Genomic DNA, 144,179 nt, shown 5'->3' with positions numbered 1-144,179 from the left:
AGTGACATTTCAGAGGATCACATGTAGGTCGCCTCATTTTCCTTGACCTTAGTTTTCTCACCTCTCTAATGTGGGCCGTGTGCTAGATGGGGAATGAGATGAGGGGAACAGTGGTGCCAGAAGGGAAGAGCTGTTGAAGAGGGACTCACAAGGTAGGGGTGCCCAGCAGGGAATGCTTTGCAGGCCACAATTCTTAGTCAGCAGGTAATCAGAAGACCATGAGCTCCCAAGAAAGGGATTCTGTCTGATTTATACCATGTTCTTCATTCTCAGCACCATGTCTAACAGGGAATAAATACCTAATGAGAATTTGTCGAATGATTGCTTAAATGAACAAACAATGACTAAAGAACTCTTTGGAGGAAACTCCTACCTTTTTTAAGGGTTTCTATTATTTCAGACAACCATTTCCTCTCCAAATACTGCAAGTACCTCTCTGGGGCTGACTTTGTCCAAAACATAGTCTCTAAGGCTTTTTTCTAAGGAGTTTTCTGAAGATTCTAAGTTTTAGGGAGCCAAACTGGGGACATGTGTTTGGCATTCTAGAAGGGAGGGGAGAAAGGCAAATTCTGGAGAAACATCAAGCTGAGCCCAAGTGATAAGAGAAATGGCTAGAGAAGGAACAACATTAGAAGAAACTTTTTGAAATTATAAGGACATAAATCATCCCATTGCCATGCTGTCCTGATTAGAAACCCAAAATAGAAAAAAAAATCATTTTCTTCTGTGCTAATATTTCATTATAACTGCCAGCTCAAAACCCCTGGGAGCCTGGAGTTTGTGGATCTTTGAGTCGGGAGCTGGAAGATCTGATCTCAGAGCATTACTTTACAGCCAGCTCTCAGAAGAAACCACAGCACTGAGTGTGGGCTTCCGGAACCCTTGTAGAGACCTCTCATTCCAGCACAGCACTCCAGGGAGGAGAAAGGGCTCCCTCAGGGGGGCTGGCCAACAAAAGAAATAGTTAAAGGATAAAGTCATACCAGGCAAGACGCCAAACCCCAAGTAGCCCTGGGGGTTCACTGGCTGAGGACCAGGCTGTCAGGGGCCTGCCAACAGGTCATTTATGCAGTACCCTCTGTGCCTACCACTGTACTTAGTCAACTGAGACCATAGTCTCTGCCCAACACTCGGGGGCATGGTGAGGAGAAAGAGAAGAGGCTCTGGAGATAGAAAGCTGTGCATTCAAATGTTGTTCCTACCATTAAGTATCACGTACCCAACCTAAATATCCAAATGCTATCAAAAGAGAGAGAGAGAGAGAGAAAGGCAGAGTGGAAGAAGGAAGGGAGGAAGGGAAGGAGGAAGAGAGACAGAGAGAGAAAGAAAGAAAAATGCTGTTATAAGAACTAAAGGGAACACATATTTAAAGCATGATTCTTTGCACACATGACTTTTTAATATATTAGTGCCCTTCCTTAAACTGACTCACTGTTAACATAAGGATCCCTTTGTTACTTAGCTCAGAGGTCCCAAATTTGTGCAAAGTCACATAAATTAGCCCTACTATTGTCCCCAAATGAATATAGATCTCATAAATACTTAACATGTTGAGAATTGGTCACCTTGGTGAGGGCAATGAGGAGTATCTTCTGTTGAACACATCATGTTCACCTGCAAATGTCTTTGATGACCATGTCCCTCATTGCTTGCAAAAGCCTTTTATATTTTTGACTTTAAACTTTCAAATATCAGAATCCTAGTGCCATAGAAGATAAGGTTCTAGTCAGTCAGGCCTAAATGAAAATCTCAGTTCTACGAATTACTAGTTGTGTGGTTCCAGAAGTGTTATTTCATCTCTGAGACCCAAAGTCCTTATTCATAAATGAAAATATCTATACTGTATGAAGTTTAAATATTAAATGACATCACATATTTGACATTATCCAACACAGGACGTACTCATTATCTTCATTCATTCATGAATGTATCATGAATGTATCAAGCACTTTGAATGGCCAGGAGGTACTCTGGGGACAGAAGATACAGTCATGGACTGAACAATGGCTTGCCTTCTTGGAGCCTTCACTCTAGTAGGGGAGCAGGCAACAAAAAGATAAACAAATAGATTTCTCTTAGCTGGAGCAAGTGCTATAGAAAAAAAAAAAACAGCAGAGTGATAGGATGAACAGTGATAAGATAGTGGTGCTCAAAATAAACACTAGATTCTTTCCCCTTTTGCTCACATGGTTCTCTTTGTGAACCCCAAAGTCTCCCACCCGCTGAGCACGGGCCTCCAGGAAGGAAAAACAAGAGGTTATAGTCTGTTGAATAGAGTCATCTGACATCCTTTAAGTAAAGTTGTGGACACCAATAGAAGAGTCTGTGGTCAACAGTATGGACAGATTGTGGGTCGCTTTGGAGACCCTTGGAGACTCGTAGCTGTCCTGTCTCCAGGCTTGTCATGGTTGACACTACAGAGGCCATTCTTGGGGAATAACTCTTCCCCCCAAAGGAGGCAGTCCTCAATAATGCCATCTTTGTTGCAGCAGAACATCAGTGACCTTGTTCTGAGCTGGGTCCAAGCTGAAGGGAGAGAAGGGAACGGCCAGCTGTGAAAAGATCAATTTGTTTCCAATTCACTCCTTCTTACCGTCAGAGCGGCTGGCTCCCCACATTGGCTGGGTCTGTCAGGGACAGATGCCAAGTAGGGCACAGACTGAAGAAACACCCCCTGTTCCCACTGAAGCAGGAGCATTCAGTCTTCTGAGCAGTCTATGGCATTAGCCATCACCCGGCTGTCTTGCTTTTGGGAGACCCAGACTGCGGTGGCCAGAAGAGAGCCTTCAAAACTCTAACTGCAATTCCTCTTCTTCACATTTGAAAATACCTAGGGTTGGCTGGATGTAAGAGAGTTAGCCCTCCCATATAGCGTAGTTTGGAGTGTAAATAGGTGTAACCTTCTCCATGTGACAATATCGATGGGAACTGAAACCTTTGTTGCAACTAGTCCACTTCTAGGAATTTCAAATAAATTCGCAGAAGTACAACAAGATGAAGCCACAGGGACGTTTGCTGCTGCTTTGTACTAACAAAAGCCTGGAATCAACTGAAATTTACCTTACAGCTTAAAAAAAAAAATGAGGCACATGTAGATTTATGTAGAAAGGAGACCAAAAGAAAAAAGGGTAAGGCAATATGGATGGTAAAATCCATTTGTTATATATGAAGTTAATCCCTCCATCCGTGTGTATGTCTCATTGTATCTCTGCTTAGACTTCTGTCTAATCCCACTCCAGTTCTAGTATCTGATAATACTCAGGTGGCAAAAGGACTCATGTAGGGCGCTCTGAGTGTGCAGGATGTTAGGGATGAGTGGAAACCATCTGTAGATGTAACAGCATAGTAAGAGGCCTTGCAGGCCTCTGCTAACTCCACTCTGTGCATCTGTTTTCCTGGACTGGGATGATGTAGAATCCATAGCCAGGTGAGTGGAGAATTGCTTATATGGTTTTGGCTTTTCCTGAGCTCCTTCTGGATGAGTAACTAGGACCACCCAGTATTTTCAGCATCTTCATAATGGTTGACCCAATTCCTTCTCTCAGCAAAGAGCACAGAGAACTAATGTGAAGGAACCTAAAAGCTCTCACTAAAAGAAAGAAAAATCCATATTTGCACCAAAAGAATTTTCTCCCTTACAGCTTTAAAATATACAAACACTTGCCAGTTGCAAATAAGACCAAACTCAGAATGAGCACCAAATGTTGAAGAACAAATAATCCTTCCCACCCTGCCACTAATCAGCTGTGGAATTTTGGTGGAGTTTCCTGCTCTCACTGGGCTTCAGTTCTCCCTGGGGTCCCTATGATATGCCAGGCTTATACAGAGGACCCATGCCACTTCTAGCCCTGCTTCCAGGGCCAGAAGACAGACATGACTCATCAATCAAAGCATTCTCTCCTACAGATCCCAGAGGATTCCTCCCAATCCTTCCTGATATAGAACTCTAAACAGTCATAAACGAATAACCCAAGCCAATATTAAAGATAACGTTTCATTGTCTTCTCCAGACTAGATGATCTCTAAACTTTATTCCAGATTTAACATACTGTTTCCATAATTGAAGGATTCATATGGTTCCAAGCTTGCTCATAAAGTCAAGCTGCATTGCAGAGACACAAGTTAGTTTTTCCCACTTCTGAGTTATAGAATCTGGTCCATGTAAAGTCAATATGAACTTGACTTCTGGCTGCTTTGCACTGTTATCTCCTTGTTATTACCTGTACAACCTTGCTGCCTGTCTGGGAATACTTAATTTCATTATTGAAAGGATATCTCATAACACAATTTTCAAACTCCAGTGCACTGTACCCACAGAGGTACTCAAAGGTTTTCCAAGGTCCCCATATGGCGGATAGTTTTAAGGGAATTTTTAGATTCTCAACTTTCATTTCCACTCTTTCTTAAGAATCTGAGGACAAGAATACTCTCCTTTTCATAAATGCCTTTCACCCACTTTGCAAAAGGAAGCCATACTTCTCACTCATCTTGACTTGCCTGGGGGTATAAATTTGTCTGAGAGACCAAACAAAGGTACTATTCAAAATTCTGTTGTAATTGTTGAGAAAATGAATGACTAATAATCTAGTAACAAATTATTTTGCAAGTCAGATGACTCTCAATGCTTTGGTTACAACAAAACTAAAGGGGAACTTAATTAAAATGTCAGTTAAAATCCATTAAAAAGGCTTTTTAATGATTATTCCTATGTGATTTTTGGCATACAACCTGGTAAAAGATTATTAACACTGCTATAACAAAAGTCCTTCTTTTCTCATCTGTTTATTTCTGTGAATGGGTTTCTCAGGCTTACAACCTAAAAATGAAAACTAGGAATGGAATTTATATAATACCATCTCTAGCAATAATGTATATTCCTTAACAGATATATGATCTAACTGAAGAAAATCCATCTCATTCAGAAAGCACTTCCAGGGGCACCTAGGTGGCTCAGTCAGTTAAGTGTCAGATTTCAACTCTGGTCATGATCTCAAGGTCATGGGATCAAGTTTTGTTTTGGGCTTCACACTGGGTGTGCAGCCTACTTGGGATTCTTTCTCTCTCCCTCCCACCCTCCCCTGTGTCCTATAAATAAATAAATAAATAAATAAATAAATAGGAAAGGGGAGGGGAGGGGAGGAGAGGAAAGGAAGGAATTTCCCATAAAAGCTTGTTTTATGTCATAAATATTTATCAAAATTTTATTAAGTATATAGTGGGTTTATCAATTGAATACTTCTAGTAACTGTTACGATATTCAATCTAGAAGAAATTATCTTGTGCTAGAACCCTATACCTACAGAACATTAAAAAAATTAATATTAATTTATATACATCTTTTGTTTTAGAGGAGTAGGATAACAAAGAAAAACTTTCAAGTATGAAAATACCCTACATATGATAAACTCCTGTGGAGGAAATTGAATAGAAAAAGACATTTAAGGAGGAAAAGAAACTATGTAAGTTTTCAACTGTTAAGAAAGATCTTATTCATGTATTTCTTAATGGATAAATAGGACCAAATCAGTATGGAATTTAGATTTTGTGAAATCGGTTTCAAAGAGTTTTATTCAAAAATGATATATATTTTAATATACTTGAAGTTATAGCCTTCGCAACTACTTAAACATACAGTAACAGCATTTGTCAACTTTAAAGGTAAATGGTTTTCTGAGATTATTTTGGAGGTACAAAGCAAACTCTTAAAGACTACTATATTCACCACCTGAAGATTTACTGTATTTACCACTACTGTATTTTGCCATCTCTTCAATAATTATAACAGAGTAGATCAAATGGTAGGTGTTTAAAGGGACCCTGTGTGTTGATAAACTAATCTGTGTAAAGGTGGGAAGGATGACACATTTTCTAAGTATAAATGTTGCTTGTCAAGTTGGGCTGAGATTGGACTAGATCTGGTCCTCTTTGTCAATCTTAGTCCAGTGTTCCTACACCTGAACCCATGATACCCTTTGTAACTGGTCACCATAGCTTATGTTAGGAAATGGAAAGATTTTAAACTCTGGGTTTTGTTGAGAGATTAAAAAAAAAAACTCTTAAAAAAAACTCTTCAATTACAAAATATAATGCTGGCACCTTGGAATCAATGCCTCATCTGGAGAACACAAGCAAAGCGATAAATAATTTTTTTAAGATTTTATCTATTTATTTATTTATTTATCAGCAAGAGAGACAGAACGAGAGTAAGCACAAGCAGGGGGAGTAGCAGGCAGAGGGAGAAGCAGGCTCCACACTGAGCAAGGAGCCCAATGGTGGGCTCAATCCCAGGACCCTGGGATCATGACCTCAGCTGAAGGCAGACGCCTAACCAACTGAGCCACCCAGGCGTTCCACAATAAATATTTTTAAATCATTTTTTGGGATACCCTTACCTTCTTTGGTCAATTCCAGATGCTTTCCCTTCTGGGCAGATTGCCAAACTGGGGTAAAGGCCAGTTAGGGAGGTAGTAGGAGGAAATGAAGCATACCATCTACCTACTGTTGCTCCAGTTTTAAGTGGGTTTATTCATCCATTGACTCACTCAGTAAGCCTTACCTAAACACCCGGTCTGTGCCAACTGCTGGAACTTCCAAGTCCAAGAGGACACAGGTTCTGCCTTGAAGAGGTCACAGTTTACTAATAAGGGAATGATAAACTCATGAACAAAAAATTAAGATACTCTGTAGTAAGCATTTTATTAGAACCATCAAGTTACTATGAATCAGAGAAGGGTGGAGAGACCTATCTTGTAAGAGCTGGTGCTGTTTGGGCAGGTTTTAAATCAGCGAGAAGACAAAGCAGTTCCAGCAGGAGGCCCAGCACATACTTTGACATGGCAGCAGATACCGTCATCACATTTGAAGAATGGAAAAGAGACTATGGTTAATACAGTGGGTGGAATCAGCGGGTGGGAGGTGGGGACAGGAGATACAGCTGAGGAAGGAAGTTGGGGATAGGTCACAAAGAGCTGGGAAAGCCTTACTGAAGCTTGATCCTTTGAGCAGTGGAAAGAAGCATGACTAGATCGGGATTCTAGGTTGATGATCCTGGATGCAAAGAGATTATCCAAAAACTCTTAGCTGACCTTTCAACAATGTTTTCTCCCTCAAAAAAAGAAGGGCTCTGAATCCATGGCCTCAGTGTATCCAGTCTACGTTTTATACTAAGAGGAGGAGGGAAGGAACCAAGAGGAAGATAGTGCCTCATTTGCTTTATCAGTATTTATCAGGTGCCTCCTCCCTTATATGTGCTTCTACACACTTTTTCCTCTCTACGATAAATTTATCAAGCAGAAACTATGATTCCCACCTTCCTAATGTCTACCGCAAGTTACAGATGGGCTGAGTAACTTGGCCAAGGTGACTCTGCAGTAAGAATTAAGACTATTTGCAAACCCCAGCAGCCTGGCTTACATGAACTATTTCACTGTTCTGGACCGTGACAATAAAAACACAGCAAACCAGTGAGGAGAGCCCTTCGAGGGATGAATTTGGCCTACCCTTGGCTCCATTGCAAGTGAGGGGTTCTACATATATGAGCTCACAGGCCAAGTCTGGAGATGGATGGAACATGGACACTACATCCTTCTGAGGCCAGGGTCACAGAGGAGTCTTTTCACGTCTATGGCTTCTGTTGCTGAGCTGGAACTGCCAGGTCCAAATGGTGGTCATCTCATTCTTCTCCTAATCCCACTTTGGTAAATAACATCACTATCCTCTGGGCCCTGCCTCCAGAATGCTGCTTCTCTCTATTTCATTCCTCACATCTGATCAATCACCAAACCCTGGCCAGCTTGTTTTTAGAATCACTTAAACCATCCACTTCTTCCATTCCCACAGCTCCAGCCCTGGCCCAAACCACCATCATATCCTGCTAAAATGACTCTGATGGCCTCTCAGTGGTCTCCCTGACTCTAGTTTGCCTTCTTCTGAGCCCCCACTTCATCCTGCAGCCAGGATGATATTTCTTTTTTTTTTTTTTTATAAACATATATTTTTATCCCCAGGGGTACAGGTCTGTGAATCGCCAGGTTTACACACTTCACAGCACTCACCATAGCACATAGCCTCCCCAATATCCATAACCCCACCCCCCTCTCCCCCCCCCCCCTCCCCCCATCAACCCTCAGTTTGTTTTGTGAAATTAAGAGTCACTTATGGTTTGTCTCCCTCCCAATCCCATCTTGTTTCATTTATTCTTTTCCTACCCCCTTAAGCCCCCATGTTGCATCTTTACTTCCTCATATCAGGGAGATTATATGATACTTGTCTTTCTCCGATTGACTTATTTTGCTAAGCATGATACCCTCTAGTTCTACAGGATGATATTTCTATGGCTTGAATCTATCCTTGTCCCTGCCTTGTTGACATCCTGGAATGGACTCCCATCACCTAGCTGTAGGAGAGACTGAAATCCATCACATGGCTTTCAAGGGCTGCATGGGAACCTACCAACTTTGCCTTTCTCCAGCCCAACTCCAGTGATCCCTCTGCTCCCCACCAGCCTTTCTAGACTGCAGGATGTTGTTTCCCATCTCCACATGCCAAAAGGGCAAATCTCTCTGCCCCTCTCCAACTCCTTTCCTTCTTTCCTGTCCCCTTCTCTGTAACCCAAAATCATGTCCAAGACTCTGTTCAGGTGTAACACTCTCTAGCAAGCTTCCCCCACTCTGACTCCCACCCACATAGATCTTCTACCCACTCTACCATGGCACTCGTCACATTGGATCACAACTGTCACTTGTCTGTCTACTCCCTGGGCTATAAGTCTCGTCAGGGCAAGCCTTGTGGTTCATCTAAATTCCACACTGCCCAGAATAATGTTAAACATAGCACAAGTGATCAGAATATATGTATTAAATAAATAAATATCTTCATTGTCATCTTCACCTCATAATGGAAACTATATGTTCTCATAGTAGATGCTGTGTTTGCAAATAGGGTGATTGCAAAAGTTAAATGAGCTCAAACTTTGCCATTAACTCATTAGGGTCATCCCCAGCCTCCCTCTCCTGGGGATGGTAAAGATGCCTTTATCATCTCCATGAGACCATGTTCCCCTAGCAGGGGAACCAACTCATCCAGCTAATTGGAAACAGAGGCTAACAAATGCTTTCTCCACAGTTTTAAAAGTCTGAGCAGACCTTCTGACCATGGATGAGAACATAATGGCTTTTTCACACCTGCTTTTCCAAAAACAGAAAGGAATCCACTGCAAGCTCTGCAAAAGAAAGGTTCTTGTAACATTTCCTTTTTTGGGGAAATTTTCCAATACTGTGGGCCCCAGACTACTGAGTGGAAACTACTTCCTCACTTTTGCCTCCTTCCCAACACACATACACACACACACACACACACACACACACACACACACACACACACAGAAAGAGAGAGCCTGAAGCAGATGTTTGAAGATTTCCCTTAACCGGGGATTGACCCTAGGAAGGGTTGTGTCCCGTAAGCTCTTTCAAGGGAAAGGCACACTGGGTTTGCTAAAGGTCAAGAAAGAAGACGAAAAAGGGAAGGACACAGAGTGGTCCAGATGCCTAAGCCCTTTCCACACTGTGACACACAGCTGTTTCAGAGAAGTTTTGCAAATCTGATCCTAAAATATATAGCAACGTCACTGAACATTGTCTGTATCATGACAAAGCACAGAACAATAGATGTCCCGTGGTGTAAATGCCTGTGGCAGAAGCCCAAGTTTTAGTGCTCTGACTCCTTGGTTACGCCACTGTTGAGCTTTCCTAGTATTTGTTTTCTAATATAAAACAAGCCTTGAATGGATATTGTATCGCTTGGGGAGGGAAAAGAAGAATTCCAAGGATATTTGTTCCTATCATTTTTTTTAAAAATTTTTTTAAAGATTTTTATTTATTTACTTATTTGACAGAGAGATCACAAGTAAGAGAGAGGCAGGCAGAGAGAGAGGAGGAAGCAGGCTCCATGCTGAGCAGAGAGCCCAATGCAAGGCTCAATCCCAGGACCCTGAGATCATGACCTGAGCCGAAGGCGGAGGCTTAACCCACTGAGCCACCCAGGCGTCCCTGTTCCTATCATTTTTCAGAACTGTTGTTATGCCATACCGATGGACTGTGCAGAGCAAGATAAAGATGTAAATTGTTAAACCCTCCAGGGCTTAGCATTAAGAACTTCCACCTACTCACTTTTAATATGGAACTAGTAACATCTGCCCACACTCAATCTGAGAAGATTCCATGAAAAAAAAATGTGTCAAACAATTATCCCAGTGCATGGCACATGCAGGCTCATAATAAATGTTACCTTATTTTATAATCTCATGAGAGAGGCACATATGGAAGGAATTATTTATGATCCTGGCAAAGAGAGTAATCAAGGAACAGAGACACGTGTAAAATATAGAGAGGCGTTTGGAGCGGAATATCGAGGAATGACTTACAGAGCAGGTGGCACTCAGGCTGAGCGTTGGGAGATGAAATGGCATTTTAGATAAGATGACAAGGCTGTCTTCCCAGAAGTCTGTGTAACTGAAACGCAGCACTTGAGTGAGGAAAGAAACATTTCCTGGCTCAGCTAGTGACTATTGTGTCATTTGTTAACATTATCAAATCTTTTCCATGTGTTTCTGCTTCCTATCCAAAAATAGATTACAAACGAGAGACTGAGATTCTAGTTCCCAGCGCATCCTCTAATTTGTCTCTTTCATGAATGCCAATGACTACGGGGTGTTAAGTTGCTGTAGAGTGATGATATGATGACTCGATCTTTTTCTCTGGAGACTGGAAACAGCTATCAGTCCCCTGGGGCTGGAGAGAGGGAGGATATCATTTTATTGGAGAGTCCTTGGGAAAACCAAGAGTGGTACCCAAGTGGGTAGAGAATCAGTGCCCTCTGTTGCACACATTATTGCTATAAGAGGCTAAAAGGTGTAGCAGAGATTGTGTGTGGACAACAGCTCCAAGGGCAAAGCGACTAGAGTAAGTCCCTGGCCTAGTGAGGTGTATGCACGTGGTGTGCTGGCAGGGCCCAAGTCAATATGGACAAGCAGCAAGTTCTCACCAGAGCCAGCCATGGGCAGTTCCCTTGTGTTTCATGAAACCCTCTATTCCTCCATGGACACTTTCCAGAAGGTCAGAAAAGCTGAATAAATGCATCCTCCTCTGCCGGGCACACGGTACTCATCATGATCTAGTCCAGCTGCCTCTCTCCCTCATGGATCCTGTATCCATCCCTTCTGAATTATTCACTGCTCCGGAATGTTATTCTGTGCCTCCTTGCCTTTGCACATGATGTGGCTTTTACCGGAACATCCTTTCCCAATTGCTTTGCTCTGAAGATGTTTTAAGACTCAGTTAATCCTCTGTCCAGCCTAGGTTAGATGATCCTCATCTAGTTTGTGCCTACCTCTGCCACAAGGCTCATTCTGCCCCATTCCTCATCTTTTCCACACTTGAATGTAAGCACCCCAAGGGCAGAGGCTGGATGTTTAGGTCCCCACCACCTAGCATGCTCAAATGAATGTTTGTGGAATAAATGAGCCAATGAATTACTCACAATATGGCTAAGCTCACATAGAACAGGAAGATAAGCGGGCCCCACCGATCCTTCTTCCCAAAGAGTTCTATTTTCATCCTATAAATTGGTCCAACCCTCCGGGGAGTGTTGTTCACCACCTTGTCCCTGTTTCCACCCAGGAGGGAGGTCTATATATAGAAAGAATTAGTCGTCAACTCAAAGGTGAGATCTGAGGGGCATGGCCGGATCTCTTACCTACCAGAATTTCTTCCTTATCCCTGACCGTCTCCTCCAGATTCAAGAACAAGTTCATTGATCCCCACTTTGGCAGGGATGGTCTATCTCTTCATCAAATTTGTTTCCTCCCTTTCCTAAGTCTCCTAGATAAACTTGCAGGTGAGTGCAGTCCTGTGATTGGATTCTAGCCCATGGAATGTCACTGCTGCCTCTCTTCCATAATCCCACCCTTGCAGTCCTCCTTTTTCTTTTTACAGCTGGCTCACTGCGAGTAAGCATGATCTCCAAGGAAGTCAAGGGGGTACAGCCATAGGTGGAAGCATTCTGGTGTGACTGCTTGATGGAGAGTCAGCCCCCTCATGGGGCTCTTCATGAACAAGATACAAATTTCCATTGTGTTAAGCCACAGAAATTATGTAAGTTTGGTTTTTTTTTTTTCTGTTACAACTTTCTACTTCTACCTACAGATGTGTCACGATTGAACCAATGATGCTATTCATCAGATAAACTTAAGAGCAAGGAATCTGGGAGGATGGGCTACGAAGAGGGCAAAAAACACCCTAAGCTTGAGACAGAAGGCAGCAACGGCATGGCCAGGTGAGAAATGTGTGCCCAGGGGAGACAGGGGACTTAGCGGCACCTGTTCTACCTGTTTGCTAGAGGGCAATGCCAAGAGGAGTCCTAGATGCTTCCATCACTCCTCAGTGGCTAGGATCCTTCCATCGCTCCTCATGTAACTCCTCTTGGGTTAGCCATGCCTTCTGCACTAGTGAGAGGCATCTAGCTTGGTGAAGACCGAGGCCTTGAAGGAAGTGAGACCTAGGTTGAAATCCTGGCTTTGTCACTTAGTGGCTCTGTGCTTGTGGGTCAACCAGCCTCACTCGCCCTGTATCCTGACAGCTCTCAAGGAGAGATGCTAATCTACACATCACTGTTTCAGTTACATGAAATAATAGTTGTTAAGCACATAATAGTATCTGGAATATTATAACCAGTAAGAATTAGCACCCATTCTTACCCTTTCCTATGAAATACAAAGTCCTACAAGATTTCTATCACTTATGTGTTTTTCTTTTTTTTTTTTTAATTACAAACTTCTTGCCACTGGTGTGGTAAGCACAAGAAATACACACAGAGAAACACCCAGTCCCTGCCCTCAAAAGAGGATACCAACATCCTTCGGCTTATTTCTGTTTCCCTCCTTTCTCTCCTTTGATAAAGCTGCAAACGAACACCTCTCCTTGCCTGTCTTGGGATCCGCTTGAGTTTGGAAGGTCATAGGCCAGCCCAGAGAGCACCAGGCCACTGTGGGTCTCTCAGAGCCAGAGCTGCTGTGGATGTAATCCGATCTGACCACAGAGACTGTGACTAAGTGAAAGCCCATCTGCCGCGAGGCTTCCCATGTTCTCAGGAGGGACCAGAGCAGGATATGAGGCGGCGGCGATCCCGAGGTGAAGGCTCTGTGCGGAAATGGTGAGATCCCCCACATGTAATGTGTCTCACCGCAGGCCTGTGTGGGTCTCCCCAGCATGACCTCATCCCGGAGCTCAGCACGTCTTGGATCCACACATACTGTTCCCTCCATGTACGCGGGGGACATAGGGGTGTGCATAAGTGTGAGCACGTCTGTGTGCAGTGTGTGGTGTGCGTGTGTGCGTACACATGTGTGAGGTGCTAGAGGGGATAAACCAGGGCTGCTCACTCTCAACACCACTGATGTATTCATGCTGTCTAAGCCTTTGGTTCGGGGGTCGGGAGGAGGCCCATGCATTACAAGGGGTTCCACAGCATCCCTGGTCTCTGTCTGCTAGTTGCCAGGAGCATTCCCACCCAGGTTGTGACAGCCAAAAATATCTCCAGTCGTTTCCAAATGCCCCCTCGGGAGGAAAACCCCTTCTCTCCCAGGTCCAAACCGTGGGCATAAACCGAAGAGTGAAACAAATCAGACCCCTTTATATCAAAGCAGGGAAAAATTCAAGAGGAAAGTAAAATGCAGTAAGTCCCCGGCTCCTTTAGTCTTAGAGATGAAGTAAAAGCTGGTAAGGAAGCTTTGTTCAGGTTATATTAGTTCAATAAAGAGAAAAATCTAGAAGCAATAATAATTACCAGTTGTTTAGCATTTCGTATGTCCTGAGCATGGTAGTAAGTGCTTCATCTCACTGACTTAAGAACCTGAATGTAGTAGTTTTTACCTCCATTTCATGGATGAAAACACAGAGGCCCAGGGAGGTGACCAGAAGCATGCAGTCTTGAAAATAAGAGAGCTGGGATCTGAACCCGGGTCCCTGTGACTTAAACCCCAAGCTCAGAACCACTGGGTTCTCTTAGTGCATTACTGTGGAGTATGTATGCAACGTCACAAAAATGTCAAAGTCCATGATTGAAACCAGTGAGTATTTAATGAGAACGTCTACATTCAGCCTCAGCCTAGACGGAGGTGGGTGGGTTTGAGTGGAGGAATCAGACTTCCTGTGCTCTTACTGAGACAAGACTAACCAACTCACATTTGTAAATCAACATGAGAAAGAGACTGAGAGCTTGCATATAATTAACCCCTAACGGGGTGGTACATTTTAAGGCATATAAAGTAAAGGGTAGGCTGAAGAGAAGGAGCTTGATTCAGGGACTGTGTTTCTAGTATTCTGCCCCAGAATGGGGTGGCCCCTATGCTGTAAGACTCCTAAGTGGTGACGTGGAGCTGAAGGCTTGTCCTTGGCATTGGACGGTGCCAGGATCTAATTCCAGCTCTGACACTTACCAGCTGTGTGGCTCTGGGCAAAGCACTTCACAACGGGGAGCGTCAGCGAACTCTCCAGCAATAGAGAGATGGAAATGCTCAGTTCTCACACCATTAGATGGGCACATGTCAGAGTTCATTTGCTTTGGTAACTCCTCAAGGCGCAGCAGTGTAGTGGTGATAAGCAGGGATTCTGGGAGTCGAAGAGGCAGGATTTGAGTCCTGGCTCTGCCATTTACCAGTCATACCGCCTGAGATATGTTATCTCACCTCTCTGAGTTCCTGAGCTATTTCCTTAACTGTGAAGTGGAAATAATAGTGATGAAAATAGTATGTCTCCGCTAGGTTAGGAGGATTAAATGAGTTTGCCACCTGGGACGCACTTAAGTCCATAGCACAAAATAAATATTATATAAATATGTTTTAAATGAGTAAAGTAAAAATTCACATTCCCATTCTGCAAATTGCAAAGGAAACCAGTATCATTAATAAAGAAAATTAGCTTATGTCATTTTTTTCTATCAATAGCAAGGTATTTTTAAATGGCTAAGTATTTTCTGCAGAAATCAGTTTTGTCTACAAGGAGTGACTAAATTATTTTTTAAAAAATACAAACTTTAAAAAATTCTCACTCCTCAGGATTGAACTAAGTCCGTCCAGGAAATGGGAACCAATGTAGAGCCTCTCACAGTGACTTGGTTCTTGTTTTACCACACTTGTCACTGTTTTGTTTATGATTATATGCTTTTTGGTGTACTTATGTGTTTTGTGGTCACCTCACCGTGAACCTGAAAGTTCAGTGAGAGTGGGGACTGTGCCTTTTACTCACTGCCTCTCTAGCGCCTGACTTAGTACATGGCACATAATAGATACTCACTTTATGAAAGGCTGAGTGAATAGAAAAGGTCAATGCACTCTTTCTCTCTGCATTTTCTTGTTAAAATAATGAATCTCCTGATATGGGAGGTGTTCGAGCAATGGAAAAAATTAGGTTCTCTGTACCTCTGTTGTCCCTATCATAGCCTCATACAGGGACTTTCACTACAACACATATCACGTTGTTCCACAGTCACCCGTTTCAGTGTCTGTCTTCTCCCATGGGGCTCTGAGCACCTGCAGAGCTGGATGGATCACCTTTTAACCCCTGTCACATGGCCCCATTACGGGTAGGTACCCAAGGTGGGATACATGTCTGAGTCCAGTAGATAAAATTTGTAAAATGAAAACATTGACGTCTTAGAGGCATCGTCGACCAAACCACAACTCAGACTAAATTACCAGTCTGATATCTTCCTCCTCAACTCATCAATTCTAGGCTTCAGCAGTTCTAACTGCTGTCAACTCTGTTCATGCAACATCCAACAATGAGGAACAAAAGATTGCAGTCATTATTTTTATTGCTACAGGAAAAACATAGACAATCAATAATTCTGTACTAAATTAAATTGGCTGTTTTTATAAAGAAAAAGCATGAGCCAGATTTTCACATCCAAGCTTGTGTTTCAAAGATGATGAGATTCAACCATTCATAAGACAAATATCTACAGAGTGCTTGCTATAGGCCAGTCACTGTTCAAGGTGCTGGTTAAATATTGTTGGATGATTAGAGACCTAGAGAATGATTTTGCCGTTGGGCATTCTTCTAAGCTACCTAAAGGAAACTAGGTGTTTGGGATAGAGAGAACAAAAGGACTCAGAAGTCTGAGAGACAAACTCTCCATCCTCTGACCTCAGCACCTTGGGAGAAGGAAACAACTAATGCACAAACAAAATAGTTATTAAGCCACAGACAATTCCTAGCCAGAGGGTAGGCTCCAAAGCAGGTGTCTGGGCATTGAGAAGTCTGGCAGACTTCTAGGTCTCATCTCTCCAGCCATCATGTAACTAACTTCCCTTTAAAGCAACTTCCTTCATCACTTCATTTGTGATTGTTCTCCATGGGAAGAAAGAAGGATTTCTATGGCTGGCCATAAGCTGGTAGGTTTATGTCTATAGCCCTGGAGTAGATCTAATACTCTGCAACATTGGAGCATAAGAAGCATGGCATTTCTTTATTCCTCTTCATTTCTCTCAACCCTGCCTTTCTGCTCTATGTGATCACCCAAGTAACTGGTAAAATGAAATAATAATAATAATAACAATAGTCACCAACCATCCAGTAGAATTCAGTCTCAGCTGGTGGGGAGTTGTTCCTGGTTCATTCAGGCATTCAAGGATTTTACATGTCCTGGAATATCTGGGACCACTGCTCTCCTCCTTTGGGTCTGGCCATGGCAGATAGCCTCACTGGGCAAGACTGCATCCCTAGCAGTGAGCGGCTGTGCTCTGTGCACACCCAGCTGTGGTGCTGGGATCTCAGCAAGGCCTGAGTTCACTAGTTGAACTAATATGTAAGTGCCAGCTTTGTAGGTCAAAGGTAGTCGAATACCAGCAGTTTCACATAAATCATCTGTGAGATTCACTGTGGGCAACCAAGACTGCAACTTGCTGAAGAACCAAAGTACTTCCACTTCCTTTGAAAGCATGCGTTCACTACTGAGTTCTGCTCATGAAGCCAGGCTCCCAGAAGATCTCTCATTGGCAACAGGATACTGACACAGAGGAGCTACTGGCAGAATGTGCTTCAAAGTGAGCCCCCCTCTGCTGGTCGCACAATGCAGCTGTCGCACTGATTCATTCCGGCTCCACCCCCTCCTGTCCATGGGGATTAGCAAGGCTTCTCTGGAACTTCCTTATAAAGTACTTACAGGGAGGAAGTCCCCTGTCATCTGCTTCAGACAGTGAGTCACATATCTATCACTACGCTAGCACACACCCCTCACCCCCCACCACCGTGTACCATCCTTCTGCGAGTCGGGTCCATTCCCAGCCTGGGCAGGTGTTCTGAAGGATTTAGGAAGCCTTTGAACTTCCCCTACAGAGGCGGGTCTCTGAGACGGGGTCTGAGAACCTGGCTTGGCATCTCACTATGAGGTTTCTTTGGTCCCCAGATACCACAGCTCCAAGTGATGCGGTCACTGGGTGAACTGGAAATCTGAGGGAAGTCCACGAGAGAGGACTCGTGGATTGTGCACAGAAGCCGGGAGGCAGAGCCATGCCTGGCAAGTGACCCTCGCTCTTCTCAGCCACCCTCTTACCTCTTTTCTTTCTAAGTAGAAGAAGCTCTGTGTGGGTGCCTGGGTGGCTTAGTGGGTGAAGCTTCTGCCTTCGCTCAGGTCATGATCCCAGGGTCCTGGGATGAGTCCCACATTGGGCTCCCTGCTCTGCGGGGAGTCTGCGTCTCCCTCTTGTGCTCTCACTGTCTCTCAAGGAAATAAATAAAATCTTAAAAAGAAGAAGAAGAAGCTCTGTGAAGGATTTTCTTTTTTTTTTTTTTAAGATTTTATTTATTTATTTATTTGACAGACAGAGATCACAAGTAGGCAGAGCAGCAGGCAGAGAGGGGAGGAAGCAGTCTCCCCATTGAGCAGAGAGCCTGATGCAGGGCTCGAAACCAGGACCTTGGGATCTGACCTGAGCCGAAGGCAGAGGCTTTAACCCACTGAGCCACCCAGGCGCCCTGTGAAGGATTTTCTAAGAACTCAACTCCTCTGGCCTCTGCGAGTCTCACAGAAACTCGACAGGTCCCTTCCTCCCTATGATCCATTGCTCTGAGAATCAGCAGCGCTGGACTTTAGCCTCAGCTGACCACAATTCACAGTGTATGGGCAGAGCAGGCCACGGCTCCGAGCCTCCTTTTCTTATCTCTTCCTCAAGCACAGGGATCTCTTAGCTCTTTCAGCTTGACAAAGTGTGCAGCAGAGGGGTCTGAGCTCAGAGTTACAGATGAGCGGCTGCCTAGATAAGCCTGACACTTATGAGGGCCAGGCTGACCCTGGAATGATAAGGACGTGATGGGTAAGTCCAGCTTTTCCCCTGTCTCTGGACTAAATCACTCAACACTGCAAAACTCGCCCATCCAGAGGCCACTTCAAAACTGTCAGGCTAATGGGGGAGGTGGAGCTCCCTCCTGCTTCCACTCCTTTCCCCATCTTCCGGACAGTACCTAAAAAGTCATATCCAAGGAGCTGCGATAAGAAGATATTTGAGAATCCAGTGATGGGGAATGACCATTTTTAAGGCCTTAGCAGGGAGCCTGCTTCCTCCTCTCTCTCTGCCTGCCTCTCTGCCTACTTGTGATCTCTGTCACATAAATAAATAAAGTATTAAAAAAAAAAAAACAAGAATTTATTCCCTTGCCATTTTGGAGGGCCAAGAGTAGTCCACGGGGCCAGTTCCTTCTGGAGGCTCCTGGGGGAAATTGTTCCTTGTTTCTTTCAGCTTCTGGTAGGGACCAGCAATCCTTGGCATGTGGCCACAACCCTTCAATCCCTGTTCCCTGGTCACTCTGCCTTCTCCTCTCCTGCAGTCCCATCTCCCTCTGCCTACCTTTTGTAAGGTCACTTGTGATTGCATCTCGGATAATCTCCTTACGACACCACCCTTAATTTAATCACATCTGCAAAGTCCTTTTTGCCATAAAAGGTAACATTTAGAAGTTCTGGGGAATTAGGTGGTGGCCATCTTCCAGAGGGTTGGGGCGTGCTTATCGGCCTACCTTCATCCTCATGTCCACTGAACAGAGTGAGTAGTCTCGCCCCCCATTTTATAGGCAACGACCCAGACGGGGCTCACAGCAGTGAAGGCATTTGAAACATCACACACTATATAAATGACAGAACCCCGATGATACCCAAGTCTGTCCAGTTTCAAGTGATGGGCTTCTTCTGTTATGTCACCATACCTCACAAAACTGAGGAAATAATACCCATATGGACAGCTTCCACAGTGGAAACCAAGGAGCCCAGTATTTTATGCACGGAAACCCTCTGTCAACCTACATACTGGTTATGTGACTTTAAGTCCCTTGACCTCTCCTCACCTCAGTGTCCCCCCACCCCCTTATTGAGGGGGGAACATAGGCGTGAGAATAGAAGTAACATTAATGCTTTGTCATGTTATTAACAAATATAAGTGGTCTATTTGCCGCCACTCCTGCTGTTGGGAGGCTTTGGCATAGGGAAAGATTAGAGGTGGGACTGCCCATCAGGACAAAAGCCAGCCCACGGTGCTCCCCTAGGAGGAGAGTAACCCCATACCCTATACAGTCCGTCAACCTCTAGGCCCTGCCGAGGGAGCTTCCATCTCTGAGGCAAGTGATACCTTCCAGCTGACTCCAAATAGGGGAGAATTTTCCAGCATCACTAAGGAAACAGAATGCACAAAGGCTTGGAAAACTGTGGCAGGACAGAGATCTTAAAGCCCGCTACAGGAGGGATTGGCAAATGTAGTTCCACTACTCAAAGGAAGTTAATGTTACTTCTTCCAGATAAATCATCTCTCAAACCACACTAAACATCCCTTCGGGGAAAATACTCAGTGAGCACGCCTGTGTGTGCACATGTATGTGCATGCATGTGTGTGAGTGTGTGTGTGTGTTTTGCACGTTCATAGCAGGATGGAGGGGAAATCTATGTGGGCTATTTGAGTAAATAAAGTAATCAGTGAACTCAGTTTGGCCAACCTGGGAATTTCAAGCTATGTCTCAATCTCTATACATTCTTTTTGTGAACATTTTTATTTTAGAACATGACTGAGATTATCTTTTCTGTCATTTAAGATGAGAAAGTAGGGGACCTGGGTGGCTCCATGGGTTAAAGCCTCGCCTTCGGCTCAGGTCATGATCCCAGGTGATCCCAGGGTCCTGGGGTCAAGCCCCACATCAGGCTTTCTGCTCATCGGGAAGCCTGCTTCCCCCTCTCTCTCTGCCCACCTCTCTGCCTACTTGTGATCTCTATCTGATAAATAAATAAAATCTTAAAAAAAAAAAAAAAAAGATGAGAAAGTAAAGTCCCAGAGTAGAATAAATGACTTGTCTGTAAGAGTCGATGACCACCATTTTGAGATTACTCAGAGTGTGGCAAGCATAAACATTTGACTGGGTGTATTTCCTTTATTCCTGAGAGCAACTCTAGGATGTATCAGTTCATATTGGGCCCATTTTACAAGTGGGGGACCTATAACACACAAGTTAAGTAATATGGCCCAGGTCCTCCTTCTTCTCTTAACTGGTTAGTGGTTGAATTAGGATGGGAACCAAATCCAGACCAGATCCATTCACAACTCTAGTATTAGCATGGATGGATGGGGACTTCTCACTGAGCCCTGCTGTTAGAGCACCCAGAGACACCTAACCAAAGCCCTTCTTTTTTTTTTTTTTTCTAGATTTTATGTATTTATTTATTTGAGAGAGTGAGCATGAGTGGGGTAGGGAGAGGGGCAGAGGGAGAGGGACAAATAGGCTCCATACTTAGTGTGGAGCATGACGTGGGGTTTGATGTCATGACCCTGAGATCATGACCTGAGCCAAAATCAAGAGTTGGATGCTTAACCGACTGAGCCACCCAGGCACCCCCACCAAAGCCCTTCTTGCCTCATTAGATTTTTATGCACAAACTCCATAGTCTGTCTGGTTGGTCCATCTGGGTCCAAGCATGTCATCTTCGCCTCTGGGTAACTGTGAAATATGTAAGGAAGCACCCCCAAAACCAGGAAGCCAAGGATGGAGTTTACAGCCTGAGTTTGTATCTTCTTCTTGCTGCCATTTGTTGCTCATGGGTCTGGCATGAGGTACCTACTAACATCTCTGTACCTCACACTCTCCATCTGAAAGAGGGCAATAATAAGAGTGTCTACCCAGGAGGCTCATGGTAAACATCACAGAACTGAACACAAGCCAATGACTTAAAAGGTGCCCTACATGACAGGGACCACTCAATAAATGCGAGCTACTGTTATCTACCATTGTCCACAAACAAAAATCTAAGAAAAACCAAGGAGAAGAATAAGGAAAAGGGACAAGTAAAACTTCCTCACGAGCATCTAACTCAGCTGCGGCAAATCAGTCAACATACCCAATCTGCATTAACTTCAAAGCTATGCATTCCCTCTGTGACCTGCATTGTGCCCCAAGATGGCTTGACTCACTTGTATTTGTCATTGCAGCCTGGGCTCAGACCAGTAAACATGCCCCAGACCACTTCCCCAGCCATCTGGAGGGAATCCACAACTTTAGACCTTCCAACTTCTCATGGGCCAGTGCTAATCTTTTGAACCCTCCCTCTTCCCCTTGGGCCTCCAGCTAAGAAGCCTTCTTTGGAAAGTGTTAGAAGACAAGACAGCACCAGGTGGCTTCAACTCCCTTCTCTCCCTTGTTAAACCTGCAGAAGTATTTTAGACAGAACCTGGGATTCATGCTTCTATAAGTGCAATTGAGTGATGCAAAGTGTGAGCATTTGACTGGAATTTTAGGGGGAAAAATCATTTATTATCCCCCAAATCTGTATAAATCATTACAATTTCTCTTCCACTCTCTTCCTTCATATTTAAACCAATGCTTAGAGGTACTAGGGTTCGGAATTTTTATCTGTCTCACTGATGGGGAATCTGAGTTTCAAAGAAGGGACATGATTTCCTCAAGGTAATTCACCTTGTAGATGGTCAAGCTGATGAAACCCCAAACTACCAGTCTTATGCATTTTCCATCATCTAGATAATCAGTTAGTCAGTCATTTCACGGGAACATTAACTGACTTCTCAGTGCTTTGGGATGGGAAGCAGAGTTCTTGTCTTGAAGGAGCTCTCATAGTCTCAATGAGGATATAGATGAGGAAATCAGTGATAACAATAAAGTCTCCAATCATCTAATAAATCATTCCGAGAAAGGGTTTTGGTTTTTTTGTTGTTTACCTCCAGTATCTACTGTGGGTCTAAGCCATTCTAAGAACCATGATGTGTAGGAATGATATTCACAATAATTAGCAAGTGGCATGGCATAGGAACCAACCATGAACAGGTCTGTTAATAAGCAGAGGAAAGGTATGGTGCCTACCCTCACGGTCTACTGGGGTAAAATATACAATGTGCTAAAAATTAAAAATGAAAATCTGGATGAGAATAGAAAAGGGGTCCTTCTCTCTTGGTGGAAAGCCATGGAAATATTCTTGGAAGTATATAAAGTAAATCTTGAGAAATAACATAGGAGTTTGCCATGTGGACAAAGAGGAAGGAAGGTTGTTCTAGGGACAGGGAATTGAATGTGCAAAGTCTCAGAGCCCTCTAAATTATTTCTTTGATTATTTTACTTAAAATTTTTAAGTTGCTAAGATCCTTAGGGGTGACTCGTTTGGTAACCAGGACCCTAAAAACCAAGACAAGGAAGGGATTTGCCCCAAGTTACCCAGTAACTTGACGTGCATCAGGACTTGAACCCACTCTAAACCAAAGCTCCATCCCCCCTGCTATGCTGACCAGTCTACCTATCCGTTGATTATGCAGCTGATTTGCCCTATTCCATCAAGCAGGAAAGCTGTCCTCTAGCTTGCAGTTCATTCAATGATGCCTTGAGCCTTCTTGTCCTTTGTTGTCTCAGGAAAATTGAGAAGAGATGACAAAAAGCACCGAACAAAGACTTGCGGACGGCAAGTTGGGGAACCTTGACTCCAAACAAATGAGTCTAATTGAATGACTAGCCCATTGTGTTGTGTCCGAGCTCCTTCATTGCTCTGGGAGAGATTTCTGGCAATTGTAGAGTCATGTGGGATTTCTGGAGTTAGCACATTTCAGGAGTTAGCACACTAGATGAATCCCAAGAAGAGGAGGAGGTTGGGAACAGTGAACGAGTGGCTAAGCAGGTGGGAAGCAGGGGGTCCTGTGGGAAGGGGGTGCCAGATTTCTCAAGGAAATGGATGCCTGACTGCCTCAGATAGTGGTAGGCCTGACCAACATTCCACTCACTGGCTGATCCATCTGGAAAAACAAAAAGAGCATTGCATTTCACAGACCTTCAAGGAAATGAGAATGAACTCACCTGAGGCAAACCCTCATGCTCCCTCTGGCCTCCAAACCACAGCCTCCACCAGCAGCCATGAGGGAGGACTGCAAACAAGCAACAACAGCATCAGCCTTTGGCCCACTCTGTGCAGAGGTGTTTCCAAGCACTCACTCCACCCTCTCATGTGGAAGAAAGAGCTTACAGTACCAAGAAGGACAAGACCATAAGAGAGCGGATGCCAAGAGGTATGGCCTCTGCCAAACAGGAGGGTGAGTGGTTATTAATTCTATAAGGATCCCCTGCTGTAATGTCTAGAGTGGAAAGCAGCCATGGTGGCCTTGAGCAAGTAATTTCTGTGAGTTCCCTTTCCTCATCTGTGCAATGGATGTGTTGGACACGATAATCTAGTTTCCCTCTCATACTCTGTGCATGAACAAGGACAATGTTTAATGATATAGCATGCCATGTCAAACATTCACTTGTTCCTCCATTACTGTATTCATCCATTAAACTCTATTTCCTGAGTTTCTGCAATGCCCAAGGCTCTGTGCTCAGCACAGAAAAAGCAGGCGTGATCCCTGTCCTCTGGAAGCCTAGAGTGTAAGGGGAAAAAACTAGACATCCATCTTCCATGTACAGATAACAAATGTCCTAACGGAATTCCCACATACTAGGGTGTTTGGAAACACTTTTTATGGATGAAATCTAGGAAGCTCTGTGGGAAGTTGGATCAGAACTGGACGATAGGTGATGTGTGGAGGTGGAGGTAAGAATTCTGGGTAGAGTACAGCATTATTAGCCAGGGTTTGGCTGTTGGAGAGTGTATCCAGACCCTAGATTTGCCTGGAACAGAGGCAGCAAAAGGCGCACGGATAGATGGAAAGGAGTCCTTGTCTGGACCACTCCTTACACAAAAGCCAGGGTGTGGCTCTCAAGATGCCACATGGGTTTTAGAGAAACTTCCTAAAATTCCTGTCTCTTCTAAAGATACATAAAGCTAACTATCTCTTTCATATGTTGTCAGAATATACTTCCATGATAGTAACTTAATGCTTACTCAGAGTCTCATGTATTTGCTCCATTGACCTATTCCTGCCTTGAGGACCTGTCTAGTGATACCTGGCTTTGTTTTCCCTCTAATTGTCTAAGACACCTGTATTTGACCCCTCGTCTATCCTGTGGAAGACTGGGAGGATAGGAGCTGTCAGGTTTGGGATGTTCCCAGAAGTCATATTTATTACCCTGTTTTCTAGCATGCTTTCTTTTTTTTTTTTAAGATTTTATTTATTTATTTGACAGACAGAGATCACAAGTAGGCAGAGAATGGGGGGGGAGCAGGCTCCCTGCTGAGCAGAGAGCCCGATATGGGGCTTGATCCCAGGACCCTGAGATCATGACCTGAGCCGAAGGCAGAGGCTTAACCCACTGAGCCACCCAGGCACCCTCTAGCATGCTTTCTTATTGCAGTTAAATACACACGTAATCGCAAACATACACTGATTACATGCTATATGTAAATGTAACCTATACGCCATGTGAAATGTATTACATACTGTTCTAATGTTTTATTCCCTAACCCCGAGAGATAAACTTGGTTGAATCTGGGAAACCAAGAGGCCAGGAAGCATTCACTGCGAGTTGAAAGACACAGTCTCGTGCTACTGCAGCATACTTTGGCTGAAACACAGAATTAAAAACTTCCAAAACTACCAACATTTGAATCAGCCAAAATGTTCAAAAGTTCAAATGAGCTGTTTTATGACATGACTATTTATGGGCTTTCTTGCTGTCTGGGAGGGTCACTTAAGCAGAAGATCCTAGAATACAGAGCCATAGCAACCATGGGGATGACCTAACCTTGTCCGGTTTTTTTCCAGACAGAGAAACTGAGGCCCACAGCAATAATAATAACAAGTATGGGCATTACATCATTCATTATTAAATACATTCATTATTAGTAATGAATCAAAAAAAAAAAAACAAGGATCTCCCTTTAGCTCTTATGGAACAAAGAAATATATTTTCTATATTTAAATAGAGCAGTGATTTTTGTACAAGTCATATTATAATTCAATAGGGCATAAAACACTTAAATATCATCTGACAATGTTCCTGGACAGTGGCGCACAGTGGAAAGAACTATGGAGTCCCGTGTTGTCATCTAAATGCTTCCCAGGTGTATTCCCTAAGTGGACTGAATTACTTCCGTAAACCTCCCTTTCTTTGTGCGTCAAAAGGGGTCGACACCTGCTTGGCTTGAGCAAGGCTGTAATGAAATAATATCTATAAAGTGCCTCGCAGAGCACCTACTATAGACTTAATAAGGGTGGGTCCGACCATAGCCGCAGGTTCCATGACTCCCTCCACTATCACAAAACTGCTGTGCATTGTGACAAGCTGAAACGTGGGTGCCGTGCCCTCGAGGCTTCCCGACTGCCTTGGATGCCTGTGTGTGCCCTGCGGATCCTCAGTGCATGCTAACCACCGATCGAACTGATGACTCAGAGCTTGGAAAGAATCCACAGCACGCTGGAGAGCAAAAGCTCAGTTTATGTCTCAAAGATTAAGTTGTTAACCTTTTTTTTTTTCTTTGTGCTGGACACTTTGCCGCACTAAGAAGAAAACTTCAGAAAGGTTTTCCCCAGGAGGTGCTACTTAGAAGACCGGCCCACTCACAGAACACGGGCATTGTCCACAAAGCTGCCCCTCGTAGGACCGGGGGTTGGGGGGGGGTGCTGGGAGGGTGAAGCCTCTGGGCAGCTGGGCACGGCTCCCTCCGCCCAGAAGACCAGCTGGGCAGATCTGCTGCTCCCTGCACTGCCCTGCTGCTGACAGCTAATCCTGGGTTATCTCTCTGCTGGCCCAGAGAAACCCAACCACCCCAGGCTTCTGCAGGGTTTTAGGTCCTCTTTCCAGGAACTGGGCTCAGCCCCTTTCCTTTTGGAGGTGCCACTGAGCAGCTGTGGAGCAGAGCCCCGGCGCGCCGGGAGCCCAGGGTGGCGGTGGAGTTTCCAGCCCGCCTGAGCAGCAGAACCAGAGCTGCCGGTCCTGCGCCCTCTCATTCCCTGGGCTTCTGTCTCACAATGAGAAAATCCGTTTGGGGAGCCAAGCAAAAATCACACCTAGCTTACAGCTGCTCTGGGTCTGGGTTGGGGGTGGAGAAGGGGAGGAGGCAGAGGAGGGAAGCTGGAATTCCTACTTTTGCCATAAATTGTATGCAAATGGGTTCTTTTCCTGGCAGGGAGCAGGGAGTGAGTGCGTCTTTCATGAGTTAACCCTGTTCCGCTGGGAGGGCTGTTCCTTTAATTCACCAACTGAAAAAGTAGGAAAGGATGTCTGGAGGCGAGGCGTCCCATTACAGAGGCAGGAGCTGCTATATAAGCCAGCCAAAGCTGGCTGCGCTGGCCACAGCCTGCCTACTGTCACTGCTCTCCCGCGAGCGCAGACTCACACCGGCCTCTCTTCGCACAAAGACTGTGCGGCTGCGGGTGACGCCGGGGGCAGCTCATGTGGGAGCCCCGCTGCTCACAGCCAGGCACTGACTCCATGGAGCTGGTTCATTCAAGGATCTAGGTCCTTCCCAACTCCGGAGAGGTAAGTGTGTTTCACCCCCATCACCAAAGATCGTTATGGCGCACTGTTTGCATTCTTGGTGCCAGAGGAGCGGTGGGCTCATCATTATAAAACTTCCTCCGTGTCTTCGCCGTTGGCAAAACGGTGTATTTGTTATGATCAGATGCACCTTGACTGTCTTCTGCTTACCCCTTCCGGACTTGGAGGTTTGGAGGGGTTGTTTGAGTTTTATGAGCAGTCGCACGTGGAAGGAACTTTCTGTAAAGTTTTTAATCTCTGCGTCCTCCTGAAGAAAAGTGGGAATCTGCTCGTAACTCCCTGCCTGGCTGATTCACCTGTGATTATTTTGGTCTGCAGGGGAGACTGGTAGAATTTGAAGGTGGAGATCGTTGTGGTCTTGCTCTGGGATAGGTTAAGGGAAGGCTGATAGAGGATGATAGAACAATAAAATTTTATCTCTAAAGGACGCTCACCTTGCAGTGTACAAAAGTTTTGTATCCATCCCTCATTCCACGACATCCTCCCTGTGGTTAGACAGAGAGAGGGAGGAGGGCTGGAGAACAGAAGGGAGGAGGCAAGTCCAAGGGCCAGATGAGCAGCTAGAGTACTAGGTGGGAGGGGGGACCCCAACTTCCATGCTGAAGGGCAGGGGGACTCCCCGTGGGTATCTCCTGATTCACTGATCCTCTGGCTGGGTACCTGTGCATGTCTTGGGGTGCTTAGAGCCAGTGGTACCCTGCATCTTTCTAGAATCACCTCCCCCTCCTCACCCCTCATCACAGAAAGCCCTGAGAAACCCCTTGCCCCCTGGCTGGGAAGATCTACCTGGCAGACTCTGAGAAGGGCACAGGGGCTCCTCTCTCTCTTCAGTGTTACAAGGGGATTAGGAGCTCGAGTTTCGAAGCCAGGCATCAGTCATTTTGGTGTCCCCACCACCACTATCAAAGATGTTACCATGATGAGAATCTGCAACCTCTGTGGGCCTCAGTGTCCACTTACCTAAAATGGGGACAATAACTTCTGTTGTCATTATGAGAAGGAAATGGAGCATAAAGCATTTGGGAGAGTAAGTGCTCAGTAACCGGAAGTTTGGAAAAATCACTGTCATTTGTCAAACACTGCCATCACCTTGGAAGTTAAAAGAGGCATTTAGGCAATCTTGGATTGTTTCTCATGTGTTCCTCACTCCCTACCCCGAACCCCCTTCTTTTCATCTCCCTGGTCTGAGGGCGTCTCACTGGGCTGGCGGGTTGGAGACTTGGCTATATTTCACAAGCAGGAGGTTGTTTTGGCACAGGTTAGGAGAAAGGGAACAGCCCAGGGCTGGATGTATATGTCAGGTTCTGACTCCAGAATGCACAAGATTTTGAGTTTGGGCGTTTGCAGATTCGAAAGCTGTCCGCTACAAAGTAGGATGCTGCGGGGGTGGGGGGTCCTCCTTGGAAATGCTCTCCGTCCCTAGTGAGAGCAGGACAGGGAGCCCCACTTGAAGAATGAATGCCTCTTTTTCATGTTTTGTGGACTCCCCCCACCACCACTTTTTATGAAGCTTTCCCATATGTGCTTTAGAAATAAAACCTGCTACCCACCCCAGCCAGCTTTCTGCCTTGCCCTTCGGATATGGTCAGCCCGATGGAGGACTGGGGGAGGTTTGTTCAGCACTAAAGAAATCTGGGGGAAATTTGCTGGCATTGTGTGCATCGGGGCCCATTGCAATAGAGGTGACTGTGCTTTGACCATACGTGTTTCAGGTGGGTGATGGCGTTTGGGGGAAGAAATGCGTGCATGGTATGAATATTCTCTGGTTTGCTCAGAACAGTGTGAATCGGATAAGGATTAAAAGGGGTATTACCAACTCTACAGTCTTTAAAGATTTTTTTTCTCTGTGCTTTGTTTGAAAAACCCTAGCTTCCCTATCTCATCTTCTACTAACTGCTTGTCTCCTCCCCCCAAAGAAGTTACTGATCTTCCAGCCCTCAGTTTTGTTGTCCATACAAAGAGGGTGACGATCTGTATCTCTCTGGGCTCTTGTGACGGCCAAATGAGATAATATATGGCAGATTCGGTACCTGACACGTAGTAGGGGCTCAATAAATGGAGGTTTTTCTTAGTTTTCTTGCTTCTCAGTTTATAAGGACTTATCTGAAATTCGTGTTCTCAGACAGTGGTTTTCAAACTTCTATTTAGCTGTGGAAACATTCATTAAATGAAATTGATGGCAGAACTCCAATATGAATGTAAATGTGGGGCTGCTTTGGCTGACGTGGGAGTGGAGGGTCTGAAACTCACCCCATTGTTCTCAGCCCTTTGGGACATTTCCCCAGAACCTTGAATGACACAAAATGCAGTTAAAAATCATGAAACAAGGCAGTGCACATTCAGGCTGCCGTTTTGCATTGCAGTTTGCCCCTTCGAGTCCCCAACTGGAACAGGAATCAATACGATTCCCCGAGTAGGACCGTAGACAAGAATACAGGAAACATAAAAGCCTTAACAAGGGATGCTGATTTTAATTTATTTTAATGATACCAGTAGCCAAAATACATGGAGAGCCTAGTCTATTCTATGCCCCCCTTGTGCACATCATCTCACGAAACATCCACACTGCGTCTCTGAGAAATGGACCACGCTTATTGGATAAAGACGTAAGTTGAAGAGTAGAGAGGATGAACAATTTTTCCAGATCCTAGAATGCAGGGTGATGGAGCCACTTTTCAGACCCACGTCCCGGTGACCCCCAAATCAGAAACACATTTCACCGTGTGCCTTCTGAATGCTGCTGCTTCTTGCGCTCACTGTCTTTAGAAGGGGAAAAAACTTCCTTTCTGACTAAATCTACGCTCCAGCCAGACTGTGGCCACCCATAAATACAGCAGTAGCCTGATCATATAACCAGAATGGAATTTGGGAAGGGAATTCAAGCTGACAGAATGAAAAACATGTCCCCCTTAAGTCTCCCCCTTCTGATGCTCACGATGAACTAAAAACACCTATTCTGCTCTTCCCCTGGGTTTCTGTAGAAATACAGCCACGTTTTCTTACAAGGAAAGCAAAGCTATCTAGCTGGTATAAAGCACAAGTCTCTCCACATTGAAGTCACTTTAGTTTGGAAAGTACCAGACATTCAGCTCACCCCAGATACACAGCTCCTTGTGGTGAGGATAAAACACATACACACAGTAATTAACATTGAGGGCTAACTGTGTGATAGAGTTTGTCATTCCTTATCTAATTCTCAGTGTAACACTGCAAGTTATAAATCACTCCCTCTATTTTATGGACAGAGAGTGAAAACCCGAACAAGTTAAGTGGTTCACATGAGGGTTTTCCATAAGTCAGGAGCAGAGTTGGCTTTGAACCCACATGCTCTAAAACTCTACTCTTCTTTCCACGGTGCTTCATTGCTTCCTGACGTCAGGCAGGGCTGACCCCTTATGGAACCTTGAATGATCGCTTTCAGTCATTGGCCAGATGGTAGAGAAGCCCCGGCTGGCATTGGTATCTATTGACTTTACAGAATAGCCCTGCATATATCATTTTTCATGGTGCCCAGAAAAGGTCAGCTTATAGTGGTGCAGTTCTCTGCCTGGAAACAGAAAAGTTCGAATTTCAGCCCCGAGAGAGAGAGAAGAATGACACTAAAGGTAGCAGTCGGGTCATTACTGTTGGTTTTCTTCCCAGGAAAGGAGGCACATACTTTGCTGTGCTCTGCAAGCTGGAGCCCTGCTTGGAGAAGCAGGACCGCACCTGCCCCGCACCCTCTCTGAGAGCCAGCTGAGCCGAGCACCTGGTGTAAAAGGGCTGATGTGGGGACAGAGTGAGATCAGTGTGCCCAGCCTTGGGGCAGTGAATCTCAAGACGATCGGGAAATAAAGGGTTGTAGGCTCCAAGCCACAAATTCCCCTGAAGTCCTAGAGATGAGGGTGATGGTTCAATTACTTCTCGACTTGAAAAGATCACAGGGGATTCCCGTGAATCGAAACCCGGCCAATCTGAACATCTCCAACATGTGGGAAACATGAGACGAAGGCTCCCTTCCAACAGGGAAAACCCCATCAAACTCCTGCCATCTCCAGGCAATAACCCCATCCCGACCAAAAGCCTTACCTGTCAATAAAGGGCTGCATGTACCGCGCGACTTCTGGGTAGAGGGGAATAGTCTGTGTGCCTACCTGTTTCCAACCCTGGTGACCAGACTTTTCTTTCAGTAATGCCTCAAGCCTAGAATTGTTTTTCTGTTTCCTTCTGCCTTGTGTCATATCTCTGGCCTCTACTTAGTCATAACCTCACTGAGCACTGTCAGTGTATCCTTTGACCCTCCGTGAAGGGTTACGAGCAAAATGCCCACACTGAAAGCAAACTGTGTGAGTTAATGTCCTTCCACATGCATTTCTAGTCTCTTTGTGAGTGGAAGTGAAAAAAAAAAATCATGCCAAGTTGTTTCAGATTTTTTGCAATTTCCTGAAATTCACAGGTTCTTAATTCTGTAGCCATGGTAACTTGAATAGTTTTGGCTGGTCCTTTGACACCCACTCCCACCCCCCAAACACCCTGCGTCAAGAGCGGGAGAGATTTTGTAAGCTCTGAAAGTTGACAGCTTTGCCTCAGAGCAAACCAGTGGCTAATTCTTGCCCTGGAGGAGGTGAGTTGGCTGCTATGAACTCCTGCGTGAACAGGTCCAAGAAGGGCTTCTAACTGGGGTGTGGGGGTGATTGTAATAGCTAACATTTCCTAACAACTCTACAGGCATTTTGCCTTTGAGTCATCAACCATCCAGCCAGTGTAACCACCCCCTGTTCAAACATGGGGATCCTGAAGCTGAAAAAGTTTAAGTAGCTTCCACACAGATAGTATATATCAGAGCCAGAACTCAAACCCAGCTCCGAGTCCTGAACACATACTTAAAACCATTAGGATAGGGGGCACCTGGGTGGCTCAGTGGGTTAAAGCCTCTGCCTTCGGCTCAGGTCATGATCCCAGGGTCCTGGGATGGAGCCCCACATCGGGCTCTCTGCTCAGCAGGGAGCCTGCTTCCCCCCTCTCTCTCTGCCTGCCTCTCTGCCTACTTGTGATCTCTGTCTGTTAAATAAATTTTTAAAAAAATCATTAGGATATGCACGTCAAGCTTGACACCTTAATTCTATTCATTTTCTGGTAACAGAGAGGGCTGGACACCCTCTCTAAGAGAGAATGAAAAGACAATGAGAACCCCAGTGTTCTCTTCAGCGGGGCAGCCACTGGCGGTATCTCTGACTTGCTCCTTCTGGTTTCACTTCCTGTGGAAACTGTAATGAAATAATTAGTGTATGATTCCTGATGCAATGTGTTTCTTCTACTGGACTCTAAGCAGCCCAGGGTGAAAGCTGATCCACACCTGGGGCCCCTCACCAGCCTGAGACCTGAAGCAGGTGCACACACAGAAGCAAGTGCAGCCTCGTGAAGCCATGCTTAGCCCGCAGGCTGGCTCAGCTACCACTCTCCTGGTTCCCTCAGAACTCTCTGCTTCCCTGACTGACCTCTGTGCGTTGTAAATACTTTGATAATCCCCTCCCCTGCCCCACCTAACTGCACACCCCTGACGTCAAGGTCATCAGAGAGGCAGCAACTGTGTCTTGCTCATTTTCCCCAAAGCCTCGCCACCTGCTGACAGGTACCAGGTCCCCAGTAAGTTATTATTGAAGAAACTCTGTGCCGTCCCAAAGGAAATGGAACAATGGCACAGCATTGCCTCGCTTCTGAACTATGTTCCATGGCTTTTGAAGCATTTTTCTCTGTTGGGTCAGTTTTTGACAAAGTAGGATGCACATAAATTTATAAACATATAAAATGACTTTCCCATGCCTCACTCTTAGATTGTCCCAGCAACCATAGATAACCTTACAGGTGGGTAAACTGAGGCTAGAATGGTTGTCATTTGCACAACGTGGAGAGTGGAAAGCTCCCACAACTATACTTTCACTGTGCCCCTCAGCCCTTGGGTTTTCTTCCCTTTTTCAGAAAAGAAGGAAATTAAAGACAGCAGGTTACTCTCCAGGGGAATATTTACATTTTTAAAGGGCAGTTCTGTAGAGAGAGCAATGCTTAACTGATAAGAGAATTGCCAGTGTTGGACTTCAGGCCAGGGGATCCGTGGGAGGAGGAGGAGAACTCAAATTTTTATCATCCAGGGGTATGTTCAGAGTCAAAACCATACTTGGCAGAAAGAAAGATGGCAGGGACTGAATATTGAGCGCAAGTCAGTATATTTCTTTTCAGAGCTCTAAGCCTACATGTGCAGCATAAGGACCTCCTGGCTCGTAGCAGTGCACTGGGGAACTTTCTAGGCATGTGGTCCAGCAGGAACACGTGGCCTCCCTGCAGAAGTGACACACCACAACCAGAACAAGGGAGCCCAAAGCAGCCCTGGGCTCTCAGCCAGCCAGATTCTCTCCCAAACATTGCATCCAGTCTAGGCACCAGGATACAAAATAACAGCAACAACAGCAACACCAAGAAAGCATGGGGATACATCCAGACAAGAAAGCCACAACTTTCTGGTTAGGGAAGAAACAGTCTGGGAGAAGCAGGTACACAAGGAGCGGGAAAGAACCCACCTGCTAGGGAACTCTGGGAAGTAAAAATCATCTCATGCTGGGCACTGGCACCTTTGGTGCTGCCCCCAAGGGAAGCAAGCTGCTCTCTGGGAAACTCCAGCCCTGGGTCCTGGGATGGTCACACGGAGGTGGCTTGATGTAGAGATGTCACAGTAGAGTGTTTTCACTTAGAGAGTGTTCTAAATCACAGGTGGTTTGTTAAAAAATTTTTCTGGAGAACCTAGAGGATGTTGACATTAAAAGGGCTCATCAGCAGCCTCTAAGCCGGGGCTCCACCTCCAAGGTGATTTGGGGGCTGCGTGGAGAGATGGGGAGGCCAAGCAGGGGCTCTACTCAATCTGATTTTAACTTAAGCCCTTCACTTTTATCTGTTTTGTGCACAGAGCTTCCTCATGAAATGTCCTTTGGTCAAAGAGTTCTGTGGCAAAAAATAATAATAATAAAGTTTCTGTAAATTGCGGGCCTGGTTTAACTCCCCTTATTTGGATGATAGTGAAACTGAGATTCAGAAGAGGGAAAAGTCCCTCTAAGATTTCACGCCAGTTGACAACAGGGTCAGGTCTCGGTCCGAAGTCTTCTGACGCTTGCTCTTGGAAGCCAGGGACAATATAAAAAAATGTCAGAGTTAATATATTATTTTAAAAGGGAAAATTATCGGAGTCTTATTCTCTGAACAGCTTTAGCACATATGGGTTGAGGCAAGAGGCCACTGTATTTGTTATCTCTTGCTGCGTAATAAATTGCCATGAAGTTTGGTGGTTTAAAGTAACATCCGTTTGTTATCTTAAAATTTCTTTAGGTCAGGAATCTGAGCATAGCTTACTTAGCTGGACATTTTACTTCATGGTCTCTCTTGAGGCTACACTCACAGTGTTGGCCAGAATTGGGGTCTCATCTGAAGGGCCAACTGGGGAATTATTAGCTTCCAGGCTCACGTGCATGGTTGTTGGCTATAGTCAGTTTCTTGAGGTCTTTTGGCCCAAGATCACCCTGAGTTCCTTGCCGCATGGACTTCTCCAACATGGCCATTTGTTTCTTCAAAGCCAACGAGAGAGAGAGGGCGGGGGGGAGAGAGCCTGCAAACAAACAGACGTCTTGTACAGCTTAATTGTGGAAGTGATACCCATCACCTTAGCCATATTTTTTTTGGTTAGAAATAAGCCACTAGGCCATCCCACACTCAAGGGAAGAGAATTGCACAAAGATCTGAACAGGAGGGGCAGTATCACTGGGGCCCATCTCAGAGCTTCTCTGCCATTCCAGCACTCCAATGTCAACTATTTCTGACAACTTCTTATCAATAACAAGTTCACCCAAGCCACCTGCACTTCTGTTGATTGGCAGTCAACAATTATGATAGCCACTAGAGTGGACTGCGTCTTATTTATGCTTTCCCTCCATGTATAAGATGGAGCCAGGTGTTTTGCATTAGATGTCCTAGTTCACTGGGGAACCATCATTCCTCTTGAATATCTCAGGATAGTATTGTCCAAGGCAGTGACTTCAAATATATTTCATTCAAAGGCAGGACATTTGAAGTGACAAAATCTGAAACTCCTCCAATTTCTCCCCTTCCCAACCTTATTCCTCTCTTAGCAGATATAATGAAGACTAAAATTTGGGATTAATTCTTTCTCCCTTTCCACTTTTTCCTTCCTACACCACCATATTCCAAATTAATGAAGACTAAAATTTGGGATTAATTCTTTCTCCCTTTCCACTTTTTCCTTCCTACACCACCATATTCCAAATCGTGTGGATTCTACTGCCTTAACAAGTAAATCAGTTCACTGCCTCCCTACCCCTCCCTCATCATCCTAGTTTAGGTCATGCATCTCACAGATAGACCATAGCAATAGTTTTCCCAGTGGCTCCCATTCCACCAGCCTTTCCTTTCAATCTGTCCCTCAACCTGGGTTGTAGGTAAACCTTCCCTGTCCTAAAGACTCCCAAATGATTCTCTTCTGGCCACAGAAAAAATTCAGATCTTCAACCTAGAATTCAGTTTCTTTCATGGTCTGGCTTCCAACCTCCAAACACATCTTGTACTTCAGCTGTAATCCCTGCTCTCAACACCAACTGTTTCATGATTTTTATGCCCTGGAAAATGCCACTCCCTCTTTCCTAGAATATCCTTCCCTGTGTTTTTTTTACCTATTCATAATCTCCTTTCAAAATTCAGTTCAAAAACCACCTCTCTCCTCCGGATAGAGGAGATGTCCTTTTATTGTCATCCCATTCTACCCTGTATCTTTTTCTGTCATCACCCTTATCATTCTGGAACTGGCTGTCTCCTCCTGCCAGTATAGTTCTTGAAAGGAGAATTTATATCTGGTTCATCTGAAATTGAGCACAATTGGAATAAAATTAACCTTCCACCACAGACAGGAGTTCTTACTGTGTCCCAGATTTGGACTTCTCTTTCCTCACTAGAGTTTATTTAGAAAGCCCAAAACTTGAGGTTGTTTTCATGTCTTGCCCTCTGGGCTTCCAACTGTGTAGACTACTGTCTACTGTCTACTACTGTCTACTACTACTGTGTAGTCAACTGTCGTGACTTATGACAGAAGGAAGCCAGCCCTGTTCTGGGACAGGAAACTATCTCAGGGCACAGACTTCAAGGAATACCCTTACTTTCAGAGGAGGCTTCTGGATCAAAGCATGCCCTGCCTGGGGTTTGGAAAAACCAGTACCAAGGACAGAGGAGGCCTGTCTGGGGATTTGAGGCTGAGTCATAGGAGATCCTGTTATCTGGAGGTTGTAACAAGGATCAGTCTACAGCCAGTGGGAGGAGGAATGGAGACAAAGAGTTCTCTATCTTAGGACATGGAGAAATTCACAGCACAGGAGAGGATCAGCTAATGGTTCAGAGTATGGCTTTGGCATTAGTTCTGGGTTCAAGGGCTTGTTCTTTTCTTATCAACATGATCTTGGCCAAGTTACTTAACTTCTCTTACCCTCATTTTCATCCATAGTAAAGGCAAAATAGTAGCACCTACTCCAAAAGGTTATTGTGATGATTAAATGGTATAAGGGTGAGTGCATTGCTTAGTACAAAACTCACACTCGGGTATAAATGTTTTATTGTCATATTTGCTACCTATTGTTGAAATGGTCATGGGAAATAAAGCTCCATTAGACAAGCAGTTCCTAAAACTGTGGCCTGTGGAGCAACATTCTTGTGAGATGCGACTGTAAAAGTGTTCTGTGGACAAAGAGGTTTGGGGAATCCTTGGCACTGTGTCCTATTCTTGGGAATTCTTTTTTTTTTTTTTTTTTAAGATTTTTTATTTATTTATTTGACAGAGAGATCACAAGTAAGCAGAGAGGCAGGCAGAGTGAGAGGGGGGGAAGCAGGCTCACTGCTGAGCAGAGAGCCCGATGCGAGGCTAGATCCCAGGACCCCGGGATCATGATCTGAGCTGAAGGCAGAGGCTTTAACCCACTGAGCCACCCAGGCACCCCGGGAATTCTTAGCTCATATTCTGGAGGTGGAGATAAAGTAGATAAGAGTACATGCAAGGTCCTTTTAAGCTCCTCATGGAGCTTACATTATGGAGGAAGAAGATAGATGATAATAAGGAATCAAATAAACTTTTTTTTTAAGATTTTATTTATTTGACAGACAGAGATCACAAGTAGGCAGAGAGGCAGGCAGAGAGAGAGGAGGAAGCAGGCTCCCTGCTGAGCAGAGAGCCCGATGCGGGGCTCGATCCCAGGACCCTGAGATCATGACCTGAGCCGAAGGCAGAGTCTTAACCCACTGAGCCACCCAGGCGCTCCGTCAAATAAACTTTTGAGTACAATTTCAGGCAAGTATTTGCCAAGAAGAAACAGAAAACATAGTAAGGGAACAGACAATGAGATGGTATTGAGTGGGGTATCCTTTTCAAAGGGTGAGACATGGAGATGACATTAAGCAGAGATCTGAATAAAACAGAGTAATGAGCTCTGTAGGTACTCTGCTGGGAGTTTAGATTTTATTCTAAGTGTGGTTAGAAGCCAGTGGAAGATTTGGGGGAGAAGAGTACATGATCTAAAAAATCCTGTAGCAGGAACCTACTCAGCTTTGTTTAACCTATATCCCCCAAGTTACTTGACCACAAATGCCATTTTCCACAGGACATGTACCTAAAAACATTCTGGAATGTATTCTGGTAAATTCTGCACTAGAGCACAAGGCTTCATAGATTTTTAAAAGGACTATAAATTTGCTCTCACTCATCTAGACCTATGGTAAAAGCCCAGCAAACCACTCGGGCTGAAACAGGAATGCCCAGAGCAAGAAAACCTAACTCTAGAGGTAAAGTGGGGTGTCACCCTAATTAGCAGCTCTTTTTGGCTGAGATGATCGATGAGCACAGCCAGGCTTCAGCAGACTCTGGAATCCCATCTCAGGCCAAAGGAAACTTGCCAACAACTGCCTAAAAACTAATAAGTGTTTGCAAACAGTACACCTTGGCTTAAGCATTCTCCAAAGGGGAAGTGTACAAAACTTGAGGTCCAGCCAGAGGCTCTGGGAGAAAGAGGTCAAATATTTCGGTGCTTACACACAGACAGCCACCAGATTGCTGCTAAAGATCTAGGAAATGGAAGGTGAGGTGTCTGCTCAGGCTCTGATCTCTCTCTTTACCGAGCAGCACTGATTTAAATTTTCACCATATATCTCTGCCTATTTGTGATGTCTGTCAAATAAATAAATAAAATCTTTTAAAAAAATTTTTTTTCACCTTATATAAACAGGAAGTTGCTTGATGAATCAGCCTGGGTAGTAATTGAGAGCACGCATTTTAGAGTCACAAGTTAGGGTCCAAATGCCGGCTGTCCATCTAAACCAGTCACTGAATCTCCCTGAGTCTCAATTTAACTTTCAGATGTGCATAATAATACCTGTCTCACCAGGTTGCCATGACAAATGACAAGATAAATGATAGCATGTATAAAAAGCTTCTAGCATAAGGCATGGCACAAAACAGATATATAGAAGGCTCTCAACAAAAGGTTAGTTTCCTTCTTGTCCAGTTCACTCTGTATTTGGTTTTACAACTATAGTCCAGCAACCATCAGGAAGCCACCAGGTGGCAGCCTATTTTTATAAATAAAGTTTTATTGGAACACAGCCATGCTCATTCCTTTATGCCATGACCATGGCTACTTTTTCTGCAGTTGTATAGTTGAGTCTTTGTGACATAGATCATCTAGCTGCAAAACCTAAAGTATTTACTGTCTGGTCACTTAGAAATAATACGGACTCCTGCCAGTGTGTTAACTTTAGATACCTAATTTTCAATCACCACAACCTAGCAAGGTGTATATTATTATATTTACACATGACGCAATTGAAACAGAAATAAAGGCTCATCTAGTAAGTCCCCCTCCAAAAACATAATACTGAAAGAAACTTCAAAGAATGACAGAAGAGTTATTCATTTTTATGATTCACCCTCGATTTCCCCTGGAACCTCCTCTATCTTTTATCTCTCCCAGGCTAAATTTGTTGACTTCCCTGTCATATGCTGAATTAAATGCTGTTGTCCAGAAAGGACTCCCCCCCCTCCACAATTTTCTCTATTTGCTTATTTGTTCATGAAAGTCCATTCTTTTAAAAATGAAAGTTGTAATTTCTAGACCCTCTGCAAGACTCTCATGCCTTGACTGATTTCTTGGAAACAGTACTCTTTTTTTTTTTTTTTTTTTTTTTTTTGTCATACATAGCATGAGGGCCAGTTTTCCAGAAAGGAGAGGTTTCTTAAGCTCCTCTGTCTGCTACTTCTCACTTTATCTTCCTCTCACTTACTCACTTTCTCTCCAGACCAGACTCAAAGAGAGTAGGCTGTTTCCAGGGGCTTTAAAGATTTGCCTGAGACATAGATATTATAGCACATTTGGCTCCGTGCCTCCCCTCAAGTTCAAAACTGTACATAAAATGGCCATATGCACTCCGGCTCCCCAGCCCCGCCCTCCTAAGGGGCCCCATTTTAGGGATCCAACAATTCCACTTACATGAGTGATATTGTGTATCCCTGTGATATTTGTTGCATAAATATTGTTTAAACTTAAGATAAAGTGAATCTTACTTAAAAAGATAACTTGGTATAGCAGAAAGAGCGTAGGATTTGGAATTATAAGACTGAGTTCTTAATTCTAAATAACATAATTACTGGCTGGGCAAGCTATTTCACCTTCTGAAGCCTTCAGCTCTCATAACAGTAAAATAGGAACAGCACTTCCTAACGGCTAAGGTTGCCATCACCATCAAAGGGCATCTGCTGCGACCCCTGAGTGGCGCAGTTGGTTAAGCATCTGACTCTTGGTTTTGGCTCAGGTTGTGATGTTAGGGTCATGAGATTGAGCCCCACTCAGCACTGAGTCTGCTTGACATTCACTCTCCCTCTCCCTTTGCCTCTCCTGCTCATGATCTCTTTCAAATAAATAAATAAATCTTAAAATAAAAAGGGCATCTGTAAAGTTCCAGTCAGAGAATACGTGTGACACTGTCTGCCTCACTCACAGTTTACGTTGGTGGAGAGTCTCCGTCCACAAGCCTTGCACTCAGAGACTGGCCATGATTGAATATCATCATGACTCCCATCTAACGTGTAAGGAGATGGAAGGAGGAGGGTGTAGATTTGTTCCAAATCTGCACTTTCCCCATTGTGTACCACCAAACCGAATCCTGTGACATACTTCAAACACAAAATAATCAAGTGGGTTTGGAAAACACTATAAACTCTCCCCCTCTTGGAGATTTCCCATGAACACAAACCCATTAAAGACCCTGGAAAACCCTGAAGTAAACAAAGCTGTATAATTTGTTTGGTTTAAAATAACATTTGGTTTAAAATAGCATTTTCCAAACATGTTTAACGAGGAAATTTTTTTTCCCTCGTATTAATACCTGCCAACATGTTGTAGATTACATTTTACAAAATGCTACCTAAAGTTATACAGCTAATTAAACCCAAGTCAGGGGTTAAAAATGTCTATTTTTCAGGCTCATGCGCAGCTTCTCCAACTCTCTCTGGAAGTAAAGGTCTTTTATTGTCAATAGTTACCCTGGACCCTGACCACTGGGTCCTTTTGAAGTTTGCCTTTTTGCTTTGCTGTGCAGACCACACTTTGACATCAGTCAAAGATGGCAGCAAAGCTGAGGGTTAGGAATGGGCTCTCTAACACATGAGTCTGTCCCTCTGAAGTAAATCCCTGCTGCCCCTTTCTAGCCCTGTGAGCTGGAGCGGTGTGAACCTCAGTTTCCTCATCCCTAAATGAAAAATAAACAAACAAACAAACAAACAAAGGTAACTACTTCATAGGCCTTGGAGAGGATTCAACAAAATAACCCAAGTAAGACAGGCAGCACGATTCCTGGCACAGGTGTGTTCAGTCGGTATTAGCTCCTGTTGAAGCACAGAAATGGGCCCATTTGAGAAAGAGAGAACAGACAATGAAAGTATATTCCCTTGTGTGAGTATCACACAAATTAATTGCCAGAGCAGTGCTAGTTTTCCCTGAGAGTCCAGTGTCCTGCTTCCAATTTTAGAAGCATAGTTTCATTTCAGGAGTCAACTTCTATCAAAATGCATCAAGTTTTATTGCACTTGATTCATACCGGCCTTTATATCATCAGACACTCCATCTGGTTCCCTCTGTCTCAGGTCTCAATCGGCATTCCATTCATTCAAATATCAGCACATTGGCTCAGAAAAGATTGCCAAAGCCATCTAGTCTTGCTATGCCAAATATTTAGCACACATATCAATGCTCTCTCACTTCACGACCCGTGGAGTTCATTACTAAGCCATCGCAACACTTTTACCCCTGAGTCCAGACGAGGCCATGGTGCCAGGTGGCCATATCAGCTGACTGAGGTTGACAAGTAAGCTAAAACTCAGCTGTGTCCCAAACCAGTTCAACCTCTCAGTCGATGTTTGAACCACCTCTATAATATTACTATTTTTTATTATGTCTGATGCTGAAGAGCTCCCTAATAAGGGAAGCCACAGAGGAAGAGAAGAGAAAAGCAGAACAGATACTAACATTTAGGTAGCATTCATAACTCTATTATTCTAGTCACTGTCTCCAACAACCCTGGAAAGATCCTGATTTTATAGCTGAAGAAGCCACCATTCAGAAACGTTATAGGTTTTAGTCCAAGGCTCCCCAGCAGGTAAGCAGTTTGATCTCCAGTTTTTCTGCTCTAAAGGCTATGTTCTTCTCTATCCCATCCCAGTGCCTCCTTAAGAATTTTCAAAGTCTTACAAGGCTACATCTCTGGCATTGGGTGGCTAACAACAGTTTCACAGGGGTCATCATGTCCCAGAGCCCTTTTTAGAAGGTCTCTTATATAACATTGAATCATGAGTCAGTCTGTAACCCATCCCTTCTAGACAAAGCTCTAATCTCTTTGCTTTGGCTCAAGAGCTCAGGAACCTACTTCCAGTAGAGTCAACTAGATTCCTGAAATTCTGGATGAAGGCCAGAGGAGGTCATTGTTCCATTAGGAAATGAACTGAAATTTACATTTGGAGCAATTTTCCAGAATTTTACAAGAACCTATATTGTTGCCACTTGGTCAGACCCACTTTTTATTTTCCTTTCTGTCTAGGCAAGAAAGAGGAGAGAGAAAGCAAGTGCTCTGCAGAATTTTTATTTCAGAAATTGAAACCAGACCACACCAGGGCAGTTTGTGGTCTAAATGTATCAATGGATCTAGTCATATTTCATCTGAGCTTTTCTTAGGTATACTAAGCCACAAATATGAATCTCATTATTGTGTCTGGATGGAAATATTTTATGGATTAAGACTTGTGAGTTTAATTGGGTTGGTAAGGAAACTTCTGTTTGGGGGATGGGAAGAAGGAACCCACAAAGTACCACCAGCCCTTCAGCCAAACAGCAAAAGAAAGAAACAGTTTGTGGGGAGTAGAGGGCTGTACTTAATATTGGCTACTTGACATGGGTCTAAAATGAAGTCCAAATTTAAGTTCAGCAGAAATATTGCCAAATTAGCAATGGATCACAGGTCCCTAGAACCAAAGAGTCAAGGACTGGGGATGCACACTCTTGCTTATTTGACAGGAGAGTGGATGGGACCTGCCCAAGGTCCCACAGTGAGTGGTTGGCAGGACTGTGCCTCAAAGCTCATTTTCTAGCCCTTTGATCTGCTGCACTCCCCACTATGTGGTCTCAGTAGAGCCTCAAATCTCTGGGAGCTGAAAAATAAGTAGTGAAAAGTCAAAATTCAAAAGGAGAGAGAGTGACCTAATCTAACCAACAACAAATACTGCACTGAAATGGAAAGAATTGCTGACTAATAACCCAAGACGGTTCACTCCCATTCAAACCAGAATTTTACACTGAGTACATCACAGGCCTGGTTGAGTTCATCTCCTGCCAAAGGTCTAGTTGAGTTTATTTTGTTCCTGTGGAAGGTCTGTCTCAACGCGGACAGTACCAGGCTCTCAAGAACCCTTGAGGTGTTGCCTGTAATCTCATGGGAAGAAGCCCAATGTGTCTTGGTCACCCTGTGCTTAGTGTAGTATCTGGCACATAGTAGGTACTCAGTGAACAGCTGAGTGAATTAAAATGAAGTAATTCCTGGGGTGCAGCTATAGTCAATTCCTTGATACATCTTGTCTTAGAAGAGATCATGGGAGAACTAATTCTCTGAGAGCTATCAGGAAAATAAGAGTATTTGTTCATTCAGTCGTTCCATGCATAGGTACCCCTGCTATGTGTAAGTTCAAAGCAAGAAATATATTCAGCTTTATTTCATGTAAATATAAACATATTGTGCCTTCACTATGTTGTAGACGCTGAGCTTGGTGTTGGGTAGTAGGAGATGAATGACTCAGATATAGTTCATGTCTACATGGAGATGACAGATTCCATTCAATCTAACTCCTTATAGTCCAACATAAATACAAGATAGAATTGGCTTGTGCTCTAAAAGAGGAAGATATACATATGTAATAAGTCACCCAAAATCAATTTTAGAATGACACATGATGGAGATCATATGAAGTCAAGAACTCAGAGAATTCAGAGGGAAAAAATTACCCAAGAAAACTTCTAACAATAGATGACTTTTTTTAGCTCTATCTTGAAGGACAAATAGATTTGTCCACTCAGAGATGGCAAAGGGGCTCTTGAGCAGCCTTCGAGACATCTGGTACCCTCTCTCATTGATAACTGGGCTATGACAGCATCTCCAGAGATTTTCCCAGTTGAGCCAGGTGTTTGAAAGTTATGGAGACAGAGCTCGGGACTGGTCTTGAACCACAATCTTTTCCCCAGCCTTCCAGCACTAAAGGCTGTAGAAGACCATGGTTTAGGGCACTTATTTGGATTCAGATGGACTTGTGTTCAAATCTTGACTCCACTACTTAATACGTGTCTGAACTTGCATAAGCCACATAAATATTCTCTGCCTCAGTTTCCTCATCTTCAAAATGAGAATAAAGATACTGCCTCATACCATTTTGTAAGAATTTAAAATTGGAAACTAAGATACTTACTAGCAAAATAAGCACACACGGAATGGTCATAGATGACGTTTTTATGACTTTCATTAGCATTGTTATTATTTCAAACTCTTCCTTACCTTCAAGGCCTTTTCAATCAACATTTGGTGGTTCTGAGCATTTCCTCCTCCAGGAAGCCCTCTGGGAGCTTACATGCTCAGACTGACACTTTCTTCAATTCCTTCTTCAGGCCAGCACTGCTACTGAACCTTGTGTATGTTCTAGTTTCTGAGATTTCTGGAAACAGAATAAGTCCTTCTTCTGCAGAGTCTCCCTAGCACTTAGCACAGTGTACAACCCATAGTAAGTAAATAGCAAGTGTCCCTTAAAAGAATCTTCTCACTTAGACTCTTGCTGTCAGCCTGAGAGTGTGTGCCATGTTCCCAATCTGCAATGACACTTAAGAATATCACAAATATTAAATCCGCAGTACATGGACTTAAAATCAAATAAATTTGTGGGCGTCTGGGTGGCTCAGACAGTAGAGCATCTGACTCTTGATATCTGCTCAGGTCATGATCTCAGAATTGTGAGATTGAGCCCCACGTCAGGTTCCCATTTGTCCATTGATGGGCGTGGAGCCTGCTGGAGAGTCTCTCTCTCCCTCTGCCCCTCCCCAACCCCAAACATCCATGCACGCTCTCTCTCCCTCTCTCTCTTTCTCTGAAAAGATAAAAAATAATAATTTTTAAAAAACACTGCATTTGTGAACTTTCAGAAGGAAATTGTAAGCTTTATGATTAGAACATGCTGATCTTCCTCATTGTTGTATCCTTCATGGTTCACTCAAGGCCAGGCAGACGGTAGGTATTATGTACTATGTACTAATAACTATGTACTGAAAAGATGGTTGGTTGGTTGGTTGGTTGGTTGGTTGGTTGGTTGGTTCGATGGATGGATAATGGATGGATGGACAGGTGGATGGATGGATGGAAAACTGAAGAAACCTTACAGGACCAAGAAACCTGGAAATCTCTTAACACAGAGTCACTCCAAGACCCTATTTGCTGATACTTCTTTCTGAAGTATCTTTACAAAGACCCCAGACTAAGAATTACTAGAAACCTCTCAGATGCCCTTATTTTTGAAGGGCTTTCCATAGCTAGGGGGAAGAGATAAACCTCAATCAAATTCATTGACCAAGAGGGAGGATCTCTGGGTTTTAGTATCAACTTTACCACTAATTATCTACCGACCTTCTCTGAGGTTTCAGTTCAGTAATTCCCTTTCAATGTCTGTACTACATCTCCTGATTCAGATGTATCTACCTGGAGGGATGTGTTCATACCAACTGGGAAGCAGGGCTCTGTGGAAATGGATAGGTGCTGATTAGCAATGCCTGCCACGTATACTAGAAGGATGTGTTTTGGTGCTACAGATTTGCCACCCCCCAACTCCATGATCTTCTACAGTTGCTTTTAAGCCCCATTCAAATCTTATTTTCACTCATGTCTGTCTGTGTCTGTGGAAAGTGCTGAGAAGCTGAGCCAAACGTTTCCCGTCAGGAGTAGTGTCTTAAAAGAGTAAACCGCAAGTAGCCTCTTCTGAAGAAATCCCTGGCGGAGCGGCATGGACAACCATCCCAGGAGGAGCACTGCCTCTTGGCCAGGGTACTGACCTCCCAGAAGAGAGCCCCACCCTAGGCTCACGGACTTGCCTTTCTTGCTACCGGATGAGAATAAATAAACCAGGAGAAAAACCAGGGCTGTAACCTCAAAGTCCTCACTCCACTGTGGATTTCAGAGTATCCCTCTCCCTTGACAAACTGAAGCACTAACAATGGTACACTTCCAAGGAAAAAGGAATAGTGGGCAAGAGGGGGCTCCCCCGCCGTCTCTTATAAATCTCCCATCCTTCAGAGACTAGCCTTCTAATAACTGCCTTCTCCAAATCAAGGACACAAACCATCACACAATAACAACACGCACAGATTTCTGAGACCTCTCCCCCCTTAGGCACTGTCCTAAATATTTTCATATATTATCTCATTTAATCTCATTTTCTGCCACTTGCAGTTGAGAGAACTTTATTGTGAGGTTGATACTAGTGTTACCATTTTACAAACAAGAAAATTGGGTCTCAGAGAGGCAAAGTTACATATCGAAGGTTGTAGCTACTAGATGGAACCATATGAAGTTGCCTTCTATCCAACCATTTCTGACCTACAAAAATGGCAATTCCATAGGGGTCAAACTGAGAGCAAGTGGCAGAACCAGGGTTCAATAGTACTCGACTGATTCTAGAATAGATATTCTCAAACATTGCACAGACGCTCCCTGGATAATGGTCCATTTTAGCATTTATCGTTCTTCCCTATAATTATCTGTTGACATGTCTCTTTTCTTTACTGGACCATGAATTTAATGAGAGCAAGAATGATCCATCATGGGTCTCTCAAACACCTCACTATCCCTTGGGCTATCTTAGCACTCATTCAATTTATCTGTATTGAATGCGAGAATGAATAATTTTCCAAATGAGTTAATTCTCAGCCCTCTGGGATGATTGCTGGCTCCAGTAGCATCCGAGTTGGGCACCGGTTAAGTCACCATGCTACATGAATGGATAAATGCTTTTCAGTGCTGGAATTCAAACACCTAGGGCTTGGAAGTGCTTTGGTTTGGCAGTCAGAGTTCTCTTAATTCTTTTAAGACAGGTTGTGCTGGCCTCACTAACTGTAAGGATCAGATGTCCTCGGAAAAAATCCACCCTCAAGGCTATTTCCTGGCTCCTCTCTCTTCCTGACACATTCCAAGAAGGAATTTATGGATGTTGGGAAGGACAAGGGGTGAAGAATTTCTAGAACCTTTAAGAATGCCATGTAAGCAACTCCATGCTTAAATGACTGTGTGCGACAAAATTCTCTTGCCTGTAAGCAAGAAGAAAAAATTTGGTGTGAGCTGCCTCATGTAGTGGAAAGAGATTCATCGGCATTTCTAAACACTAGGAATCCTCCTCGCTGCCCCCAACCTAGGGTATTTCATGTGCGTGCCTAAGTCAACAAGATAGATATATTCTGGGAACCACTGAAAATGAAGTCATAAGTAACTAATTCTGAAATATGATTCTAGCCAGTTGGAAGCTTTATCTTTATCTAAAAATGAAATTGTTTATTCTCCAGCTGTGACCAGGGAAAAATTCAAAGATTGTTGATTCCTTTATCCAGCAATGGTCTTTGTCCTGTGGCAAGGTGCCTAAAAATAACTGATAGTTTATGTCACGGGGCTTCCAAAAGGTTAGCTACAAAGCAGCTCTTCTTAGAGATGGGGTGGGCGCAGATCTGATCACCAGATAAGAGGCACCTTGAAGTGTAAAATTATTAACCAGAAAGCCCTTGGGATATGGCACCACAATACCGACCTGCTCTCCTCACCTGTTAAATGAAGTGTTACCTCAGAGTAATGTTCTGAATAAAAATCCGTGATGCCAAGATTTGGGAAATGATCCTACACTGGTAACATCTAATACTGGAGAAGGTGAACCAAGAATTAATTTTTATCTTGAAATAGCCATGAAGTCCTAACAGCTCAATGCCCTCCCCAACTTTAAAAAAAAAAAAAAAAGGCTTCAGGACCATTATTTCCATCTATTTAAATCTGGAGGGCCGAACAGTAAATATGCCAGTATTTGGAGACCAGGGACTAAAGACAGAAGCCTGTGTTCTACTTAGTCCTCTCTACAGAGGACACTGAGCAATTAGACACTTACCTTAGAGAGATACAACGAGAGAGATACAATGTTGCTTACTGGGCTCAGTGCCAGCTTCACCTTGACCTTTCATGTACTCCTATTCCTAACTCTGGTTCTACCAACTCTGTGTGCTCACTCCTTTCCACTCCCCTGCATGTCTTTGACCCCCCAGTAGAACTAAACTTCAGTTTTCCATCCACGTGACCCCTACCTCTGCCTCTAGCAGGGAGCCACAAAAGGACGCATTTGTCATCTTCTTTATTCTCCGTATCAGCCATGCACTCCAAGTCCCTTGCCTTTTCTCTGTTCCCTTTCTAGACTTCCACCGGCTTTGAATTTTACCCACCTGCTGCAATTGTATCCATTCACTTTCCAAAACTGCCACCCATCAGTTCAGGCCCATCCCAGATGGCACATCTTTCAACATGTTTTTCTTAAGCCCCTCAAAAGAATGCAGCCTCCCTCCATTTCAAACACACATAGACTTGGGTTGACCAGTCTCTGTTGTTACCTATTACATTGTTATTATAAGCATGATGTATCTCCCCGATTCTCCCATCTCTTCTAGATGCAAAGTTTCCTTTCCGGTCCATTCTCTATTTGACCAGTGTTACTATTGCTTCTGCTATTATTCGCCACCATATATAAAGCACGTGCTGTATGCCACATGCTATGCTAGTAGCTTAACATATATCTCACTTCACTCCATTCTCCCGAAACACTGTGAGATAGATGTAGGAATAGCCATGTAGGGGATCCAGGCAAGTGGGACTCAAGGGGTGAACCCATGGCCACAAGAAGCAGCTACTAAGTGGACAATTTGGATTCTAACAGGTCTATTTCTTTCCAAAGATCAGGCTCTTTCTCTCACACCCAGCTACTTTTTCAACAGAATGGTTTATATTGCTGAAGGGAAGGGACTGAGTCCTCTCAAAAACTCTGGAGCCAAGTAATGTATGGGTCAACAGAAAGAGAGCCATAAGTTATCTCTGACAGATTCTACCAGCTTCCAAGAGAAGGGTGAGGCCAAGCAGGAAAAGATGTTAGGCAAACCCAGAGTGGTCCTGGAGTAGCTTATCTCTCTGCTATGATTTGAGGAGAAGAAACTCATAGAGAACTTGGGGCTCTGAAGTATAAAGAAAGAAAGAAAGCGAGAGAAACAGAAGGGAAGGAGGGAGGATGGGTGGTAGGGAGGAGGAAAGGAAGGAAGGAGAGAGAAAATGTTTCCTATCCCAAGGGGAGGATGGGGAGCAGGGTTCAGGAAGGATGCTGGTCTGGGGCAAGGTGGATGTACTTTCAGATTTGAGGAGGGCAATAGCCGTAAAGACCATTTCTCACCTGTACCTGGATTATGTTTGGACATGTAAGGTCCAAAAACGTAACAGAAATTATACTGCACATACATATTTTCTAATGTTTCGCTGAGTTACCACACAGACACCATCTTCTTACATGAGTCTCCTGCCATATGTACCTGAGGTACTCCCCTATTTTCACGAGACAGGACACTAGGCAACATCATACAGATTCTCTCTGACTTCTCTGAACTTCAGTTTCCTTGTCTGGACCATGGATTTAATATCACTAAACAGTCCTCTCAACCAATCCTGCTCCGTAGAATTTCCTGCCATAATGGAACTGTTCTTTGGCTGCATTAATGTTCTAGTCACTGGCCGTGTACCACTATAAAACACTTGAACTGTGAGTATTACAACTAATGATGGAGATTTTCATTATATTTAATCTTAATTCATTTTCATTTTAACAACCGCTTGTGCTGCTGGCTGCCATATTGGACACTAGAGCGCTAGACCAATGCATTCAAAGTTTTCTGCCTCTTCTTGAACCTTCTATCTCATGGGGGAATGTTTATGGTATTTTTTTTCTCTCCATATTAATTATGTTTTGGGAAATTCATAGGAAAGGAGGGATCTAAAGAGTCTCAAAAAAAAAAAAAGCACAACAGTTCATTTGGATTTAAAAATTGCTTTTGATGAAGATACAAAGCAGAGTCCGCTCTGCACTACTTTTCTGCACCCAGAATATATGCTGAGACAGGATAAAGAGCAGGGCAACATGCAAAGCTTGGAAATAGCCCCTTTGTCCTAAGTGTGTAACCCCAGCAGTCTATGTATTGAGCCAATGCAAAACTGTGTCTCTTCCTGCTGTTCTCTTTTACAAATACTGATACTCAACTAGATCCTTTAATCTTATCATAAAATATAGGTAGACCTCGATCTGGATCTACATCCATATCTTCAAAAGTGTATTTGTCTGGGAACGAAAGAGGAGTCTCTACTTCACTATGGAACTTTTATCCTTGCTTTAAAAACAGATCTGTATATGCCAAGGTAAATTTCAAGAGTTGGGAGAAAGAAAATTCTAGAAAAAATAGTAATTGAAGGTCATACTTTCCACTACAAAACCTTCCCTTTGATGAGCTCCTGCTGCTGACAAAGGCCATGCCATCCCTGCTACCCACATTATCTCCTGCACTTTTCATAACAATCTTCTGAGAACCCTTGTATCACATTTTAATGATGATGTGACTCTGGCTTAGGAGATAGCGTTTTACCCAAGAAAGAGAAAGTTGAACAGTGACTCAAACCCAAGACAGTGTGTCTACAGAAGTTGTGTCCTTCAACACTAGTCTACATTCCAGTGCCTTGGGTGGTGCTGTGTTCTCAAAGAAGCCCTTTCTATTGGAGAGTTCCAAGTAGAAAAATATTTCTCCTATTGTGCTGAAATTTGCCTTCTTGTAACCATCCCTCCTCCCCACTCCAACATAAACATGCATTGGTCCTTGTTCTGTCCTTTGAGGACATAAGGGACTAGCCAGATCCCACTTCCCTAGAATTTATACGTGGTCATCCTGTCCCTCTCAACCTTGGCGTTTTCAAATAAAGGCTAAACACACACAATCCACACTCGTTCCTTCTACAAGATAGTTTCCAGACCTTCCATTGCCTAGTCTCTTCCTATAAAGATAAGAATCTGCTTGTGTTTTTAAAAAGTCTCTATAGGATAAGTTGTTCATTCTGAAATTTTAAAAGCCCTACTGTCAGAACATGACCCTTCACGTCTAACCTAGATTATCACAAACTACAGTCTAAAGTAATTATCCCTAGGTCTATCCTCAAGGGAGACATTAACCAGCCAGTTGTCTGCATGAGAATATTTTACATTTTTAAAGGTTATTATTTGCTCCCTATCTTTTTCCTCTCTGGTGTAAATATTTCCAGTACTGGAAAATTTATCTTCATAAGGTTTACCGCCTCCCCCATCAGCAGTTTCTACAGGGCCTCTTTCATCTAAATCCAGGTTGCTACAGAGTTTAAGACAGGACTCAGTACAGAGGTCAAGCTCAAGCTTAAGCAAAGGAAAAGCTATTAAGCTGGACTCACGGCTACGTTTTGTTCTAAGGAGTACAACAAAACAGTAGCTCCTTTTAAAAAAAATTCCTTTTAAGATTTTATTTATTTATTTGACAGAGAGAACACAAGCAGGCAGAGGGAGAGGGAGAAGCAGGCTCCCCACTGAGCAGGAAGCCCATTCAGGGCTTAATCCCAGGATCCCGGGATCACGACCCAAGCAAGGCTTAACTGACTGAGCCACCCAGGTGCCCCAGCAGCTCCTTTTTAATGTGTGCCTACTATGGGCCTGTCACCATGCTGGGTGCTTTCTGGACAAATTTCTAATCCATAATTCCCTTTGGAAAGACTTCCACTCACATTTTACAAATAAGGTCATGGTGAGAGAGGAGAAGTCGCTTGTCAAAGTCACAGAGCTAGCGAGTGGCATTGAACCCAGGTGTGTCTAATTCTTAAGCCCAGGCACTTTCCTCCACACCAAAGATGTAATGGGTCTTTTCCAAAGTACAAAAAATATCCACCTGCCCTCAGACCACTGTGAGCCAATGCAAAATACAAAACCCTCAAGAATCACATTTCCTTCCTCCAAACAATGCAGCATTTGGCTGTGCCAGTGTAAGTCTCTGACATACGACAGTGAAAAATCCTCACTCAACCCATACTCTGGTCATTATTACCCTAGACTCATTGCCTCAGAGTCTCAACCAGCAGCTCTAATGGCCTTTTAGATGGAAATTTAAGTCATTTAGCAACACACAAAAAAGTGTTGGATGGAAGTCCAAAAGCATTTCAAGCTTGGCCCATGGCCCTTCCTCATAAAAAAAAAAAAAAAAAAAAAAAAAAAAGGGAAGAAGAAGAAAGAAAGAGAAAGCTAAGAATTGTTGGGAAGAAAGTGGAAGGAAGGACTTTGTGGAAGGCAAAGAGAGTTGAAGTGATTGCAATAGAGTGTGCAATTAATGAATATTCGTCCAGTAAACAAATAAGATGGGTTATGCTGACTTAAAAGAAAAGAACTTGCCAAGTTTCTCTTCTTCATAATAATTTTTATTCAATGGGCTGGCCTAAATCGCAGATCCACACATTCTTATTTAGGAAACTAATTTGAATAAGAAAGCATACTCAAAAGAAGTGTTTGTTTCCTTTTTGTTGTTGTTGTTGCTGTTGTTTGGGGGGTTGGTTTGTTTTTGCCTAACCTGGGAGTAGATGCCCAAAGTAGCTGTTGCATGGATAGCTGGTAAAATCTCAAGTATGAATATAATTAGGACGTAATGGAGATGTGTGGGAAGGAATTGATTAAATGCATAGCCAGTGCTTTCTAGTCTCCAGACCTGTGCTCAGTCCTACTGAAATGTTTTTCAGTTCAGTTTTCCCTACCATCACCCCTCTCCAGATTTCACAAAGACTTCCTGTTGTCCTGCAGGAGGCAATCACGTGGAATCATGTTGATGCATTCTATCATTGGGATAAGATCTTTCTGGAGGAAAAAAAAAAAAAGTTGGAGGACCTCTGTAGAGTAAGCATTCCAAATACTGCATCTAATTGATGTACATGGTCATCTCTGAAGGAGCAAGTATAAGAATAACATTGGCATAGAAAAATGCCAATTTGCAAAGTGACCGATTAAAAACCAAATACATCTCACCTATTTTCTTGAACTATATTCAGGAGTATTTTCCAATTAAATAGGAGTATGAATGACTTCATTCCCTGTATATATCATTCCCACATGCATCCAGAGCATACTTAGGTCAATTTATAACCATCTAATGTTTAGCCATGTCTTCCTATCCACTCAAGAATTTCCCAACCACCTTTGACAACAGCCCTTGCCCCAGCTACCTTGATTGTCCATACAGATAAATAGTCATAAGACAGATGAATAAGACAATTTAGCAAAGTTAGGAACTGCCTCTCAATAACATAATCTCCTCCATACTCTGTTGGTATCTAATCCTCTCTCTTTTTAAGGCTTAGTTTAGATTCTGTCCTTTCCAACTACCACTCTTCGACAATTCTTTTCATTTGTTTCACACTCCATAAGCAGTAGTACCCTATACCACAAAATCAGTCATTTGCATTCCTTCCAACTTTGTTCCTTAAGTATTAAATGTGTGATTCCATTTTATTTATAATTCTATTGTTAAGACCCCTGAGGGTAGCCACTTGGTCTTCTGTTTATTTCTACCTCCACAGAACTCTGACTATTGTGGAAAACACAATATGTTTATTAGTCTGTTCAGGCTATTATAGAAACATATCACAGACCATTATTTTGGCTTAAACAGCAAAAATTTATTTCCTTACATATTCTACAGGATAACAGTTCCAATTCAAGGTGCTGGGAAATTCAGTCTGGTGAGGCCTCTCTTCTTGGCTTGCACATGGCTGCCTTCTCAGTCTGTCCTCACACGACCTTTCCTGTGTGCACAGAGAGAAAGAAAGAGGGAGAGGGGGTTCTGTCACATTGGTGATCCTCCTCTTCTAAGGACACTAGCACTAACAGATTAGGGACATATCCTCATGACTTCATTCAAACTTAATTACCTCTCTAAAGGCCCGATCACCAAATATAGTCCCATGAGAAGTTCAGGCTTCATTCAGTATATGAATCTGGGGAAAGGAGAGGACAGGATTTAGTCCATAACACTCAGTGAGAATAGTGTAAGTACTTGCAGATTGGAGAAGACATCAGAGGCTCATGGACATTCTTTGTGAGCCCTCTCCTGCCCTCAATCATAGTTTGGACAACTGCTTTAGAAACATTCTATCAGGTTCTCCAAAAAACCTGACTTTTTAAGGTTTTAGAAATAAATCAAGGAGAAGAGAAATTGAGGCTCAAAGAGGTAGAGGGCTATTTCAATGGCGACATAACAATTAAGAAGCTGGGCTGGAATTAAAACTCACCTTGCCTTCTAGCATGTTCATTGTTTGAACCTCTGCCTCCCAGGGTGGAGGGGAACCAGCAGATGCTGCTTAATTGGGACTGGAGAACCAATAATAAGAGGCAGGAAATACTGAACATCTACTGTGATTACGGCCTCTTGGCACTACAATGACTCATTCAGTGGGCTCATTGAGTAAAGATTGAAAGGGTTCATAAATCTATGAAAGATTTCTACTTATAATATTGTTACTTAGATCATTATTTTAACTCTGACATTAGCCACTCACTGCACAGAAAGAGAAATAGGACAAAGAAAAGTTACCTGACTTACTCAAAGACACAGAGCTAGAGCTGAGATCCAAATCCAGGTCTGGTCTATACTGTTCCAAAGTTTTGCCCTTTTCTCTATTCCTTGCCATCTCCCTATATTTCCGGAAGCTGAAAAGTGAGTGAAAATCATTCCTTCAAGACAGCAATATTCTTCTAAAGGCCAGTTTGTATCAACACTATAGGCAATACTGAAGGAGTATCAGGAAAACTTCAAACGCAGCAGATAGAACATCAAAATTCACTTGGAATGACAATATTCAATAGAGTCAATTAGCAACGGATACTAACGAGCTTGTTGTTTTCCCTCATTTCCTTGTAGAAGAGAATTTCTTTGAGAAGATCAGGAACCCACTCATCTGGATTCTCCTCTGTGCTTCCACATCCACACTTCTGCCTGAGACTGAGACACCCTAGGAGCGAAAGCACAAAAACCCCCCAGCCAAACCCACCTCCACCATGGGGGCCATGACCCGGCTGTTGGCGGGCATCCTCCTAGCCTCATTCACCCTCACAACTGAAGGTGGGGTCCTCAAGAAAGTCATCCGGCACAAGCGACAAAGTGGGGTCAATGTCACTCTGCCAGAGGAACAGCAGCCGGTAGTGTTTAACCACATCTACAACATTAAGCTGCCTGTCGGTTCCCAGTGCTCGGTGGATCTGGAATTAGCCAGTGGGGAGAAGGACCTGGCCCCGCCATCAGAGCCCACTGAGAGCTTCCAGGAGCACACGGTCGATGGGGAAAACCAGATTGTCTTCACACACCGCATCAACATCCCCCGCCGAGCCTGCGGTTGCGCGGCGGCTCCCGACGTCAAGGAGCTTCTGAACAGACTGGAGGAGCTGGAGACCCTGGTGTCTTCCCTGCGGGAGCAGTGCACCATGGGAGCCGGCTGCTGTCTCCAGCCTGCTGAAGGTACACCCAGCCCCTCGCCGTCCACATGGGAGAAATGATGAGCACAGCCAGCTCCCTCACTTTGTTTCCAAAGCAGGTTCCCTGGGGAACTGGCCTCACAAAGTGTTCATTGAGAAGAGATTTTATGGTCAAATAAATGTGGAGAAAGTAGCCGTCTCTGTTCTGCTCTTGGAGAGTCTCATTAACAAATGTTTCTCAGAGGAGTTTCTAGACCTCTGAGAAGTCTTGCATGGAAAAACCTTGTTATAATTTAATGACCAGTTTCTAACATTTATTTGACTATGAGATCTACACATTCTGTACCCCAAAACCTAAGCATATATTATGAAATTCCTGACCAAAGATCACTCTCTAAAAGGTGCCGATATGACCCCATCACCTCATTGTCCAGGCAGGAAAACTAAGGCCCAGAGGGAGGGTGGGATTCTTCACAGTCCTGCCATAAGTGATAGAGTTAGGGCTTGAACTCACAAAGATACAATCCTGCCTGTGGTGGTACAAAGTCTGGGAACTAGAAAAAATGTTCCAGTTTAATGGCAGCAACAACCATCATCACAGTATGCATTGAGCCCTCTTTTATGCATCAGGCACTGTAATTCATTACCTCATTAAACCCTTCCAAGAACTCTTTGAGATAATGTTTAATACTCCCATTCTACAGATCTAACAGCTGAAACTCAAAGTTAACTAACTGGCATAAAATGACAACAGACTAATAAGAGAAACAAGTTCTGAGTGCAACTGTGGTCTCCAGAGCTCACGCCCCCATCCCCTCCATAATAGCCTGTATCCGGTGCTTCCTTTTCTCTGGGATTTTGCCATTTTAGAATTGTCTTCATCTTCACTGCCTAGACTTGACAGGGCTACGGGAATTTTGGCAGCTTCAAATCAGAGCTGAACACCTTTATTTCTGCTACCCCCCCCAAAAAAAAACCGAGAAAGCACTTTGATAAGTTATTTCAAGAGTAGACCTAATCACCCTAAGTGGAGAGGACTATAGGACATACTCTAGGTTTCTGAGGTGGGGTAAGTTTCCTTTAGGCACAAATGACTTTATCTTCCACTTCCATCAACTCCCTGGCAAAATGCAGATGGAAATTACACAATAGGATTAATGCTAAAGAATGGGTTGAAATAATTGTTGAATGCAGTGCTGTCCAGGAGAAATATAATGTGAACCAGATAGTCTTAATTTTTCCAGTAGTCACATTAAAAAAATGAAAAAGAAACAGGTGAAAATAGTTCTAATGAAAATAGTTTTACTTAGTATAACCATATTATCCACTTTTCAGCATGGGATCAATACAAAACTTATTAACGGGTGTTTTATATTCCTTTCTTTAAACTAAGCCTTTGAAATGCCATATGTATTTGACATTTATACCAAATCTCAATCCAGAGTAGCCACGATCCAATTGTTTAATAGCTACTGTGTCTCATGGCTGCCATACATGAAAACATATGATTCTCACCTTTCAAACTCGTTTTTTTTTTTTAAGATTTTATTTATTTATTTAACAGAAAGAGAGATCACAAGTAGGCAGAGAGGCAGGCAGAGAGAGAAGGGGAAGCAGACTCCCCACTGAGCAGAGACCCTGATGTGGGGCTTGATCCCAGGACCCCAGGATCAAGACCTGAGCTGAAGGCAGAAGCTTTAACCCACTGAGCCACCCAGGTGCCCCTCAAACTCGTTGTTTTCATTGCCTTCTTCCCTGCTGTTAAGAAGGAGCTAAAACATATTAATACAACTGTATTTGGGTGCAGAGAAAATGGAACGAGCTTTGTTTCTTCTCCCTGGCTCCATGGAGACTACGCCAGCCACTCCTGAGAGCTGAGCCAAGACATGAGACAGACTTCAAAGAGTTGGAGGCATGTCAGCCCTGACCATGTCTTCCTCAGATTCACCCACCACTGCAGCTTTTCAGATGGGAAGGAAAAAGCTAGACACACATGAGCACTGTGGAGGCAGAGCCACATTAGAAGCCGTACTGACAGAATTAGAAAGCCATTCCTATGCTGCCTCATTTCAGTAATGGAAAATCAGAAAGTTCAGTCACATAAATCCACATAGTGACTTGAGTCAACCCAAAAAACTCTGCAAGAGAAGATCACAATGAGAACAACAGTAGGTCTGTAATGTCCTCACTTAACCCTGATACACCCCAGGGAAGCAGGCTGTTGGTCCCATTGACTGATGAAGAAACTAATGTCCAGAGCATCTAACTCACTTTCCAAATGCAGCACCGCTGTGGAGCCAGAATCAGAATTGAGTTCAGTTCAACAAATATTTCTTGTGTGAAACAATTACTCTCTTATGTGCCTGACCTTGGCTAGGTGCAGGAGAAATTACATAGCCCAGCCTAATACATTCCACGAGGCAATGATCTATAATCACCAGGGTCATGGGTATACTTGAAAATTCGATAAAAACTACAGATCCCCTCCCCAAGAGTGGAAAACACACACACACACACACACACACACACACACACACAAAGTATACAGTCTTTCCCAGGGAGCCCGGGTTTCAGAGAGTACAGGTGAAGAATTCACCCCTCCTCTAAGGGGATGTCAGTTCCCTCTGATTTCACACCTGAGGCAACTAGTTTTCAAGCCAGCTGGGACCCGAGGGTGCCACCATCTTCTGGCTGCGTTGGAATTGGGGTCCCGCGGGTGGTAACAGGGAAAGCCACCGCTTGCGCTCAGCTGCCGGCCTCTGTCTCTCGTTGCAGGCCGCCTGGACACGAGGCCCTTCTGCAGCGGCCGCGGGAACTTCAGCACGGAAGGCTGCGGCTGTGTGTGCGAGCCCGGATGGAAGGGCCCCAACTGCTCAGAGCCCGAATGTCCTGGCAACTGTCGCCTGCACGGCCAGTGCGTGGATGGACAGTGCGTGTGCGACGAGGGCTTCACGGGGGAGGACTGCAGCCAGCCGGCCTGCCCCGGCGACTGTAACGACCAGGGCAAGTGCGTGGGCGGGGTCTGCCTGTGTTTCGAAGGCTACGCGGGGGCCGACTGCAGCCGGGAGCTGTGCCCGGTGGCGTGCAGCGAGGAGCACGGCCGCTGCGTGGACGGCCGCTGTGTGTGCCAGGACGGCTTCGCGGGCGACGACTGCAACGAGCCGCTCTGCCTCAACAACTGCCACGGCCGCGGGCGGTGCGTGGAGAACGAGTGTGTGTGTGACGAGGGCTTCACCGGGGAGGACTGCAGCGAGCTCATCTGCCCCAACGACTGCTTCGACCGCGGCCGCTGCGTCAACGGCACCTGCTACTGCGAGCAGGGCTTCACCGGCGAGGACTGCGGCCAGCTCAGCTGCCCGAACGCCTGCACCGGCCACGGCCGCTGCGAGCAGGGCCAGTGCGTGTGCGACCCGGGCTTCGCCGGGCCTGACTGCAGCGAGAAGAGGTGTCCCGCCGACTGCAACCAGCACGGCCGCTGCGTGGACGGCCAGTGTGAGTGTGACGCCGGCTTCACGGGAGCGGACTGCGGTGAGCTCCAGTGTCCCAATGGCTGCAGCGGTCATGGCCGCTGCGTCAACGGGCAGTGCGTGTGCGACGAGGGCCACACCGGGGAGGACTGCGGCCAGCTGCGGTGCCCCAATGACTGTCACAGCCGGGGACGCTGCGTCCAGGGCAAGTGTGTGTGCGAGCCGGGCTTCCAGGGCTACGACTGCAGCGACATGAGCTGCCCCAACGACTGCCACCAGCACGGCCGCTGCGTGAACGGCATGTGTGTCTGCGACGACGGCTACACGGGAGAAGACTGCCGGGACCTGCGCTGCCCCCGGGACTGTAGCAGCCGCGGCCGCTGCGTGGACGGGCGCTGCGAGTGTGAGCACGGCTTCACCGGCCCCGACTGCGCAGACCTCGCGTGCCCGGACGACTGCCACGGCCAAGGCCGCTGTGTGAACGGGCAGTGCGTGTGCCACGAGGGTTTCATGGGCGCCACGTGCCGGGAGCGGAGGTGTCCGGGCGACTGCCACGGCCGCGGCCACTGCGAGGACGGGCAGTGCGTCTGCCAGGAGGGCTTCGCGGGCCCCGACTGCGGGCGGCGCTCCTGCCCCAATGACTGCAGCGGCTGGGGCCAGTGCGTGGAGGGCCGCTGCATCTGCAGCGAGGGCTACTCCGGGGACGACTGCTCCGAGGGTGAGTCCCAGCGCTGAGCCACCTGCCGTTGGTTCGGAAGCCCCCCGGTGCGGGGTGAAGAGCTATGTGTCCTATTACACCTGCTCCCATGCCCGGGAGCACACACACACCATTGCAGGGGCCCGCGTTACTCACCTGTCACAGGGCTGCCTATTAGAAGACTCGGAGGCTCATAGAATTTTCCCAAGCACTCTTATCTGGTACATTCTAGAACTGTTATTTGAGTCTACCTATCTAGTCTACACGGAGTATAACACCCAGTGCCCTGTGGGGAGGTAGATGAAATGAAAACAGCCTTTTTGCCAAATATGAACCTTCTCATCTACTCCCCACTGACACCGAGCCAAAAATAACCTTAATCCCTCTATTTGGATGAGAGCAAAAATTCAGCTCAATTGAATGGACAGTGAGATTACATAAAACTCTTCTACATGCACACTCAGCTAGTGAGTAAGTGCTAATTAATTACTTGCGAGATAGGCCCATCTCTTAACTCATTTTTCCATGACTGTCTTCAATCCCAAGGATTATGAGCTCCTTCAAGGAGTGCTATCCTGACGGCACAAGGCACGGTATACAGTAAGAGCTCAATAAACCCGGATTGAGTGAAAATACAACAAAGAATGATAATGCTTGTGTTCACTGAGGGTCTTCTTTGCACTCCTATCAGCCACCCAGACTATACTTGTTGTAATAGAGAATTTCTGTCCTGATTAAAGGTATCATTGATATGAATAAATAAATGTGTTTAATGGGCCCAAGGCAGGGAAGTCTGGTTGAAAAGAACACCAGGCTGGCAGGGAGGAGGTGTGAGTTCCCAATTTGCTGAGAGAAGCAAAGTTGGGCCAGTCCCTCTGCTTCACTCATACCTAGAAAATGAAAGATTTGGAACAAATGAGCCCCAGAAACCCTTCCAGCATTAAAGATGAATGACCTGGAGTTCAGAGCAGAGAGCCAAGCTCAGGCTGCATGTGCCCATGCCAATGGCCCGAATCTGAACTAAGGTCCAGAGAGTAGAGAAGTTGGAAAGGTCAGATCACAAAGAAACCTGAAGGACAGCCTGCAGACCCAGCACTATAGCCTGAAAGTCACCAAAGGTTTTCAAAGTGAATCACAGCAGGAGGCTCTTGATGAGCTTTTCATTTAAGGAAATGGAAGCTGGACTTTAGGGCTCAGTGATTGGCAGTGGAAGGGACAAGTGAAGGGAGACAAACCTAAAGAGAGAATTTACGGAGGACCTTACTGACAATACCTGACCCAAGCTATCCTTTTGTCTTCCTGCCAGTGTCCCCTCCCAAAGACCTCATCGTGACAGAAGTGACTGAAGAGACTGTAAACCTGGCCTGGGACAATGAGATGCGGGTCACAGAGTACCTGGTCATGTACACGCCCACCCACGAGGACGGCCTGGAAATGCAGTTCCGCGTGCCCGGGGACCAGACTTCCACCACCATCCGGGAGCTGGAGCCAGGCGTGGAGTACTTTATCCGAGTCTTCGCCATCCTGGAAAACAAGAAGAGCATTCCCGTCAGTGCCAGGGTGGCCACGTGTGAGTTCGCAGAACCCACCCCCACCTCCACCCCCAGCAGCGTCTGCTGCCCTTGTCTTGCCCAGTGCATGACCCACCCCCACAAGTCACTGCTTCCCCTTCATGCCCGTAGCAGCACAGCTGTCCTTTCATCGTTGCACCGATTAAGACCCTGGGATCCAGTTAAGCCCACTGAATTTTTTTTTAAAGAAACCCCTTGCCTACCAATTCATTTAACTCACAATAACCCTATGAGATCAGGACAATTATTAACCCTTTCTACAGATGAGAAAACTGAAACTAAATATTCACCATCTCCTCCCAAATCAGACTCTTAATAAGTGGCAGAGACGGGATTTAAACCCTGGAAGTCTGGTTGTAGGTTTATGCTCTTATCCATTCTATTCTACTGTTTCCTTTCTATGGAGCTCACTGTCCACATATTTAAAAAAAAAAGAAAGAAAGAAATATTAGGGTTCAAGTTCTTCCTTTAAGAATCCAACATCAGTATAATTCCCTTCATACCTAAAAAGCAAGGCTAGAAATTGGTCCTTATTTTTGCTTAGTAACTATAACATTGGCTGCCACATATTGAAATGCGCTGTGCGCCAGGAACCATGCCCAGTGGTCGACATGCAACATATCACTCAGTCCTCAAAATGTTCCCAAGAACAGGCCCACTTACCTCTTCCTCCCGAATGAAGAAGGTGAGGCTTAGAGCACTTTCTGCAATTCGCCCCTGCGCACACAACTTGTAATGCGGAGCCTAGATTTGAGCCCAAGTCCCTCGCATTCCAAACCCTGGGTTCATACGGCTTCACCATATGAAATTGTCAGGATTTAATCCTATGGTGGGTCCTAATGCTAATTGTCACACTGCCTCACAGTAAACAGCATCCCACAAGTAGTCAGGAATAGAATCCAGCTCTGACAGGGGTGGGGCACCCACCGGTGGGGTTCAGGGGAATCACCACTGTGTCCACCGCCAAACTCCCCCCACCCCCGCACCGCCAACATGCAGCCATCCTTCCCTCTGCTCTTCCTGACAGACCTGCCTGCGCCTGAAGGCCTAAAGTTCAAGTCCATCAAGGAGACATCTGTGGAAGTGGAGTGGGATCCTCTGGACATTGCTTTTGAAACGTGGGAGATCATCTTTCGGAATATGGTAAGGGGCACAGAGGAGCAAGCATATTTGACCTCAAGGATCAGAAAGATCATCTGGGGGCTCTACAGACTTTTAAAGATTTTTTTTTTTTTAAAGATTTTATTTATTTATTTGTCAGAGAGAGAGAGAGGGAGAGAGAGCAAGCACAGGCAGACAGAATGGCAGGCAGAGACAGAGGGAGAAGCAGGCTCCCTGATGAGCAAGGAGCCCGATGTGGGACTCGATCCCAGGACACCGGGATCATGACCTGAGCCGAAGGCAGCTGCTTAACCAACTGAGCCACCCAGGCGTCCCTCTACAGACTTTTATATCAATGTTATTGCCTTCGCTTCTGGTGGGAGACAGGGCTGTGGTTACTTAGTCCCTGCACGTCTGCGAATACATTCTAAGTGATTTTAAGAAGTCAGTAAGCATAGCCCTTAGGGCTGTGAGCTCAAACAGATGCTGAGCTGTCCCCTTGCTCCTCATAGTCTTGGAAACGTCTACTCAGAAGAGAACAAATGAGCTCTGTCTCCAGATGTCCCCAGGCATATCTGACCTTCAGTATCCCTTCTCTCTGGGAAGTAGGTTCCTGAGTCCAGGCTCTGGCACTAACCAGCCAATGGGACAGCCCCACAACTTCTCTGTTGCTTGCTTCCCAGACTGTCAAAAGAAGGATTGAATCTGTGGCTCTGGACTGCTTTGGCTCTCACATTCTGGCACTTGACTTGAGTGTCCAAGGAGTGAGTATAGAGGTTTACAAGAGGCAGAAGCCAACTCGAGAGACGTCCTTATCCTCCATGCATCCTCTGCCATGCTGGTCTGCTGGCTAGGGAGAGCTCAGCGAAGGAGTGGATGCAGAAGGAGCGAGCCACAGAGGAGGAGAGACTGGAACCTTCTTTAGGTCTTACCAAGACTCTCTCCTGTCTTTCAGAATAAAGAAGATGAGGGAGAGATCACCAAAAGCCTGAGGAGACCAGAGACCACATACCGGCAGACGGGCCTAGCTCCTGGGCAAGAATACGAGATTTCTCTGCACATCGTGAAAAACAATACGCGGGGCCCAGGCCTGAAGAGGGTGACCACCACCCGTGAGTATCACCTTTAATAGCACGGACCCTGTGATAAAGCTGACCGTGCCCCACAGTGCCTTCTCTGGATAACATTTCCTCTTACAGAGCTTCTGCATCAACTAGGTTTTGCTATGTAAAGAACAAACTCCAAACTTAAGTGGTTTGAAACAATAGTTCTGCACATTGCTGATTTGGGGTTGGGCTCAGCTGGTCAGTTCTGTTTTGGAGTGGGCTCGCTTCTGCATCTGTGTGGCTGGGGGCTGGTTGGCCTCGGGTGGCCTCTGTAGGCCAACCTGGGCCTGGTCACATGGCAGCTTAGCCTTGAATCACTCCGTCAAAGCACATCTCAAGGCCAGTCCAGATGTAAGGAGCAGGAAACAGATCCATCCCTTGATGAAAGAGTGACATATCAAGAGTGACATATCAAGGCAGGCACAGGTACAGGAAGATCAGTAAGAGAGACCATTATAAATAACCTACCACCTCACCTAATCTGATACACCGATCTTGGGAAAGAGGTTGGGCAAATATTATTGTTATTATTTTTCAAGAGTAGAAACTAAGGCTTAGGGCTTCGAAATCAGTTTAACAAATGCCACCTGGTGAACACTTGGGGGCCACCACAGGGTCACAATTGTCAGTGAGGGTCAGTTTTATAACTCTCACCCCCTTTTCCACTGGCACTGATGAGGCGCTGGTCTACGTAGAATGTTCATCCCGTATCTCCAGTAGGAACATACATTAAATGTCACTCAATAATAAAGATGTCAGAACTTGGGGGAAGAATAGAATTTGGCACTACTAGATCCTTTGGTGAGGAGGAAAAAGAAAATCTGGATTTGGAGTTGTTTTACCAAGAAGTCAAATTTTGAACACCAATAAATAAATAAATAAAATTATTTTGCATCGCCATTTGGGAAAACCTCTCCATCTTCTTTGAGATAGCATCTGTGCCGACTGTTTAAGGGATTGATTCTTTTTGGCAGGAGGTTGTTGGAAAATTTAAACTTGTGGACTAATGACAAGAAAGAACATCTTGCATTTAAATATTTGCACATTTTGCCTCACTCAGAGCCGACTCCTAGATTGTCTCCTCTATAGACAAGTGTTTTCCATCATTTCTGACACCATCCCTCTGTGGTAGGTAGAGAGCAGGTATCGACAGGAAAAAATCATTAGATCACCAGAAAGGCGTAGAAAAGATCCAGCAAATGCTTACCTGCTGTAGAGAGGGCACACCGAAACTCCAAAACACATTTATCTGCTCCTTGCTTTTTAATTTACTTCTGGGGATTAGCTGCTTTATTCTTCTTGCGGGACAAACATCTGAACACCTAAATTCCCTAGTCTCACATAAATATCAGCACTGAGGGGCAGACATTTCCATGTTCATTTCACTGCTGGCTGAACTTTATCCAGGTTTAAAGGACCTCAAAGTTTGGGTGACAAAGCATTTTTGGCTCCTTCGCCCTGGTATCTGTATAAGGCTGTATTACAACCATTTCTGGCACCTGGATGCTTTTGAGAGACATTCACATTTAAAGGAGCAAGAGTATGGGCTTTGGACCCAAACAGACCTGAATGTGAATTCCAGCTTCGCAGCTCACATCACCTTGTGAAGTTCTACTTCTTGAAGCCTGTGACCTGCCATCAGGAACATGGGTTTATAGTGTCCTTGCAGGGTTGTCATGAGAGTTAAGACATACAAGACAGAGCACTGCGCTTGGCATGTAGTAAACTACAGCAGTACTAGGTTCCTCTGTTCAAGGATCCAAATCTGGGGGATGCGGGGGTGATCAGTGAGTTCGACTCAATCCCGACTTCTTACGAAAGGGCTGCTAAGGACAGGAACAGGTGTGGTCGGGGTGCTTGCTAACACCTGTAAGAACACGGGACAGGCAGCTTCACTGTTGAATTGTAACTTTGTTTTCATTGTGCATTCTATGGGTTCATTGTCTGTAGGCTGAGGCTGATGGATGAATGCTTAGAATTCAAAAGATAGACTCTGCAGGTTTCTCCTAGTCAGATTGGACTTATTCTTTCTCATTCCCTATATAACACTGAAATTCCTTTCATTGGAAAGGAACTTTCCTAATTGTTTCCTAAACCAGCGCTAAAAACACAAACGTAGCTCTTTTTAAATTGAAGAAACAAAGAAACATTGACTGGATGCCTTCATATCTTAATTTTAGGCATTTGCCAAATTCTCGGTGAGTTTTAATGTTTGCATTAAAATTGTTTATATAATTAGAAAAAAAGAATTCAGACATAAAGGACAAAATCTGATGCTATGTTGGGGATGAAAAGGAAGTCAAAGACCCACTCTCCAAATAAATGAATTTAGACCTTATCTAAGTTGAATAATACATAAACTGTAGAGAAATATGTTAAAGAACAGTGAAAAAAAGTGTATTAGGATTCTCTCTCTCTCTCTCTCTCTTTTTTTTTTTTTCTTGGATTCTCTTATTTATAATTGTTCTAAGACCACTTAGAATGTGATCTGCTCTCTTCGTGAGTAGCGTTCCCTCCGGTCCCTTTGTTGTCGGGCACATCCCTAGAACTTACCCATCTTACATAAACTGAACCTTTGTACTTGCTGGGGAGGGTGTATGTGTTCACCTGATTACAACAAGGGTCAAAGAGGACTCTCGTTAGGAGGTGCCATGTAAGTGGGGTTTTGAGGGATGACTAGGAGATTTTTCGAGGGGGAGGGGCGATCTCAGGAAGAGCAAATGCAGAGGCCAGGAGGGGAGAAACAGCATGCCGCACCTGCTGTCACAACACAACACTCGCACATGACAGCACAAGGCTGGGTGGGACAGGAGGAGGCTGAGGTGAAGGCACAAAGATGGTGAGGCTTGGGACAGCCATGGCTTTCTGCCTGAATTCTTTCCTCACAAGTAACTCTCCATACCCGGGCAAACCAGGGGTGGCCTCCCTTTTGAGCTCCATAATTCTGATCAGCCATTCAGGGAGTTTTGCTTATTTAAAAAGCCAGAGAGACTAAATCAATGATTATTTTGTTTTTTATTTTTTTTAATTAAATTTTATTTAAATTTTTAAAATTTAAATTCAATTAACGGCACTTGTAGTACATCATTAGTTTCAGATGTAAATCAATGTTTTTTTAACTGAAAAAGGCCCTAAGCTTGTTTCTTAACTCATGAGCATGGTAACAATAATAATAATAGGGAAACGACCATTTATCGTGTGACTGCCATGCTCCAGGTTCTGCGCTCGGTGCTTTGCAAACATTATCTCCTTCCTGTTCAAAAAAACAACAAGCCCTGCAACACAGTTGTCATTGGCCTATCTAGAGTTTGTCAAATGGGAAATGAAGACTCAGAAAGACAAAAGAAGGTCAGATGGTTAGTAGACACTGATCTGTCCATGCATGGAGATGGATGGCTGCAAACCCCTCTCTGCTCAGCCCATGGCCCCGGCCCCAGTCTCTGAAACCACTCTGCTGTCTGCCCGTCACAGGCTTGGACGCCCCCAGCCAGATCGAGGTGAAAGATGTCACGGACACCACAGCCCTGATCACTTGGTTCAAGCCCCTGGCCGAGATCGATGGCATTGAGCTCTCCTACGGGATCAAAGATGTGCCTGGCGACCGCACCACCATTGATCTCACCCAGGATGAGAACCAGTACTCCATCGGTAACCTGAAGCCGGACACCGAGTATGAGGTGTCCCTCATCTCCCGCAGAGGTGACATGTCCAGCAACCCGGCCAAGGAGACCTTCACAACAGGTAGTGGGCCTTCCCCGGTGAACAGCCAGGAAAGAAGGGTTGTGAGACTTCCATCCCACTCTGCTGGGGTTCCTTCCAGGCTCCTCTGACAGTAGAAATAGAAATAGACAGTAGAAAGGGAAATTTCATTCCTTAAAATGTTTATTTAAAAATATTGTAGCGATTGATCAACTTTTTCAAGTAAAAAAAAACTCTATCCAAATAACCTTCTAAAACACACACACACACACACACACACACACACACACACAAAAGCATACTGGGAAGGTGCTGGTTTGACAATCTCAGGTAAAAGAAGTTCTGATTAAAATAAAATTCATGTAAATATTTCCATAATAAAAGACAGTTTATGGAAAGCATGAATAACAAAGGTGCCTCTGGCATTCCTTTTTTTTAAAGATTTTATTATTTGAGAGAGAGAGCACAAGTGAGGGTAGGGGCAGAGGGAGAGGGAGAGAGAAAACCCAGAAGCCGACTCCCAGCTGAGCACGGAGCCGGACACGTGGTTTCATCCAGGCCCTTGAGATCATGATCCGAGCTGAAAACGGAGACTTACTGACTGAGCCAGCCAGGCACCCCTGTGGCATTTTCTTAGAAGTCCCAATGGATCCATCGATCATTGAGTCAATAAATATTTTTTCAGAGCTCAGAAACATATGAATTATTAGAAATACAGAGATGGGCACAGCAGACAAGTTCTTACACTCACAGACCTTATTCGTAAGTTTCTGTGTAGTTTTTTCTTTTTTTTTTTTTTAAGATTTTATTTATTTATTTGGCAGACAGAGATCACAAGTTAGGCAGAGAGGCAGGCAGAGAGAGAGGAAGGGAAGCAAGCTCCCTGCTGAGCAGAGAGCCCAATGCAGGGCTCGATCCCAGGACCCTGAGACCATGACCTGAGCCAAAGGCAAAGGCTTTAACCCACTGAGCCACCCAGGTGCCTCTCTGTGTAGTTTTTTTAAGCATAAAATCTGAGGAGCATGAAAATGACTAGAGTATCACACACATTAATAACGGGGAAAGGTAAACAAATAAGTAAAATAAAATAAGGGCAAAAGAGGTGCCTGAGATGCAGTATTTGTTAGATCTGTCCGTTGGGTATTGAGTTGAGGGGGTGTTGCCATTTTTTCTCCAGGCACAGGTGCGTTTCATGTCTCAGCTTGAATTTTCAGACTCCCGCTCTCCTAGTGCCTGGTGTTTTCAATGCAAATGTCTCTTCCTCTTCCAAACAGGCCTGGATGCTCCTAGGAATCTCCGTCGCGTCTCCCAGACGGACAACAGCATCACCCTGGAATGGAAGAACGGCAAGGCGGCCCCTGACAGTTACAGAATTAAGTATGCACCCATCTCGGGAGGTGACCACGCCGAGGTTGAAGTCCCACGGAGCCAGCAAGCCACCACCAAAGCCACGCTCATAGGTGAGCTCTGCCTCCCAGACCCAGCCCACACGCACACCAGGTTGGGAGGGGTGGGGCATGTCCCCATTTTGCAGCCCCCCACAGAGAGAAAGAAGTGCAAACCCAGCAGTTCTCTCACTTGGACTTCAGCGAGACAGTCTGTAGAACATACCAGACACTGAGAGATCATAGGCTCCAGTGACAGCTCAGGACTGTCTTCATGATCCTCTGAAAGTCTTCCCAGTTTGGGGCTAAATATCCACCTGCACATTCTCCCTTAGGTTTGAGGCCGGGAACTGAATATGGGATCGGAGTGTCTGCTGTGAAGGCTGACAAGGAGAGCGATCCAGCCACCATCAATGCGGCCACAGGTGAGACAGCCATTGGTCCCCACCACCTCTGGGCTGGCGCTGGCAGATGCACTGGGGCCCAGGAGGCAGAAAACCTATTTGGAAAGAAACAGTAGATGCACAGAGGAGAAAGCGGCCCCTAGAATCATCTAGCCCAGATGTCCAATTCAAAAGTAACGTAAGCACACCGCATCTTAATGATTCTAAAGGGGAATGAGGTTTTTTTTTTTTTTTTTATGAGAAATTGGAACCAGATTTTATAAGAAACCTGCAAACTTTTTTTTAAGTTCATAATCAGTTCTTTTTCTTTCTTCTTCTTCTTTTTTTTTTTTTTAAATAAACCACAGTCTGATCAAAACACATCTGGGAGGTTTTCTTTTAGGAAACACCTGACTTTTATAGTATACCCTTGTCCTACAGACAGTAAGTAGCAGGAACATAGTTCCAGACAGACTGTGCTCTTACTTTCATCCTGAAGTTCCAGGCTCTGGAAGAGGGTGATGAGGAAGGAGCTGTATGATTTGAAGCCATTGATTCTTTACTCAAGTTTTCTCCCCTCCCTGGAAAATTTGTTAAAAGAAAATTTTTCCCTCTACTTTTCCACCAGCCTCTTCCATCCTTCCCCCAGTCACTGTGGAGAAAAGGGGTCTGGTGTGCAAAGGGGATGAAGGTCATGCCTCATAGAGCTTCCCCATTATGGACTCAATGCTGACCACTTGCACAAACACACTTTTTTTTTGTAAGATTTTATTTATGTATTTGACAGAGAGAGAGATCACAAGTAGGCAGAGCAGCAGGGAGAGGGAGAAGCAGACTCCCCAGTGAGCAGGGAGCTCAATGCAGGCCTCTATCCCAGGACCTTGGGATCATGACCTGAGCGGAAGGTAGTTGCTTAACTGACTGAGCCACCCAGGTGCCCCACACACTCTTTTTTATCTTTTTCTTTGGAGGTAATTGTCAGTTCACATGCTGTTGTGAGAAATGACACAGAGAGATTCCCCCTAAACCCTTTGCCCACTTTCCTCCAATGGTTAACAACTGTGTAATCATTGAACAATATCACAACAAGGAAATTGACATTGACACAATCTATCAGCTTTATGTATATTTCACCGGGCAGTACATGCAGCTCATTTTTGTAGGTGGGTATACTTAGCCCTACACCGTTTTTTTTTTTTTTTGGTTTTTTTTTTTTTTTTTTTTTTAGATTTTATTTATTTATTTGACAGATAGAGATCACAAGTAGACAGAGAGGCAGGCAGAGAGAGAGAGGAGGAGGCAGGTTCCCTGCTGAGCAGAGAGCCCGTTGTGGGGCTCGATCCCAGGACACTGGGACTATGACCTGAGCCGAAGGCAGAGGCTTTAACCCACTGAGCCACCCAGGCGCCCCTAGCCCTACACCGTTTTATCCTGAGCAGCTTTTCTCATCCATCGGTATGGTTAAGACACAGAATAGTTCCATCACTAGGGTCGCTTTTGTCCCCTTTTTTTATAGCCACAGGCAACTCCTTCCCTCCCTCCCCCTCTCCCTATCCCTGGGCAATCCCCAGTCTTCATCTCTGTACTGTTGTTATTTCAAGAATGCTACATATAAGGAATCATACAGAGAATGCAACCTGCAGAGAGAGGCTTTTTCACTCCATGTAATTCTCTCAAGGTCCGAGGTCTGTTCAAATTGTTCCTTGTGTCAACAGTCAGTTCTTTTTAGATGCTTTTAACTGAGTAATATTTCATGGTATGGATATATACCACTATATCCTTTTTAATCTTCCAAAACGTGAAAACAGACCCAGACGAGGAAGTTGCCTGCAGCCATACAGCCCCTGTAGAGCAGAGCTGGGATGCTTAGCCCAAAGCAGCCCTGCCTCCCCGCCTGAGGCCTGGACATCTCTCTGCTTTCCTCCCAGACATGGACGCACCCAGGGACCTGCGCGTTTCTGAAACCACAGAGACCAACCTGACCCTGCTCTGGAGGAGGCCTTTAGCCAAGTTTGACCATTACCGCCTCAACTACAGCCTGCCCTCCGGCCAGCCGGTGGACGTGAAGCTTCCGAGAGACACCACGTCCTATGTCCTGAGAGGCCTGGAGCCCGGGAAGGAGTACAGCATCCTCCTCATCGCCGAGAAGGGCAGACATAAGAGCAAACCCGCACAAGTAAAGGCATCCACAGGTGAGGTCAGCCTCTGAGCTCTCTCCAGACCCTCTGCTGATTCTGAGGTTTGCAGACCCGGAAGTCAGGCTGTCTCCCCAGGGGAAAACCAGGTGGGAAAACACACAACTTTCTCTACATAGTGCTTTGAAGGAGCTACTTAAATCTCTTTACCTTTGTCAACTGATTCAGCGAAGTCTTCTTGCTGGGAAATCACTAGCATTTTCTAAGATATTTCTTCCTAGGAGAACTTAAAGCACCGGGGTTTGTGTTTGTCTTGGGATTTTTAAATTTTATTTTATTTTGTGCATTTTACAGAGTTTTTTAAACCATTTCTTATTTTTTTGTTCCCCTTCTTTAGCCTAACAATGAATTTACTTCTCATTTTATTTTTTTTTCAAGATGACCAAGGTGTTGGTAATAATTTTTTGGTTTTTTTCCACTTAATGTTTTTTATGTTTATTTACCATTATTATTTTTTTTTTTTTTTTTAGTAATTTCTACACCTAACGTGGGGCTCAAACTTATGACCCCCAAATCAGGAGTCACGTGTTCTACCGACTGAGCCAGCCAAGCACCCATCCCACTAAATGTCTTTATTTCAGGTCTTCTGCTTCCTTCCAAGGTTACCTGAAAAGTTGCATCTGATCCTTGGAGGCTAGCACAGTGCCCTCCCCATTTTCTCTTTTCTCTTAGTCTCTAAGAGGCAAACTTCTTTTTTCCATGACAGCTAAATCCTGAAGTGTGGTGTTCCTTCTAGCCCAATATCCTGTTCCTGGTACCTGCTGCCATAGTTCCTCAGTGGCTAAGTTGAAAAAAATAATCAGAAAAAAAAATCCATTCTTCCAGTATGAAAAATATGTGCACGGAATTGTGGCCCCAAACTATTCAAGAGGTATGGGTGAAAAATGTTAATTCTTCAGGGCTTGACAAGGAAAGTCTTTAGTCTCAATTTAGTCTTTATTGAGAAAACCCACTCAATACATTGTAGTGTGCTGATATCTAAGGGGAAAGTGAGTCCTGTACTTAGCATTGTTATTTTCACTCATGTGCTCCTGCTCACTGTCTGTGGGGAAAATTAGACAGTGGGAATATTAGATTGAGCGCCATCAAGGAAAGGGGGTGATTGGGAGAATCAGGGTCAGCTGGAGAAAGTGTCACGGCAGAGATGTTAGTCCAACTCAATCTTGATAAGCAGAAAAGAAGTCGTAATGATGGGCAAATCTGGAAATGGCCTTGAAGAGTCTTCGTCATTTATGAGTACCTTCCCTTGCATATAACAGAGAACTCAAAAAACAGTCACTTCAGCAAAATGGAAGTTGGTTTCTCATAAGGTAAATCTGAAGCTAGGTGGTTCAGGTCTTGGGTAATAGTGCCAAGTTATCAGGGACTTGGTCTCCTTCTCTTTTTCTGTTCCACCATTCTTAGTCCTCGGCTCCATTCCCAAAGTCACTTCCATGTCACAATATGGCTGCCACAGTACAGCCTTCACATCTGTGTTCTAGGCAGCCTGAAGGAGGAAGAAACAAAACCAAGAAGGAGTACCTCCTAGAAGAGTCTTTCTGGAAACTTCACCATTGACTACTACTCATATTTCATGGGCTACTCCACGCTATAAGCAAGTCTAGGAAAAGTAGTCTTCTGGCTCAGCTTGTTGCTGCCCACATAAAATTATGGTTGTTTATAAGAGAGAGAGAAGGGATTATTGGTAGACAAAGAGCAGCCTCTTCACAGAGTCTCAAGTGAGCTCAAGTGGTCAATTCTGTTGACTTTGCACTGCTTCCCACCCATCTATGAGATGATCATCAAGGCATTCTGGAGGGACAGTTCAATCCTAGGTAAGGAGGGGCAACATAGAATCCAGAAAAAATAGTTCTCTGGTAGAGATTTGAGTGTTTCAACTTTATAATCATGAGCTTGTCAGAAGGTGTCAAGGGACAGCAAATGAACCTGAAAAACAAGAGAGAAGACATTTCTTTCTCTTTGTTCTTCCTACTTCCTCTCCTCCTCTTCCTTCTCTCTCTCTCTCTCTCTTCCCACTTTTCCTTGCATTTGACAAATGCTATAGCAAAGATTTTCTATCTCTACTTCATTTTACTCCATTTTACTCTCTGGCTGTAGGTAGGTTATCTCCTGTCTCCAGCGGAGAAGCCCCAGACCTCAGCAGCTCAGGAAGACAAAAGTTTTCAAGTGAACCACAGGCTGAGATTACTTTGTCTCCAACTAAAAGCCCAGTTTTGGCATCCCAAAGACTCAGTGGTTTCATTTCCTCCACCACACATCCTTAATATGGTTTCCAAAAAATCACGTTGTCTATTTAAAGACATCTTTCATTTCAGGGGAAAAAAAAATGTGCAGAGTCCCTTTTATTGGCTCTTCCCCCATGGTCTCCAGAATATTTTTCCGTAGGGCTTTCTCCATAGGACAGTTTTATTTCATTAAAAGTGAGGTGGACATCTCTTTCCTTCTCTCGAATTCTATCTTTTCAAGTCTTCTACGTTACTTGACCAGTAATGTTTACAGCTGAAATCTGTGCACTAAGTTCTAGGGATTCTAGATCAATTAGGATTAGGATAGATGTGTGCTGCTGAGGAACTTGCTGATACACAGCCCGACAACACAACACTCCATTTGCTAAAGCTGGGGGAACAGAGAGTTCAGCAGGAACATGGGATGATTTCTGGGCATCAGGAAAGGCTTGAGATGGGCGGAAACTCTTGCGCAGACACATAAAGGCAAACAGGACTGTGCTGAAGATTATGGAAATAAGTACAAATATAGGCTTGACCTCGTACCTATGAGAAGAAGAAAGAAACATATCACACGGGACCTCCTGAGCAAGTGTACTTATGGGATTTTGAGTCCCAAGATGTCACAGGCCCATAGGTTCAAACCTCAGAAGCAAGAGACTCCCCATTCTGCATTGCTAGATTCCTTTTTTTTTTAATTTCTTTTTTAAAAATATTTGTTTATTTATTTGAAGGAGAGGGCATGAGCAGGAGGGGCAGAGGGAGACAGAACAGGAGAGAGACTCTCAAGCAGACTCCATGCTGAGTGCAGAGCCTCTGATACAGGGCTGGATCCCACAGTCTTGAGATCATGACTTGAGCTGAAACCAAGATTGGATGCTCAAACCACTCAAGCAGCCCCATCACTGGATAAGAGCACAAGTCTGCAAAGGGGTCTTATGGAGAAGATGTGGAATTGGCTGTCCCCAGAGCAGTTTTTCCCCAGGGAATTCCAGAGCTCTAACCATGGAATTGAGCCAAAGGGCAAACTTTTTCCTTGACGCAGAACCAAATTAAAAGTATGTGTAAGCCAGCTGCCCATCACACCTGAAATAAAATCCAGAGACCCTACCACAGCCTACATGGCCCTAAAGGATCTGTTCCTTCCAGTCTCTCTGACCTCACTCCCACCATTTATCCCCTTGTTCGTTTCACCCTGGTCACCCTGGCCTTCCTGCTGTTCCTTGAGTATACCAAGCCTGCTCCTACCTCAGGGCATTTGCGCATGCTATTTCTACTGTCCAAATACTACTCCTCTCCCGGTTATTCATTGGCATCCCCCTCATTTTATTTAGCTCAAGTGATTTCTCAGCAGACTTCTCTGGCCACCAATCTGAAATGGTGTTTCCATCCTGACTGACTCCTTCATGCTGCTGCAGAATTCCTTACCTGCCCTGATATTTTTCAGTAGTTGGTTTATTTGCCTATGACCTGCCTCCTACTACAGACCAGAATGTAAAGACTCTGTCCCCTTTATCTAGTGATGTGCTGTATCATCCCCAATGCCTTAGACAGGGCCAAGCATAAGACATATGCTTCATGAGGCTTGGGGAACCCTAGCTACTCCAGAGTGGTAATGTTTCCATTGAATCTCCTGGTCTTTTCCTTCTACTTCTGCATTAACAGCCCAAATTCCCTCTGTTCAGGATTAAGGGAAGAAAAGTTACTCTGTTGTCTTCAGTTAAGCCTACTCTAGATAGAAAAGGAAGGAAAGAGAGGAGGGAAGGAGAAAGGAAAGGAGGGAGGATCGGGAGAGGGAGGGAGGGAGAGAGAGAAGGAAAGAGAGAAAGGTAGAAGCCCATTAAAGTTGAGGAAAATTAATGTGTGCCAGGCATCTCCCCCATGCTCCACACCCTGCATTTATATTTTGATAAACTCAATGAAACCCCACTTAAAGTGGAGGCCATGAATTTGCTGTGAGCACGAGGGACATAGAGCAGAGAGAATATGAAAAACACAAGGCCAAGAAAGCATCTTTCCTTACCAGCATAGGAACTCATCTGTGATACCCCGGTAGTTCTCATAGGTTTGGAAAGCAGAACGGTGGCATTTTGCTTGTAGTCACAGCTGCAAGTAACAGGGAACATTCTGCTGTGATACCATTTTGATTTATTCATGGAGCAAACCGAATTTATTCAAATATTTAACCCTCCAACAAATATTTATTACTTACCTGCTATGGGTCGGGCAATGCTGGTGTCTCTGTAGAACAGGAAGGCACACAGTGAGGCACACTGCAGTGAGAAAGAAAGAACTGAAACCAAAATTATAAGACTATAACTAGTCTGTTTTAGAGGGAAGTTTGGGAAGCTATGGGAGCAGAAACAAGGATCCATTCCAGACCTGAGCAAAGGGAAAGATGGATACCAGAGAAGGCCTTTTGGAAGACGTGACACTTGGCTGAGTCTCCAAAGAGGAAAGGAAGTGCGGAAGGGGGTAATGACATTTCCAGCAGGAGGAACAGCATGTGAGAAGACATGAGCCACTTCCTACTAGTGAAACACAGGCTTCCCAGTCCTGCCCTAAGATAGAGTAGGAGCACAGCAAGGTATGGGGTTCGAGACATCATCAGAGACTGTCTACGAAGGGCAGTGAATATCGTGCTAAGGGGTTTTGACTCCATTCTTGACAGTGATAAAGAGTCACTGAAAAGTTTTAAGGCAGGCAAGGCATTTAATTTTGATTATCTTGACTTTGCAAGGTGAGATCAAAGCAATTAACTCTACCCTTTGGGTCCTCAGGCTTGAATTTGGCCATCCACCTGCTTTGGGAGAATCACTCTCTCCCATCAGTGAACGCCGCAAGTGAATTCCTAATTAGCTAGCACTTGGTAATCACCATCTACAAGATGGTGGAAGATTTAAAGCTGGCACATCAGAAGGTTTAAAGTTGGCACAGCCAGAAATTCCTCCAGGCCAGCTGGTCAACCCACCCTGAGCATAGAAATGGGATTTCGAAATTCTGATTTCCCAGGCCCACTGACATTGTTCAGAGGGTAGATGCCAGTGCACAGCTGTAAGAAAAAGACAACAGCCTTTTCATAAAGAAATGCCAAGAAATGCAGTGTGGAACAACACAGCGGAAACACTGGGCTTTGGGGACAATAAGGCCACCAATGTGTCATTTGCTGTTGAAATGTAGAGTTTGCATTTATGTGAAACTTCTTAGTCCCCACCTCAGCTATTGTCCACTGTATTTTTGTTTGTAGCATTCCCTCTAATTTCATAATTATCCCTTCAATTTATCTCAATTCTATTCACTGAAGTTATACCTTTCACTTATCTGACTAGCATTTGTTTAGTGAGAAAGGGTGGGAGTAGGGGACGCCAATAGCACCCATGACAGAAACAGTCATAGTATGGCTCACTAAAGATAAACTGATACTCTTCCTTGACCTGCTTGTTAAAAAAAAAAAAAAGTAGAAGGATAGTCAAATGTTTTGGTGGAAACATCACCCTGATTATTACTATTTACTGAGCAACATGATGTTATGTGGAAATCATCTGTCAGCTGTAAGAATGGAGGGAGCAGGACGTGAGAGGTGTCATACAATAGTGTCAGTGGCATAAAAAAAAAACATTCTAGAGAGAAGAGATGGTTCTCCTCAGGAAGGGATAGTTCCCACTGCGCATCCTCTCCTGTCCTTTCTGCATCCATCTTTACTGCAAGAGCTTTCCTAAACCATCCCTGACCCACTCCTCCCCACCCCAGTTAGGTAACTCGCCTCACCTTCCCTGCAACAATGGTTCTTGACATTGTTTTCATGGGAAAAAATAAAAAAGGCTTTATGTCTGAATTAGAAAGACAGCTTAAAAAGCAGTTAGCTGAGAAGGAGAGATGGTGAATTAATCCACATAAAGAGGAAAATTGTCAGTGCCATCCAAGCTCCTCACAAGCAGTTTTGACAGCAGGAGAAAAGGAGAGGAAAGTGGGATGAGTCACAGGGGGCATGTGTGGATGATAGGATTAATCTCCCTACCCTTGAAGTGTGGCTTAGATTGGTTTTTGTCCTATATCTCTAAATGCATGAGGACTACTAGAATATTTGAAAAGGACACACTCTTGATTTTAGTTGTGCTTAAATCCCAAGATCAAGGAGACAACTGTTACATCAGTAGCAGTGCTTTTGGCCTCACAAGGGCCAGTGGGTTTAAGGATGGCTGACTTTCCCTTTCTTTCCCCAAAATGAGATGCATTGGGTCCTCTCTTTCTGATCAATATCACATTTGTGTGGTTAAGAACTGCTTCAGGTAAGCTTCAGGGCATAAATTTGCGTTATATGAGGAGCCCGTAGAGTGGAGTTCAAGATGAAGCATGGCCAACATTTTCTGTAAAGGGCCAGAGAGTAAATATTTTAGACTTTTCAGGCCATAAGTTTTCTGTCACAACTATTCAAGGACCCCTGTAGCACAAAAGCAGCCATCAACAATACATGAATTAACAAGCATGGCTGTTCCAATAAAACTTTATTTATACACCAAAATTTGAATTTCATTTGTATTTTCATATATTATGAAATATTCTTCTTTTTGGATTTTTGCCCCCAACCATTGAAAACTATAAAAAACTCTTGTTAACAGTTCATTACCAAAGTAGGCAACAGGCCAGACTTGGCCCTCGGATCATAGTTTGCAGACCCCTGTTCAGATCAAATAAGATTTGCTGGAGTGCAGGCTTTGTCAATGTGAAACACTAAGGAAGAACTTTTCCCAGAACTTGGAAAAGTCTGAATTAAATAGATTCTTGAAAATAAAGATTTTTTTCCCTCAGAAAGGATGTCTTCCATCCAGTCAAGCTAGGATTTTCAGGTTAGAAGTGTCCTTTAATGGACACATAGAGCTCTTTTGAAACTAGCAGCCAATGGGAGGCATAAATGGAGAAACAATTTGTTCTTTTAAATGAGCTCGAGGCAGTTCTTGCTCTGTTGTTTACAGGATCCCTTTCTAGAGAAAGTCCTTTATTCCTAGGTCACGAAAAGCCCACTTAAGCTCCGCCCTGGGTGAATTGTCACCGGGAAGGCATATTCAGACAGGTGTGTTATTGCTGTACTTTGTGTGTACAGGAGATGATTGAAGATGGCACCTTTGCTTTTAATTGAGCTTAATAAGCTCTGTTTGTCCAGGCCTCAGTCTTTCTCTCCAGTGAGGGACTGTTTTGCAAAGACTCCTCCCCTTCCTCAGTACAACCTTACTTGGACCGTGTTCATTTATCTCTGATCTTCCTAAAGTGGTTTTATGTAAACTGACTTGAGCCCCCGGAACTGACAAAAAACCCCAGCATAGAGACTATAAAACAGATCCTCTAGATGAGACTGAGGAAGCAAGATCCAATTTTCTCAAAATGCAGAAGACTGGAGCCCGATGTGGGACTCGATCCCAGGACACCGGGATCATGACCTGAGCCGAAGGCAGCTGCTTAACCAACTGAGCCACCCAGGCGTCCCTCTACAGACTTTTATATCAATGTTATTGCCTTCGCTTCTGGTGGGAGACAGGGCTGTGGTTACTTAGTCCCTGCACGTCTGCGAATACATTCTAAGTGATTTTAAGAAGTCAGTAAGCATAGCCCTTAGGGCTGTGAGCTCAAACAGATGCTGAGCTGTCCCCTTGCTCCTCATAGTCTTGGAAACGTCTACTCAGAAGAGAACAAATGAGCTCTGTCTCCAGATGTCCCCAGGCATATCTGACCTTCAGTATCCCTTCTCTCTGGGAAGTAGGTTCCTGAGTCCAGGCTCTGGCACTAACCAGCCAATGGGACAGCCCCACAACTTCTCTGTTGCTTGCTTCCCAGACTGTCAAAAGAAGGATTGAATCTGTGGCTCTGGACTGCTTTGGCTCTCACATTCTGGCACTTGACTTGAGTGTCCAAGGAGTGAGTATAGAGGTTTACAAGAGGCAGAAGCCAACTCGAGAGACGTCCTTATCCTCCATGCATCCTCTGCCATGCTGGTCTGCTGGCTAGGGAGAGCTCAGCGAAGGAGTGGATGCAGAAGGAGCGAGCCACAGAGGAGGAGAGACTGGAACCTTCTTTAGGTCTTACCAAGACTCTCTCCTGTCTTTCAGAATAAAGAAGATGAGGGAGAGATCACCAAAAGCCTGAGGAGACCAGAGACCACATACCGGCAGACGGGCCTAGCTCCTGGGCAAGAATACGAGATTTCTCTGCACATCGTGAAAAACAATACGCGGGGCCCAGGCCTGAAGAGGGTGACCACCACCCGTGAGTATCACCTTTAATAGCACGGACCCTGTGATAAAGCTGACCGTGCCCCACAGTGCCTTCTCTGGATAACATTTCCTCTTACAGAGCTTCTGCATCAACTAGGTTTTGCTATGTAAAGAACAAACTCCAAACTTAAGTGGTTTGAAACAATAGTTCTGCACATTGCTGATTTGGGGTTGGGCTCAGCTGGTCAGTTCTGTTTTGGAGTGGGCTCGCTTCTGCATCTGTGTGGCTGGGGGCTGGTTGGCCTCGGGTGGCCTCTGTAGGCCAACCTGGGCCTGGTCACATGGCAGCTTAGCCTTGAATCACTCCGTCAAAGCACATCTCAAGGCCAGTCCAGATGTAAGGAGCAGGAAACAGATCCATCCCTTGATGAAAGAGTGACATATCAAGAGTGACATATCAAGGCAGGCACAGGTACAGGAAGATCAGTAAGAGAGACCATTATAAATAACCTACCACCTCACCTAATCTGATACACCGATCTTGGGAAAGAGGTTGGGCAAATATTATTGTTATTATTTTTCAAGAGTAGAAACTAAGGCTTAGGGCTTCGAAATCAGTTTAACAAATGCCACCTGGTGAACACTTGGGGGCCACCACAGGGTCACAATTGTCAGTGAGGGTCAGTTTTATAACTCTCACCCCCTTTTCCACTGGCACTGATGAGGCGCTGGTCTACGTAGAATGTTCATCCCGTATCTCCAGTAGGAACATACATTAAATGTCACTCAATAATAAAGATGTCAGAACTTGGGGGAAGAATAGAATTTGGCACTACTAGATCCTTTGGTGAGGAGGAAAAAGAAAATCTGGATTTGGAGTTGTTTTACCAAGAAGTCAAATTTTGAACACCAATAAATAAATAAATAAAATTATTTTGCATCGCCATTTGGGAAAACCTCTCCATCTTCTTTGAGATAGCATCTGTGCCGACTGTTTAAGGGATTGATTCTTTTTGGCAGGAGGTTGTTGGAAAATTTAAACTTGTGGACTAATGACAAGAAAGAACATCTTGCATTTAAATATTTGCACATTTTGCCTCACTCAGAGCCGACTCCTAGATTGTCTCCTCTATAGACAAGTGTTTTCCATCATTTCTGACACCATCCCTCTGTGGTAGGTAGAGAGCAGGTATCGACAGGAAAAAATCATTAGATCACCAGAAAGGCGTAGAAAAGATCCAGCAAATGCTTACCTGCTGTAGAGAGGGCACACCGAAACTCCAAAACACATTTATCTGCTCCTTGCTTTTTAATTTACTTCTGGGGATTAGCTGCTTTATTCTTCTTGCGGGACAAACATCTGAACACCTAAATTCCCTAGTCTCACATAAATATCAGCACTGAGGGGCAGACATTTCCATGTTCATTTCACTGCTGGCTGAACTTTATCCAGGTTTAAAGGACCTCAAAGTTTGGGTGACAAAGCATTTTTGGCTCCTTCGCCCTGGTATCTGTATAAGGCTGTATTACAACCATTTCTGGCACCTGGATGCTTTTGAGAGACATTCACATTTAAAGGAGCAAGAGTATGGGCTTTGGACCCAAACAGACCTGAATGTGAATTCCAGCTTCGCAGCTCACATCACCTTGTGAAGTTCTACTTCTTGAAGCCTGTGACCTGCCATCAGGAACATGGGTTTATAGTGTCCTTGCAGGGTTGTCATGAGAGTTAAGACATACAAGACAGAGCACTGCGCTTGGCATGTAGTAAACTACAGCAGTACTAGGTTCCTCTGTTCAAGGATCCAAATCTGGGGGATGCGGGGGTGATCAGTGAGTTCGACTCAATCCCGACTTCTTACGAAAGGGCTGCTAAGGACAGGAACAGGTGTGGTCGGGGTGCTTGCTAACACCTGTAAGAACACGGGACAGGCAGCTTCACTGTTGAATTGTAACTTTGTTTTCATTGTGCATTCTATGGGTTCATTGTCTGTAGGCTGAGGCTGATGGATGAATGCTTAGAATTCAAAAGATAGACTCTGCAGGTTTCTCCTAGTCAGATTGGACTTATTCTTTCTCATTCCCTATATAACACTGAAATTCCTTTCATTGGAAAGGAACTTTCCTAATTGTTTCCTAAACCAGCGCTAAAAACACAAACGTAGCTCTTTTTAAATTGAAGAAACAAAGAAACATTGACTGGATGCCTTCATATCTTAATTTTAGGCATTTGCCAAATTCTCGGTGAGTTTTAATGTTTGCATTAAAATTGTTTATATAATTAGAAAAAAAGAATTCAGACATAAAGGACAAAATCTGATGCTATGTTGGGGATGAAAAGGAAGTCAAAGACCCACTCTCCAAATAAATGAATTTAGACCTTATCTAAGTTGAATAATACATAAACTGTAGAGAAATATGTTAAAGAACAGTGAAAAAAAGTGTATTAGGATTCTCTCTCTCTCTCTCTCTTTTTTTTTTTTTCTTGGATTCTCTTATTTATAATTGTTCTAAGACCACTTAGAATGTGATCTGCTCTCTTCGTGAGTAGCGTTCCCTCCGGTCCCTTTGTTGTCGGGCACATCCCTAGAACTTACCCATCTTACATAAACTGAACCTTTGTACTTGCTGGGGAGGGTGTATGTGTTCACCTGATTACAACAAGGGTCAAAGAGGACTCTCGTTAGGAGGTGCCATGTAAGTGGGGTTTTGAGGGATGACTAGGAGATTTTTCGAGGGGGAGGGGCGATCTCAGGAAGAGCAAATGCAGAGGCCAGGAGGGGAGAAACAGCATGCCGCACCTGCTGTCACAACACAACACTCGCACATGACAGCACAAGGCTGGGTGGGACAGGAGGAGGCTGAGGTGAAGGCACAAAGATGGTGAGGCTTGGGACAGCCATGGCTTTCTGCCTGAATTCTTTCCTCACAAGTAACTCTCCATACCCGGGCAAACCAGGGGTGGCCTCCCTTTTGAGCTCCATAATTCTGATCAGCCATTCAGGGAGTTTTGCTTATTTAAAAAGCCAGAGAGACTAAATCAATGATTATTTTGTTTTTTATTTTTTTTAATTAAATTTTATTTAAATTTTTAAAATTTAAATTCAATTAACGGCACTTGTAGTACATCATTAGTTTCAGATGTAAATCAATGTTTTTTTAACTGAAAAAGGCCCTAAGCTTGTTTCTTAACTCATGAGCATGGTAACAATAATAATAATAGGGAAACGACCATTTATCGTGTGACTGCCATGCTCCAGGTTCTGCGCTCGGTGCTTTGCAAACATTATCTCCTTCCTGTTCAAAAAAACAACAAGCCCTGCAACACAGTTGTCATTGGCCTATCTAGAGTTTGTCAAATGGGAAATGAAGACTCAGAAAGACAAAAGAAGGTCAGATGGTTAGTAGACACTGATCTGTCCATGCATGGAGATGGATGGCTGCAAACCCCTCTCTGCTCAGCCCATGGCCCCGGCCCCAGTCTCTGAAACCACTCTGCTGTCTGCCCGTCACAGGCTTGGACGCCCCCAGCCAGATCGAGGTGAAAGATGTCACGGACACCACAGCCCTGATCACTTGGTTCAAGCCCCTGGCCGAGATCGATGGCATTGAGCTCTCCTACGGGATCAAAGATGTGCCTGGCGACCGCACCACCATTGATCTCACCCAGGATGAGAACCAGTACTCCATCGGTAACCTGAAGCCGGACACCGAGTATGAGGTGTCCCTCATCTCCCGCAGAGGTGACATGTCCAGCAACCCGGCCAAGGAGACCTTCACAACAGGTAGTGGGCCTTCCCCGGTGAACAGCCAGGAAAGAAGGGTTGTGAGACTTCCATCCCACTCTGCTGGGGTTCCTTCCAGGCTCCTCTGACAGTAGAAATAGAAATAGACAGTAGAAAGGGAAATTTCATTCCTTAAAATGTTTATTTAAAAATATTGTAGCGATTGATCAACTTTTTCAAGTAAAAAAAAACTCTATCCAAATAACCTTCTAAAACACACACACACACACACACACACACACACACACACAAAAGCATACTGGGAAGGTGCTGGTTTGACAATCTCAGGTAAAAGAAGTTCTGATTAAAATAAAATTCATGTAAATATTTCCATAATAAAAGACAGTTTATGGAAAGCATGAATAACAAAGGTGCCTCTGGCATTCCTTTTTTTTAAAGATTTTATTATTTGAGAGAGAGAGCACAAGTGAGGGTAGGGGCAGAGGGAGAGGGAGAGAGAAAACCCAGAAGCCGACTCCCAGCTGAGCACGGAGCCGGACACGTGGTTTCATCCAGGCCCTTGAGATCATGATCCGAGCTGAAAACGGAGACTTACTGACTGAGCCAGCCAGGCACCCCTGTGGCATTTTCTTAGAAGTCCCAATGGATCCATCGATCATTGAGTCAATAAATATTTTTTCAGAGCTCAGAAACATATGAATTATTAGAAATACAGAGATGGGCACAGCAGACAAGTTCTTACACTCACAGACCTTATTCGTAAGTTTCTGTGTAGTTTTTTCTTTTTTTTTTTTTTAAGATTTTATTTATTTATTTGGCAGACAGAGATCACAAGTTAGGCAGAGAGGCAGGCAGAGAGAGAGGAAGGGAAGCAAGCTCCCTGCTGAGCAGAGAGCCCAATGCAGGGCTCGATCCCAGGACCCTGAGACCATGACCTGAGCCAAAGGCAAAGGCTTTAACCCACTGAGCCACCCAGGTGCCTCTCTGTGTAGTTTTTTTAAGCATAAAATCTGAGGAGCATGAAAATGACTAGAGTATCACACACATTAATAACGGGGAAAGGTAAACAAATAAGTAAAATAAAATAAGGGCAAAAGAGGTGCCTGAGATGCAGTATTTGTTAGATCTGTCCGTTGGGTATTGAGTTGAGGGGGTGTTGCCATTTTTTCTCCAGGCACAGGTGCGTTTCATGTCTCAGCTTGAATTTTCAGACTCCCGCTCTCCTAGTGCCTGGTGTTTTCAATGCAAATGTCTCTTCCTCTTCCAAACAGGCCTGGATGCTCCTAGGAATCTCCGTCGCGTCTCCCAGACGGACAACAGCATCACCCTGGAATGGAAGAACGGCAAGGCGGCCCCTGACAGTTACAGAATTAAGTATGCACCCATCTCGGGAGGTGACCACGCCGAGGTTGAAGTCCCACGGAGCCAGCAAGCCACCACCAAAGCCACGCTCATAGGTGAGCTCTGCCTCCCAGACCCAGCCCACACGCACACCAGGTTGGGAGGGGTGGGGCATGTCCCCATTTTGCAGCCCCCCACAGAGAGAAAGAAGTGCAAACCCAGCAGTTCTCTCACTTGGACTTCAGCGAGACAGTCTGTAGAACATACCAGACACTGAGAGATCATAGGCTCCAGTGACAGCTCAGGACTGTCTTCATGATCCTCTGAAAGTCTTCCCAGTTTGGGGCTAAATATCCACCTGCACATTCTCCCTTAGGTTTGAGGCCGGGAACTGAATATGGGATCGGAGTGTCTGCTGTGAAGGCTGACAAGGAGAGCGATCCAGCCACCATCAATGCGGCCACAGGTGAGACAGCCATTGGTCCCCACCACCTCTGGGCTGGCGCTGGCAGATGCACTGGGGCCCAGGAGGCAGAAAACCTATTTGGAAAGAAACAGTAGATGCACAGAGGAGAAAGCGGCCCCTAGAATCATCTAGCCCAGATGTCCAATTCAAAAGTAACGTAAGCACACCGCATCTTAATGATTCTAAAGGGGAATGAGGTTTTTTTTTTTTTTTTTATGAGAAATTGGAACCAGATTTTATAAGAAACCTGCAAACTTTTTTTTAAGTTCATAATCAGTTCTTTTTCTTTCTTCTTCTTCTTTTTTTTTTTTTTAAATAAACCACAGTCTGATCAAAACACATCTGGGAGGTTTTCTTTTAGGAAACACCTGACTTTTATAGTATACCCTTGTCCTACAGACAGTAAGTAGCAGGAACATAGTTCCAGACAGACTGTGCTCTTACTTTCATCCTGAAGTTCCAGGCTCTGGAAGAGGGTGATGAGGAAGGAGCTGTATGATTTGAAGCCATTGATTCTTTACTCAAGTTTTCTCCCCTCCCTGGAAAATTTGTTAAAAGAAAATTTTTCCCTCTACTTTTCCACCAGCCTCTTCCATCCTTCCCCCAGTCACTGTGGAGAAAAGGGGTCTGGTGTGCAAAGGGGATGAAGGTCATGCCTCATAGAGCTTCCCCATTATGGACTCAATGCTGACCACTTGCACAAACACACTTTTTTTTTGTAAGATTTTATTTATGTATTTGACAGAGAGAGAGATCACAAGTAGGCAGAGCAGCAGGGAGAGGGAGAAGCAGACTCCCCAGTGAGCAGGGAGCTCAATGCAGGCCTCTATCCCAGGACCTTGGGATCATGACCTGAGCGGAAGGTAGTTGCTTAACTGACTGAGCCACCCAGGTGCCCCACACACTCTTTTTTATCTTTTTCTTTGGAGGTAATTGTCAGTTCACATGCTGTTGTGAGAAATGACACAGAGAGATTCCCCCTAAACCCTTTGCCCACTTTCCTCCAATGGTTAACAACTGTGTAATCATTGAACAATATCACAACAAGGAAATTGACATTGACACAATCTATCAGCTTTATGTATATTTCACCGGGCAGTACATGCAGCTCATTTTTGTAGGTGGGTATACTTAGCCCTACACCGTTTTTTTTTTTTTGGTTTTTTTTTTTTTTTTTTTTTTAGATTTTATTTATTTATTTGACAGATAGAGATCACAAGTAGACAGAGAGGCAGGCAGAGAGAGAGAGGAGGAGGCAGGTTCCCTGCTGAGCAGAGAGCCCGTTGTGGGGCTCGATCCCAGGACACTGGGACTATGACCTGAGCCGAAGGCAGAGGCTTTAACCCACTGAGCCACCCAGGCGCCCCTAGCCCTACACCGTTTTATCCTGAGCAGCTTTTCTCATCCATCGGTATGGTTAAGACACAGAATAGTTCCATCACTAGGGTCGCTTTTGTCCCCTTTTTTTATAGCCACAGGCAACTCCTTCCCTCCCTCCCCCTCTCCCTATCCCTGGGCAATCCCCAGTCTTCATCTCTGTACTGTTGTTATTTCAAGAATGCTACATATAAGGAATCATACAGAGAATGCAACCTGCAGAGAGAGGCTTTTTCACTCCATGTAATTCTCTCAAGGTCCGAGGTCTGTTCAAATTGTTCCTTGTGTCAACAGTCAGTTCTTTTTAGATGCTTTTAACTGAGTAATATTTCATGGTATGGATATATACCACTATATCCTTTTTAATCTTCCAAAACGTGAAAACAGACCCAGACGAGGAAGTTGCCTGCAGCCATACAGCCCCTGTAGAGCAGAGCTGGGATGCTTAGCCCAAAGCAGCCCTGCCTCCCCGCCTGAGGCCTGGACATCTCTCTGCTTTCCTCCCAGACATGGACGCACCCAGGGACCTGCGCGTTTCTGAAACCACAGAGACCAACCTGACCCTGCTCTGGAGGAGGCCTTTAGCCAAGTTTGACCATTACCGCCTCAACTACAGCCTGCCCTCCGGCCAGCCGGTGGACGTGAAGCTTCCGAGAGACACCACGTCCTATGTCCTGAGAGGCCTGGAGCCCGGGAAGGAGTACAGCATCCTCCTCATCGCCGAGAAGGGCAGACATAAGAGCAAACCCGCACAAGTAAAGGCATCCACAGGTGAGGTCAGCCTCTGAGCTCTCTCCAGACCCTCTGCTGATTCTGAGGTTTGCAGACCCGGAAGTCAGGCTGTCTCCCCAGGGGAAAACCAGGTGGGAAAACACACAACTTTCTCTACATAGTGCTTTGAAGGAGCTACTTAAATCTCTTTACCTTTGTCAACTGATTCAGCGAAGTCTTCTTGCTGGGAAATCACTAGCATTTTCTAAGATATTTCTTCCTAGGAGAACTTAAAGCACCGGGGTTTGTGTTTGTCTTGGGATTTTTAAATTTTATTTTATTTTGTGCATTTTACAGAGTTTTTTAAACCATTTCTTATTTTTTTGTTCCCCTTCTTTAGCCTAACAATGAATTTACTTCTCATTTTATTTTTTTTTCAAGATGACCAAGGTGTTGGTAATAATTTTTTGGTTTTTTTCCACTTAATGTTTTTTATGTTTATTTACCATTATTATTTTTTTTTTTTTTTTAGTAATTTCTACACCTAACGTGGGGCTCAAACTTATGACCCCCAAATCAGGAGTCACGTGTTCTACCGACTGAGCCAGCCAAGCACCCATCCCACTAAATGTCTTTATTTCAGGTCTTCTGCTTCCTTCCAAGGTTACCTGAAAAGTTGCATCTGATCCTTGGAGGCTAGCACAGTGCCCTCCCCATTTTCTCTTTTCTCTTAGTCTCTAAGAGGCAAACTTCTTTTTTCCATGACAGCTAAATCCTGAAGTGTGGTGTTCCTTCTAGCCCAATATCCTGTTCCTGGTACCTGCTGCCATAGTTCCTCAGTGGCTAAGTTGAAAAAAATAATCAGAAAAAAAAATCCATTCTTCCAGTATGAAAAATATGTGCACGGAATTGTGGCCCCAAACTATTCAAGAGGTATGGGTGAAAAATGTTAATTCTTCAGGGCTTGACAAGGAAAGTCTTTAGTCTCAATTTAGTCTTTATTGAGAAAACCCACTCAATACATTGTAGTGTGCTGATATCTAAGGGGAAAGTGAGTCCTGTACTTAGCATTGTTATTTTCACTCATGTGCTCCTGCTCACTGTCTGTGGGGAAAATTAGACAGTGGGAATATTAGATTGAGCGCCATCAAGGAAAGGGGGTGATTGGGAGAATCAGGGTCAGCTGGAGAAAGTGTCACGGCAGAGATGTTAGTCCAACTCAATCTTGATAAGCAGAAAAGAAGTCGTAATGATGGGCAAATCTGGAAATGGCCTTGAAGAGTCTTCGTCATTTATGAGTACCTTCCCTTGCATATAACAGAGAACTCAAAAAACAGTCACTTCAGCAAAATGGAAGTTGGTTTCTCATAAGGTAAATCTGAAGCTAGGTGGTTCAGGTCTTGGGTAATAGTGCCAAGTTATCAGGGACTTGGTCTCCTTCTCTTTTTCTGTTCCACCATTCTTAGTCCTCGGCTCCATTCCCAAAGTCACTTCCATGTCACAATATGGCTGCCACAGTACAGCCTTCACATCTGTGTTCTAGGCAGCCTGAAGGAGGAAGAAACAAAACCAAGAAGGAGTACCTCCTAGAAGAGTCTTTCTGGAAACTTCACCATTGACTACTACTCATATTTCATGGGCTACTCCACGCTATAAGCAAGTCTAGGAAAAGTAGTCTTCTGGCTCAGCTTGTTGCTGCCCACATAAAATTATGGTTGTTTATAAGAGAGAGAGAAGGGATTATTGGTAGACAAAGAGCAGCCTCTTCACAGAGTCTCAAGTGAGCTCAAGTGGTCAATTCTGTTGACTTTGCACTGCTTCCCACCCATCTATGAGATGATCATCAAGGCATTCTGGAGGGACAGTTCAATCCTAGGTAAGGAGGGGCAACATAGAATCCAGAAAAAATAGTTCTCTGGTAGAGATTTGAGTGTTTCAACTTTATAATCATGAGCTTGTCAGAAGGTGTCAAGGGACAGCAAATGAACCTGAAAAACAAGAGAGAAGACATTTCTTTCTCTTTGTTCTTCCTACTTCCTCTCCTCCTCTTCCTTCTCTCTCTCTCTCTCTCTTCCCACTTTTCCTTGCATTTGACAAATGCTATAGCAAAGATTTTCTATCTCTACTTCATTTTACTCCATTTTACTCTCTGGCTGTAGGTAGGTTATCTCCTGTCTCCAGCGGAGAAGCCCCAGACCTCAGCAGCTCAGGAAGACAAAAGTTTTCAAGTGAACCACAGGCTGAGATTACTTTGTCTCCAACTAAAAGCCCAGTTTTGGCATCCCAAAGACTCAGTGGTTTCATTTCCTCCACCACACATCCTTAATATGGTTTCCAAAAAATCACGTTGTCTATTTAAAGACATCTTTCATTTCAGGGGAAAAAAAAATGTGCAGAGTCCCTTTTATTGGCTCTTCCCCCATGGTCTCCAGAATATTTTTCCGTAGGGCTTTCTCCATAGGACAGTTTTATTTCATTAAAAGTGAGGTGGACATCTCTTTCCTTCTCTCGAATTCTATCTTTTCAAGTCTTCTACGTTACTTGACCAGTAATGTTTACAGCTGAAATCTGTGCACTAAGTTCTAGGGATTCTAGATCAATTAGGATTAGGATAGATGTGTGCTGCTGAGGAACTTGCTGATACACAGCCCGACAACACAACACTCCATTTGCTAAAGCTGGGGGAACAGAGAGTTCAGCAGGAACATGGGATGATTTCTGGGCATCAGGAAAGGCTTGAGATGGGCGGAAACTCTTGCGCAGACACATAAAGGCAAACAGGACTGTGCTGAAGATTATGGAAATAAGTACAAATATAGGCTTGACCTCGTACCTATGAGAAGAAGAAAGAAACATATCACACGGGACCTCCTGAGCAAGTGTACTTATGGGATTTTGAGTCCCAAGATGTCACAGGCCCATAGGTTCAAACCTCAGAAGCAAGAGACTCCCCATTCTGCATTGCTAGATTCCTTTTTTTTTTAATTTCTTTTTTAAAAATATTTGTTTATTTATTTGAAGGAGAGGGCATGAGCAGGAGGGGCAGAGGGAGACAGAACAGGAGAGAGACTCTCAAGCAGACTCCATGCTGAGTGCAGAGCCTCTGATACAGGGCTGGATCCCACAGTCTTGAGATCATGACTTGAGCTGAAACCAAGATTGGATGCTCAAACCACTCAAGCAGCCCCATCACTGGATAAGAGCACAAGTCTGCAAAGGGGTCTTATGGAGAAGATGTGGAATTGGCTGTCCCCAGAGCAGTTTTTCCCCAGGGAATTCCAGAGCTCTAACCATGGAATTGAGCCAAAGGGCAAACTTTTTCCTTGACGCAGAACCAAATTAAAAGTATGTGTAAGCCAGCTGCCCATCACACCTGAAATAAAATCCAGAGACCCTACCACAGCCTACATGGCCCTAAAGGATCTGTTCCTTCCAGTCTCTCTGACCTCACTCCCACCATTTATCCCCTTGTTCGTTTCACCCTGGTCACCCTGGCCTTCCTGCTGTTCCTTGAGTATACCAAGCCTGCTCCTACCTCAGGGCATTTGCGCATGCTATTTCTACTGTCCAAATACTACTCCTCTCCCGGTTATTCATTGGCATCCCCCTCATTTTATTTAGCTCAAGTGATTTCTCAGCAGACTTCTCTGGCCACCAATCTGAAATGGTGTTTCCATCCTGACTGACTCCTTCATGCTGCTGCAGAATTCCTTACCTGCCCTGATATTTTTCAGTAGTTGGTTTATTTGCCTATGACCTGCCTCCTACTACAGACCAGAATGTAAAGACTCTGTCCCCTTTATCTAGTGATGTGCTGTATCATCCCCAATGCCTTAGACAGGGCCAAGCATAAGACATATGCTTCATGAGGCTTGGGGAACCCTAGCTACTCCAGAGTGGTAATGTTTCCATTGAATCTCCTGGTCTTTTCCTTCTACTTCTGCATTAACAGCCCAAATTCCCTCTGTTCAGGATTAAGGGAAGAAAAGTTACTCTGTTGTCTTCAGTTAAGCCTACTCTAGATAGAAAAGGAAGGAAAGAGAGGAGGGAAGGAGAAAGGAAAGGAGGGAGGATCGGGAGAGGGAGGGAGGGAGAGAGAGAAGGAAAGAGAGAAAGGTAGAAGCCCATTAAAGTTGAGGAAAATTAATGTGTGCCAGGCATCTCCCCCATGCTCCACACCCTGCATTTATATTTTGATAAACTCAATGAAACCCCACTTAAAGTGGAGGCCATGAATTTGCTGTGAGCACGAGGGACATAGAGCAGAGAGAATATGAAAAACACAAGGCCAAGAAAGCATCTTTCCTTACCAGCATAGGAACTCATCTGTGATACCCCGGTAGTTCTCATAGGTTTGGAAAGCAGAACGGTGGCATTTTGCTTGTAGTCACAGCTGCAAGTAACAGGGAACATTCTGCTGTGATACCATTTTGATTTATTCATGGAGCAAACCGAATTTATTCAAATATTTAACCCTCCAACAAATATTTATTACTTACCTGCTATGGGTCGGGCAATGCTGGTGTCTCTGTAGAACAGGAAGGCACACAGTGAGGCACACTGCAGTGAGAAAGAAAGAACTGAAACCAAAATTATAAGACTATAACTAGTCTGTTTTAGAGGGAAGTTTGGGAAGCTATGGGAGCAGAAACAAGGATCCATTCCAGACCTGAGCAAAGGGAAAGATGGATACCAGAGAAGGCCTTTTGGAAGACGTGACACTTGGCTGAGTCTCCAAAGAGGAAAGGAAGTGCGGAAGGGGGTAATGACATTTCCAGCAGGAGGAACAGCATGTGAGAAGACATGAGCCACTTCCTACTAGTGAAACACAGGCTTCCCAGTCCTGCCCTAAGATAGAGTAGGAGCACAGCAAGGTATGGGGTTCGAGACATCATCAGAGACTGTCTACGAAGGGCAGTGAATATCGTGCTAAGGGGTTTTGACTCCATTCTTGACAGTGATAAAGAGTCACTGAAAAGTTTTAAGGCAGGCAAGGCATTTAATTTTGATTATCTTGACTTTGCAAGGTGAGATCAAAGCAATTAACTCTACCCTTTGGGTCCTCAGGCTTGAATTTGGCCATCCACCTGCTTTGGGAGAATCACTCTCTCCCATCAGTGAACGCCGCAAGTGAATTCCTAATTAGCTAGCACTTGGTAATCACCATCTACAAGATGGTGGAAGATTTAAAGCTGGCACATCAGAAGGTTTAAAGTTGGCACAGCCAGAAATTCCTCCAGGCCAGCTGGTCAACCCACCCTGAGCATAGAAATGGGATTTCGAAATTCTGATTTCCCAGGCCCACTGACATTGTTCAGAGGGTAGATGCCAGTGCACAGCTGTAAGAAAAAGACAACAGCCTTTTCATAAAGAAATGCCAAGAAATGCAGTGTGGAACAACACAGCGGAAACACTGGGCTTTGGGGACAATAAGGCCACCAATGTGTCATTTGCTGTTGAAATGTAGAGTTTGCATTTATGTGAAACTTCTTAGTCCCCACCTCAGCTATTGTCCACTGTATTTTTGTTTGTAGCATTCCCTCTAATTTCATAATTATCCCTTCAATTTATCTCAATTCTATTCACTGAAGTTATACCTTTCACTTATCTGACTAGCATTTGTTTAGTGAGAAAGGGTGGGAGTAGGGGACGCCAATAGCACCCATGACAGAAACAGTCATAGTATGGCTCACTAAAGATAAACTGATACTCTTCCTTGACCTGCTTGTTAAAAAAAAAAAAAAGTAGAAGGATAGTCAAATGTTTTGGTGGAAACATCACCCTGATTATTACTATTTACTGAGCAACATGATGTTATGTGGAAATCATCTGTCAGCTGTAAGAATGGAGGGAGCAGGACGTGAGAGGTGTCATACAATAGTGTCAGTGGCATAAAAAAAAAACATTCTAGAGAGAAGAGATGGTTCTCCTCAGGAAGGGATAGTTCCCACTGCGCATCCTCTCCTGTCCTTTCTGCATCCATCTTTACTGCAAGAGCTTTCCTAAACCATCCCTGACCCACTCCTCCCCACCCCAGTTAGGTAACTCGCCTCACCTTCCCTGCAACAATGGTTCTTGACATTGTTTTCATGGGAAAAAATAAAAAAGGCTTTATGTCTGAATTAGAAAGACAGCTTAAAAAGCAGTTAGCTGAGAAGGAGAGATGGTGAATTAATCCACATAAAGAGGAAAATTGTCAGTGCCATCCAAGCTCCTCACAAGCAGTTTTGACAGCAGGAGAAAAGGAGAGGAAAGTGGGATGAGTCACAGGGGGCATGTGTGGATGATAGGATTAATCTCCCTACCCTTGAAGTGTGGCTTAGATTGGTTTTTGTCCTATATCTCTAAATGCATGAGGACTACTAGAATATTTGAAAAGGACACACTCTTGATTTTAGTTGTGCTTAAATCCCAAGATCAAGGAGACAACTGTTACATCAGTAGCAGTGCTTTTGGCCTCACAAGGGCCAGTGGGTTTAAGGATGGCTGACTTTCCCTTTCTTTCCCCAAAATGAGATGCATTGGGTCCTCTCTTTCTGATCAATATCACATTTGTGTGGTTAAGAACTGCTTCAGGTAAGCTTCAGGGCATAAATTTGCGTTATATGAGGAGCCCGTAGAGTGGAGTTCAAGATGAAGCATGGCCAACATTTTCTGTAAAGGGCCAGAGAGTAAATATTTTAGACTTTTCAGGCCATAAGTTTTCTGTCACAACTATTCAAGGACCCCTGTAGCACAAAAGCAGCCATCAACAATACATGAATTAACAAGCATGGCTGTTCCAATAAAACTTTATTTATACACCAAAATTTGAATTTCATTTGTATTTTCATATATTATGAAATATTCTTCTTTTTGGATTTTTGCCCCCAACCATTGAAAACTATAAAAAACTCTTGTTAACAGTTCATTACCAAAGTAGGCAACAGGCCAGACTTGGCCCTCGGATCATAGTTTGCAGACCCCTGTTCAGATCAAATAAGATTTGCTGGAGTGCAGGCTTTGTCAATGTGAAACACTAAGGAAGAACTTTTCCCAGAACTTGGAAAAGTCTGAATTAAATAGATTCTTGAAAATAAAGATTTTTTTCCCTCAGAAAGGATGTCTTCCATCCAGTCAAGCTAGGATTTTCAGGTTAGAAGTGTCCTTTAATGGACACATAGAGCTCTTTTGAAACTAGCAGCCAATGGGAGGCATAAATGGAGAAACAATTTGTTCTTTTAAATGAGCTCGAGGCAGTTCTTGCTCTGTTGTTTACAGGATCCCTTTCTAGAGAAAGTCCTTTATTCCTAGGTCACGAAAAGCCCACTTAAGCTCCGCCCTGGGTGAATTGTCACCGGGAAGGCATATTCAGACAGGTGTGTTATTGCTGTACTTTGTGTGTACAGGAGATGATTGAAGATGGCACCTTTGCTTTTAATTGAGCTTAATAAGCTCTGTTTGTCCAGGCCTCAGTCTTTCTCTCCAGTGAGGGACTGTTTTGCAAAGACTCCTCCCCTTCCTCAGTACAACCTTACTTGGACCGTGTTCATTTATCTCTGATCTTCCTAAAGTGGTTTTATGTAAACTGACTTGAGCCCCCGGAACTGACAAAAAACCCCAGCATAGAGACTATAAAACAGATCCTCTAGATGAGACTGAGGAAGCAAGATCCAATTTTCTCAAAATGCAGAAGACTGAGCATCCTGGGAATGCCTGGAGGCTGTTCCTTATGAGCAGCTTAGACCCAGCATCCTGGGAATGCCTGGAGGCTGTTCCTTATGAGCAGCTTAGACCCAGCATTCTGGGAATGCCTGGAGGCTGTTCCTTGTGGGCTCATCCTTACGATGACAGACACTTTCCATGATGGAAACCAAAGCCTAGAACACTACAAACATGGATGTGTAGAGTTTTCTAGATCCACAGGACGCTGGTCAGGAGGAAAATGCCATTTCCGAAAGACACAGGCAAAGAGGTAACAGGGAAAAATAAGTATTATACTGAGTTTTCTGTTGATGTTTTGATGGTGGCCATAGTGCTGGGGTTTACATTGAGAGAAACATGGCGATCGGCCCCACCCCAGCCCCCACGGCAGGCCTTTTCAGCGTTGGCAATGACTTTGCCATTTCTGGGTTCCCAGAAGGAAAGGAATTTGAGGAAGGGTTTAACTGACCCATCTCTGTCATTATTCAGGCCATGCCCCCGAACTGGAAAACCTCACCGTGACTGAGGTTGGCTGGGATGGCCTCCAACTCAACTGGACCACAACTGACCAGGCCTATGAGCACTTTGTCATTCAGGTGCAGGAGGCCAACGGGGTGGAGGCAGCTCAGAACCTCACAGTGCCCGGCAGCCTGCGGGCTGTGGACGTCCCGGGCCTCAAGGCCGCCACCCTGTATAGAGTCACCATCTATGGGGTGATCAAGGGCTACAGGACACCAGTGCTCTCTGCCGAGGCCTCCACAGGTACCTCTCTCTCATGCTTCCATTTCTAGCTCCTGCTGTCCCTAACAGGAAACCACCCACGGCTCATCAGACACGACTCACTTCTGAATGGACTTGGTCTGCCCCAGGTCATAGTGCTGTGGTGTCTCATAAAGGGGAGCCGTCAGGCTGTACGACTCCGGGGGCACCTTTGACAGCGCACCCCATGTGAACAACACCCTGTGGGGTTGTGCAGAGACCTGCCTGGGGACGATACCCACAGCCCCAGCGGCAGGGTCGTGAGCTTCATGGACTCCCTCCCAGGAAGGGATGTGAAGACATTATATTTAAGAGAAAAAAAAAAATCAGAACATTAATCTCCCTGTGCACTGAGGGTTGGGGCAACTCTTTAATGAAATAAGATATTTCATTAAATATAAATATAATAATATATATAATATATTTATAATTATAATAATTATAATATAATTATAATTATATTTTTATAAATTATATATATTTATATATATAATTTATATATTATAAATATATATTTTATAAATTATAAATATAAATTATAATTATAAATATAATTATAATATAATTATAATAATTATAATAATTATAAATAATACAAATATTTTTCTAGCCCTCATGCTCTTTGCTCGCTTTCTCAAATTCAGGAAGTTGCACGATGCATGTTTGTCTAGAGAAAGTCCTGTATTTTTCAGTAATATGAAGTCTACTCAGGTGTTCAAGGTTCCCTGGATCTTGCTGTATGATTTGATCATGAAACTCGTTCTTTGTCCTTCTGCAGGGGAAACTCCCGGTCTGGGAGAGGTTGCTGTGTCCAAGGTGCGCTGGGATGCCCTCAGGCTCAACTGGACTGCTCCGGAAGGAGCCTATGAACAGTTTTTCATTCAGGTGCAGGAGACCGATGCGGTCGAGGCGGCCCAGAACCTCACAGTCCCGGGAGGACTGAGGTCCGTGGACCTGCCTGGGCTCAAAGCAGCCACTCACTATAGTGTCACCATCCGTGGGGTCACGCGGGACTTCAGCACCACTCCTCTCTCTGTTGAAGTCTTGACAGGTATTCTAGACCAGTCCGTTAATCTGCTTCCTCCCCTTGTCTCTGCTCAGGGGGCATCCGAGCTCTTCCTGCTGTAAGCTGGGCTCAGCCACCCCCCCCCCCAGGGGAACACCGGTGAATCATTCCCACTTCCCTCCAAATGTCCTAGCCCTTATTTGGACATGTCCTGGTCCAGCATGGTAGCCAATTCCATGGAAAATTCCACCTACTCTTCCCTTACAAAAGTGAGAGGTGGCTTTTCTTTCAAAACAAGTTTCAATCATAATAGCTAAGGAGTTGGAAAGCACACTTTGCAAGTGGAAAAGAAAAAAAAACTGGTGTGAGCTCATTTTAAGAACACACTAAAAGATTCCCTAAAGCCCCATTTATATGTTAAGCATGGAAGTTATGAACAATTCCTAGAACTGTCTTTCATTCCCGGAGATTGAAGAGAAAAACCCTGGCTTTAGTGCCCACAGTTAGAGCATGCTCCATACCTGCCGTAAATCATGCATCTGTAATCAACACTCACCAGACGACTCCGCCCAGCCTCGGCCCGACGAGGGTCATCTTACCCGAATCCTCGCATGCAGTTCCTTTTTTTAGTAACTCGGCAACTCTGTGTCCTCATGCAGAAGAGGTTCCAGATCTGGGAAACCTCACAGTGACCAAGGTCGGCTGGCATGGCCTCAGTCTGGACTGGACGGCCCCCGATGGGATCTATGAGCAGTTTATCATTGAGATCCAGGAGGCTGACCGGGCCAAGGAAGCTCACAGTCTCATGGTTCCCGGGAACCTGCGCTCCGTGGAAATCCCGGGCCTCAGGGCTGGGACTCCTTACACAATCACCCTGCAAGGCGAGGTCAGAGGCCGCAGCACTCCACCTCTTGTTGTGGAGGCCATCACAGGTATAGGACCCTCCTCCCACACCAGAGACTTGACTGAGCCAACCTCCCTTTGGGATAGAGAACATTCCCCAAGCGTCATAGTTTCATCTCCATGCTCCTGACGGGCAATGCGAATGCAAGTTCTAACTTAGGAAGGTCTGGGTTGGAAGTCTGCTTTCCTGGCTGAATGCTCTTGGGTCTGTCATTTGACATATCTGAGCCTTCTTTCCTCGCCTTCAGTTCAGAGATATTACCCCACCTCAAAACGTTGTCCTGAGCAGTGAATGAAACCATGACCGAAAGTGCTTAGTTAAGCTCCCATCCTGTAGGAAATACTGAACAGCAAATAGGTTAATACATCAGGCAGCAACGTATCATAATGAAAATAGCAGAAACAGTAGGGCTGTGGCACAAGAATAAGGTCAAAAGTTTCTAGAGAAATCTTATCATGAGTAGCCTCACAGTCACTGATTGCCGTCCAACGGGTAGTCATGTGTCCATGGGATAACCTTTGAAATGATCTGGCCATCTTCAGCTGAAACTGTCCGAGTCTCTCACTCTCTCCTTAACAGACACTCAGGGCAGCCCGCACATTTCCAAAAGAGAGCAGCAGTCACATTTGACTCCAGTGTTTTTCATTCAGTGTGGAGAGGAAAAACAATTTATCTCAATTTGTCCCCTGGAAATATGCTGTTGCATCTGTTATAGGAAAATTCTGTGCTGTTTGTGAGGTTTTTAGAAACAGCCTGAAAGGGGGCAAATGAGCCAAATTTTTGGTGGGCTTTTATGCTGGGCCCTCAGCCCATGCCCTTTGCTATACGTCCTGTGTTTTTTTTTGTTTGTTTGTTTTTTTCTAATTTATTTGACAGAGAGAGATCACAAGTAGGCAGAGAGGCAGACAGAGAGAGGGAAGCAGGCTCCCTGCTGAGCAGACAGCCCGATGTGGGGCTTGATCCCAGGACCCTGAGATCATGACCTGAGCCAAAGGCAGAGGCTTTAACCCACTGAGCCACCCAGGTGCCCCCGTCCTGTGTTTTGATAATACCACCCATATAACCTCATTCAAATAATTTGTTCTTCTTGCTCACATATACCAAATAAATTTGGTCCTCGCGAGAAGGATTCCAAAAATGAGAAAGGTGATGTCGCAATCCACCAAAGCTGGCCAGGTTATATGGTCCTGTGCTGCTTGAAATATCTTCAGACCAAAGGAGCAAAAGGGGCTTTTGAGGCCCGTGTGGTCTGGATACGGGATGCTAGCGGTCTCTATCTGTAGTATGTAAACTTTTGTTTTGAGCAACAGAACTCCTTTTGCACATGAAATCTCACCAGGAACCCCACTCCACAACAGATAAATGGATAGCTCTTCTCAGTGAGCGAGGGAGGCAGAGGGCACTTCCTACACGGATAGCCCCCAGAAGCATCACGGTCATGTGGTACCACTTGAATCAGCCCCTCTAACAGGCTGAGTGTGCTCAGACTCACCACTGAGTCCTGAAATATCTAAGAATAAGTACTTCAGGGGCACCTTTTGTGGCTGAAATTCCTACAGATAATTCCTTTTCTAACTTCGAATCCATGGCCCCTTCAGCCTTTAAAAGGAGAAGAGCCTGGGGTTGCATTTTATCCTCAGAGGTGTTCCCTTCGGCAGTGGGCTTTGCCATGTTCAGAATCCAGACTTCCTAAATCTGCAATGAGAACTACATTAACTGTCCTTCCTACGTGGTGGAAAGATAGATAGTGGGCCCTGCTCTGCACCATTTACCAAGCAAAACATAATCACTTTTAATTAAAAGTGGGCCCTCATTTCGCACAAATGGCTTTGCTTCATGGTGCAGACATTCCTCATCCAGGCACAAAGTACTCACGGAAGGTGGGAGGGAAAGAACTGAGCCAAGATTCCAGCACAGAACATTTGATCCCTGAAAGCCAAGTAAAGTCCAGGGATAAAACAGCAGACTTGTCCAGACCGAGACAGCGTACACTCTATAAAGCCAGTCCGATAGCAGGTGGCCAGAAATTGGACAGTCTCTCCAACGTGAAGTCATGAAACGAGGCAGACAGTTGTTTCCAGTACCGCTGAGAAGCTCCAAGGGGAAACATCTGAACAGTGATGTGTTTGTTGTGCTGCCGCTTATGGGGCACTCACTGTGGGTCAGGTATGACCCTCAGGGGGGTTGTAAATGGTCTTTAAGCATCACACAGTCCAATGACAGGGCACTGTCCTCTCCCTCTATAGATGAAGAGAGTGAGACTCAGGGACGAGCTGCGTGATAGGTCCAAGACTCGCCGGTGGTTAAATACCATTGTTGGAGTTCCAACCAAGGCCCAGCCGCCTGCAAAGCCTTCACTTTTAACCATCCCTGCCCTCCTTACCCTGACCCGCAGTCCCACTTTGCCAGCTGCCCTGTGGGTTCTGGCCCTGCATGCCGAGAGCCCTCCCAGGTGGGTTGTTCAGTGGTCCGCTCTCTCAGTGCTCTCTCAGTGAGCCGTGCGGGTCTTCCCCTTTCTGGCCATTTGCAACTCCTAAAGAAAGCTGTGGCCAGGTTACGGGTATTCAAGCTGGAAATAAATGCCCAGAGACCAAGAAGGACCACACATGCCCAGGAATACTCTCCCACCTCTTTCTGTCTTGCGTAGAGCTGGGCTGTGGGACATTTTGGTTTCTTCCTTTTGTGCTTCGCGGAACTGACCGGTACCTCTCTGTCCTTCTTCAGAGGAGCTCCCCCAGCTTGGGGACTTAGCCGTGACCAAGGTTGGCTGGGATGGCCTCCAACTCAACTGGACCACAACCGACCAGGCCTATGAGCACTTTGTCATTCAGGTGCAGGAGGCCAACGGTGTGGAAGCAGCTCAGAACCTCACGGTGCCCGGCAGCCTGCGGGCTGTGGACGTCCCGGGCCTCAAGGCCGCCACCTCATATCGAGTCACCATCTATGGGGTGATCAGGGGCTATAGGACACCGGTGCTCTCTGCCGAGGCCTCCACAGGTACCTTCCTTCCCACTGCCGATGCCCCTCCCCAAGGCGCCTGCTTCTTCTCCAAGAGACTCTGCGGAAATCAGCTTCTCTCCCTGAGTCCTTCCTTCTGCCTCTTAACAGCTGCTCATGCATGCTGAGCGACAGCCCTGGGAGCTGTGCCTCGGTCTACAAGCCCCGGCCATTTCGAGAATGAATGATAGAGCCATTGCCTTTTCTGACCTCCAGCCTCTAGCCTCTCCCAGCCTTTACCTAGTCCTACCACTCCCTCTCTTTCCAAATGATGGCATTCTGTTTCAGGAGACAGCCTGATGGTTTTAATTCTCTTCTCCAGGGCTGGAATAGAACTAAAAGCCGTCCCCTCCCCTCGCTGTGTGTGAGTTCTGGTAGAGCACAGATTATTTACTTTAGAGAGTCCTTTTGCTAGTTGGAAACCAGTACTTTACGATCCCAGATCCCTCATGGGTATGGGTTCTGTGGTTCTTGCATTTAAAAGAAATGTTTTAATTTAAATGTTTCTTTAAAATGCACTGAGTATAATAAGAGAACTGAATTAACCTCCTCCGGGCACTTCTCTCAGATACTGAGTCATTGTTAAGACACCAAATTAGCAAATAGCACGACCAAAATGGGAAGGAGAAAAAAAAAATCACACAATTATGACTAGAGACAGTACCAAAGAAAAAGTCATTCATTAGGAGAAGTCCACACAGCAGCATTCAAAGCAAGGAATGTCCCAGGCTATGAATGTCAAAGATCTGATGCCCTTTTTGCTCTTTTAATCAAGAGGTGCTCCCTGGAGTGTTGGCCTCCGCGGGGCACAACCCAAGGGCCAACCCAGGAGGGTGCGTTAAATTCTACTCATCACTCTGCTGCAACTGGCAAGGTGGCAAGGCATTCAGTGCCCCCCAGGAGCCTGCCACAGTGAGCAGCCTTCCCAAGCACTGTTTACCTTTGCTCCCCTTCCTCCATGCCTCCACTGGGTAGAAGCTCAGCAGAGGCCATTGTGTTTGGTTCTGCAAGTGCTTGCCCCATTTTTAGATAGTTACTGCAACTAAACTTCCGTGCAAACCCATACAATCTCCCTGATTCTAGCAAAAGCATCACTCCGCATTTTAGCCTTAATCATGTCAATAATCCTTGCTGAGACAAACGTAATACAGACAGCCACTGTGTGAATGATGACCTTGAAACGCCCAGGAATTGCAACTGAGGCTACCCAGGATGGACCCAGGGTCCTTTGATCTGACATAGGGATCATAAATCATCCCTCCCCAGAAAGCAAGAGAAATCACTTGCCATTTCTGATCTTTCCTGCAGACCTTGTGGTTTGGGTGCCCTTAGTACTTTTATGTGTGTGGGGTTTTTTTTTCCCCTTTTTAATGATATCAACAGTCTTGTTTCTGATGAACTGGTAGGAGGGCAGAAGGGCCGTAATTCCATCCGATCTGTGTCTCACCACATCTGATGGGATGGAAAGGCCTTCTCCTTCCCTGCTAGAGAAGCAATATCAGCTCTTACCACCTTGCTTCTGCCTGCCCTCTGCCTAGTTTATTCCTGCTGCATGACAAAGTGTTGGTGGGGCAGTCTCCCAGACAAAATGCTATTTCTTGGCCGAACAGGGCGGCCTGAATCCCTTGCCTCTGCTCAGCTCTCCTGGTTGGCAATGCAGTAGTAGCTTTCTTGGCTCACGCAGAAGCAGTTAAGAGAGGACGAGCTTTTCCAACAGAATATGAAAACAGCCAGCCCTCATCAGGGGTATATACAGAGACAATACCAAGAACCACGCTGACGAGTTGCCGGTTCCCTTTAAGTCACAAAAGCAGAAGCCTCCAGGTACCACCTTGGGAGGGTAACAGCATCAGAATTACTCAGTCTTCATTTAACTAGATGGGAGTTCCTTCAAAGCAAAAAACACCCCCAGGAGGGTGCCAAGCAACTTTTGGTCTCCTGAGTGCAATTCAAGAGACTGAGAGCTGCCAGCACGCCTATCTTTTGAGCGATGGCCAGCATCCCCGCCGTGGGGCTCCCCGAAACATCTGAGCTTAGCTCCGCAGTTCCCGCTGACATCATCTAGATGGCTTCTCCCACTCAGGATCTCAGCCAGCCCGATCGCGTAAGGCAGCTCCAGAGCAGGAAAATCTAACTGCCCAACCTTCCTCTTGGTCTTCCCTTGTTAACAAATCCCCTCTGTCGCTCCCGTCGGCTCCGCCAGGTAACACCTGCCGCCTCTCAACTGTAACCTTGAACTAGCAGATCCTTCTGCCCAGCCGTGGTTCTATTAACAACCTCAGTCTTAAAACACAAGCTTGATCATTAACCCCCAATTTTTTTTTCTTCTCTCCTGCCCCCTTTTTCAGCCATAGGACCTGAAATTGGAAACCTAACTGTTTCTGACATAACTCCTGAGAGCTTCAATCTCTCCTGGACAGCCACCGATGGGGCCTTCGAGACCTTTACCATTGAAATTGTTGATTCCAATAGGTTCTTGGAGACGATGAGATACAATATCTCTGGGGCTGAACGAACCACCCACATCTCAGGGCTACCCCCTAATAATCACTTTGTTATCTACCTCTCGGGACTCGCTCCCAGCGCCCGGACCCAGATCGTCACCTCGGCCACCACAGGTACATCCGCTCTCTCCCATGTCTGACTCCTTCTCTCTAGGTCTCTGGAGTCTTCTCCGCAAGGGGAAGCCGCTCCTTCTCACCTGCTGAGGCCATAGCTCATGAACTTCTCCAGGAGGCAGGGCTGGAGCTCTGCTTAACCTAACTCTCTTCCCACAGCGGTCCCAATGGTAAATTTCCGTGAAGTCCCCTGCCTGATCTATTACTGACCAGGACACGTGCAGCCTTAAACATAGTCTGATCCAGATTGTCGAATGGAATCTGGAGAAAAGCATTCTGCCCTTCCATACCTAAAAAACCAGAGTTGTCCTTGATTTGGAAAGACATCTGCATCAATCAAAGAGGTCTTAAAAATTACATTTTGTGTTATCCTAGTTGACCTCCTAATACCCAAGTATCCCAATGATTTAATGAAACTGGTGCTATTTGTTTTGTTTCAACTGGGGAAATGTCCAAAAGAAAAAAAAAAGAGCAGGTTACTAATCAGATGGGGGCACAAGGAAGCTGTGCCATCCAGAATGCCCCAATTCTATCACCAGCTCTAGGAACAAAGACCTGAGCATGCTGTCTTGCCCCCAGAGAGTGAATGCTTGATTTCAAAAATCGAAGTAGTCATGTTTCAATAAGGAACTTGGTCAACCAAAGCATAAGTTGCTCTTACTTAAATTTGTACTGTCTGTGGTAGACATACTATGTGAGATATTCTCTGGGATGCAGCAAAAGGGCATGCTCTATCTGAATTTAGACAGGAGAAGCTTATCCATTCAAAATAGCATTCTTAGCCCATTTGGGGCAGTGAATCAGTAAATCAGAAAAGAGTTCACATCATAGCATCAAAATCGTCTATCACAGAAGTTACCCATGGCTGAAGGAGGGTCTATCCTCATTTTACGTGAGACTACAAATTGTCACCAGGGTGGTGGAGAGGTTGTCCCGGCCAGATTCAAGTACACTGAGACCTAGGGAAGAAAACCACCCAACCCCACCTCTTCTTTTCCCATGGCACAAACTGGGTTTCAACAAAGGACCTGTGTCTTTATCCAAGGGTGAGGTCTAAAACTTCATGGATTTAGTCTTATGTGTTTTGGTTTTTGACTCTGTAACCGTGTTTTAAACTGACACGCTTTCATATCTCTTTGTTTTCTGCTTACTTTAGTAGCCGAACCTCTCCTTAGCCACCTCACTATCTCAAATGTGACCTGGGCCAGTGTATCTCTGTCGTGGAAAGCCCAGGAGACTACCTTTGATAGCTTTCTTATAGAAATTAGGAATTCTGACCCCCGCCAGGAAACAGTGGTACACTCTCTGCCCGCAGTGTCTCGTAGCTCTGTCATCGCCAACCTCAATGCTGCTTCTAATTACACTGCCCACCTTCATGGGCTGATTGGCGGGCACCGTGTTCAGACTCTGACGGCCCAGGCAACCACAGGTACTTGCCACAATCGCTTCGTCTCTCTCCGTTGAACTTCCTCTGAGGGTGTAAAAAAAAAAAAAAAAATCACTCATTACCCATTTTTCATCCTCCTCATTCCTCCAGATCATTCTCAGATTTGATAGGGCCACCCAAATCAGAGCTTCAAAACCTAAAAAAAAGGAAGAAAGAAAGAAAGAAAAGAAAAGAAAAAAAAAGAAAAGCCCTCACCCCAAATTAAGGAACTTTGGCATCACCCTCTTTTTCCTAAATAGGCACTCACATCTGGAGTTGCTCTGTGTGTTTTATAGAATTAACCTGACTTGCCTTGGTTAAATTTCTAAATCATCCTTCCATTTGATCTTGAATAATCGTTTCTAGTTTCATCCACTTTATCATCTGCCTGTGGTCTAATCAAAGTTTACCTCTGTCGTATTCAAAGGGGTGCGTGCATGCCAGTTTTGGTCCCCTGATCAGAATGTTCTACAACCTCTTTCTCTCCCCCAAGATTCTGAAAAGTGGTGCCAGGAGCATGCAGAGAAAAGAGCCTAACGCACGTGAGAGGAATCAGTGGTCCCATCGTGTTCTTGAGAATTCTGTTTGCTTGCCTTCCCTACAAACAGACTATTCCCTTTTGACATTTACCCTATGAAGCATGCTTTGTCATTTACTGACAACTGTCACAAATTGTCAGTTTTCTTTCATCTGTCATCGTGTCCAGATCTTGGTGCATGTGGTGAACATTCAGAGAATTAAATTTCTGAAAAGATCCGTGTTTCCTGGAAGCAGACAGCATGCCCAGGAATTGTCTGAAGGATCAGAAGCAGGGACGGAAAGATGTCCCAGCTTGCACGGAGCACTGACCCTGCCTGCCCTCTCTATCTCTGAGGTCCTTCTTGCATTTCCCTTTTCAGCTTGGCCACCCCCTTTGGGAGCCAGCTGGAGGCCAAGCTGCCATGAGAACCTAGGTCTTACTCTGCATGGTGAATGTGTTCGCACTGCCAGTCTCTGTCTGGTGGCATGAGAAGAGTCCTAACATGCATCCTTACTTGGAGAGATCGCTTCCACAGCAAAATACAAGGAAGGAACAAATAAAGGCCTCTTGGGGGGTGGGGGTGGGGTGGTGTTCTACCTTCAGTGTGGTTGAAGTAAATTGCCAGGGTTGTGGCTAAAAATTAGAGCATCATTTGCTTCTCAAACGAGTCGCCGAGGAGGAGATCCCATGCCATCCCTTACGGCCGTGTTCTGCTTCTGAGCCAGATCCTTGTTACCCTTGGAGACTTTCTGGCATTGCATTAAGCTGTGCAATTGTCCAGTTAAGGTTTCTCCAGGTGCACCCCTTCTTTCCTCTTAACACCGGAGCTGCAGCCACACAACTCCCAAGTCCCTGGAGGAAATCATCTGCTTCTATCCCTAGCTCTAAAGGCTGGCCCCAGTACCTCAAGCCTCCAGAACCCTGCCTCATTCTAAGAGTTGGAGTTGAACTTATTTTCATGGTAGTATTACTTGATAGGTGTGCTTTGAGGAGGTCAGACCATCTACACCCCAGCTGAAACTGGTGGTACAGGCACCCTACATTAACAATGAGTCCCTTCATCCCTGATCTCCTAGTCCTCAAGGGACAAGAGAAACCTAACCTCCAGGGGAGCCAGCTATCTTTGCAAATTATCCAGTAAGTGGATTTTCTAGGCAGAAAATGCAACACCTCATTAAATTTTCTTTTAACTTCTGGATACACCAGGAAGGATTTCGTGAAAGCCATTTTACCTTTGCAGTACATAGGGTAGGGTGCAGATCTCCCTATGGTGTATAGGAAACTTAGGTTTCTAAATACTATGAAGAATTTCTCTTGTGTGGATATTAGCCTTTAATTTGTACAATCCAAACAGATCAAAACAAGACGAAATAAGGAAATTTCAAAGTAGCATTTTCTAAGCTATGCTCAGTGGACCACCAGCTCCTTGAGATGTTCAAAGACTATTTTTCCGAACGCGTATCCACTCATCAGTCAAGTTTATGAAATTCTGGGCTACATAAAATTAAGCAGGTTTCTTTATAGAACGAGCATTGCAGAAGCTACAACATGCTTTGTGAGTCTCTAGGGTGAGAGAGAATATCCGTAAATACTTCACTATAAAGCTGTTTTTCTTAGAACAGCTACAGAGCGAGTGCCCCACTGCAAACCTTAGAAATGCACCCTTAATATTCCACTGTTAATGAAACCTTAATATTCTACTGTTATTCTAATATTCAACCTTAATATTCTACTGTTCTAATGACCTGTTTGCTTGTCTTTGTACATGGCCAGAAAATGGTCATGTCTGTCCTTATAAAGAATGTGCATCCAGGCCCACAGAGAAAGCAGTGTATTCTCTAGCATTATAGTCGATGCAGGTGTAGCCACAGGTGGATAGACTACCTTTCTGCAAATATTTGGAGGGATTGGTACTTTCATGTCCTATGGCCACATTCTGGAAAGATCCGTCACTTCCTCTAATAATGTCTGTCTCTCTCTCTCTCTCTCTCTCTCTTTCGCCCATGTCCCTTTTGCTTCAGAGCCAGAGCCACAGTTGGGCACGCTAATCCTTAGCAATATTACTCCTGACAGCTTCAACGTGTCCTGGACCGCTCGAGCCGGGCCTTTTGCAAAGATTGTTGTCAATGTTAGCGATTCTCACTCGCTGTATGAGCCGCAGCAGCTGACGGTCTCAGGAGACACACAGCACGCTCACGTCACGGGCTTGGTGGAGAACACTGGCTATGACGTTAGTGTGGCGGGGACCACCTGGGCCGGGGACCCCACCAAGCCCCTCACGGCCTTTGTCACAACAGGTACTCATTCAGAGGTTGTTGCTTGTCTGCTGAGAATTCGGAGGTGGGGAGCGGGGGAAAGGCAAGAGGCGTTCTGAAGGCTTTCGACCCCAAATCCAGTCTTCGCTCCAGGTGTACACATCTAAGTGAAGAGGGAGCAGATCCTGTAGCAAAGAGGGGTATTTTGCCACCATTTGTGGGAAGTGGAGACCGTGTATTCGACAGCTGTGTCAAGTTTCCAGGGATTTCCCTGCCTAGCTTTATGGGCTGATCCATATTTTAGCGATTCTGGCTGAAGAGTGAGTTCTAAGGTAGTAACAGCCAAGAACAGGAATTTTGTCCATAAATCATGCTATGCTAAGGCCGTTTATAAACCACCTGCCCCAGAAATGCAGTAATTTATCTTTTTTCTTTAAAAAAAAAAATACTTCATCTTAAATCAACATCTACAACAGATTTCTGAAGGTTTGACCTAGCATAGCAGATAAATCCAAACTTCATTAAAGCTTACCCATTTATTAAACTTGACCTCTAACCTCTCTTGGAATTACCTTAAGAATTGCTTAAAGATACGGCTTTCCCTTTTTTTGCCTGAGATTATCCCAGATCGATGGCAAAGCCTGCAAACGGTGTGCACTTACCATATCCCTAGCCTGACAAACCTCAGGAAGTCTTTAGAAGTCTCCAGCCTCCCGCTAATGATAATTTTCAGGAGACTGACTTTACCTTCTGATTCTCACATTAAACCAAGCCTCTCCCAGCATCCAAAGTTGCTGCCAAGAAGACATGCTAATGCGTTCAATTAAATATTTAATTGGAGGCAGCCATGATGACCTCGAAGCGTGAGGGTTTTGATATCAGGCCTGAGTGGTTTCTTTTTTTTTTTTTTAAAGATTTTATTTATTTATTTGACAGAGAGAGATCACAAGTAGACAGAGAGGCAGGCAGAGAGAGAGAGAGAGAGGGAAGAAGGCTCCCTGCTGAGCAGAGAGCCCGATGCGGGACTCCATCCCAGGACCCTGAGATCATGACCTGAGCCGAAGGCAGCGGCTTAACCCACTGAGCCACCCAGGCGCCCCAAGCCTGAGTGGTTTCTGATCTTCTCCCACATCTTAGCTGCATGACCTTGGCTGCTGTTTAACTGCTCTGAATTCCAATTTCGTTATGAATGAAGATGGGACGCCCACAGCTACTTGGGGCAGCCCTTGTCTCAGGAATTAAATGGATACAATGAACTTTAAGGGTCTGGTTTCCAGCAAGTGCCTCACAGATGCTGGGTTCTTTCCATTTCCTAGCAATAGGAGGGGAGCAGTGTTCTGAAAAATAAGCCGCAAGTCTAGATAGAAACTCAGCAGCTATTGTTGTGAAATCATGACTTTCCTGTGATTTTTAAGAGAACACGGACATGGTTTTAACAGGAGATCAGAAAGTGTTTATATTTTCTGTCCCGTTGCCTACTGTGAATTCAGTCGTTCAGACAAGTCTTCAAATACAGAACATGCTCCTTTCTCAGTGGGGCAGGGGAGGGAGCGGTGGGGACTCCCATTCTCTCGCATCCCAAAGCCATGAGATGAGCTGGAGAGGAGGAATGGCCAGCCACCCATCCAGGTCAGTCAGGCCCTTACTTGTCGCCTCGCCTCCTGCAGGACCTCCCACAGAACAGGGAGAAGAAAGGCAGGCTGGGAGTGCTGGTCTTGGGAATCCTAGATCTGGTTACAGCATTGTCTCAGCTAATCCCTGAAGTGAAAAGACCCCGAGTTTTAAAAGAAGCATATTTTTAAAAAAGAGAAAGGATAAAAAAAAAAAAAAAGCTGAACATGAATGACTATAAATAACAGGCCCTGATTGACTGACTAATTAGCCTGAAGCCCTTGTTTTTGTTGGACTCTGCCGCTTTGATGGGGTGGAGATGCCAAGGGGCTAGCTACCAAAGAGGCCCCATTTATCTAAACAAAACTCAGCAACAGAACTTGAGAGCCATGTCTTGCACACAGAGAAGCCTCTTTGCACAGCGTATGAAATTTCATCTCTGCCTTTGATAGACTTATGATTTGGGGTAGATCCTTAAATGGAAAACAACAACAACAACAACAACAACAAGAACACCACCACCACCAAAAAAAAAACAAAAAACAAACAAAAAATAAATAAATAAATAAACCGTCAAAACAAAGAGCAAGTGTGTTAAAAAAGTACAAGTCCAAACCACAACAAAATTTAAATCACTGCTTCGGGAATGAACGCATTCATTCACTTGTTCATTCAATCACCAAAATCTTTATTTTTCTTTACATCCCGTGGATTAGACCCTGGGTGTTCGTGTAAGGTCATTTATTTCTTTGAAAGTTTCTATTTAGAAGCAATGGAAAATGTGCCTCCAAATGAGGGGGAGCTAAAGCAGCCTTGGTCATGGAGTTCCCAGCCCCACGCCCCCTCCAATGAAAACCAACATTCACCAAGACCATGCTTTGTTTTGCTAGAGGCACTGGACCTTCTCCACCGATCCTACCTACATCTCCAGACTTGCCAGCCCTGATGGGGTCACTAATTAGACGTTGGCCCAGGGTGTGGGAAGAGCGTTGAGCTTGGAATCAGATGGCCTGGGTGGGAGGCCAGCTTAGTCCCCCAGTAGATGTGTGATCCTGGATAAGTCATTGACCTCTGTTTCCTTAGATGTCATGGGGGTGAGGGGACAGGTAGCAATAGCCACTTCACAGTGTCATTGTGAGGTTTAAATAGGAGAACAGATGTGGAGCCTGATCAGTTGGGACATAATGGCACCTAGGAACTTAAGTGATATAAGCTCAGTCCTTTTGGAAACCCCCGTGTGTAAAGACCCCACAGCACCTGGGACACAGATATTTGGTGAATGAATGAACAGATGACAATAGAACTTACTAAAGATCCAATATGTCTTTATCTTCTGACTTTATCCAGGAAAACAAACAGCCAAAGAATTAACGAATCCTAGTATTCCTTAACTGGGCTGCAGTCATAATCTGCTAATTCTGACACATGAAAAACCTTACCCCCTCCCTCTAGTTCAGGTTATGAGGACATATGTCACTAATAGGTCTCATCCACTTGATTCAAAGTGAACTAGAAGTGGAATAGAAACATGAAGTACACCAAAAAGGAAGTATGTATTTAGTGGGGAAGTGGGGGAATTGATTTCCTTCAAGACCTTCAGAAGACAGAGGGAAACAGAGAAAGGGATCCAAACCCAACAAAAGCCATCCAATTTTATAGGGAAAAAATCATGGCCTTTGGGGTGAGACCCAGCTAAAACCTTCGCTCTGTCGCATCCTTGCTCTGTGACTTTGGCCAAGCCAATCGACCTCTTTGAAACTCAGGGTTTTTTGCCTGCATAATGGGAATAATGTCTATCTCATAGGCCTGTTGAGAGATTGGCACAAGATAACATCATCTGGCCCCTAATAAGCTCTTACTAAATATACATTTTCTGAGAATTTAACGCATTTAGTGATTGGGTATCTGTCGCTATTCGTGGAGACATGTGCTATCTCAGCAGGGTCAGCGCCGCTAACCTGAGTTGTTTTCACTCCTCCCTTCTTTCAGAGGCCCTGCCCCTTCTGGAAAACCTAACCATTTCCGACATTAATCCCTACGGGTTCACAGTTTCCTGGATGGCATCGGAGAATGCCTTTGACAGCTTCCTAGTAACGGTGGTGGATTCTGGGAAGCTGCTGGACCCCCAGGAATTCACACTTTCAGGAAACCAGAGGAAGCTGGAGCTTAGAGGCCTCATAACTGGCATTGGCTATGAGGTTACGGTCTCTGGCTTCACCCAAGGGCACCAAACCAAGCCCTTGAGGGCTGAGATTGTTACAGGTATTTGGATTCAAGTGAGCCATTTTCTCCCTTCCTTGGTTCTCTTCCATGTAATCCATCTACCACATCACCAACGTCCTTGTCCATTTTCTTTACGTAATCCATAGATGTGGCCTGCTCTTTTGTGTTTCCCCCCACACCCTCCCTTGTCTTGTGTCTCTACTGAGCACTCCTCTTCTCCCACTCCAGAAATGAGAAGGTCAAAATGTTTGCCCCTTGGCATCCCAAATCTTGTAGACCGTGTCTTGTCCAAGTTCTTGTGTGCTTATTCCACATCACCCTCTTCTGTGTACATCCTGGCTGGTCCTCAGCTATGTTTCAGCCTTCTCAAAAGAAATATACCAATGAGGATATTTCAAAAACTTATTTACAACATTTGCCATCTCAACATCTCAACTATGATCTTGATAAACTTACCAGGTGGGCTCGTTATTGGAAACCTAACTGCACACTTATTTTATTGGTAAACACTAATGTCATAGAGATTCTTTGACACAGACTAAATCCATAATTTTCTCAAGACTAATAATAATTCCTAGATACATAAAACATTAACAACTTTTAACAGTCAAAAATCTGTGTTTCCCAAAGTCTTTCCAGATTTTACTAGCTCCATAGGCTATTCAAAGGTCCTGCTTGGTGAAGAAGTTCCATGTACAAATAAGTTTTGGAAACATAGTTTAATAGCATCCTTGACAACAGGACTTTCCAGAATAGCCCAATGTGCATGTGTCTTTTCCAAGAGGGACTTACCCAAGCAGTATTTCCCGAACTTATTTGACATCAGATGCCTTTTAAGGAAGAGGAGCAAAGAGGAATGGTTTGTTCTGAGTACACTTTGGGAAACTCAGCTCTAAATTTACCTTGACAATGAGTTTTGTCTAGTGAAGGCAATCCAAGATCATACCTTGAGTCCAAAGTATGGAGTACAAGAGGTTTCAAGCCTCAGTTCTATCCTCTGAATGCCTGTCTAATGGTTTAAAAAGCAAGCAACAAAGTCAAGAGTAGGAGCCTTCTTGAGTACAACAGTTCCAAGAAAAATGCAAAAAGACCATAACATAACATTTTAAAAGCCATTTTGCTCAGGGTCAAGGGAAATATAATCAGCAGTATCATCATGGGCAACTCTACAGATCGTTAATACTGGTTTATTTGTCTTTTAAAAAAGAAAAAGACAAAGGTCTCACAGAGGATGGGCACTCAGCCATTGGAAGACAGAGAGCAAATGTAAACAAGTTACTGGCTTTGAACTTGTTTAATAATGCATGGGAGGGGCCAAAGCAGAGTCCAGATGTGGACTGATAGAATTGCTTTTAGACAAAACTCACATATACAAGCATCCACTTGGCTTGTATTGGATGTATGAACTCCATCTTCCCCTTCTCCTAGACCTACTTTTTTGTGTTGAATGATTTTATTTTTGGGAACTCAGGACACTTCTGTCCCTGAGAGCCAGGGCCAGTGCATACTAATAACCCGCCCTCACCGCCCCCCCATCCCGCAGAAGAAGACTGCACGGGCTGGTAAATGATGTTTTCTCTCCTCCTCCCACCATGTTCTCCTCCTCTAGAAGCCGAGCCAGAGGTGGATAACCTTCTGGTTTCAGATGCCACCCCAGATGGTTTCCGTCTGTCCTGGACAGCTGATGAAGGGGTCTTCGACAGTTTTGTTCTCAAAATCAGAGATACCAAAAAGCAGTCTGAGCCACTGGAAATAACCCTACTTGCCCCCGAACGAACCAGGGACATAACGGGTCTCAGAGAGGCCACCGAGTATGAGATTGAGCTCTATGGAATAAGCAGTGGAAGGCGATCCCAACCAGTCCGTGCCTTAGCAACCACAGGTACCGTACCTCCACAGGAGAAAACCGAGAAAAGTCATTGACGCGGGGGTCTTCTTTCACAGGGCTGGGAAACTGCAAGAGCTTTGAACGCAGCCAAGCTCTTTCAATTACAGACGGTGCGAGTGTGGAAAATTTGGCTGAGCCTTCGTGCAAGAGGAGCAGGATGCCATTTATTTAATGGAGTTGTTGAGGATTGAATGAGATAATTCATGGCAAGCCCACAGCAGAGGGTCTGGTGCATAGCAAGGGCTCTGCAAATTAAAGCTAACTGGAGTTGCATTATTTTCATTAATACATCATCATCATGACAGTTATTGCAATTTTTAAATTCCAAAGACCCTTCTTCCAGCCGATTATCGCATCTTTTTTTTTTTTTTTTTGGATGCAGAGGTACCTCTGGGCAAATGTTTGACCTTACAATGTGCAGGGGATAATGGAGAAGTGGTACCTCCACCTATAAAGATGAATATTTATCAGATGCAATGTGTAAATAATCCATTGCGTGCTCAGGAAGGATCAAAGGAGGGAGCTGACAAGGTCGACAGGCTGCTCATCGTGACGTTCATGATTTTATAGGATAGATACTCCATGGCAGGTCTAAAAGGCACTAAAGGGGAAAATGCAAACCCTTTTCCCTATGAGTTGTTCCAAGGAGGAAAAAGGAAGTTGATTGGTAACAGGACTCTTTAGCGGGAAAGACCTATAACAGGTGTGGTGAATTGTCCCTGAAACTAAGGGACAAGGAGAAACTAGCATTCCCTAGAGAGACTGCTTCAAGAGGAATCAGAAGAAAGAATCACAAAAGCACAGGAAGAGGTAAAAGGGACCAAGGAAGGGGGTAGCCCAGCCTCTTCTGCTCGTGCAGAAAGATGCGATTTGCCTCACGTCACACGGCCAGGTTTGGTGTAGAACCCAAACACGGCTATTTTAATACTATTTTATTATTGTATTTTAATATTTATTTTAATACTATTAAATGTAAGCAGGCTGGATGACAGAGAACCAATGAGTGTACATACTTGCCGTCTCTGAAAAGCAGCACATTAGCCAAAAACTCTGTGCGCAGAGGTGGATGCATTACCATGTCAAGGTGCAGGACCTGAGGAGCTCTCTCAGAGAAGCCACCTACAGAAACCATAATCCTTATCTGTGGGTGTGGAGGAAACGCCGAAGTGCAGACAGCAGTCCAGGTGGAGGAAAACCCGTTTCTTAGTAGCTTGGACAGCCTGTCCATGGGATGCGGGTCCTTGTCTCCTCCTCCCTGTGGCTGCGCATAAAACAACCTCAGATCACAGACTGAGCCTGATTTTGACCTCGGTTTGTAGACACTGCCTTTCCACGTTTGCTTCTGATCACTGATTTTGTTTTGCCAATCTTTTTTGCTAGAGGCCCTGCAGTTCTAAAGCCAAAAAAGAAGGAATAATCAAGAGGGTTTTGTTTTTTTTTTCTTCTTGTAAGAACCAAAAAAAGAAAGAAAGACCCTGCTCTTTCGGAAAAGCTTTTCTTTGATTACTTATTCTGGGGATTTGTATTTCAAAGCCAACGAGAAGTAAGGGTGCGTGTGTGTGTGTGTGTGTGTGTGTGTGTGTGTGTGTGTGCCCACATGTGCCTGCGTCCCTTGCTCCGTACTTGGAAAGGACAGGACAGGTGACTCCATTAGACAGAATACGCCTTATTCCATTGTAACCTCATGTGTTTTATGAAGTTTCCCTCTTGTTTTTCCATCCTCCTTCTTCTTTCCTTCCCTGCGTAGTTGTAAACCCTTCTCTGGGATGTTCTGTTCCTCTTTATCCTCATCAAAGCTGCTGCAGGTTCTCCTCTCTGGGATGTTCTGTTCCTCTTTATCCTCATCAAAGCTGCTGCAGGTTCTCCTCTCACTCCCAGAGCACCAGCTGCCAGCCCCGAGTGCCCAGCGGCAGAAAGGGCGGTCAGGGTCAGGGGCGGCGCATACAGCGATTTGGCCTAGAGCCTCTGGGGAGAGTCCCTGGAGCCTAATCCTTGCTCTACCAGCTGTGCGGTCTTGGGCAAGTCTCCTTTCCCCTCTGAGCCTCAGTCTCCCCATCTGGCAAGTAGAATTTAACTCAGAATTCAGCCATGAGGTTTTTTTTTTTCTTTCTTTCTTTGTTTTTAAGGATTTTATTTATTTATTTACAGACAGAGATCACAAGTAGGCATAGAGTCAGGCAGAGAGAGAGCAGGAAGCAGGCTGCCCGCTGAGCAGAGAGCCTGATGCAGGGCTCGATCCCAGGACCCTGGGATCATGACCTGAGTGGAAGGCAGAGGCTTAACCCACTGAGCCACCCAGGCGCCCCTCAGCCATGAGGTTTAAGGAAGATCATGAATATCAAATATTTCGTTTCCTTGCCCGTTGTAACAATACTGTTACTATGATTGGGTTGATTTCATGTAAATTTAATTTTTTAAAGGGGTGCTTGATTCAAAGTTCAAAATTTAGAAAGGATCTATAGCAAAGTCTCTCTGCAACTCCGTCCCGGCTCCCTAGCTGCTCGAAATACAGGCATTCGATATTGCCACTTCTTTGTCTGTAGAAATAGACAAAATTAGACATAAATCTATTATTCTCTTTTTTAAAAGATTTGAAGAAAACCACTCTTTTACAGTCTGGTATATGTGGGTTTCTTGCTTACTGGATCAGAGAGATAATCCCATATGCCTTCTTTGCTTCCCCAGCCCCTACTAATGGATTCGTAGGTTAATCCCTGTATTTGCAATGGCAAATGGAAGTTTGTGCCACTTCCTCCCAACAGCCATGGTCCCTCTTTGGAAAGTCCAGAGTTGCCAGGAGCATTTTTGGTCTCTGGGGAGCTAAACACCAGTGTGCCTCCGTGCACCAAATGGAGGGGCCCCGGAACAGACAGAAAATAGTTAAAAACCCAGCCACGGAGTATGATAGCTTTGTCTTCCTCTTCTGGAGATTAGAGTGCTTAGTGAGGAGCCTGAGATGATTCTTTCACCTGTCTCCGTCACCGCCCCCAGACACACACCTTCCATACTCCCTTCCACCCCAGAGGCCATGGGGGTAGTCAGTGCCCCTTCTCCAAATTCCCAGAAACCAGCCCCCTTTCCCAGACGGTTAACCTCGCAACTCCTCTGCCCAGTTCCAATTCAGATGCACTTGAAACCACGCACCACCTAGTGGCAATGACTTTGTGTCCGGGGCCTGACCCAGCAGGCCTGCAGAGACCCACTCCTGTGTGAACCAGGCTCTTCATGCTCCGTCCCTCGGGCTCTGACTCCCATGAGGCATAGAGACGGTGACCACCAATTACAAGGCATGTCCTCCATGCCGCACGGGCAGGGCAACGGACACTTTTATCTCCACGAATCCCCGTGACACAGCCAGACCAAGGGAAAGCCACATTCAACCCACTTCACAGTTGGGGAAACTGAGACTAAGGGTGTAAGGTGTTTTTAGCTAGGAAAGTCAGAACAGAATTCAAACCCAGGTCAGTCTAACCCCCAAATCCTTGCTCTTAAACCATACTGGTTCCAGTAGCTATCCTCGAAGCTTAATATGGGACCTGGGACACATTAAGTATTTGGTAAAAACATGTTGAAGGGAGAATAAATTTTTTTCAATGACTTTTCATGGCCACCTCATTAAAGCAATGGACATTTGCTCCAGATTTGGGCATGGCAACTTTTTATGCAAATTGCAGAAGGAAGCCCTCTTCTACCTCCTTGGGAGTTTTTAGCAACTCCAAATATTTCCCTAATGGAGTTTTTATTGAAAACCAAGCATCCACTTGGGAAAAGAGAGGCATCGCTGTGCTTATGTCTCCCAACTCTTCAACAGAATGATTTAGTTGCTGTGGGAGGCTCTGTCTTCAGGTTCCCGTTGACCATCTCCTCTCCTGTGGTGCTGGAGGCTTGTGGGCGCTGTTTATGACAGAAGGAGATATGCTAAAATCACACATAGTCTTTCACACGGAGAAAGGCCTATCATCCAAAAATAGCACAACACTGAACCTGGATTCCCATCCCTCCCAGGCCATTCCGTCAAGTTGTAAAGCAAAGCTATTTCCCTGCTGCCATTCTGATGGAGCATGGCCCTCAGGTGCGCACGCTGTATGACGCGACAAATTCTAAAGTCTTCTAAGACAGGGCAGATAATATTGCCGTTTGGTAGATGAGAAAACCTGGCATCTAGAGAAAAAGGCTGTGGCCACAGAGATCCATCCAAAACGTGCTGAGGCTTGCAGTCAGAGCGAAGGGCCACCTGGACAAGGCTAGCCACAGGAGATCCATCTAAAATGTGCTGAGGCTTGCAGTCAGAGCGAAGGGCCACCTGGACAAGGCTGGCCACAGGAGAGCCCCGGTGCTTGCTTTCACACACCTCACTGGGTTTTATTTTCAGCCAACCTTATCCAGATCTTTCCTGGGAGTTGCTTCAAAATCAGGGTAGCCCATGGGAAAAAGAATTACATGGGGAAGAAAATAAAGAGAGAACAATCACTTTTACTGAATTCTTACTCTCTGCAAGATTCTGTTAGGGGGTTTACACCCATTAGCTCTGCTAATCCTGGAAAATATTCCCATAGGTGGGCATGACTTCTCCCACTGACAGATGGAGCAACTGGTGCTCACAGAAGTGAAGGGAACCGCCCCAGGTTGCCAGGGCCCTCCGCGGTATTTGGACAATCAAGATCTTCCAGGCTCCAGAGCCCTTGTGGTTTCAAAGCTTGGTTCCAAGGAAAGGGCAGAACCCCAGGCAGCCACAGAGTCTGACAACCAGGAGGAAAGGTCACAGGAGAAAGCCAAAAGAGGAGAGAAACAGAAATGGAGAGGGGGGGAAAACATCTCCCCCACGTGGGCTGTGGGTTTTAAAACTTAATGATCAACGTGGGTTGGAGAGGGAAAAGATGAGGAAATGAGCTCCCCGGAGACCTGAAAATTGTTTCCTGATCTCTCTGGTTAAATATGGTCAGCTGAAGAGGGCAAAGAGCTAAGCCAAAAAATACACAGGAAAAGCCAGCAGAAACTGGGTTTTGGGGGGAGATATTTATATAGTAGAAACTGCCCCGTGGGCAAGGCTCTCCCCGCAGGTAGACCCATGTGCAGGAGGTATTGTGTTTACTTTGCTTGCTCTCCAGGCTTTGGACCTCCATCCAGTTCTGGGAATGGGTTCATCGAGGTCAGTTTCCATGTCAATGTTATTTCCAGGATCCCCGGACTGCGCCGGCTCTGCTGCCCGGTCCTGGGCCCAGAAAGGTCACACCACAGCAACATGCGTCGGTGAACCAAGCCTCAGTTTCCTCCTCTGTAAAATGGCTACAACCACACCTTCTTCTCAGAAGTTTCTAAATGAGGAGTAATCCTTATCAGTTACAAAGCACCACACAATTGTCAAGTCTTGGAATCATCTAATAAAAGGAACTAGAAAGCAAAGGTTTGGGGGGGGAAATGCTACAACTGAGAAATTCTAGGATGGCATATTCCAAGCTGTGAAACCACCCAGCCTCACTTCCTCAGGTATCAGCTGGGTGTTAACATTCTACTTGAACAAAACCTAATGCCAGCTCTACGGCCCTGGGCCCTGGGCCTGAATGAGGGACCAGTTGTCTCTGTCAAATCACAACTTGACCACAGATCACCGCATTCTCCATCCTCAAGGCTTGGCTCAGACACTAACTCTAGAGGCTGAGTCTTCTTAGATAAGGAATCCAGAAAGAATCATTGGCGAGCAAGAAAGTTGACTGTTTCTGGGTTTCTCATGTGCTTTCTCCTTGACAGCTATGGGCTCTCCGAAGGAGATCAGTTTTTCAGACATCACTGAAGATTCGGCTGCTGTCAACTGGATGGCGCCCTCTGCCCAGGTGGAGAGCTTCCGGGTTACCTACGTGCCCATTGCAGGAGGTAGGGCCCTGGAAGGGGGGTGGAGGGAGGAGCAGCTCCTGGAGGGTTTGAGTGGGATAGTGAAGAGACTCTCATAACTTTGAGACTCCCAAATAGGACCAAAGAAAATTACTTTCTTCTGTTGGCAACCATCTCTATAGATTTCATTTGTAAAGGACTATAAAGTCCTTGGAGGAAGTGCCTTGCAAAGGGTCATTTTATGAAGACCCTCTCTGGCCTTGAAACCCCTCTACTCCTGTGAGAAATAGACCCCAGTGTTGTTTTCACACAATGGCAGAGACTCTAAATACACTGGTCCTTTTCTCTTTGAGCACACTCATCTGAAAAGCTGATCCTGACCTGAATGTATGTGAGGTTTTACCCTTTGGTCCTCAGATGTGTCCATCTCAGTGCAGATGGGGAGTTGTGGCTTTGCTAGTGGAACTGGGAGTTCTAGTTCAATGCACAAGGGCCACAACAAAGACCATGGTGGGGCAGGGGGGATGCTCCGTCAGATCTGCGCAAAGACATTCTGGCAGGTGGTAGTGTGTCCTGAAAGCATGGCTGATACCTCTTCAGAGCAAGGCTGTAACAGCTCTATAGAAGTTTGGCTTGCTGGTATATAAGCTCTTTACCAGCCCTGAAATTCTAGGAAACAGAAATTGCAGCCTTCTTCATAAATATAAGAGCACAGTCTTGACTGTGACCATCTTCTTTTCTTAAAAGAGTAGGCTGTCTGCTGGGAAGGGAGTCTGTATACTCCAAAGCTAAGACAATGGGTTAAATAGATGAGATATACATTACATACTGAGCTTTTCGTATTCTTTGTGGGGGAAAATAAATAAATAAAAACATGCCAGCTCTCTACTGAACGGAAACTTGCCATTTTTAGCACATTGTGACTTCATGTTTTTTTCCCCTCCTGGCTGGGTTTTTGGCATCTGCACTGATGGAAAAAAAGCATTATACAAAAAGTAAGACATCTTCTCTTATGCCAGAGGGCAGGAGTAAATGAGAGGAAGTCAAGAAAATGGTACTGGATCAAGATATAGTTTCGTTTCCAAATCAGATACACCCGTTCTTGGGGCAATAGTAAGTTTTAGTGAGGTTCACCATTCCTGATCTTGCTTTTGCCCTGTTCCAGGGACACCATCAGTGGTAATCGTGGATGGAACCAAGACTCGGACCAGGCTAGTGAGGCTCTTACCGGGAGCAGAGTACCTTGTCAGCGTCGTCGCCATGAAGGGCTTCGAGGAAAGTGAACCAGTCTCAGGATCATTCGCCACAGGTGTTTTTCTCACCTTATGCACGATTGCTTGTGACTCAGCAGCTGGAAAAACTTCTTTTATTTGGGGAAATCCTAGTGAGAAATGGAGTGAATGTGGAGCACCAGAGACCTCATTTCTGGTCCCTGGCCTCTTACAGGCAGGGTAACCTTGATTTCATCCTTCACCGTCCTGAGCCTTCATTTCTTGGGTTAGTGTGGAAGAAAGAACACAGTTTGGGAGTCTTACTGACCTACATTGAAATGCCAAGTGTACCACTTAGAGATACGTGAGTTGTCAGTTAATTTCTCTAGGATCTAGTTTCCTGCTCTGTAAAATGGGTACAATTCTGCTTCCTTTGCAGGGTGCCATAATTTATGACATGATCTATTTAAAACAACCTGTAGATATAAATGACTGTGCACGTGAATCCACCGGGAATCCTTTCAAGCAGGTGCCTCGCACAGACAGAACAGGGATTGCTTTAAAGTAACCGTTCCTGATTGGGCAGCTCCTGCATGCCAGGCACTGCTATTAAACCCTTTGCATTTAAACCATGAAAATGCCTTCTATCGTTCCCATTTTACAGAGGAAAAAACTGAGATCCAGGGAAAAGAAATACCTTGGCCGAGGCCACCGAACTACTACATGCTAGAGCAAATTTGAACTTAGGTCAGTCTCACTCCAAGCCTCGTGTTCTTCTAAAATAGAGGATTATTTTCCTATTATAACCTGATTTGTACAACGTACTGTAAGGAGGGGGAAATAATGAATTGCATTGAGGGAGAATGAAGTGGAAAATTTCTCTTCAGGCAGCCATGTCTCTGAACAATTTATCCTTTGATAGAAGAGCAATTATCCAGTCTAATCCATTAAAGGATCCAAAGAGCGGGCCTCATAGGAAATTTTAAAAATACCCTAATAGTCGAAAAGAGTTGATTATATGCAATTATAACATCCCATCTGAACCCAGAGTCCTCTCTGCTCTCCACACAGGCCCGTATTTCCCCCATAGAAATCTTTCATTCATGGGCTCTCCGGTTGTAGACGGTGGATGCATTCCCTCCCGAGGCCCATTGTCCTGGACATTTAAAGGAGATCCTGTACAGACGGGCTGAAGCAGGAAGGAGCTCGGAGCAGACCATGTGGGCTCCCGAAAGTACCCTGCCTCCGCCTGCTTCTCAGGCCGGTCATCACATCTCTTGGGGCTCAGGAGCCTCGTCTGTGAAATGAGCTGCTGACAGCTGCCCTCCAGCCTCCCAGGGCCGTTGTCCTGGGATAATTGAGTATAAATGCAAATGCAAGAAGATCATAGTCCTATTTACATTAACTTCTGAGAAAGGGATGCTAGGTCGTCGCAGGGGTCGGTTAAACAGGCCAGCGTCCTCTGTCAGTACAAGTCATTTGGGAATCACGTCAAAGATGCCAGTGATGTTAACAGCCATGTTACTAATAGCAGCAGCCATGAGCGAGCGTTGCCCCAGCACGTTTCACACATGCAGTGCCTCGTTCATCCTTCTAGCAGCTGCCCTGGGACACCTGAAGAAATGACGCTAGGCAGAGAAGGCACACTAGAACCGGGGACTGCCAGCTTCTGGGGCTCCACAGTGCCCACCAGACCCCTTACTGGTGCTCTCACTCAAAGCCCAGAAGAGCCTCTGGCAGCCCTGACTCTGGGAGGCTTCCCGTTTTGTAAGTTCTTGCCCTGGGAACAGTGATGAACCAGAGAGATAACCCCCATGATGTTTATACAGCTCCTTTCCACCTCCACTATCATGTAAGCCCCAGAGTATCACTGAGGATAAAGCCAGACAGAATGAGGATGCCCCTTGCACAAGTGGGGACACGGAGACCCAAGAGAGCCCAGGCAGCAAGGGAAGGCATCATGACTCAAACCCAGGGCGTCCCCGCTCCAGACTCAGGATGCTAAACTCTGCGCACACCAGGCGCCGCGTCCCAACCCCAAGAGTCCAGGAGCAGTGAGAGAGCGGAGAAGCTGTGGGCTGATGTCTGACCCTACCACGGCCTAGCTGTCCAACATATCATCATCTTTCTTTGCAGCTCTGGATGGCCCATCTGGCCTGGTGACAGCCAACATCACTGACACGGAAGCCCTGGCCATGTGGCAGCCAGCCATCGCCCCCGTGGATAATTACATCATCTCCTACACAGGGGAGAGAGGTAAGGCCATGTCTAAGACCCTCCCCACCAGAAGGAGTGTCTGTTGTGTCGTTCTTCCTCCTCCCTGTCATGTTTGGCCCAGGATGGCAAAAATACATGGGTAGCTTGAGAAGGCCAGTGATGTCCTTGTGGTTCTCAGAATAGACTCATGGGCTGAAGCCGGGGCTGGATAGGCCAGTGAGGAGGGCCTGGCAGAGGGAAGCAAGGGAGACCTCACCCATCCTCCCCTGCTTTTTGACAAGTGAAGGGCATCAATGTTGTCGTTATACCAAGGAAGGCCGGTAGGCCATTTGGAGGAAAACTAAGGGCACATCTCCAGCATGCATGTGTTCCCCCAACCTGTCCCCCTCACCTGTTAGTCTCCCTGCCTGTCACCATGAACCTTCCTCTCCAGGCAGCAGCTCCCATCTCTTACAAAGAATGAGTTCAGAATCCATAGTCATAAACAGGCTATTTCAGGAGGCACTGGGGAGCCTGGGCCTCTTAGAGGCTACAGAGGAGGTAACAGATGCAATTGAGAAATCAGAAATTTTTTTGTCCTCATGTTTGCAGACATCTGTGCTAATTAATTTGCTTAGTTGGCTCACTAAACACTTGTTTGGGCACCAACACATCACGGCCACCAAAACATAAGATCAAATAAGAGTAAGAGAGAGGAGAAAGAGATTGTTTTTCAGAGAATGAATTCATGCTTTTGTAATGAGCTACTCTAGAAGAAGACTTCACTATCTGAATCCCAAGGCATATGTAAGTTTCCTATTTTTCAGTTCAGGATTGTTTTACATGCAGTGACAACATGTAGGGACGCCATGACCCATGCCTGGAGCCTCTGAAAGTCTGCATTCACTCCTGGGCCACTACCTAAGAGAGTTCTTTATGGGCATAGAGCAAGCTGGAGAGTGTGGGAAGAGAGATTTGGGGGTTTGTTCTTTTTATTCTTCTATTCATTCACTCATTCATCTCTTCAATTCTTAAATATTCCCAATGAGCGAACTCTGAGTCAGGGCAGCTGGTGATGTACCTACAGTGAACCAGAGCATTGTTCACAGGGAATATGGGATTAGTAGAGGCAGACCTAGAAAAGGGCCTGGTCCACGAGAGGGGGTTTCATGGGTGAGAAACAAGACGATCAACTCATCCCAGGTTACCCAGGACTTTCCCAGTTCCAGTACTGAAAGTCCCACGCCCTGGGAAATCTCTCAGTCCCCGGCCAGCCCAGGTGGTCGGTCACCTGTGATCAGGAAATAAGCACACCCACCTGGCGCCATGCTTTGGTTTCCCCACTGGACTTGACCCAATGGGTCTGAGATGCAGTAACGAGGCTTTAGTACATCTGCAGCTGCCCGATTTTTGTGGTTCTCCAGCCTCATGATTTAACAACGTTTGTCAGATGATAAAAGCACATGAGAGTAAGTGAAAAAGAGGGGAGAGCAAGTAGCATTAAATCTGGGCAGCCTGAGGCTGGAGACGTTAGCTGCAGCTCTCCTCCAGCTGGTTCCTGAGCCTCCGCTGCAAAGCTCCCCCAGACAGCGCCATATGGCAACACCTCCTGACCCCCAGGTCCCCTTCCTCCCGATTTGATGCATGGAAAAATCCAGTCTCCATATGATAAATCCTTTGTGTATGGGGTGAGCGATCAAGAGAGAGAACAGGGAGTGAGTCATTTCAGAAATCAGACTTGCTTTTCCGCAGGGTCCCTGAAAGTTTCTGCTAGAAGTAGGTGTGTGCACCATGTGCCAAGTGTGCTGATGGCTCGCACGGGGAGCGGTAACTGCCTCGATGTGTGTATTTCATGTTTAGTGCCGGAAATTACGCGCACAGTGTCCGGGAACACGGTGGAGTACGCTCTGACCGACCTCGAGCCTGCCACGGAGTACACACTGAGGATCTTTGCAGAGAAAGGGCCCCAGAAGAGCTCCGTCATCACTGCTAAGTTCACAACAGGTACAGAGACGCCGGGAGCTGGAAGCAGCCCACCCACAGCCTCCATCTTAAACGGCCATGCTCTCCAACTCCTTCTTTCTTAAGTCAGATCCTTGCAATGTGATGACATCAGCATCAGCTAAATTCACCAGCGCCCCCTCAATCAGGACCTTAAGAAACGCATCATTTCCTTTTGAACTGAAATGACCACGTTCTCCCCATGGACTAGGAAATGGTTTTAAGATGAGGGCTTTTTTAAAGTGTAAAACCAGTCCCCATTGGCCCTCAACCCAGTATTTAATGATCCTTGTTCTAGGCAGGGAAATATTTTTTTTCTTTCTTTAAGATTTTATTTATTTATTTGACAGACAGAGATCACAAGTAGGCAGAGAGGCAGGCAGAGAGAGAGGGGGAAGCAGGCTCCCTGCTGAGCAGAGAGCCCAATGTGGGGCTCGATCCCAGGACCCTGAGATCATGACCTGAGCTGAAGGCAGAGGCTTAACCCACTGAGCCACCCAGGCGCCCCAACAGGGAAATATTTTTAAGAGAAGGATTTTTCAGGCATGTTTTCCTAGATGTCCATTAGGTTTTTACATAATGAGATCTTTTTGCAAACTGCAGCAGGCCGGGAAAGTGAAGAAGCATCCTCTTGTGGTAGGGGTGAATGCCAATATTAGCATTCATCTTCCTGCTCGCTTATTCAGGACCCAGAGGGGTTGGGAATCATGTTCCCAGCTGTGTCTTTCTCCCCAAATCCACCCTAGGCCAATCTAGAGTGTGTTGGGCTCAGGAAAATCTGACCTTCAGGATGAAACAAACCACAGAGAATTCTGTCTTCAGAGATCACATGACTCAGCCTCCTCCTTACAGACGGGAAAGGTTCCGCCCAAGGTCCTGTAGATGAACGGTAGGGAAAGCCAGGCTTCCTGACAACCCAGCCAAGGGAGTTTTGTCCTAGAGTTGCTGACATATTTGCTGACAAATGACTTACCTTCTGCAGACCTTGATTCTCCAAGAGACTTGACTGCTACTGAAGTTCAGTCGGAAACTGCCCTCCTCACCTGGAGAGCCCCCCGGACATCGGTCACCGGTTACCTATTGGTGTATGAATCTGTCGATGGCACAGTCAAGGTATCTTGCAGTATATAAACTCCCCACTCCCATTTGAAACTTGGACGTGATCCTCAGTGGAAAGAAGAATCACCCCGGGGCTGTTTCTACATCTCAGTGCAGCTAGGGAGCTGAAAACAAAAAAATTAACAGGGATTGGATGCCATGCCAGACCTTCTCAATCATATCTCCAGCCTCTCTGTCTCCCTTTAACCAGACTCCCAGTTTTGATAGGTCAAGAACCACTGCTCACAAGACTTGAGGACATTCTAGGAGCTGGGTGCATGGTCTTTTAATGTTTTATTGAGCAAAAGCCAAGGGTTTCTTTAGCATCTTCGCCATAGATACAATATCACAGATGGCGTCATTCCATTATATATTGAAACATACGTCACCATGTTCTTATGACAACAATTATTAATAGTATTTACGACAAATGTTATTTATATTCTCTGACCCTTAACATCTTTTCTTTACCTTCCAATTTGAAATAACTTTAGCCCTTCCTTTCATGCAAGTGAACTTGATCTCTAAACTTTATTTTCTGAACTCATTGTTGAACTTTTCATTTTGGTCATCACACTCTACATTTCCACAATCTCTTCCTTATTCTGGGTTCATCCGTCTTTCTCTTGCATATTGTTTGTATTCCGCCTATCCTCTCCTCTTTATCTCTAAGAGTATATGTTACTGGTGGGTTTTTTTAATATTTTATTTATTTATTTGACACACAGAGAGACATCACAAGTAGGCAGAGAGACAGGCAGAGAGAGGGGGGGAAGCAGGCTCCCTGCTGAGCAGAGAGCCCGATGTGGGACTCGACCTGAGCAGAAGGCAGAGGCTTAACCCACTGAGCCACCCAGGTGCCCTGTTACTGGTGTTTTATTCTACAACCTGCATAGTGTCTCCAAGTTCTGTTCTGTTCGTTCGTTCGTTCGTTCATTCTTTTTCTGTTTCACTGCTGTTGTTTGGTTTGGGTCTTCATCTTTCATGGTGGAGACTTCAGCCCAGTGTCTGATGGTCCTTTTGTACTTGCATCAAGAACAAAACAGCTTATTGGGAGTTCTGACGGCAGACACAGAGCTTGCCAACTAACGGGACTACAGGGCTTACCGCAGAGTAAGCAAGTGCCCAGCGATTTTGTTGGGGGACTCGAAAGTAACAGCTCTGTAAGCCTTTTCTCTTGACCTAATCCACCTCCGTAGAGGATCCTCCAACTCCTTCAAGCCAAGCTGCCCGGAGTGGAGTTGGAGGAGGAGCCTGAGCCCCCGCGGTGCACACACCTTTAATTCTGTTCCCAGATAGCTCCACTGGGCCTGGCGGACTGGAATCCAGAGTCTTCTTTCTGGCTCAGTGTCTCCAGAGAGTACACCTCAGCCTTTCATCTGGACTGGGAAGGACAGCCATCCAGACTGGGGCGGGCGGGGTGGGGTGGGTGGTTAGAGAAATGGGGAGAACTTGGAATCTGTTCCTTATTTAAGCTGTTAAACAAACTTTTGTTCAGCCATGCCCCACACCGGCCTTCAAAGGCATCTTTGCTTTTGTACACATTCCGTTCCTGAACTTGCTGGGCCCTGTGGCATTCGTCAGCCAGCCTCAGGCTGGCCCCCCCACCCCCACTCGGTCAGCTCTCCCCTCAGCCTGCTGGGCTCTGTCCCCTCGCTCGGTACCCCACCACAGCCCTTCCCATCCGTCAGGATTCTGTGGACATGGCATGCCTCTGTCTGTCTCATCTGTCATCCACTTCATCCTCATGGACGTGTACTTTCTGTCCCTTCACTCTCATTCTAAAAGAAAGCAGAGCTAAACTGGTATGTCCAATCCACCATGTTTGACTAGAAGTGGACACACATTTCTAGTTACTCCCGTGGCCCTTCTTTGACTTGGCAGAACAACAAACTGACTCACTGTGTGTGTGGAGGCAAGTCCCTCCACTTCTCTAGGTGTCGTGTTCCCATTTGTAAAATGAGTACAGTGGACTCACCAGCACCCTTCCTAGAACTGAGCTTACCTCAAGTCCTGAACCTCATTTCGATCTACCCTGATTGCCTAGAAAAGGACTTCGCACAGACGCTGAGAGAGCTGAGTCGTAATTTTATCCCCAAGTAATTCAATGAACCCAGCTTAATAGCTGATCCTTCCCCAGGGACCAGACCTGGGGGCCACGTAAAGGTCACTGGGTCACATGTGTCAGCCTACTGACTTACCTTCCTGCATGTCTAGTCCCCATCACTGTATGTTTCACTCAAGAAAACCAACCTGGTGCAGGAGGAGAGAGTCCTGGGCAGGTTGTGGGGAGACAGGAGTTAAAACTGGCCCCTGCCCCCCACCACTTACGGAGTGAGAGTGGGTCCCTCAGCTTCTCTGGAAGTCAGTCCCCTGCCCCCCTCCCCCATGGAAGAATCAGGAGAGCCCACCTGCCCAGCATGAGCATGCGAGAGAACCTTGCGGGACCTCCGCACTGACTCGGTATTGTCTACACCTCGCCGGCCGTGTTTGCAGGTCACAGCACAGCTGGGCTGGGTTTGCTAGCAGCGTAGGTTGAATACCAGACACCAAGGTCATCTGCTAAAAAGTGAATTCACTGGCGTTGGAAGCTGGAAAGAGGATTTGAAAAGGAGGAAGACTTCCTGAAAGCTAAAACAAATGTTCTCCAGACAGCAGTGCCGTGAGCAGTCATAAACTACAGGGGGGAGTGCGAAGAGGTCTGGTGGTGGAGGGACACACATGCCTCTCCTGGATATCTCTGTTCTAGAAGGAGACATGCTGGGTCGGCTCAGGCCTTTGCTCTTGCCTGCTGAGCTCCTGCAGTCATCCCTTGACTCGAGATCCCCACGCTGACTAAATCCGAACCGCTCGGGGAGCTTCTTCAGTATGTGCCTGGGAGAGCCCCACTTCCGGCTCTTATGATGTGGCCAGTCCGGGATGGAGCCCAGGCTTTGTATTATTTTCAAGCTTCCCAAAGGACTGTGAAAAAGAGCCTTATTAGGGACCACTGATATAACTGGTCTGAGAATCTAAACCCTTTGCCCTTTGTGTGATTCATCTTGCTTCCAAGTTAAGCTGGGTTCACTTCATTCACTTGTTCAAAAACTTTTTGGGAATCCGCATTCCTTATCATGATAAGCTTCAAGTTCCATAGCTTGGCACTTTAAGGCCCTTTGTAATCAGGTCTTTGCCCACTTCTTCCACCACTCCAGCACCCAGCACAAAGTGTGGTTCACCTAGGTCATTACTTCCTCCTCTGTCCCTTCTGGCCTCAGGACATTTGCTCATGCTGCCCTCCCCTGTCTTTCATGTCCAGAAGTGAGCATGGAGCCTGACATCAAGTGAGACTCAGTGGATCCTTTTGAATGAAGAAATGAATGGATGGGTGAATGAATGAATGTATCATCTGTACCCTGAGGATTTATGTGGCAAAGGACTATTACATTCTTTCTTCTGCCCCTAGGAAGTCATTCTGGGTCCAGAAACCACCTCCTATAGCCTGGCGGAGCTGAGCCCCTCCACCCACTACACGGCCAAGATCCAGGCACTGAATGGGCCCCTGAGGAGCAAGCTGGTCCAGACTGTCTTTACCACAAGTAAGGGGCTCCGGGCTCCACTGGGCTTTGAGATCGAACTTTGTGAGACAAGACCAACCCTCCACTTCTCCTCTGACTATGACTGAGTTTTTCCCTCAAATCTCTTAAAAGGATCAGTGCCTGCCTCTCCCTGCAAGCCCGAGGAATGTGGGTGCAGAAGGTTAAGGACCTCGTGGTGAGAGGGAAGGAGGGCCAGTAGTGAGAGCTCTGGACACAAGCCTCATCTCCACCACTTGCTCTGGGTGATTTAGGAAAGTTACTGCCACTCTGCAAGCCTCAGTTTCTTCATCTATGGGATTCACAAGTATCCCTTCCTCACAAGACCCCTGTGCTCTCTGAGCCCCTAGCCCAGTGTGCGGACCAGGGGCTGGGCTCACTATAAGCTGAGGCCTTTTTTTCCTTCAGCGTGCGGGCCATTACAAAACCCGCCCATGATCAAAATCAAAACCAGTCCTCCCACCAAGCTGGTAGGATCATCAGGTCCCGTTTTCTGCAGGGGTAGCAGAGGCTCCCAGAGATGAAATGACTTTAGGTTCTAGCATGAGTGAGAGGGAGATCTGGGCTCGGGGGTTCCGGGCCACCAGGTGTGGTCTGCAGACAGCAAACGTGCAAGGCATTTCTCTGGTGAATTCAGAGGACGTGCACATTCCTGAGAGGGGGAGAGGGGCCTCTGGAAAAGCCCTGAGCGTGGGGTACCCAGAGGGCATCCCAGTGCCTCCTGCCCTTCACACACGGCTCCAGTCACTCCCCCTGCTGACGTTGCTGCAGAAGCCAGGGTCCCCTTTGCCAGAAGGGGTCAGGTCAGAACAGCTAACTCTCTGTCCCACCTGCTCAGCATAGCCCAAGATTGCGTTTCTGTCAAGTTTGACGTTGCTTTGCATCACATTAGAGCACTTGAAGGTTTCCCAGGCATTCGTGTTTGGTCCCTCCCAGGCTCAGAGCAGTTAAATGACTTCTCCAGGGTCCTGAGGCAAAGGAGTGCAAGTTCAAAACTAGAACTCTTGTCTTTGGCTCCCAAATCCTCTGAAGAATTCGGAAAGCATGCTTGTTAGATGCTCCATAGAGTGCCCTGATCCACAGCGAGCCACCGACTTGAGCTAGACACCCAGCCATCCTGCCAGGACCTGGGTCTGCTCGAGGTAGATCAAGGTCAGCCTGATACTCGCTCCTCAGAGCAGCTCTGTTCTCCCCCCACCACCCTGCTGACATCACTGGTGACCTCCATGAATAGAAGGGACGGAGCTGGGTGCCTTATAGCCATAATCTTTAAACCCTCATTGCACTGCTGCGTAAGAGGCTTTATCCCCGACTTGCACACAAGAGAACGGAACCGGAGAGAGGTAAAGCTGCTTGCCTCTAGACATCCAGGCAGCGCCCAGTGGGGCTGCAATCTGAAAGCTCCTACCCCAATCCTCCTGCTCTAAGAGGCCCACTCTTCCTTCTTATCCTGCAGCTGGGCTCCTGTACCCATTCCCCCGGGACTGCTCCCAAGCAATGCTGAATGGGGACACCACCTCTGGCCTCTACACCATTTACCTGAATGGTGATAAGGCTCAGGCTCTGGAAGTCTTCTGTGACATGACCTCTGATGGGGGTGGATGGATCGTGAGTATCCCCAGCTCTCAGGCCTGGGGCCTGGGGGCAGAGGGCACAGCAGGGGAGGTGGGGAAGGGGAGGGGGAGGCATGTCCACCCATGTACACAGACCCCGATGTTTGGAGGTTTTGCAAGATCGAGCCTGTCATCCAGAGACACTCAGATGCTGTCTCTGAAAGAAAGGAATGGGGAAGAAGCTGGGGGAAAAAAAACAGAAGAAAATAATTTTCTTGTAATTTATCTGATCTGATCCTCAAACAACTCTGTGATGCATAAAAATGAGGGCAGTCATAGAGCCCAGTATGTGGCTTAATTAGCATTTGCTGTCTACCACTGTGCTAAGAGTTTGATGTGAATTATTTCAATCCCATTTCTGTTTGAGCTGGATAGTATTTTTTTTAATTAATAAATCTTTTTTTTTTTTTTTAATTTGAGAGAGAGAGAGCAAGAGCATGGAGGAGGGCAGAGAGAGAAGAAGAAGCAGATTCCCTGCTGAGCAGGGACCCTGATGCGGGGCTCCATCCCTGGACCCTGGGATCATGACTTGAGACGAAGGCAGATGCTTAACAGACTGAGCCACCCAGGGGCCCCATAAACTTTATTTTTTAGAGCAAAGTGAGCATAAAGTACAGAGCGTACCCACATCCCCCTGTCCCATGTGCATGGCCTCTCTCCATATCAGCGTCCTACCCAGAGTGATGCATTTAGACCAAGTGATCCATCTTAATTTTTAATTGACCCATCATCATTTTTAATCCCTGTTTGTCAGGTGGAGGTGGCCTGCCCAGAGTCACACAGCAAGTTAGTGACAGATAGAGCTGGGGACTGGTGCTTTTCCCACAGCTCCAATGCCCTTCCTGTCAGAGAGATGCCTTCTCTTTCTTCTGAGACCTAACGTGTGCCCTGATTCTTATGTTCCAGGTGTTCCTGAGACGCAAGAATGGACGTGAGGATTTCTATCGCAACTGGAAAGCCTATGCTGCTGGGTTTGGGGACCGCAGAGAAGAATTCTGGCTTGGTAATGCACCCCTGCCTGTGTGCGTCCCAAGTGCCCATTTCTGCCCTCCTTGTCATTGTTCCTAAGCCACAGCAACCCATGGGAGAGAGAGAGAGCCTAGGAGGAAACAGTAGCTCTGGTAGTAGACACAGGATACCAACTCTTCCTTGGAAAAGACTTTAAATTCTCTAGGTCATTAAAAATAAAAATGTGGTCCAGGAAGAGCCAACAACCAGATGTGAAGGATAGCCTAGATTGAATTCATTCACTGAACCACATACAGACTCATCTTCACTGATATTATTAACTGTTTCCATCCTGGGCTCCAGGTGCTGGGATGGACCTTATAGCCATAACCTGGAACACCCAGCACCTGCGCAATCTACAAAATTCCCGGATTGCACGTGGGAAAAGAGGAATGAAGTCATGTGCTCACAAGAATCTAGCCAATAAGCAGTAGAGCTGCCACTTGAAATCTCCCCAAACACCACCACGAAGCCACCATCCATTCGTCCGTCCATCCATCCATCCATCGATCCATTCGCGCAGCAAGCACTTTCCCACAATCTCCCTGCAGGGGGCACTGTTCCGCTCTCCGGCGCCCTCACTGGGAAATGTCCATCCCCTTAGCATCCACTGCCTTCCTCCTGCAAGGGGCTTTGAAGGTTAAAAGTGCTTTCTCCACCTTATCTCCTGGATCTTCACGATGCCCTAGGAGGTGGGCAGGGCATAGATGCCACCTTGAATTTCCCTGAGGCTCAGAAACACCCTAGATTTCACCTGATGTTGTGCCAGCAAGGAGCAAACCAGACCAGACCGCAAGTCCGGGTCTGTGGGAGGCGTAACCTCTTTGTAGAGCCCAACCGCTGCTCCTACAGGGTGATGGAGTAGAAGCAATGGCCTCAGTCACTCGGGCTTCCTCTGTAACCCTCGCCTGTCCTCCACAGGGCTGGACAACCTACACAAAATCACAGCCCAAGGGCAGTACGAGCTCCGGGTGGACCTGCGTGACCACGGGGAGACCGCGTACGCCGTCTACGACAAGTTCAGCGTGGGGGATGCCAAGACTCGTTACAAGCTGAGGGTGGAGGGCTACAGCGGGACCGCAGGTAGGGGACAGCCACACGCCCCGCCTCCGGAACCACAGAAGCCTTCCTTAGGCTTTTAGCTCATTCCTCCCTCATTCCTTCCTTCACGAATCCATCCACTGATACGGTCAACAAATATCGGAATCCTTACTAGGTACTAGACCAGAACTTCAACTGGGCAGAGTAGGGTAGATACTTTGGTCACCAAAGCAAAGTAGGGTTGAGAATCAGAACAATACGTCTTTTTCTTACCCATTTTTAGATATCAACTGAGCCTGAAGACTCACTTAACCCACTGCATCTAAATGTATTTATTAAAATTTCTTGTACATTCAACCCCCCAGGGATCCCATTAATGAGCAGGTGCGGACACACTGAGGTTCTGCGTTTCTTATGGGTTCCCTGGCGCTGCCACTGTTGAGGATGCTGCTGGTCTGTGGACCCCACTCTGGGTTGCAGGCATGGACTCCTTCCCCGGCTGCTTGCATCCTTTCGAGGATACCCCTGCAATGGGGTCATCCAGCCACAGCCCCCAGACCCCATGGCCAGAAGCTCACTACCTGCCAAATGGTCCTTGTGGACCTTGTCCCGTGCATAAGCTAGCTCAGATCGTGCAGATGTCATGGACTTGGAACAGCCCCTGTGTGCTTTACCGGCTCCGCATTAGAAGAGAAGTTAGTAAGGAAGCCACACACATTCAGGCCTATGAGGGAGCCTCTCCTCTTTGCATCTGTTCCACAAGCATTACCCCCTTCCGATTGTCAGGGACACTGGTCCAGGAAGATGTCCCTGTGACACAGATGAGGACACTGTGACCCAGAAAAGCTGGGTGATTTGCCTGAGGTGGACCCAGGGGGCGGGCTTGTCGGCAGACAGGTGTGCTTCGTAATGAGGAGGGTTCAGGTCTGACAGTATCCCCACCCTTCCCTGCTCTGGGGTGGCATCGGGTTATGTCTATGAAAACAGAAAAAGCAGAAGCTGTGGTACCTCCCCAGTCTCTCTGAGCCTCGAGAGGAAACATCCATAATGGGGAGAGTCTCCAGAGAAAGATTTGCTGTCTAAGGAGAGGCTAGGCGCTTGCGAGATCAGCGTGGCGGTAGTAAACACAGAGAGCCAGGGGCCAAGATGGTTTTCATTCTTGTGTCCCTCGAAGAGGTCTGACATTTTATTACCTGGCAATAAATATCTGTTTGAGTGAAGTGGCTTCAGGCAAGAAGGATATTGTCACCGGGTGGAAGGGTGGTGGGGCGGGGGTCACTGAGCAGCGGGAATGTGGCTGCACCCGCCTCTCTCTGCCTTCATCTCCAAAGCCCCCTCAGGAAGGGGACCGTGGTAGAGCTGCTCCTGGCGGCAGCCTGCGCTCCACAGGAGGGTACCTCGTTTCCTCCATACCTACCTGCTCCTGGTCGCTTCCTCCTTAACCAGGCATCTGAGGCACTTTGAACCTTGCTTCAAAATATCAGTCCTGTCTTTCCCTCTCTGAGCCCCATTATGTAAAGGAATGCAAAACAAAATGATCAAAGCAGCGAAAATCACAGCTGTTACACGTACCCCTCTACCTTCATATCCACTGACTGTCCCCACCGCACACGGAGGTGGGCAGAATCAATGCGCTGGTTCCTTTTTCTAGAAGAGAACACTGAGGCTCAGCTGGAGGCCTGACGTGGGCCAGTCATACTGTGGAGTGAGAGCCGGACCCTCCAAAGCCATCGCAGGCCTCTTTCTGGCACATTATGCTGCTTCCAACAGCCATGAACCCTCGGGGGTTCCCCTCCAATCCTGTGCTCGACACTAATTCTGGGCCCAAGGTTCAAGGGCAGTGACCCCAGGAACTTTCAGTTGCCACCCCAGTTCTGCCCTTCCAAGCCCCTGAGGAAAACCCGTGCTGGGACTCCTCAGATCCGTATCTCCTCTCTGCAGGTGACTCCATGGCTTACCACAACGGCAGATCCTTCTCCACCTTCGACAAGGACACGGACTCAGCCATCACCAACTGCGCCCTGTCCTACAAGGGGGCTTTCTGGTACAAGAACTGTCACCGTGTCAACCTGATGGGGAGGTACGGGGACAACAACCACAGTCAGGTGAGCCAACTGTGAGGGTCGAGGGCAGGTGACAGGGGGGCACCCCAGCCCCTCGGTCCCAGCCAAGACTAGGGGGCAGCAACCTCTGGGACATGGTGTCACCTCTGTTCCTGCAAGGAGGAACCTCGGGGACACAGGAGGTTGGGTGAAATCCTCGAGACAGCACCTGTTAACCCGTGAAGATCCCAGAAAGACCACTGGTCAGTGGATTCCAAAACAGAGAGCTCTCAGCAGACAGAGCCAGAGCTGAACTCCAGAAGGAAAGCAGATTAAAGGGGAGGCGTCTAGATGATGCGGAGGCATAAGTGGGGTGTTCTTTCCACCGTATGATGTTGCCCCAGGGTACTTTCACTCTAGCATTATTGTACTACCTTTCTTTTCTCATCCCCTGCCTCCAAAGTGACACAAAGTCCTTCTGGAAACAAAAACAAAAACAAAAATGCATGCCCGAAAGGAAACTTCTTTTTCCATCCTCCCCCCTCTCCAGTGTGGGCTGACGTTAAAGGCCACGAAGGAGTTAGGGGCGCCCCGTCCCAGCTCAGGCTCTGCTCTGGCAGCTGTGTGGGCTCGGTGACCTCACTTTCCCTCTCAGGCCTCAGTCCCCAGCATAGAACAAGGAGGGTTTGCGTCCCGCTCGGCACCTCTGTCCGAGGGACGATGAGGGCAGAGGAAGGCAGACCAAGTACTTCACCAGAACTGAGTGGTTACAGACACATTTGCCCATGGGGTAAGCCAGCCATTCTCACACCCAACCTGTCAGTCGGATTCAGAGACCGTCCGCGGTCAGTGAACGCCAAACAGATTCCCATGAAGTGTCTCTATTTTCTTGCCTCATTTTACCAGCCATTAACTTCTCCAGGTCTCCTCACAGCCCCATAGTGCTAAAAAGAAGAGAGGTCAGAGAATGAGGTGGTGGCCGCCTAGAGGCACTTGCAGAAGCAGACCATCCCCACCCCCCTAACCACACCGTGGGGCAAGGGGCATTATGGGTTTTGACAGGCAGACTCTGCTATCTTTAGACTCTGTGGCAGAGTCAACATAGAATTAGGAGGTCCAGACACAAATATAATCTTTTCTTGAGGAAAAAAAAAAAATCTCTGGCCAAATTTCTAAGGATGCTTTTCCCTGTTGGAGATGAGAGAAGTCATATATACTTCGTACCTACAATGTGCCCAGCACTATGATCGCTCCCTCACAAACTCATGTAACCCTCATAGCATTCTTCCAAGGTTGGCACTTCATACCCAGAAGGGGTTGGAGGATGGGGGGGAAGGTGGTGAAACTAAAGCCCGGAAAGGTCTGATGACTGGTTCAAGACCATTTATGTCTCAAGAAAGAGCCTTAAGGTTTAACCCTATATGTCAGGTTGTAAAATTTGTGTTCTGCCTGTGTTCTTCCTGCCATTCCAGACAAACCCTTATTAAAACAGTCCACAGGAATCCTGGGAACTAGAGACTCCCCTGCATATAGCTAGTCAATTTTGTAACCTCCAAGCATGACCTGAATTCCTTCAGCACCTACTCCTACTGATGGGAGGTTTCACCAGCCACCATTTTGTTTCACAAACCACCATTTTATTTCACAAGCCACCATTTTGTTTCACCAGCCACCATTTTGTTTCACCAGCTACCATTTTGTTTCACTATGGGAGCTCAAAGCTCAATGCAAATGCAAGTGGCTTCTGACTGACATTTGAAAAACTGAGTCAGATTCAGCCAGCTCCTTTGCAAGTTCTCAGTACACGGATCAATACACAGATAGGCAATAGACAGCTGTGAGATATCAAATGGTCAGGTTCAGACAGAACTCCCTTTGTTCCCGTCAACCAAGCAGCAGTGGTCGGTGAACACCTTGTCTAGTGGAAACCTATCTGGAGGCCTTCTCTTTTTCATAGGGCGTCAACTGGTTCCATTGGAAGGGCCACGAATATTCCATCCAGTTTGCTGAGATGAAGCTGAGACCCAGCAACTTCCGAAATCTCGAAGGCAGGCGCAAGCGGGCGTAAATTCCAGGAACAACTAACTGGGTGGGAGAGGAGCAGGGCCCAGAGGAAGAAGCAAATTTTACCAAAGTCTCAATACAACCTGTCCAACCATCAAGCCACACCCGGGTATTTGGCAGGAGATAAAGGTGACCGTGGATCATGGGGGCTGATGACAGGAGCACTGGCCTCCCCTTCTCTGCGAGGACTTCCTTCGCACCAAAGACAACAGTCTCCACAGGTGTCTGTTTCATTGCTTGAATCAGCAAACATCTCCCAGTGATGGTGTTGAGGTGGTTGTCTTGGGTGGCTCTGGGAATGGGAGAGGGGTAGGCTGTACAGTGGTAGTTTGTGTTAGAACCGGCTGTATTTTACACAAAGCTGTATAAGTATCATTATTTTTGTTCGCAGTGATTCGGTGTGTGTCATGGGAGGCCGTTCCCCCCTCCCCGCCTTTTTTTTTTTTTTTTTTTTTTTTTTTACATTTCATGCAACAAAAACCAGAAAAGCAATACTGTTTGGATTTTAAGGATATGATTAATATTATTAATATAATAATAATGATGAAAACTAAGAATTTTTAAAGAGATCTTCCTTTCCAAAACACATCTGGACAGTACCTGATTGTATTTTTTTTTTAATAAAAGCACAAGTACTTTTAAATTCGGCTGTTATTGCCTTTCGTTGTTCAGCCTGAATTCCACCAAAGCCAAAGTACTTGAACAGAGGAAGGAATGCAGGATAGGAACAGAAAGGAACAGTTAGGAAGAAGGGAAGAAGAGAGGGGGCCTATAGGCTGGGAGAGAAGAAAGCACTTTTTTGAACAGAGTTGAACGAAGTTGGAGAAAGGTTACCACTTGCTCAATATTTTCAAGACTAAGAGTGTGTGGTTTCAAAGATGCTTTTATACCCATCTTCTAGAAATTCCATGATATAGATGAGGAGATAGCTGTTAACCCAGCAAGGATCAACATGCCCAGCGGCAGACTAGCTGAGTTCAAATCTTGGCTCCACCATCCCCTAGTTCCCTAATCTCTCTGTGCCTCAGTTTCCCAATCAATACTCACACTTCTTAACTCTGTAGCATTTCTGTGGAAAAAATAAACACCAGCCAGATGAGCCCCTGAACGTGGTGCCTGGTGTGGAGGAGGTGCCAGTAAGAGTCAGTTGTCTTTATGATCACTTTATATATGACGGGCTGGGGTTCATGGAAGGGCAATGACTCGCCCACAGGCTACCCACCCAAATAATCATAGGACTGGATTTTGACTCAGGTCTCTGGCCCCCATGTTCTTGCTCTCCCTCGGAACCCCGATGAAAATCCCTCCTTTCCCGAGGAAATGTGTGCCCTGAGTTGCGGAATGATGGAGTACAAAGAAGCCCAGCAGATCCTTCCTACAACCCCAAGATCTTGGAAGGAGAAAGAATGTCTGTTGGGAAGATCTCCCCCTCCCCTACTCAGCACCACCCCCACCCCATGTCACCCAGCCCTAGCCTAAATGCGTCTAGGGGTGGAGGAAACTCACTGTCCAGCACAGCAGATCTGCTTGTACTCGGGCAATATCAAATATGGGGTCAGAACCCCACATTACACATTCGTCTTTGAAAACAGGGTGGGTTGGGGGGTGGGGAGAAATTCCCAGTTCATTCTCTTGGGGATTTTCAGCAAAGGGACTTATTTAATGAAAATATTTGGGCTTGATAGGCCTCATTCAAATGGAATGTGGTGGCTCAGACTTGAGGACCAGAAAAATTTATGGCTCGGGCCAGATCCTTCGTGGCTGGGTTTATCTTGCTTTAATAAATGCTGTCTCGTTATATACACAATGGGCTGCTCCAGATCATAAGACTTGTTGCCTGCCATTCCGCCATAGCAACACTCGCCTTGCTGTGTAAACCTGAACAACCAGGCCTCAAGTGGGAGGCTTAACCCTCTGCTAGCAGCTCCCTGGGGAGGCTCTGAGAGCCACTGCCGTCCTCTCCCGGCAAATACAGATGTAAGGAAGCGGGTGAGGTACTTCCCAGAAGCCACACCAGAATCCAATTCCCCATCAAACAGGGGTCCTTAACCTGGTTGCAGAAGCCCCCAGAGGGGGATGGGCAGGCAGAAGGGCCCGAGCCAAGACACGCAGAGCTGCCCACGTCCTGGTTAAAGCATGAGCTCGCCACTCCTCAAACATGTCCTCAGTCCCCGACTCTGGGTTCCTTTAAGCAACGCCTCCCTCCTGGAAGGGGTCCTGAGACTCCGCCTTCCGGGACGCTCTCAGCTGGGAATGAATTTCCAGGGAGTCTGGCCTTCCCTTTGCCCTTCCTCCAAATGCTTCTCTCCCTTCCCCCTGCTTGTACCCTTCAAGGCCACCCTGCATGGATTATGTCAAGGGACCTCCGTGCCCTCAAGTTTCTGGTTGGCTATCAGAATGGGAAGTGCTGAGACACTGGGGGGTGGGGCGAGGGTGTTCAGGGTCCTTACTTTCCAGCGCCACCTCTGTGGCATCACAGGGGCTGACAGTTTCCCTCCTAGCAGAGGCACAGCTCCTGTCCATGGGCCATCCCCACTCAGCTCTCTCTCCAGCTGGAGGAAAACTGTCCCCTCTCAAGTCCCTTCAGGCCTGAGGATGGTCCCACACCTAGCCACTACCAGCCCTGGGATGGTGTGACCCCCTGTGGCTCTCCTTCTCTTCGTCTGCACCGCTGGAGACAGTCCCTCTTCTCCTGCCTCTCCTGGGGACCCTGACAGACAGGCCCCTTCTCTGGGACACTGGGAACCACTGTTGTCACTGGCTGCTGTCCCTACACCATTCTTTCCACTCCCGCCTCCCACCGTGGAAGCCACAGGGGAAAATACTCCCTCCCACTCCCCGCGGGAGCTGGGGCATGTAACTTGAACTCTGTCCACTGGATACCTGCAGAGGGACTTCTAGCCTTGAACAAGGAATGCAAATCAAAGAGCCTAGGAGGCTGGTTTCCCCATGACCACCACAGTGTCTGCCCACATATCCCCATCTATTGGGACAATCCATCCCACCTTCTCCCTTTCTCAGCCTGCCCCTCCCATGCCATTCTTCTTCCCACCATTCCCTGCCAACTCCAAGTATGGGACGGGTGCGGGGGGTGTCTCGTGGGCTGTGATGATCGACTCTCTTCTCCCCCAGGATTCTCTTTTCCCCTTTCTGTTTCAAAGTCAGTACAGAATAACCCCCCATCGGTCCAGCACGAGGTGAACAACGTAACCATGGGCCCTGGTCTCTCAGGAGCTTCCATGCCAGGGGAGGCTGGCAACAGCCACCGCACCAGACATGCAAACTGAGGGTATGCTTGGGAAGCAAAGCCGAGACACTACAGGAATATCTAACGAGGACCTGAACCTGACTGGGAAGGGTTCCCTGAGAAAGGACATCTGAATCGTGACCTAAACAATAAGTAGGAGTCAATCAGGGAGGAAGACAGGGAAAGTAGAGGGCAGGGTATCTCTAGAGGCCCTGAGATGGCCAGACTGTGCAGAAAGCCAGCCAAGAATCCTGTTGACGGTTCTTCCACTCCAGGATAAGGATTTCAGTCTTTTTTCTTTTCCTTTTTTTTTTTTAAGTTTTATTTTTTTATAAACGTAGAATATATTTTTATCCCCAGGGGTACAGGTCTGTGAATCGCCAGGTTTACACACTTCACAGCACTCACCATTCAATCTTTTTTCTTAAGTGCAATGGGAAACTGCTAAGGAATTCTAAGCAGGGGAGGGTTAGGGCCCTATCTTTTCTCCAGGCCATCTTTGGGATGGGAAGTGCCACAGGGGCCCATGGGAAAGGTGATGGAGTTTCAGTAGGCATGTTGTCCTGGAGATGGGGCATACAGTTCTGAGAGATGTTTAGAAGGAAAAACCCACAGGACGTGGGGTCCCATAGAGCTGCTCCTCATCCACACCCCAGTTCCAGAACTTCTCTCAGTTCCTGCAGGGGCGTCTTCTAGAATCATCTCCAGTGTCTCATTAGGGGTGTGTGGAGCTGGAGTCAAGGCCCCCTGAGCCCTAAGAACCAAGGTGGGCTGCAGGGTCCCATAGTACCAGGCCTGACTCCTGGGACTTTGGATTGGGGGAGGAGGGGATCAGGGAAACTCCTTGGAGGTTACTGTTAGAATGGCATTAATGCCATAAGGTGAAGGTGTGGCGGAATAGAACGTGTGAAGGGGTGGGGGGCCTACCCGGAAGGATTTATGTCCTGTGAACGCAGCTGAGAGTTGCTGATGGTGTTTAAGGCAGGAGTGACAACATCAGTGTTGCTCTCATTCTCATGCTAGAAAGGCATTTGCTCCTGCCACCCTGTCCTCTGGCCTCAGTGGGGTCCTGGACATCCTCATAGGTGGCCCCCCCACACACACACACCCAGGCCCGGATTCCAGCGGGTGTGGAATCTTTGTGGCCAGCAGAGGGCTCCCTCCCCTTGTCCTCCTCCCTCCACTACCAGGCCCACAAGTGAATTTAAAGCTCAGGAAGGAAGCAGGAAAAGGCTCTCCTCTTGAGAATCACTCCAACCTCGCCAAGACTGGAGAGTAGATTTCCGTGTGTTACAGAAACACACACACACACACACACACACACACAAACACACACGATTCTATATGAGCAGCTCCCATTAGCCCAGTACATGTGCAGCTGCAGGTAAAGGAACTGTTTCAGAGCAGTGAAATGACTTCTCTGAGGTTCACTTGACCTTGAAGTGCCAGAGCAAGGACTGAAATCTTGGATCTTCTGACTCCTTAGGCCAAGCGCCTGGAGAAGCATCTGTCGGCGTACTTACTCCTTTCTCCGTTCTTCCGTTCGGCATCCAAGGAACCCCCATCATAAGCTGGTTCCCTCATAACACTTGACAGTTTGCAAAGCCAGTGTGATTGTAATTCTTGAAAGTCATCTTTGCAGTTAGAGCTGAGCTTGAATCCCGTTTTCCAATTACCGAAAGATCTTGGTCGAGCAGCTTAATTCTTCTGAGTATCCCGAAACATTAGGATGAAGATGATATACACTGATGAGAAGCTGTGATGCTTTGAAAGAGAAAAAACAGACAGCTGCCTGGCCTGGAGAAAATGCCAACCACACACTTCCCTCTCTGACGTGGATAGACCCTCGTTCAAAGCTGAGCATCAGGGTAATTACTCAAGTCAGCCAGCAGATGGCAGTCTCCCCCAGCTTTCGGAGAGCACCCCATGAGGCACTCCTAGCAGATGTGTTCAGGTGGCTGGAGACCCGGGGCTCCCAGACACCTCCAAGGAAACACGTCCACCTTCACTCCAATCCCCTGCTCCCTAAGAGGTTCAAATCCCACCCAGGGGCAGCAGGACATGGCAGGCTGTCTCTTCTGTTTTTGTCTCCCCCTCGGCTACACAAAACCTTATGTCAACAACCACAAACCTTGCTTACCACCTTTTACATCAGGGTGTGGGGATAGGAATGTGGGGGACAAGGAGGGCAGGCTTCTGGCCCACGTGTCCAGAATGTTCAACAGCTCCGCTGTAGTGATGTCTCCTCACTAACTTACTTTCCGTTACGAATCCCTTATCGTTGGGAGGGAGGGACAAGCCCCCACAATTTCTACCATCCTATGCTGGCTCCCCGGCTTTCCCCTGGCCCTTCAGCCTCATGACTTCTCCTTTGCTACAGCATACATAATGTTCCAGCACAGAGCAAAGCCCTTTGGGAAATGGGACCTAGTTCCTATTATCATTGCTACTGTTTGACTTTCTCTCCTCAAAATCCTGGCTTAGACGGTGATCCCTCTGCATCTCCCACAGTAGCTTGGACATCAGAAACATAGCCAAGGGCCCTGCGTCCTCAACGCTTGGCTCCCTGAGTCAGTCTATACTCCCGACGAGGTGTAGAGCGATCCTTTTAAAATGCTGAGTCACATCATCTCGTTCCGCTGCTCCAAACCCTACAAGCTTGCCTTCTGGCTCAGAGCAAAGCCCGAGACATGACAGTGGCCTTGGAAGCCCAGAGTGGTCTGTCTGTCGATACTGCTTGGAACGCCAGCCACCATGTCATGACGATCTGGGGGCATGGGCCTGTCTGCTGCTCTTCAAACGCAGCACTCTCCCACTGCAATGCCTTCCCCTGGAAGGCTCTTGCCCTCACACCACACATGCGTGCACGTGCACACGCACACACACACACACACACACACACTCAGAACCATTTTCTCACTTCCTTCAAGCAACCTCCCAACGTCATCTGCTCCATGAGACTCTCCCTCACTGCTCCACCTAAACACGCATGTGCACGACCCACGTGCAAACCTGTGCACATGCACACTAGCCCCCCCCCCCACCCCCCCCCCCTTCTCCTTCTCCCGGGCTCCCATTTCCACCTGACTCACTGCTGCTTTACTTACTTACGTGTATGATTTCTAGAAATTAAGCTCCGGGATAGCAGGGACTTCATACGTGTTTGCCTCCTGCTGTCTCACCAGCACCTGGCACGGGGCCGGTTCTGTGGTCTCCCGGTCCTTACCTGTTGACCCAATACAGGGCCAGACCTAGGAAGACAGGCAATCAGGCCCTATCCGCCTCACCTTTTTTTCTATTTAATTCATAGAGTATCCACTCTGTCCCCAAATCATCATTTTCAGCAGAAACAAACTCAGAGAAGTGATTTCTCTCTCAAAGTCGTCATGTGACCAGTATGGATTCCAATCCAGCTCCTGCTCACCCACACCCTTACCACAGTGGGTCAGAACCTGACACGTGGTTTAAAGAAACAGCGGAAGAATTGCTCTATAGAAAGCCCCAGACAGCAGCCACTCCTAGGGAGGTATGGGCTAGGGACTGGGATTGTCTCACAGCCAAGGAGGGAGAAATCCAGCAGGATAGTTGAATGGGAAGCACCATAAATATCAGGCATTCGAAAGGCAAGCATGGTGCGTATCCAGCCGAAGTCGCTTGTCCAGGGACTTTCCACACACGAGTTCCACACATACTGTCAAGGGTAGCCTCCCAATTTTGGACCTTCCAATTTCTGCCCTCCCCCGCTCCCCCAACGCACACACTGAGAACCATCATTTTGCAAGTGTTGATGGGAATGAGTAAAATTAGTGACCTGTCAACCCTTTTATTTACAAGAATTAGCTTTAAAAATTTACTGAAATAATAGGGAGAGAGAGAGAGAAAGGGAGAGAGAAACAAAGACAAAGAAAGAGACAGAAATAGAGACAGAGGCCGAGACACAGAGAGAATTTTCCAGGGATGGTAGAAGCCTCATAAGCTAAATTCGCCTAGTTGTGGGTTTAAGAGCTTCTCCAAAAAGAAGTATATCTATTTCCTGACAACCACATCCTTCTAAGCCATGAGCCCAGGAGATGGTGGAGCAGGCCCCAGGTGGGTGAGAGGGGTTTGGTCTACACAGCAGACCCCGCTCAGCAGAGGCCAAGGACGGCCCTCCTCCTGGACCCCCTTCAGGGGAGCATCAGAGTTGGGTTTGAAAAAGCATCCATCTCCACCCAAAAACCCAGTCCTAAGGCAGCAGAGAACTCTCCTCTGAGTGCAGCATATGCCTAGTTCTGACTCCAAGCTGCTGGGGAGCCTGGCCTGTGGGGCTGTGTCACCACCACACCCACAGCGTGGACCATGGGAGCGGCACCATTAACGTCTCTGTATTACGGTATGAATTCACAGTAACTGCCAGCGAGTTCTCAGGAAGGGATCTCAGGGCATAACCAGGCCCAGCATGAAAGAGTGTTGTCCTCACTTAAGAGATGTCGTATTCATCTAGTTGTCATCCTCAGAATGGCGCTCGTGTAG

At 45.8% G+C, this 144,179-nt stretch overlaps 1 protein-coding gene and 2 long non-coding RNA genes across 3 annotated transcripts; 1 reads left to right on the top strand and 2 right to left on the bottom strand.

The window, feature by feature from the left end:
- The first annotated feature begins 26,880 nt into the window (after positions 1–26,880).
- LOC111146196 (tenascin C) lies at positions 26,881–137,060 on the top strand. The gene is made up of 28 exons (XM_022501635.1): positions 26,881–26,936; positions 54,626–55,219; positions 57,952–59,361; positions 60,647–60,910; positions 61,939–62,054; positions 62,968–63,124; positions 66,590–66,859; positions 68,092–68,277; positions 68,538–68,627; positions 70,514–70,777; positions 95,025–95,297; positions 96,073–96,345; positions 96,960–97,232; positions 99,929–100,201; positions 102,550–102,819; positions 110,621–110,893; positions 112,464–112,736; positions 118,491–118,613; positions 119,737–119,880; positions 121,919–122,038; positions 123,839–123,982; positions 124,962–125,092; positions 128,523–128,655; positions 130,109–130,260; positions 131,172–131,268; positions 132,195–132,356; positions 134,256–134,419; positions 136,314–137,060. Exons 2-28 carry the CDS (start codon positions 54,763–54,765, stop codon positions 136,422–136,424), a joined length of 6,603 nt encoding a protein of 2,200 aa, XP_022357343.1. The 5' UTR covers positions 26,881–26,936; positions 54,626–54,762; the 3' UTR covers positions 136,425–137,060.
- On the bottom strand, positions 71,703–76,419 carry LOC111146198. The gene is made up of 3 exons (XR_002640525.1): positions 75,218–76,419; positions 75,029–75,111; positions 71,703–72,706 (listed from the first exon to the last, which is right to left on the bottom strand). It is a non-coding gene; the product is annotated as an uncharacterized LOC111146198 (long non-coding RNA).
- Positions 87,837–92,553, bottom strand: LOC111146197. The gene is made up of 3 exons (XR_002640524.1): positions 91,352–92,553; positions 91,163–91,245; positions 87,837–88,840 (listed from the first exon to the last, which is right to left on the bottom strand). It is a non-coding gene; the product is annotated as an uncharacterized LOC111146197 (long non-coding RNA).
- Positions 137,061–144,179: the final 7,119 nt, after the last annotated feature.

This window comes from Enhydra lutris, unplaced genomic scaffold (genome assembly GCF_002288905.1).
Source record: "Enhydra lutris kenyoni isolate GAN:26980312 unplaced genomic scaffold, ASM228890v2 scaffoldscaffold13, whole genome shotgun sequence".
In the NCBI taxonomy this organism is placed as follows: Eukaryota; Metazoa; Chordata; class Mammalia; order Carnivora; family Mustelidae; genus Enhydra; species Enhydra lutris.
Note: the sequence above shows the minus strand (reverse complement) of the source record. Positions and strands in the feature narration are given on the sequence as shown.

Coding starts and splice junctions, on each gene's coding strand:
- LOC111146196 (XM_022501635.1), top strand. CDS start 54,763: ATGGGGGCCATGACCCGGCTGTTGGCGGGCATCCTCCTAGCCTCATTC. Junction 59,362..60,646: donor CGGGGACGACTGCTCCGAGG/GTGAGTCCCAGC, acceptor TCTTCCTGCCAG/TGTCCCCTCCCAAAGACCTC. Junction 122,039..123,838: donor CTCCTACACAGGGGAGAGAG/GTAAGGCCATGT, acceptor TTTCATGTTTAG/TGCCGGAAATTACGCGCACA.